Source organism: Arvicola amphibius, chromosome 1, assembly GCF_903992535.2.
Source record: "Arvicola amphibius chromosome 1, mArvAmp1.2, whole genome shotgun sequence".
In the NCBI taxonomy this organism is placed as follows: Eukaryota; Metazoa; Chordata; class Mammalia; order Rodentia; family Cricetidae; genus Arvicola; species Arvicola amphibius.
In genome coordinates, this window is record NC_052047.1 from 21,460,559 (window position 1) to 21,604,737 (window position 144,179).

The following is a 144,179-nucleotide window of genomic DNA, read 5'->3' on the forward strand; positions in this document are numbered from 1 at the left end:
CTCTAGTTCTGGCATGCTTTGACTCCAAACATACATAAGCACATCCAAATATCTGTATTTCTCATAGTACAGGATAGTTAATACAATATTACATTTTTGTATTAGTTTGATTTATATTTAATTAAAAATGTCTTAATTCCTTTCTTAATTTTGAGGAAAATATGCTGTCTATAGGTATAGTTATATGCTTTTAAATATGAGATGTGCTCTCTCAACTACAAGACCAGATGTCATCTCTGTAATCAGTATACAAGCAGGTGAAATCTTTGAGCTTCAGATACAGAAAATATCTATTGAGCGGAAGGGCAGAAATTATTGTTTTAGGAAAATAATAACCAGGAAAGGCATTACGCTATCTGAAGTTCTTTGTGTCTTAGTGTGTAGACTGAGGAATCTAGGCCTTGAGTTACAGTTGAAGTGTGTTAAAGGGAAGATGCTTGGGTTTTTATTGCAGCAATTTGAGGAGAAAACAGTGACTTTCTTGGGATATTTGATTGATGCACTGGAAAGATTATTATTGGATAACTATGTCCAGGAGAAGAGTTGCTTGCACACATCCAGTTGCCGCAGAATATTCCTGAGTTCTCCTCAGACACTTAAAATTAAAACCTATTGTATGGCGAAAATCTTTATGATTCTCCAAATAATAATTATTAAAATGATAACTCCAAAGAGATAATATCATCATAGATATGGTTTCTGGTAATTGTTTCATAAGGGAAATAGTGGCACAGATGAGATTAATGTCATTTATTGAGAGAACAAGCTAGCTCTTCCTCCCATGTAAGGCAACATAATAAATGCACCCCAAAGAGAAGGGTTGAGTGAATAAGAGCTGCTACTACCACTTGCATATTTCTAAGCCTCAAAAGGTGGTAAAACACATACGTAAATATTAGCTTTTAAACCCTTCACAGGCTTAAGGGCATTATAGAATCTGGTTTAGGATAGTCTTAAAATTAACCATGTGACTCAATATAATTCTTTACTAGAATATTTAAAAACAAAAATCACCCAGCCTGGCCTGGTGGTGGTAGTACACACTTTTAATCCCATAATTTGGAAGGCAGAGGTGGCTGGATCTACAAAGCAAGTTCCAGGACAGACAGGACTATCTTAAAAAATAAAAAAAAGTTAAAAAAAATGAAGAAAGGTGGTATTATTGTCTCTTAAAATTTATCCTGCAAGTTTTGACTTTTCTGTTTTATTGACAGTTGTAAACGATTTTTTTTCAATAGCATTTTTGTTTGAGAAATTTCCTTAATTTATAGTTTAACATTTCCCTAATGCTTTTTTTTTATTTTTTGTTTATTTGTTTTTGCTGTTTTACTGGTAACTGTCTAGGTAAAGCTATGCTAATAACCATATAGTCTCCATTTTTAAGGTAAAAATAGCAATCAGTAGGGGAAACTAAATGTGAATTGGGTCAGAGTGGGAGGAAGAAGTATATATTTGTGAAATGAACACAGCTGAAGCTGTCAGACTTTGACCGAAAGCTGTTTTCGAGAGGATTTTATTGGCTTGTTGTTTTGACTCATGTATTGCTAATGTTTCTATTCCATATTGTTTCAGTGTTTGTGTACTACTTGTCATCCAACAGTGGAAATAAAGCATACTTTATTCAATTATAAATGACTCATCTCTAGAGTCGGATTTTAGATGACATTGACCAAAGTAAACATGCATATCAACCAAATTAAAAAATGACACAGAAGTTGTCTTAACATGTGATCTTCATTATTTTGCAAGTGAAATACACTAGTTAAAATGAAAGATTAGTTTATAAATCACTCAGAATATGCAAGAGTGAAATTGCATCTTAATGTGTCTAATTTGTTGGTAGCTAGAGAACAAAGAGAAAGTATAATTGCAGTTATTTTACAAATAGCTGAAGGGAAAGTATGACCCATTTCAGAAAACAAATTAGTGAAAATAAAACAAAAACACAGCATGATGCTTATCTTCTGAGCTCTAATAATTTTTTTCATCTATAATGAAATCCTTGACCTCACTTGCAAATGTCTTCATTTCTCTTTGCACTTTGGTACGAAAGACAACTAAGAACTTTGTTCTACATAAAGCAGATAAAACAAGAAATATTAACAACTACTGACAAGGTTATTAAAGTAATTTTTGTTGTAGAGAAGATGGCTTCATATTTAATTTTTATTAGATTTCTTCATAGCATCATGATTAAGAAGTAATGTATGATGTAGCAGGCATGGTCGGTCGGCAACTGGAAATAACCAAACTAGCCTTATATAAAATACTCAGCTTTAATAAAAGGAGAAAATGGGAGAAACTTACAGAGCCAGAGTTCCAGCGAAGAGTAGGGAACCAAGAGAGCAAAACAAACAAAACAGGGATCTTTTAAAGGTATTTTGTGCCCCGGAGGAGTCACGCCTCTCAGACAAGGGATTGGTCAGCTTTCCCAACAGTATGAGCCATGTTCGGAGTTTGTTGCTGGTTGCCTTATGAATCGGTCCCAATATCTAAGCCAGGTTAGCCTAAATCTCAATATGCACAGCCTCCTATACTGGAGTCCATGGCAATCCCCCTCTGATACCCATGCATCTTAGAAGTTATATATATATATGATACCATTTCTGACTTGTTTTGTTTGACATTAAAATTTTAATTATAAATAGAATATTTGAAAACCAATAACGCTTCAGAAAAGCCATGCTGTTAAATTACTGAAAAATACAAAATAAGAGATATTAGGGTATGGCCTATAATAGAAGGTCTCATAATTGAAGCTAAAGTGTGGGTGTATAATGTACATATTCATTCAATGAGATTAAACAGTTTTGACAAGAATTTATCCAATTCCTATAACAGAACATGCTCGGGGAAGGCAATTGTCTAGAACTTTAAGGAAATTATTGTTGAGAAAAGACAGAGATACAGTTATTAAATACCATGATATATTACACTCTTTGTTCTTTTTATTTAGACAGAACGAAAACCTTGTATTTTATGTATTCTGACATGGCCTTTAAAAGACCTTCAGAGTTGGTAGTACCTAAACTGTGATAAAATAATATGCAAGAAATACAAGGTGATCAGTGTAATTATAAACATTCTGCATGGTTATCTCTGTTTCCCTACTACCCAGCTCCCCTTATTTTAAGTTACAACAGCTTGCCTAATTTCTTTAAGATCACTCATTCCTATAGGTGTTCATCTACCACCTTTGGATCCTTTTGGGCCTTTAGAAATTGATGCTTTGTCAGAGTAGATTACAGAATCGGAAGCTAAAACCCTGGGTTAGTCATCTCTGACAGCTACTGGTGATGTTGAATCCTGTCCTTGTGCCTTCTATCCCTGTGCATCACCTTCAATAATTTCCTCAATCACTTCAAATCCTTTCACTACTGTCTTTCGTAAAGCCTGAATCTCCTGGCCTGTAGATATTTCCAGTGATTTCATTGAGAAACTTAGCCTTTAGTGCTCATTCTGCACATCTGATTCCAAGGTTTGAAGTTTTTTCTTTAAATATAACACTTTATCCTTGGACGTTATTTGGATCATGTGCAGATTGTCTTCCTGGAGAGATACTCTATCTGCTAATCTATCATACCTTTTTAACAGATCTGGATTGTCAAGTTCAACAGTACGAATTCTTTCAGATAATTTCTCAATATCCTTGGACATGGATTCAATTTGTCTGTCAAATTAAAGTTACCCTTTTCAATAGTATTAATTTTTTCAGGTAACTTTTGATTTTCAATGGTATTAACCCTGTCAGCTAGCTGTTCCTTTTTAGTCTGGAAAGACTGTATCATTTCTAAAAGTGCCTCATTCTTGGCTCTGTTATCAAACCATTTTCTTAATGATAAAATATGAAGAAAAAAACTGAGTCCCAATATCCAATAAATGGATATATCACCATAACCATCTTAATGATAAAATATGAAGAAAAAAACTGAGTCCCAATTTCCAGTAAATGGATATATCACCATAATCATGTAAGCCTTTCAGAATACAAAACATAGTATTACCAAAAAATTACTAGAAGTTTTAATGGTAATGTTCTCTGCCATTATATACCTTTCACGTTTATTGATTTTTTAATTATCTGTTATGAAATGCGGTAAATTGTTTTAGATGTAAAATCTTTTTGTCCAGCAGGTGTCAAGGTTGTAGAGTCACGATTAGAGGTGCAACCTGGTGCAGCTTTGAATTCTTTTCACCTTTATGCTGGATAAAAACTGAGAAATATGCTTTGCTTGACAAATCAAAAAGAAATTAAATCAATTTCGTACATGGAGCAAAAAGCACAGAACCTAGGGCAGGGAGCAAAAACTATAAGCTGTGCAAGTCTCCACGTGGCAGGGAACCACGCCAAGAAATTATACTAGGGAACAAGGCAGTGGGGGCCTGAGGCATGCATGTGTATGCTTTGGGAAATTCCAAGTTGCTGCATGCAGTTAGCTCTGCTGTGGTGACGCTTCTACAGAAAACCACTTAGGTAAAAGCAAGCCAACCGGGAGCGGGTGGTAGACTTTCTGGCTTAAAGGTAGGACGTAGGCCTTTAAGCCGGTCCACCTGGTAGGTGTGGAGTCCTAACCCATGTGGGCACCAGATGATGAAGGACACTTAAAAGAAATCCCACACTAGGTTCAGAATTGAGTATTATAGAGGGTTATTTATTTAGGGATAGACTCACAGATGAAAATCCTCTGCTGCAACGAGGAACAGCAACCAAATCCTGCAGCCAGAAAAGAGGTCGGTCATGTGCTTTACATCGGCCCAAGTGGGTGGGTAACTTAAAGGTTATTCTTGGTAGAAATTCCCAAGAAATAGTGTAGTGGGTGCCTGAACTGGCTTGTACTATAGTCAGATTAATGACTATCTTAAATATCTTCATAGAACTTTCATCTAGTAGCTGATGGAAGCAGAGGTAGAAATTCACAGGGGAGCATTGGACTGAGCTCCCAAAGTTCAGTCAAAGAGTGGGAGGAGTAAGAATATGAGCACAGAGATCAAGACTAAGATGGGGACACCGGCTGAAATAGCATACCTGAGCTAAACAGAGCTTACCAATTCCGACTCTACAGGGCAGGATCCAGTACAGGACAAAACTAGGTCCTCTAAATGTGTGTGACAGTTGTATGGCTGGGACAGACTCTGAGGCTACCAAAAGTGGGACTAGGATTTATCCCTACTGATTGTATTGGCTTTTTGAAGCCCAGTCCCTTTGGATGGATACTTTGCTCAGTCTAGATTTAGTAGTGAGGGTCTTGATCCTTCTTCAAAGTAATGTGCCTTACCCTCTCTGGGAAGTGGATAGCATGGATAGTTGGGTGGGGGGGAAGGGTGGAGCAAATGGGAAGACTGGAGAGAGTGGGAACTGGGATTGGTATGTAAAATGAAAAAAGATAGTTTTGTTTTTAAAAAGAAAAAAAAAGCATTAGATTTTCAAAGGTATTTACCCAACCCTAACTGATACAATTATATATAAAAAAAATCTAATCTAAAGATTATGGCACTTTGAAAAAAAGGAGAGAAAAATGATATCAAGAGTCAGAGAACTGGAATACCTGTTGTGAAATTATACCTTCTAGACATGACATGGAATTCACACCTATTATATATCAAAAATACCATCTGCCCAAGAAGTCATACATGAGGAAGATACAATTTCTATGACAATACAAGTGGGGGAAATCTCACAATGTCCTACTTCTAGACATATGGGAAAATAATGGGTGCAGAACAAGGGAGAATTAGTCTTTTCATGGGAAAATCTCACCGATATGTCATCCCTTAACAATACATATCTGAGCAATACTGTGTGATTAAAGGTGAGACTCCAGACGGCCCTATATCGAAGTAATCTGGGATGATTTATTGAAAGCGTCACTCCGGCTTTTGGCATTCATCCTTGCGGTGCCAATGGAGCAGAGAGCTCCATCTCAAGCCTCCTCCCCCTGGGAGATGCCTTGGTCTGGACTCTACCTCAGAAAAGCCTCTCAAGCACTGACCCTTCCCTAGGGAGGGTCAAGATTACTCCCACAGGCTAGTTACACTCCGGCAGAGATAAAGAACACGTGGTCTTTGGGTTTTGTGTGGGTACCCCCCTCTTTTTCCACCATGTTTTTCCTGCAACCCGGGAGCTCTGCAGTAAACATGGGCATTGATTCGGTCTAATTTGGTATGTTTAGAATTATTTGTGTAGGTAGAAAGCCTCGTTTTAAGAATATTCCCAATGTATTTCCAAAGACATGTATGTGTGTATTGAAAATACATATCTTCCATAAATGTTGGCATCAACAGATAAAGCTTTTTTAACATCCGTTTGTGATTTTAGTGTTATTTTGAGTCAATTGGGGGGGTCAGAAAAATAACATCTTCTTTTTAAACCTCTGTTAAAAATAATTGTGCATCCTTTTTAATAGTATCTTTTCTATGCTATTTAATAAACACAAAACAAAGCTCTTTGTTAGGGAAAGACAGACACCAGACACAAAAGAGACAATCCACAAACAATAGCCTGAAAACAGATGAAAGACATCAGAAGAAAAAAAAATATGCAGTCTGAGGTTGCTTTTTTTCTAAACTACTCTGAAAGGAAGAATCTTTTTACTCTTTAATGCCAATGCACATTTGAAATTCATACTCTCTTATTCTTTAATTATTGTCACAAAACACACACACAGACATGTACACACACATCATATATATGTATACATATATATGATGTGTGTGTTTGTATTCAATTTATATTCAATATACATTAACCCTCTGAGTTTGTTTATTGTTGTTCATATGCACAAATATTTAGGCCTCACAGATTGGGATTTTAAGACATATCAGGGACTCATTCCTGGAAAGTATTGCTTCTCTCTCTTAGAAGTGTTTAACAGGCTATAGTTCTTCACGTAGGGACAGGACTTTGTTAGAGGTCCTCCATGCATGTTGGAATGCTGACATGTAAATTGGTATTTTCATTTTTCAGTTCCTGTAAATGCAATCAAATTTTGAGTATTAATGGGTGCAACTGCCCTGTAATTGCAGTCATGGTTCTCTGGCTATTACAATCTTCTATCCCCTCTTCCATGTATTTCTGAGCATTAAGAGATTGTATCGTTGAGTTTGCGGTCAGCCCTGCTCAACAGACTATCTTGTTTTCTTTGTATTTTGACCATTTGTGGATATTTGTAATGGTCTTTTTCTACTATAAAAAGAAACTTCTTTGGTAAAGAAGGAAAACAAAAACTTAGTTGTTGGTATAAGTGTAAGCATGTGGAATTCAGTCGTAAATTATAATGGTTTAATAAAATGGGAAGAGTAAATGTAAGGTCTGCGGTGGAATTAATATTTTAAAAATGACCATTCTATTAGGAACCACTTACAAGTTCAATACAATACCAATCAAAATCACAAAATCATTCTTCACACAAATATAAAACAATCCTAAAAATCATATGGAAGCAAAAAGAACAGAAAAAAAGCAACCATAGAGAAGAACCCTGAGCAAAGCAACCATAGAGAAGAACCCCGAGCAAAGAAGAACAGTGCTGGAAGAAATATGATTCCACATATTAATTGAAACAGCATGGCAATGGAACAAAAGCAGGTACATTGATCAACAGAACAATATAGACAACCCAAATATGAATGCATTTAACCACAGTCATCCGATACTTATTAAAGATGCCAAAAACCACATCAGAGCAAAGACTGCATAGTTAACAAATGGCACTGAGAAATCTGGATATTTAGATATGCAAAATACTGAAATTAGAATTCTATCACTCTGAACAAAAATCAATTGCAAATGAATTAGAACTCAATATGAAACACTGAATGATTAACAAGGAGAAAGCATAGATAGTACTTTTCAATATAAAGATTTGGTAATGACTTTAGTAGTAGGAAACCCTTTTTCCAGGAATTAAGTCTAACAATTGATAAGTAGCCCCTAACAAAATTAAAAAGCTTTGTGTAGCAGAGAAAGTCTCATATATAGTAAAAATAAATGCCCTCATACTAAGAATATTTTCTATCCAAAGATCTGATAGGTCATTTGATATACAGAATATTTAAGGCTCAATAGAAAAAGAGTCACGAAAGCAAGTGGACGATGGATGTGAGCATAGAGTTCTCAACAAAAAAATACAAAACAAAACAAAAGCAAGGGCTAAGGAATATATTTTTAAAAAGTGTTTCACAAGCTTAGAAATAAAGAAAATGCTAATTAAAACAATTCTGAGATTTCATTTTACCCCAGACACAAAGGTAAAACCAAGAAAAAAATTCTGATGACAACTGGGGGAAGGGAAACTCTCCTTCACTGATGGTAGGATTGCAAACTGGTAAAAGCACTCTTGAAACAGTATGAAGAATTCTCTGACATTTACAATGACTGATTTTTAAAACTCTTAAAAATATTTGAATTGCAGTTCTTTGTATAAAATAGAATTTATTGGGAAATAAGCACTATGGGTGTTGGAGCAAAAATATTTTTATTGTTTGATGAGGAAATATTTAAAGGCTACTTTGCTCAGAAATTGTAAGCAGGCAATCCACGTAATGAGCTTTGGTAAGTCTTTCCTCAGTGGAATGACTCCTCAGTTTAATTACATTAATGTTGAAAAGTGAGATGTCTCATAAGACATGTGTTGATCTGCAATATTGATGAAGTGCTTTTGATGAAAAAGGCAGCTCTCTAAGATTCTTAGAAAAAAGAGATTTAATAAAGATTGAGAGATCATTGTGATAGATGTGCTATTCTGGGAATCCATTGCTGTGGGATGTGTATTCACTGAGCAATAGAAATTTTAGAAAGAAGTCCTACTACTGCTTGATTACAGAGACAAAGAAACAGAACCAAAGTTTTCAACACAATAAGAATTCCAACAAGATTTCTGATGCAGTGAGTGGACGCTTAAAAGAAAGCCCACACTAGCTCAGAATTGAGAAACAGATATTTATTTAGGGATAAACTCACAAATCAGAATCATCTGCTTGTCTGGTTGAATCATGCTATCCAAAAAGAGCAGCTGGTGGAAAGAAGCAAGGGGAAGGAGAAAAGCGATGGAGCAGATTTTTCATCTGCATGTATAGTATAAGAGGCCACGCCCAATAGGCTGGTACTTACAAGCTGAAGGTCTTCCTAAAGCAGATTTCTGATTATGAGAAAAAAATAGAGCTAAACTTCTGGTTATTACTCCGGCAAAACATGATTTAGTTTAGAGATTTTCAGTGGAATAATGAATAAGTAATGGAGCATATTGGAAGGAATGTTGATGCTAATCGATATGTAGAGCACACTTTATAAGTCAGGAGGAAGTGTGAGAAACACTTGGCCATTTTTTTTTATGTGAATCTAACACCTGCATGTGTTAACCAGCCTCCTAAGAAAGTGAAATTACTGCTGTAAATTGACTACTGTTTGTCAACCCAACCATCATGACCATTAAGTAAAGCTACACCAAAGTTTGAACTTTAAAGAGTTAAATTCATGGCATCAAAGTTCAAGAATTTAATGTGACTAAGGGTTTGCCTGTCAAAATGCTAGGGACTGATTAGGAGCATTTGAGGAGCAGAAAGTGATCTCAAAGATCCACCTGGTGCTACCACAACTTAATGCAAGCTGGTAGATCTCTAAATTCTGCACCATACTGATGGGGACTCTGTGTTTATAGAACCCTGAGCTAGAAAGAAATCTTACATTCTTTTTCTCCAAAAAATTAACCTGCTTCACATCTTTTCCAGTAAAAATAAAATAACTAGATGATACATAAATGTCTTTCTATACCAATTAAGAGAGCAGGCAATTATTTCTATCTGAGGAACAGAATTCATAGAATTAAAGCTTTAGAGAATCATTCTTGGCTAAAATAAAAAAAAACTCTAAGAAATATTTTCAAGACCTACATTTCAAGGATATATATACAAAATTCACTGTGTCAAATATTTAAATTCAATAAGCTAAGCAATGAGTAAGAGGAGAATTTGTCCTTGGTTTAAGTCAAGATCAGAAATATTGAGTGCTTCTTGGCCACATTCTTTTATTCAACAGATAATGTAGTCTGTTGGGTGACCTAAGCTGATTAAATTCCATGTACCTGGACTTTTTTGGGGATGCCTGGCGATGGGACCAGGATCTATCCCTGGTGCATAAGCTGGCTTTTGGAGCCCATTACTTGTGGTGGGAAGTCTTGATCAGCCTAGATGGAGCAGGAGGGCTGTGGTGTGTCTTGTTCCTGCTTGAACTTGCCAGGCTTTGTTACTCCCCATAGGTGCCTTACCCTTTCTGAAGAGTAGATTGGGGGTGTGTTTGGGAGAGGTTGTGAATACAGGGATGTTGCGGGAGCTCCTTCTGCTCCTTCAGCCAATAGCTGCTGAGTTACCAGCCCATTGGGGCGTGGTCTTTTTAAAAATGCGGCCACTTCCCTCCGCTCGCTCTCTGGCTTCCGGCTCCGCTTCTGACGACTAGGCTCCCTTCCTGATTGCGCAGAGGGCTGTTGTCTGGGACGGTGATCTGTAAGTTTTTTCCCCTTTAAATAAATAACCATTCTATTAATCATAATTCCAAACTGGTGTGGGATTGTTTGTGATTTACACCATCATCTGGCGCCCAACGTTTGGTTTTAGGACCCCTCCTTTCCCCGCTCGGCTGCCTGCCGCCAGGGCGGCTTGGCGCGAGCCCTCCCTCCCTCAGCGGCGGCCTGTGCCTTGTGCGTGGAGACAGCGTTTAATGTAAATTACACACAGTGGCTTTTCTTGCTGAAATTCTTTATATTTTCTCTTTACACGCCTCAGATTGACTCCAAGTCCCCACGCACCCTATCGTTTGCCTCCCCACGTGGATTTAAACTCCACAGGCCCGCACAGTCTCTGCCCGCCTGGCCTACTCTTTTCTGAGATGCTTTTAAATTTCCCTTGCAAGCGCAGCGCTTGGGTGGCGCAAACCAGTTTGCAGGCGGTTGCCGAAAAACTGCAACCCCTCAGGGTGACTCTGTCACGTGGAGGCCATACACAGCTGCGGCTTCCAGGTTGCTCTTCTTTTCCCTTGGATTCTGGGTTTCTAGTTCTGTGTGTGGAATTGATTTAATTACATTTTCTTTGTTGAGCAACTCGCATTTCCCAGTTTTTAACAAATACTAAGGCGGACACTGAAACAGGACCCCGTTTTAGTCAACTTTGCAGTGGTTCTAGTCGCGACTCTGCAACAGCACCACCAGCTGGATAATAGGTAATATGGCAGTTTTCGTTTCTAACGCAAATTTTACTGTTTTGTTTATTAATACATTGGACTATATCATGCAAGGTTTATATGATTATGGGGATACCTTAATTTGCTTGTTACTAGGTTTCAGTTTTATTTTCCATATTCTATCATTAAGGAAGAATAAGGCACTCGTAAGAACGATACAATCTCTACGGACTAATAATGAACAACTAGTAGAAAGGATTAAAATTATTGAAAATCAGAGGTTATCTGAACAAGTGGATACTATGATAGACAAAATTGACTCCATATCCAAGGGTACTAGGAAGTTACCTGAAAGGGTTCAGGCTGTTGAATTTGATGTTCAGACGTTATCACAAAGTTTTGATAAGGTAACAGACAGAATGTACCTCCAAGATGGGAATCTACATGATATACAAGAAAAGTTTAAAGAGGACATATTATCTTTGAAGGAAAAAATTAAAACTTTGGAAACACAAGTACAGAATAGAGACCAAAAATTTGATACCTTAGTGAAATCACTAGAAACACATACAGGTCAGGAGATTCAGGATTTAAGAGAGATGATGATAAAAAGATTTGAAAAGATTGAAGAACTTATTGGAGCTGGTGAACAGAGTAAGGAGGCACAAGGACAGGCTACAATGCCACCACCAGCTATTAGAACTGGCTTACCCAGGGTTTTAGCGACATACCCTGTAATTAATTCTGACAAAGCATCAACTTCCAAAGGCTCAAAGGGAGTCAAAGATGCTAGATGGAAGCCAATAGAACTGAATGATCTAAAAGAAATTAAGCAGGCTGTTGTTAATTATGGCTTGCACTCTGCATTTGTTAAGGAAATGATAAAGACTTGGGCCTCTAATGTCAGAGCTACCCCCCATGATTTCTCTCAGTTAGTGTCTGCAGTTTTAGATGATGGACCTTCCTTGATGTTTGGAATTTATTTCAGAGAAGAATCCAAACATATGGAACAGCAAGGAAGAGCAAAAGGTGTGGAGGTTTCCCAAGATCAAATTCTTGGTGTAGGAGCATATGCTGATCCACAGGTCCAAGCTCTTTACGACGAAGAAGTATTATGTCTATGTCACCAAGCAGCCTTAAATGCTTGGAATAGGATACAAGATCCAGCGAAAAGGGTCGAATCATATACAAGGATTAGGCAGGGACAGAGAGAACCCTTTATTGACTTTTTGCAAAGATTAATTAAGGCTCTGGACATAGGGGTAACAGACCCAGAAGCTAGACGAATACTTCTTGAATCTCTAGCTTTTGAAAATGCAAATGTAGATTGCAAAAAGATAATTGGGCCTTTAAAGTCTAGATCAGCACCTATGGATGAATGGATTCAGCATACGATGAATGTTGAGACGTTTAGCTATAATGATGAATCTTGGGTAGGAGAAGCAATTTCCAAAGCAATGAGGAGACATCAAACTGCCAGGTGTTTTAATTGTGGTAAATTAGGGCATCTGCAAAGGGATTGCAGACAAAGAACTTCTAGGAATAATATCTCTTCTGGGAATGACAAAAATAGGAGACCTCGGCCTTCAGGTATATGTAGGAGATGCGGTAAAGGCCGACATTGGTCCAACGAATGCAGGTCAACAACAGACAGACAAGGAAACCCGATACCATCGGGAAACCCCTTGAGGGGCCTCTCGCAGGCCCCCAAGCCAACAGTGGCCCAGTCATTCCCAGTCACAGTGGAGAACGTGCCTCACCAAGAAAACTAAAAGCTCCAATTTCTGCTGTAAAAAGTAATACTGGTCTAAATGATGAATTACATGTGGAGGACGAGTCAAAAAATCCAGTAGGACAGAGTAAACGTATATTTTGGCAGACTTCTATTAATGATCAAAGACCAAAGCTAAGAGTCTGTATAAATGGCATTTTTATTGAAGGCTTATTAGACACAGGTGCGGATGTAAGTATCATTACTCCAGAATCTTGGCATCCGAATTGGCCTCTTCAAGAGGTAGATGTTCAGTTCCTGGGAATTGGAACCCTGTCTCGTGTAAAACAAAGCACAAGATGGGTCGAATGCATAGGGCCTGAAGGGCAAATAGGAAGACTAAGGCCATATATAGCCAATATTGCAATAAATTTATGGGGCCGTGACCTGCTACAACAATGGAATACCCAGATTAACATTCCTGCAGTCTCACGAACTCATAATTCTGGGAAGGATGTAATAAAGTACCATGCACAAAGGTCACCAGCCATTCAGGCTGTACAAGAACATAAAGCAACTAACAAACCTTTAGAGGTACCAACAGCTCTACCTTTAAAATGGCTAACCGAGAAGCCAGTATGGGTTAAACAATGGCCTTTAGCTGAAGATAAGTTACAGGCATTGGAACAGCTGGTACAAGAGCAACTAGATGCTCACCATATTGAGGAATCAACCAGCCCTTGGAATTCTCCTGTGTTTGTTGTAAAAAAGAAATCTGGTAAATGGAGAATGGTGACAGATCTAAGAGCTGTCAACAAGGTAATTCAACCTATGGGCCCACTACAATCTGGAATTCCTTTGCCTTCTCTATTACCAAAAGGATGGCCTCTTATAGTTATTGATTTGAAAGATTGTTTTTTCACTATACCTTTACAAGAAAAGGATAGAGAAAAATTTGCCTTCACAGTGCCTACTTATAATAATTCTCAGCCTACTAAGAGATATCAATGGACTGTCCTCCCACAGGGGATGCTCAATAGTCCCACATTGTGCCAATATTTTGTAAGTAAGCCATTGGAAATAATTCGTAAACAATTTCCCAAGTCAATAATTTATCATTATATGGATGACATTTTGTTATCTGATTCAAATAAAGATACTTTAGAAAGGATGTTTGAAGAAGTAAAGAAAGTCTTGCCTAAATGGGGATTACAAATTGCCCCTGAAAAAATTCAAAGAGGAAATTCTATTAATTACCTAGGTTACAGAATAGGGTTAGAGAAAATTAAAACGCAAAAGGCACAAATTAGGAGAGACAGGTTACAGACTCTTAATGACTTCCAAAGATTGTTAGGAGACATTTCCAGTCTACGACCAGCTGTTGGGATAACACCTGATCTAATAGTTCATTTAAACAAAACCTTAGATGGTGATAAAGATTTGAATAGTCCCAGAAAACTGACAGCTGAAGCAGAAAAGGAACTGACAATGATTGAGGAAAAATTACAGGAGGCACATGTGGATAGGGTGAACCCAAATCTTAGCTGCATCCTAGTCATATTGCCTTCCAGAATTTCTCCTACAGGGATTTTAATGCAGAGGGAAGATACTATTTTAGAGTGGATATTTATGCCTAATAAACCAAGTAAAAAATTAAAAACTTATGTGGAAAAAGTCTCTGAATTAATTATAAAAGGTAAGCTGAGACTTCGTCAACTAGCAGGTATAGACCCAGCAGAAATTATAGTGCCTTTTACTACTGAGGAAATAAAAAAGTTATGGGAAGACAATGAACCATGGCAAAGAGCTTGTGCTAATTTTTTGGGAGAAATTAACAGCAACTATCCCAAAAGTGATAGACTTAACCTCATAAAGAGAACTTCTTGGATTCTTCCTAGAATTGTACGTGATGCTCCAATAACTGGAGCCCGTACGTTTTATACTGATGCAAATAAATCAGGGAAAGCTGGTTACAAGTCAGATGAATTGAGTAAGGTGGAACAAAGCCCTTATAATTCTGTCCAAAAGGCAGAATTATATGCCATTCTTATGGTGCTAAGGGACTTTAAAGAACCTCTTAATATAGTTACAGATTCACAATATGCAGAAAGAGTTATCTTGCATATTGAAACTGCTGAATTTATTCCAGATGACACAGAGTTGACTTCATTGTTTATCCGGGTACAAGATATAATTAGGAATAGGCTTTGTCCAATGTACATAACACACATCCGGTCCCACACGGGTCTGCCTGGTCCTCTAGCACAAGGTAATGCAGAGATTGATCAATTATTGATTGGAAGTGTGTTGAAGGCCTCAGAATTTCATAAAAAGCATCATGTCAATAGTAAAGGCCTAAAGAAAGAATTTTCCATTACATGGCAACAAGCTAAGGACATTATAAAGAGATGTCCTACTTGTTCTTTCTATAATCAAACACCGTTGCCTGCAGGGAGTAACCCAAAGGGTACTCAAAGGAATGAAATCTGGCAGATGGATGTGTTTCACTTTATGGAATTTGGTAAATTAAAATATGTACACCACACCATAGACACATATTCAGGTTTTCAATGGGCTACTGCCCTGAGCTCAGAAAAGGCCGATTCAGTAATCACACATTTATTAGAAGTTATGGCCATCATGGGTATACCTGCACAAATAAAGACAGACAATGGTCCAGCATATGTATCTAAGAAAATGAAGCGCTTTTTTGATTATTATAATATAAAACACATTACAGGTATACCAAATAATCCTACAGGTCAGGCAGTTATAGAAAGATCAAATCGTACTATAAAGGATATGCTGAACAAACAAAAAGGGACGGAAAATACCCCCAGAAATAGATTGCATAATGCTTTATTAACCTTGAATTTTCTTAACGCTAATGAGAAAGGAACAACAGCGGCAGAAAGACATTGGATAATGGAAAAGTCTGCTGAACTAAATCAACCAATTTATTTCAAAGATGTGCTGACCTCTCAATGGAAGCCAGGAGATGTGCTGCGTTGGGGAAGGGGTTTTGCTCTTGTCTCCACAGGAGAGGAAAAATTGTGGATACCATCAAAATTAATAAAGGTTCGGTTTGAAGAGGAGAAGCCCCTTGGAAAAGAAAAATAATTCATTCACAAGGATGATGATCATACTGATGGTAAGAAAAGCATATAGGTTGGGGGCAGGGTTCTTTTCTTATCTCCACAGGAAACCACTCATCTTCAAAGAACTTAAGGGACCCTGGATATTTAAATACTGATGGATGGACACTAGTTACAACCTAATATGGATCAACACAGAACCTGAATAGGTTTAGTAAGTATAAAACAATTTTTAAATATATATATATATATATATATATATATATATATATATATATATACATTACTATGCTTTTATTTATATGTATATAGAGCTGGTTTTGGAGTTGGACTATGGCTCAGTCCTTCTTCAATTCCAAGCCTGTTGATAAGAGATATCTCAGAGATTCTGTCTCAGGTCAGGAGCCATGAAATGGGACAGAATAATAATAGTAATAATGATGATGATGATGATGATGATGATGATGATACTTGATAAACTTTCTTTGCCTTTCCTCATATCTGTGTCTGTCTTTATTATACCTTCCATCGAATATATATGTCTGTATATGTCTTTGTAGATAATGTTTACCTTTCCTGTAACAAACAACAAATTTTCCTTCAGTAATCTTTGAAGTTTCCAGGATGACGATGGGGCCCCACAACATCAATTTCACCTGGTTACTATGACGTCATGTTTTTAATAGCGCTAAAATTAGACCTTTTTTTTTTGGTTTTTTTTTTTGGTACCAACTACACAAGACAGTTTCAAATGGTGTACAATTTTGACAACACTCTGGCCGGACCTCCTCAAAACACTCAGAGGCTAGTTACAATTTCCTCGACCAAATGTTATTCTGGGAATTTTACCATCATTTGCTTTCATGGGACCCCCTGAGAAGAACGTCGCCCCCATGTCAGCTAGAAGCAATCTTAGAGGACGACGCCCCCTCTCCCAACAGAGTTTGCCCTCTGGTTTAGGGACATCATTTAGTAGTTGGTATAGGGTTGAGGGGATGGGGGAGGTATTATATGGACTCAGGGGTGTTTATGAAAAAAAAAGGGGGGGGAATTACCTGGTTTGATGGGATGATTGGTATTTGTGAATTATTGTTATTAGAAAATTGCATTGGTGTTGATTCTTGTATATTGAACATTGTATGTGAGTATGCTTCTACCTCTATTGTATGAGAGTATGCTTCTAACTCTGTTTAAAACAATTGTCATACTGAGATATTTATCATATTGCAATGTACATTTCTACCTCTGATATTATTTGTATAATGACATTGTTTACGTTTGGGGATATTGTCCTCATTTATTGCACAGTTGTTTATTGTCTTAGTCTTTAAGTTAGATAGGTATTGAGAATTATATAGATCAGTAGTCATCTATGTTTGTCATTTATAATTAGACTAATCAGGTTCGTTAGATAAATAGAGATTATACTCAGAATAGATAGATAATCTTCAACCTCTTCAAAGAGCTGTAGAAAAATGGCCTTTAATTTAACTCAGAGTTCCATGGTAGACAAATAATTTGGTAGTGAGACACAATTGCTCCTGGCAACACCAATCTATTCCCGAGAGAATGTTGAGCACCAAAGACACTCCACGTGGAGCCTTTCTTCTTGGAAGAACTGGCCTTTGGGCAAAGAAATGCCCATACCTCAACCACTGACAGATACAGAGCATCCATAAATGGATAAAACAGGACTGTCATATCCTGCCAAGACAGGGTAAGATAGTTCTGAAAAGTTTCTTGCCTTTGAAAATGGTATGTCAGTTACGTTAGGCCTTAGCCAAAGTTGGTTGCTTCAACGCTGCAAACGTGAATTTGGGTGATTGTCCAGGTAGCTAGTTGTCTCTGTGATTTGTTACATGTTTTAGAAGTTGTTTGAATGCACTTCCTAATTACTCAGGTAACTTTATTTTCCTTCTCAGATCTTCGATGGGGTTGAAGACTATATAAATGTAGTTACTTTCCTCTCATGACTTGGCCAAGTTATTTATTATACAAGACTTAAGCTAGTTGGAATAGGATATCTGTGCTTATTGTATATAATTTCATAGTAGGTTTAGAACTCTCTTACTTAAACAAAAGGGGGAGGTGTTGCGGGAGCTCCTTCTGCTCCTTCAGCCAATAGCTGCTGAGTTACCAGCCCATTGGGGCGTGGTCTTTTTAAAAATGCGGCCACTTCCCTCCGCTCGCTCTCTGGCTTCCGGCTCCGCTTCTGACGACTAGGCTCCCTTCCTGATTGCGCAGAGGGCTGTTGTCTGGGACGGTGATCTGTAAGTTTTTTCCCCTTTAAATAAATAACCATTCTATTAATCATAATTCCAAACTGGTGTGGGATTGTTTGTGATTTACACCATCACAGGGAGAAGGGAATGGAAGGTATGTAAAATGAGTGAAAAAATAAAAAAAGAATCAAAACTAAGACCAACCTATTCTATATTACCTTAATTCAATAACTCCTCTTTAATGGTGTGAAAAATGCAATAGTTTTACCTTCATATATTTTGGCAGTACAGAAAAGAATATGAGCAGCAGAATTTTGTTTGTTTGTTTTTTCAAGACAGGGTTTCTCTGTTGCTTTGGAGCCCATAATGGAACTAGCTCTTGTAGACCAGTCTGGCCTCAAACTCACAGAGATCTTCCTGACTTTACCTCTCAAGTGCTGAGATTAAAGGCATGCACCACCACCACCCAGCTGAGCAACAGAATTTTTATTAATGATTTATGTAGTATTAAGCAGACAGTTTCCTTGAGAACCGGTTTAAAGAAAAGCTAGGCATGTGATCAAGAGTCTTACATCACAAGCAAGAAACTGACATATCTAACCAAACTAGTGTATATCTTTTGATACCACCAGGCTTTAACCTGTTCAGTGATTTAAAACTATAATACTATACCTCCTAAGCCTCTTCAAGCAGCGTCTTTAAATGGCAAGATTCATGGGAAAAGATCTCATTCAGACTACCACAGATAGTAATGATTGTTTATACTTAAGAAAAATTCAGATACCATGATTTGAAGCATCATATGTAAAGCTTTTTTAGTTAACAATACAGCAGAGATATAAAATTATTTTAACACCTAACTCCATAGTGTTATTTATTTTAACTTATTAATGTTTTTTAGAAATTTCAAACTCACCAGGAGGCTATATTGTGGTTATTACTGCAATATATACTTGCATTATGGAAGCTTGTCAAAGTAGAAATTATAATTAATGAAAAGCAGTAACTATTATAGTTAAGAATTTCAGATTTAAGATTAGAATACTTAGGTTCAAATATTAAAAATACAGTGGTGTTAATGAAAATTTATGGATTGAACACAACATTCTATATTTGATGGATGCTGGTCAAATAAGTAACATAAAAGGCATTTCTATTGTTTTTAAACTACAAAAAAACTATTAAATATTTTGTGAAGAAAGTTAAAAATATATTGCATTTAAAATTTGCACAATAATCTTTGTATGTTTTACATGTTTCTTTTTTCTTCCCCTTTAAACTTATTAATCTTTTCATGTGTTATTACTGTTTGTGTACATATTTCTATGTGTGTGTCTTTGTGCAATAGCACATGTTTGGATATCAGAGGACAATTTTTAAAGAATTTTTTCCCTCTTTCTACTTTTTCATTGCTTCCAGGTTCAAAACTTGTTCCCAAATTTATATGACACGCACCTTTGCCCAACGAGTCATCTCACTTTCCCCTTTTTGTAAACACTATATTGGGATTATTATTAATTTATAACACTTCTAATATATTTTTCTATTTTAGAACGCTGCTTTAGTAACAGTATCTTATAGAATCATCAGAGTAATAAAATCCTGTATTGACTTTGCTATGATCAAAAGCAGAGAATGCCCATCAACACAGAAGTCTCTGATCTTGCCTTCTTGCACTCGACTCTTCCACTTAAACTACCACAATTTCAAATTATTATTCATAGTTATAATGTAGTTACATAAAGATTATTTTAAGAATTTATTAATGAACTGTATTTGATTTTCCAGGTAGATCATAATCTGATTAAGCATGTACCTGATGAAGGACAAGGTCATTTCATCTAAGTTACTTCAAGAATGTCTATAGCTAGAAAAATATTAAGAATTTTTGCATGAAATTTGATTTATTCATTGACTTAATTATTTATAACCGGTGCTTGTCTCAAACTCAATATTCTCCATTGATTACCCTAGTCTTGGGAGTATAGAAGTGTCTGCTGTGAAACTCCAGGAGTACACGTGTCTGGCTCTAGATCGTTGCAGTTTTCATGTTTGTTTACTTTGTTGGTATGTTAGTTTATTTGTTTTGAAGAAATTAATTCCTTTACACATAATTCTGCCATGTCACATTCTTATAATGTACAAGTATGTCATTTCCCCTCATTCTTGTTAAGAGTCTAGAGATGTCACTTTTGTGAGATTAGTTTTTTGTGTGTACCTCAGGGTGAACTACTCATAGAGATGTGTCAGCCTTTGCCTTCCCATTGCTGAGATCAAAGACATGCCTACCACACAATGTGTCATTACATTTTTAAAGAGCAATGTGAGAAAGGTATCTGTGGTTAAAACTGCCCTCCGGTCTTTTGATCAGCTTTTAATTGTCCTAATTTAAATTTAATTTACTTTTGGTTTGTGAGCTCATTGTATTTGGCAGATAACAATGGGTCCTCTTCAAGATAATGCAAAATATAGTATCTTCTCCCATGCTGAAATAGCCTTTCTTCCCTGTAGAGGGATTTTCACAAAACTAAACTGTATAATGTTATACTTTTATCATCATCTCATGCATCCTTGAACTGTCATTTTGCCTATTGTCTATCCTTAATGTGTTGTTTAAAGTACATAGATTATATTATTCAATTTTCTAACTCACTGATTCCAACTTCTAGTTTCTAAGCCAGAAAATGTTTTCGCTGACTGGACTATCCACTTTAAAACTTCCTATTTGGGTTCTTCTGTAGAAATTCTAGCCCTAACATTTCTACTTAGTATGGTTTTGTGTTTTTCTCCTTTTAAAACATACCTGTAGCTGTGTGTTGTTACCTTTAAAACAATTAAGTAAACCCAAAATCTCTCTTATATCAGTATCAATAACTATGCACCTTTTTTACTAATGAAAGATCTATATTTTTGTCTGACAAGATAACTCTTACTGACACTTGATATTTATATGTTATAAAACTCATAATTTTTACCTTTCTTTGTTATGATATTTCCTAAAGGAAAGAAAGGATGATTCTGGCAATTCCCTACTTTGTATCAGATGTTGATAGGAATCTATATTCTTCACTCAGTCTTTATTAGCATCCTCTCATGGCTCTTCTTGGTTGACAACTTGACTGCATCTGGAATTATCTAAAAAAACGCAAACTGCTAGACACACTTGTGCTAGATTTATTTACTTAACTGTATAATTTGATGTCGGAAGAAAAGCAGATCATTTGATGTGAGAAGACTTCTCTAAAATCCAGATCACTTGAGATCAGATAACACGCTAAACTTGGGCGACACTTTGTGACACTCTATATAAAGGACAAGGAAAAAAAAGATTTGTGGTTTTTTTTTTTTTTTTTTTTTTGAATGGTTGCACTCACTCTTGCTTCACCGATAGAGGGCTTAGTTCCTGAGGATTCTGTTTTTTTTTTTTTTTTTGTTTTGTTTTTGTTTTTGTTTTGTTTTGTTTTGTTTTGTTTTTTTCATGGTTTATTTATTTTTTTTCTCGTTTTTTTTTTTAAGATTTCCATCTCCTCCCCCTTCCCTCCCCTCCCTTCCACCCATACCCCCACTCCACCCCTCTCCAAAGACAAAGAGCCATCAGGGTTCCCTTCACTATGTTAAGTCCTAGGTCCTCCCAACTCCCCCTAAGTCCAGGAAAGTGAGCAACCAAACTGACAAGGCTCACAGTGAGCCTGTCCATGCTGTAGAGTCCAAGCCCATCGCCATTGTCCTTGGTTTCTCAGTCCCCCTCCACCGTCAGCCACAATCAGAGAGTCCGGTTTGGTCCCCTGTTCCATCAGTCCCATTCCGACTGGACTTGGTGGTCTCCCGTTAGATCTGTTCCACTGTCTCAATGGGTAAAAGCACTCCTCGCGGTCCTGGCTTCCTTGCTCATGATCTCCCTCCTTTTGCTCCTCATCAGGACCTTGAGAGCTCAGTCTGGTGCTCCTATGTGGGGCTCTGTCATTTTCTCCATCCAATGCCAGGTGAAGGTTCTATGGTGATATGCAAGATATTCATGAGTATGACAATAGGATCTGGACATTTCTGGCACCCTCTCCTCAGCTGCCCTAGGAACTAGCTGGGGTCGTCTTCCTGGACACCTGGGAACCCCTCTAGAGTCAAGTCTCTGCCCACCCTAGAATAGCTCCCTTAACTAAGATATATAATTCCTTATTCCCATATCCACCCTTCCTATAACCCAACCATCCTATTCCCCCAAGCTCTTCCCATCCTCCACTTCACCCTTTTCTCTCCCCATCCCCCCATCCCCCCATCCCACCCCACCCCCATGTTCCCATTTTTTGTCCGGCAATCTTGTCTACTTCAAATAACCAGGAGGATAACTATATGTTTTTCTTTGGGTTCACCTTATATAGCTTCTCTAGGAGTAAGGGGTACACTCATCCATTGCTGGTGGGAATGCAAACTTGTGCAACCGCTTTGGAAAGCAGTGTGGAGGTTTCTCAGGAAATTTGGGATCAACCTACCCCAGGACCCAGCAATCCCACTATTGGGAATTTACCCAAGAGATGCCCAATCATATTACAAAAGCATTTGTTCAACTATGTTTATAGCAGCATTATTTGTAATAGCCAGAACCTGGAAACAACCTAGATGCCCTTCAGTGGAAGAATGGATGAAGAAACTGTGGAATATATACATATTAGAGTACTACTCGGCGGTAAAAAACAATGACATCTTGAATTTTGCATGCAAATGGATGGAAATAGAAAACACCATCCTGAGCGAGGTAACCCAGGCCCAAAAAGAGGAACATGGGATGTACTCACTCATAATTGGTTTCTAGCCACAAATAAAGGACATCGAGCCTATAATTCGTAAAAAATCCTGAGGATTCTGACATAGACCGATGACTCGCTAAGAACCCAGCCTTGTGGACTGAACAAGGAGGGGGTTACTGAGCTTTCAATTGGGAGACAGCCGTTGTGGACTAGCTGGAACACAGCCTGTAAGCCATTTCAATAAATTCTCTTTCTATGTTCATTCATCAGTTCTGGTCGTCTAGAAAGCCACGACTAACACAAACCCTGAAAAGAAGGGCATCTTCACTAGAGAGCGAGCGGAAAGAGGAGTTTCCACACCCAAATGATAACGTCTGATACTGAAGTAAAAGGGTTCTTCTTGCTTCCTTGTAATTGGAGAATCCCGACCCTTCACTAGGTCTTCTCTATGCCATTTATGAGAAGCCCAAGTGAAGCACATCTCTCTGTCAATAAAGGTGGGATTTTGGTTTCCTTAAGAGATTTCAACTGTGGCGTGGGGAGGAATCGGAAGAAATGGCACAAATAACTCTGCATTAGCACTCTCAGCAAAATGGCAGGCCTGGATTATGCTTTTCTAGCATTAATTATACAGTATTTTAGAATACTTGCTTTGGTGGGTGAGGCTGGGGCACATAATTTTATTTGGCAGTGGATTGGGAAAGAAACACTAGTCTTCAAATATTTTTAAATATTTTTTGTTCTCTACAGAAAAAAGTTTTCTGAGATACTTGCTTTTACCTTTAAATATATTGAATATACTTAAATACATTCAATAAATTCTTTGAATTAGTCAAGCAGCAAGTATTATATCAGTTGTATTTCTGGTTAGTATGTGTTTTACATTGCCTTCTTTATTCATTTGTTTTTTATTATATGACACACCGTGATCCTCTGTCTTTGTGGTGTGATTATATAGCTCTTGCTGACTTTTACTTTCAGTGAGCTGAAGAGATATACAATTAGACTGCAAAGCATATGATCATCTGTCTTGCTGCCTTCTTCAACCACAATGTTAGAGAAATGCAACAGAAAAAAAAATCAGAAAATATGTCGCTATGAGTTTCTTCAGATCTTAGGTTTTATATTTGATCATCTGTCATTTGTTAATAATTTTATATTTATATCTAGTGTTTGGAATTTTAAGCTTTACTTCTTGAGAGATATGGAGAAATGTATATAGGCTCTGTACTGTATATGTCCCTGGTCTGGGCCCAGTTTTTTTGAGATCCCAAGCTTGGGCTTGGTCCCATCAAAGGTCTCTAACTCTGGTCTACTCCCTCAGAGGTCTTAGACTTGTGCCTGAACCCTGAGAGGTCCTGGCTCAGGCCTACTTCCTGGGAGATCCCAGACTCATGCCTGGACTCACAGAGGTCTCTGGTTCAAGCCTATTCCCCTGTTTAAGCAATTTTTATGAGAAAAAAATATATCAGTTGCAGATAATTTATGTTACTAAACAAATCACTGATTACCTTTACTAGGAAAAACAGAAAATTGGCTTTATTCCAGAGAATTTATTTTAAAAATAAAGCCTCTGTTTCTAATTTTCCTCTCTCACTGTGAAGGACAGGACATTTTTTGAAAAGATATCTGCCTGATTCTGTGACATAGTCTTAGTCTCTGATTAAATTGATGGCAATTTGGTAGATTATAAAACAGCTTGTGAACCTGAGCTTCAGCCATTTTCAAAATAATAGAAAATAATTTGTTTAAAACAACCCTGGGTAAAAGTTAATTTATTGTTAATTAATTACTAATTAAATTATTAACTACATTGTCAATTGAAGAATTACACAGATATTAATATATAATTACTAGTATCATGTGCAATTATTGGAAAATAATTCTATTACTTAAGAATAACACACAATTACTTCTTCAAAATTATAAGGCTTTAGATGATCTTTTAGGTCTGTAAATATAATCAAGGGTTTAAAATAATGTTCCTGTATGAATAGCTCATAATTTATTTATTCATTTAGAAAATACATGTGTTAATTATAACATCATTAGACTGTCTTTATGTATGTAGTTCTTATTTTTTGTATATGTTGGAACATGCTAGTTGTAGCTCAATATGCCATTTCTTTCATCATGGTCATAAGCTACATGCTTTGTCACACGTGCCTATAACCATATTAAAGTGTTTTCTTTTCTTGATTTTCAAGCTTACTTTTCTCTCTCTGATTTATGACTATTTTTATTTAAATGAAGTATATCACACACACACACACACACACATATAAATTATGGGTGCCAAACTATAGCATTTTCTAACGTTCCTGTCTTTGTTTATTAAGCCAGAATGAATCATATAACTTTAATCAAACAGAATTTTGTGACTTTAACTATAGTCAAGGAAATGGTAACTGTAATTTTTGTTGCACATGTGTTAGCTTCATACTAAACTATATTATCTTCTGCCCAAGATAACGTATTTCATGTTAAATCTCTTTTACTGGAACACTTTTCAAACAGTTTTTGTGTATATTAATTTTCCCCTCAAGTTCACCAACTTAATAACACAGTTAATATATCTTCAGTGGCCTCTTCCTTAGTGATTTGATTTCCATCCCTCTTCTCTTCAGAATTTGGCAGAAATCCCAGGTATAAGGCTCTGTGGGGGTACTGTCTTATCTAAACACTAATTGATTGACTTAGGTATTATAAGAACACCCAAGTACTTTAGTTTTTATTTGTAGTTTACTACTGTGCCAGGGCAAAAAAAAAAAAAAAAAAAGAAAAAGAAAAAAGAAAAAGAAACAACAAAGCCTCATTCTTCCCTCCAAATTGGAAATTTCCCCTATGGGGAAATTGACTGAAATTTAGCTTATGTTTTATTGAGGATTTCTATTATTTTAGTGAAACACCATTCCAAAAAACAACTTTGAGTAAAGGCTTTCTCCTTTCTTTCCTCTTTCTTTCTTTCTTTCTTTCTTTCTTTCTTTCTTTCTTTCTTTCTTTCTTCCTTTCCTTCCTTCCTTCCTTCCTTCCTTCCTTCCTTCCTTCCTTCTTTCTTTCTTCCTCTCTCTCACTCTTTCTGTCTTTCTTCCTTTCTTCTTTCTTTTTTTCTATTTTTAATATTAAAAATGTTTAGATCATAGACTATCATGCCCTAAGATTAGTAATATTGATAATGAATATCAATACATAACAATTGGTGAAAGGATGAATTACTCATATTTTCCCATTCATTTTCTCACAGTGTCTGCCCCTTCATAACCATTCATAGAGTGTAGTTTTAGTGGTTTTATTCCCTACTGATGACATGCCTGAGAAACTATTTCATGTAGTCACATGCGAGTTTTATCAGACTAAATGAGTGATTTAAATTTACATTATCGAGGGTTAGTTTTTAACCAAATTTCATGAGAATTTTATGGTATAACTTCAAAATTAAATATATGCTCACTTGAGGAGTGATAATATTTATTTTCAATAAAATTATACTTTTCTAATTCATGATTACTCAATGTTGAAATTGATAATTTATATCAAGAGAAAAAATTATGAAACTATCTTCACTGGGAATCCTTAGTAAGGTCACCCTCAGAGATCCCAGGAAGTTTTGTCTGCACTAGGTTTCCACGCTACCCTTCCAATGCCTCTCCATTGCAGCTGTCTGCCCTGCAGTCCCTCTCTCCATCCCTCTTAATCTTATGTCTCCTATCCCCACCTGCTGTAGTTCACCCTCATAACTGATTCTATTTACCCCCTATAGTCCTTCTCTTTACCTAATCACTATGCATCTGTAGATTGTCTTGATTATAACTTACTTAACAGCTAATATTCATTTACAAGTTAATACATACAATTCTTTTTGTCATTTTTGCTATGTGTTACCTTACTCAGGATTATTTCTTTCTAGTTGTATCCATTTGCCTACAAATTTTATGATGTCATTTTTATTGCCACTGACTAATACCCCGTTATGTGAATGTATCACAATTTCTTTATCCAGCCCTCATTTGAGAGGCATTTAGGTTGTTTTCTGTTTCTCACTATTCTGAAGAAAGCCAAAGTGAGCATAGATGAGCAATAGTTGAATAAGTTGTCCTTGTGATAAGGATTATCCTTTGCATAGATGCTCCAAGAGTAGTATAGCTTGGTGTTGGGAAATTATGAAATGCTTCATAAATTCGTGTGTCTTTGTTGCAGAGCGGCCATGCTAATCTTTTCTATGTCATTACAATTTTTCAATTTGGGGATATGTGCTGCCGAAGTGAGCACCAGATTTGGAATTTTCAAATAACGCTTCTACGCTCATAAATTCTCTGACTCAAAACAAAACCTATTTTAAAAAATACAGATTTAATTAATTGAAATTCCACTTACAATACATACAACATATGTATTAATATGTAACATAATATATAACATAATTTTGTATCTCCAAAATAGTCATAGGTTTAAGGACTTTATTTAGATATATAAAACATTTTTCAAGATTGTTTTTGATTTACTAAATTTTGAAAATAAATTCACCAGTGTGAAAAGAAGTCTTATATTGCAAATGGCAAAAGTCATCAGTACAGATAATTTCCATAACTTTACACCAAAGGAAAACACGTCCAAGACCTGGAATCATATTGAAACTCTCTATTTCTGCGTGTTAATTATCTTTCCATTTTCAAAAGATAAAATGTACTAACATCATCATACTAAAGAAAATTTGTTTTCATGGGAGGTGATTAAATTCAGAAACAGCTTTGATTTAGTGCCACAATCTGGTCTTTGTAAGAAACCACAAACGTCAAATAAATTAAAATATAGAGCATTCAGTCTATGAAGTGAGATTCATATGACAAATGTCAAAATGTTCTTGGGATAATGATTGCTTGATGGAGGAGAGTTATCTGTCTATGTTTCTTTCATTGGTTAATTAATAAAGAAAACTGCCTTGGCCCTTTAAGAGAACAGAAAATTAGGTAGGTGGAGTAGACAGAACAGAATTGTGGGAACAAGGAAGTAGAGTCGGGGAGACGCTTCAGGCAGTCGCCATAGGAGTCTCCATGCTGCTCCTCTCCGAGATGGACGCAGGTTAAGATCTCTCCTGGTAAGGCACACCTCGTGGTGCTACCCAGATTACTAAATATGGGTTAAAGGAAGATATGAGTATTAGCCAATAAGAGGCTACAGATAATGGGCCAGGCAGTGTTTTAAAAGAATACAGTTTCCGTGTAATTATTTCGGGTGTAAAGCTAGCCGGCGGCCGGGTGGCGGGACACAGCCCCCGCCGCTTCACACTACAGATTGGCGCTCCAACGTGGTCACTAAATCCACTTAAAAACCTTGCCTGCTTGGTATCGGAAAGAAAGTACTCTGAGACCATGCCAATGGCTCACTGCTCCCCGCCTGCACCTGGGCAGATGGCGGAATCAGGCTTAGGCGAGCGGGACAGCGTTTGCGGATTCCTGCCGCCATAGAGAGAGAGGTGTTTTCAGTCTGCGCAGTGCTCTGCGCATCTGATTTGGCTGTAACTTGGATTAAAAGAGTTTCTGTGCTGCATGCTCAGTCTCGGAATTAAACTGCTGAGTGCGGCTCCAATGTGGACTGCTGTGTGCCTGTAACTGTGTGCGGCTCAGGGGCACCAAATGACTGAGGCAGGAGCGGCTTTGGCTCTGCTCCGCCATGCTGAACTGTACTGATCTCAGGCAGGAACTATCGTAATTACCATGATAACAGCGCAGTTAAGGTTTAGACTTGGCTGTAAACAGGCAGTACCGTATTATTTTAAGAAGTGGTTAACCTTTTAAGAAATGCTCCTGGATAGTAAAAAATTACAGATTCACAATAGAAAAGATTCAGACATAGAAGGCCTTTAAATGGCTCACGTAGGCTTAAAAGAGAGAAAAAAATATATAAAATAAAGTTAATGCCTTAAAAAGAAAAGGTTAAAGTCTTTAAAGAGACAGAGTACAGATAGTTATAGATTAAAAGAAGTAAAGTGATAGAGTAAAAATAAGCCACGTAGAAATGGAAAATTCACAGAGAGTCTGGATTATGTATTTTGTTGTGTTTTCTTTGATTTTTTTGACTGTAAAGGAGCTAAGTACAGAGAGACATTTCATTATATGGGCTGCCAGGCTAGACCAGAATGGACATCTTAACGGTATGACTTCAGGATTTGGATCTAAGAACATGATGCTTTGGAAAAGAGTTTCTTCTTTTGTTTTCACAGAGGACGAGACTCTGTGGATTGCTTCTATCCCAATATGGTATGATAGACCACGCCCTCCTGAAAGGTTGCTGTGAACACCCTCAAAAAATTACTTCGCTCAACTGCCAACTGAGAGGAACCTAGCACACAGGTTATACCATGAAAGACCTAAATAACAACGCCCCCACTCAGCAGGAAGCAGTTTGGAGAGAAATAACTGCGCCCACATTCCCAAATATTGTTTATAAATGTTCTTTTACATTTAAAGGGGGATATGATATAGAGATGAATAATTTGCAATGGTATGGATTTTAAGGTCAATTTGTTATATGTATATGTATTTCTGATCTTGATTAAGCTATTGTGATTGTAGTTCATTTTAAAAACTGTAATGTATAATTAGGAAATATAGGTTGTTAATGGATAATCATTGATAATAGTTAAGCTTGTAGTCATGTTATTAGATTTTCTAGATATGTAGAGATATATTTCAGTTAGATAGACATTCTTCATATCTTTCAAAGACTGCAGAATATGGCATTTAATGTTTTAATAACTTAGGGTTTTTCATGACAATGAGACACGTCTGCTCCTGGCAGCACCAATCTACTTCAAGAGGAAGATGGGCATCGAAGAGGCTACTTATGGAGTCTGTTAGCCATTTGGGCAAGAAACTGCTCTTGCCTGGACTGTTGCATAAACTGGACACAAGGAACCCACAGAAAGAGGACTGCTGAACTTGCCTAAAGGTGAGATGGTCTCTCAGGGTTCCTGATTCGTGAAAGAGTCTGCGAGACGTTCTGCAGGACACAGCAGAAAGTGACTGAACTGTCTTTGGAATTTCCTGCTTCATGAAAAAGTCTGCTGGACACTATGGGCCTGAAGGCTGAAGATGGATGCCCCAACGGTACAGAGGAACTTTGGGTGACTGTCCAGGCAGCGAGTTGTCTCTGTCATTTCTAGAGTTTTATAAGTTACTTATTTCTTGTTTACTTAGGTAGCATTATATCCTTCTGGAGTCTTTGATGGAGTTGAAGAATAAATAGATAGTTATAGCTTTCCTTAGTTATGATAAAAGATAAAATAGATTTAAATATTGTAACTGTATTACTTACTTGATAACTGTTTTGTTATATGTAATTTTGCTATGTTAAAGTTGAAGCCTTTCTCTTTTGTTTAAACAGAAAAAGGGGAAATGATGGAGGAGAGTTATCTGTCTATGTTTCTTTCATTGGTTAATTAATAAAGAAAACTGCCTTGGCCCTTTAAGAGAACAGAAAATTAGGTAGGTGGAGTAGACAGAACAGAATTGTGGGAACAAGGAAGTAGAGTCGGGGAGACGCTTCAGGCAGTCGCCATAGGAGTCTCCATGCTGCTCCTCTCCGAGATGGACGCAGGTTAAGATCTCTCCTGGTAAGGCACACCTCGTGGTGCTACCCAGATTACTAAATATGGGTTAAAGGAAGATATGAGTATTAGCCAATAAGAGGCTACAGATAATGGGCCAGGCAGTGTTTTAAAAGAATACAGTTTCCGTGTAATTATTTCGGGTGTAAAGCTAGCCGGCGGCCGGGTGGCGGGACACAGCCCCCGCCGCTTCACACTACAATTGCTGGTTAGGGCAATAGCATCTGATTCTAGTGTTGGCGGTAGTGTTGTATCAATCCACTTTCCTTCTTTCCTATCGTCACTCACTGCCTTTTGTGATAATGAACGCATGGACTGATATTGAAATTCTAGACACCTGTCACGAGCCCAAATGTTAACATGTCAAAACTTAGGTAGATTGGAGGAGAAGCATTTCTGCAGAAAAAAAAGGGTTTTTGTCTGACCCTTTTCATTTAAAACATCATTGAACATTTGCCAAAAGCAAAACCAGAAAACACTGATGGAGGATTCCCATTGGCTAATAAAGAAACTGCCTGGCCCATTTAATTGGCCAGCCCTTAGGTGGGTGGAGTAGACAGAACAGGAAGAAGGAAGTGAGGTAGATGGCTCAGTCAGATGCTACGCCTCTCCTAAGTTACACAGACCGCTGTGCCTCTCCTCAGAGAGATGCCAGACACGATGAAGCTCCAGCCCAAGATGGACATATGCTAGAAACTAAACGGTAAGGCACCACTTCGTGGTGCTACACAGATTATTAGATATGGGTTAATCAAGATGTGAGTAAGAGGCTGAAAATAATGGGCCAGGCAGTATTTAAAAGAATACAATTTGTGTGTTGTTATTTCGGGGTACAAGCTAGCCGGTGGCCGGGAGCTGGGCAGGATGAAAAGCAGGCCTGCCCACAGCACCTCACTACAAAACACTGTATTCCTTTATTGATGTCTAAATAAAATCTCAGAAATAATTTAGACAACATGGATTCTTTCACATAGGTCATCATCAAAAGTGCCTAAAAAAATCTATGTACTTGCATGAATAATTGTCTTTTTCCACTGATAATTAAGAATAAAGTTAAATAAAAATGACAAAAATTCTTTCCTGTATGTCAGTAAAACATTTAAAATGTTACTGATATATAGAGTTTTCTCATCAAAGCAGTTCAAAGTTTCTCTCTCTCTTTTTCTCTTTCTCATCTCTTCTGTGTCTATAGCGAGTTAAACATAACTCTTCCTTATCATGTACGATGAATTGAAATGATAATGATAAAGTCTAAGAAAAAAGGAGAATAAGATAAGAAAATCCTACATGGATTGAGTTTTATATTGGAAGTCAACAAAAGTAAAATGTGAGTCTGTAGGAAATGAAAGTGACATTTCAAAACTCAAACAAGGTGCTTCATTTTTTAATGTGAAGAATTATAACAATTGATGTCATGGTACAAGACAGAAATGGAATTGTGAATTACAAGGGACTAACAGGTAATACATTTTTTATAAAGTACGTAAATAATCAAAGTTTTTCTGAAACGCATAAAATTGCCAGACCTAAAAAGACAAATGAGGAAAGAGACCGCTTGAGATAGAAATGACTCTTAGCCACATCTAAAATTAAAACTGTTCAAGAGTCTTTAATGTAAAAAAAATTCTAAGAATGCTAATACATTTAAAGACAAATCTTTCATTTTTCCTAATAATATCTGTAGACTACTGAAACACCATGATAAAATTCAGTTTTTCAGGATCCCATGGAAAAAAAATGCTATAGCAAATTTGATGAACTTTATCTTTTAACACCTAAATGGAATACTTAGGAAAAGGTAAAGAACGCTGTGTTGATTACAGCAGCCTGCAAGACACAAAACGAAGTCTAAGAGAGTAGTTATTATACGCTTTAAGTGGACAAACAGCTCATTTCTGTCATCCTCAATTCCCATGGGAGCTCCACTAATCTTTTTACCACTCAGAGGATATGTAGTTTGAACGCAGAAAAGAATCCCAAATTAAATTTAAGAAAAATAGAATGGAATGTCTGAGAAGGTTATCAGGACTTGGGAATTGTAAAGAAACTCTCTGAAATATTATTTGATTCTCTTGCAACTGAGAGTAAATTTCCCAACATCCTTAGCAAAACTTGCTCTGAAGTTCCTTAGGTGCAGTCAGTACTTCTTTTAGGTGTGACATTTTTCATTTACTAAACATAGATGCCTTCCGTCCAAGCATGACTTCTTTTTCAAACAGATACTGTTAGATAACAATATTAAATTAGCATTAAACAGTGTTTAAGATCTGAGCACATGTAACCTTCCAGGTTGGTGGTTTTCTTCCCCAGGTATTTTCTGGTCGTCTCACAAATAGGACTTCAAGATTATTTACTATGAGAACATCTTAACTCCATTTTTATTCTTCTGAGCTACCTGTTAGCTTGATTTTATAAGCTCTAATCTTCCTCAATTCCTGGTAACCATCCTATCATCTCACGTAACATTCTGTTAACAACTCTTTGTAATGTCCCTCAAGAGTCACAAAAATAATACTCTTATGAAACGGTTAAATTGGCTCTTGTGAGAAGTTAACATTCCAAGTTAGGCTTAATCTTTTCCCTATTGTTCTCTCTATTCACCCCTCTGTTTAAATTCATGTTAAAGCATTCCCTCAATACATTCAACACTGCTTAATAATGGCTTATTCCATTCTTCCTTTTTATGAGTAAAAATCCTGTGTTCACTTCTTCAGTAGAAGTGTAAGAAACATTAATATTAGCATTTTCTATCAAATACTTTAAAAGTTTGACAATGAATTAAAATATTTCTAACTCTCACACCTTATAAAACATATAAATAAATGCTTTATGCTATGTCTACTACATCTGGACCTACCTATAGTTGGGATTTTTGCAGGCCCCAATTCAGCATCCAAATAAAAACATGTAGGCTTGTTCCATTAGCTCTTTTAAATTAATTTGTCCTGATTCTATTCATCCACAATTTTATTTGGGACTTTTTTACCTCTCTTTCATTCTATATGTCCTCTTTTCCTGATTCCACCTTGTCTGTCTGGCCCTTGACATCTCCTTGGCATCACCTTTTCTTTCTTTTCAAATCTAAATCACTCCACCTACTTATTCTTTCTATTGAGAAGTTCCACCTATTACTCTTCCTTAGTCATTGAGTATATGTGTCCTTTATTTGGACTCGTGATCAGAGTCTCTTGGTGTCAAAGCTCAGGGATACAGCATTTTTAAGCAAATTCCACAATTACATTAAGGGTACATGAAGGTCAGTGGGACCTTGTAATATTTGTTTTGACAGAACACGCTAGTTATTTCAGCCACAGCATGAGAATTAATTAGGATTTAAACTTTTTATTAGACCGATCAAGTGCCTTAAGCAGACAAAGCAAAGCAGCAACACATCTTTACATAATTAATTAGATGCAATGCATTTCTATATAGCTAAAGAAGTATTCCACAACACAGACAAATGCAACACCTCTTTACACAGTTAAACAAACACAACACATCGTTACATAGTTAAACAAATATTCTTTACCTCTTTACACCACGTACACCCCACACCACACTGTAAATGCTTCTATCTACCATCCTCCATAAGCAGCAAATATAAATTTTTGCAGTAAAATGAATAGAGAAAAAAGGGATTATTGGGTGGAATAAATAAGAATAATGGGGAAGTAAATATTATTAAAGTGGGTTTTATAACATTTTTTTAATTTTTTCCCTCATTTTTTTATTAAAAATTTCCACCTCCTCCCCTCCTCCTCCCCTTTCCCTCCCCTCAATTCCACCCATACCCTCACTCCCTCCCTCTCCAGGCCAAAGAGCCATCAGGGTTCCCTTCACTATGTTAAGTCCAACGTCCTCCCAACTCCCCCTAAGTCCAGGAAGGTGAGCAACCAAACTGACAAGGCTCACAGTGAGCCCATCCATGCTGTAGAGTCCAAGCCCATCGCCATTGTCCTTGGTTTCTCAGTCTTCCTCCACCATCAGCCACAATCAGAGAGTCCGGTTCGGTAGCCTGTTCCATCCGTCCCATTCCAACTGGACTTGGTGATCTCCCGTTAGTTCTGTCCCACTGTCTCAATGCGTGAACGCACCCCTCACGGTCCTGACTTCCTTGCTTATGATCTCCCTCCTTTTGCTCCTCTTCGGGACCTTGGGAGCTCAGTCCAGTGCTCCAATGTGGGGCTCTGTCATTTTCTCCATCCATCGTCAGGTGAAGGTTCTATGGTGGTATGCAAGATATTCATAAGTATGGCAATAGGATCTGGACATTTCTGGCTCCCTCTCCTCAGCTGCCCAAGGAACTAGCTGGGGGCATATTCCTGGACACCTGGGAACCTCTCTAGAATCAAGTCTCTGCCAACCCTAGAATGGCTCCCTTAACTAAGATATATAATTCCCTGTTCCCACATCTACCCTTCCTATATCCCAACTATCCCATTCCCCCAAGCTCTCCCCATCCTCCACTTCACACTTTTCTCTCCCCATCCCCACCATCCCCCTATCCCACCCCATCCCCACGTTCCCAATTTTTGCCCGGCAATCTTGTCTACTTCCAATATCCAGGAGGATAACTATATGTTTTTCTTTGGATTCACCTTCTTATTTAGCTTCTATAGGATCACGAATTATTTATTTATGGCTAGAAACCAATTATGAGTGAGTACATCCCATGTTCATCTTTTTGGGCTTGGGTTACCTCACTCAGGATGGTGTTTTCTATTTCCATCCATTTGTATGCAAAATTCAAGATGTCATTGTTTTTTTACCGCTGAGTAGTACTCTAATATGTATATATTCCACACTTTCTTCATCCATTCTTCCACTGAAGGGCATCTAGGTTGTTTCCAGGTTCTGGCTATTATCAATAATGCTGCTATAAACATAGTTGAACAAATGCTTTTGTAATAAGATTGGGCATCTCTTGGGTAAATTCCCAAAAGTGGGATTGCTGTGTCCTGGGGTAGGTTGATCCCGAATTTCCTGAGAAACCGCCACACTGCTTTCCAAAGTGGTTGCACAAGTTTGCATTCCCACCGGCAATGGATGAGTGTACCCCTTATTCCACAACCTCTCCAGCAAAGGCTATCATTGGTGTTTTTGATTTTAGCCAATCTGACAGGTGTAAGATGGTATCTCAAAGTTGTTTTGATTTGCATTTCCCTGACTGCTAAGGAGGTTGAGCATGCCCTTAAGTGTCTTTTGGCCATTCGAACTTCTGTTAAGAATTCTCTGTTCAGTTCAGTGCCCCATTTTTTAAATGGGTTAATTAGCATTTTAAAGTCTAGTCTCTTGAGTTCCTTATATATTTTGGAGATCAGACCTTTGTCTGTTGCGGGGTTGGTGAAGATCTTTTCCCAGTCAGTAGGCTGCCTTTTTGTCTTAGTGACAGTGTCCTTTGCTTTACAGAAGCTGCTCAGCTTCAGGAGGTCCCATTTATTCAATGTTGCCCTTAATGTCTGTGTTGCTGTGGCTATATGTAGGAAGCCGTCTCCTGTGCCCAAATGTTGTAGAGTACTTCCCACTTTCTCCTCTATCAGGCTCAGTGTGTTCAGATTGATATTGAGGTCTTTAAAACTCATTCTGTAAAATTGATATTTGAAATATTTTTAAATGGGGTATTGTTAATTAAACTTAGCAAAGGAGGAATTGTATAAATATAGTACACATTTAGGAATTAAAAACAGGATAGAGTATTCCTTCTGCTTCTTGTACCTCTTTTCTTTTTCAAATAAATATATAAAACATCATTCCATACATGTTTTTCTGAATCATAATTACTTTGATGAGCATAAGGTCTACACCACTTTGTCAGTACATCCTGCAGCAGTTCTTTTTGATAAACCTATTTAATTTTTTCTCGTTTTTTTGGATAATTATGATTTTCTGTCTGTTGTCTGTTTGGTTTTTGCTTCTCTCTCTCTCTCTCTCTCTCTCTCTCTCTCTCTCTCTCTCTCTCTCTCTCTTTCTCTCTCTCACCCTCCTCCTCCTCCTCTCTCCCGTGTGTGTGTGGGGGGGGGGGGGGTCTATTTGGCATCTTCAAAAATAGTTTCTGTCAAATTCTGGATTGTAACAAAGAACAAAGACAGTGCCCTATATTGTTTGGGCTGGTCTATGAGACCACAGTTCCACAGTTCCCAACAACTCTAAAATTAGTAATTTATTCCTGCCTCTGGGCTTAGCCTATTTTAGCTTTTAGGGACTTTTTTTGTCCTGCAATACGGTAACTCCATTTAAAAATTTCTGTGTGTGTGTGTGTGTGTGTGTGTGTGTGTGTATTCATTTAAGAAAGCTTTTACAGAGATGTATTTCATTAGAATATTCTTAATTAAAAATATTTTGTCTTATTATTCTCTCCTGGTATTTATTCCTTTACCTTGCCCACACAACCCTCAACCCATTCATCTTTACCTGTTCTGTTATTTACCTTTAAGCATTTATTCCATGCTGCTTGGTATCCCCATAGCCTCTCCCTTGAAACCCATCCCTTTTGTGATGCCTAACTTCTCTGTGGATTCCAAAAGGGACACAAATATCTGAAAAGATAAAACTGGCTTTCCAGAATGAGAAGTAAAACACAATTTTGTTGTCTTTCTGATCAGGGTTATCTCACTCAGAAAGGCTGTTTGCACCTCCATCCATCATGTTGAGAATTTCACAGTTGTGTTTTTTATAACTGGTAAACAATGTTCCACTGTGTACATGCACCATCATTTCATTATTCATTTACCAGTCTATAAACTTCTAAACTGCTTTGATATGCTGGATATTATAAGTGGAGCAGCAATGAATATACAAAAGTAGTTATGTCTAGAATAAGATATAGAATCCTTGAGTAACTTCCCAAGATTGGTATACCTAAATCATGTGGTAGGTCTATTTTCCTCCAGTCCCTAAGTTTATTTTTATCCCCAATGACTAGTAACTTGAGTATTTTTTTAATGTCTTTAGTAACAATTGTGTTTCTTCTTTGGGGAAAAAAAGTCTGTTCAAATCCTTTATTCATTTTACCTAATACATTGAAGAGGTTTTAGTCACTTATAATGTAATTGTGGTGAATAGAAATCTAAGTTCATTCTTTCTCTCCCCAGTTTTGCTTTCGTCCCTTAATCTTTTATCCTACTCTTTAATTTATTTAAGTTTTTTCTTTTTTCTCATTTTTTAAATTTTTTTTCCAGTTTATTTATTTTTTATTAAAAATTGCCATCTCCTCCCCTCCTCCTCCCCCTTCCCTTCCCTCCCCTCCACCCATACCTCCGCTCCCTCCCAACATGTTTGATACAGTCTGTAATTGCCATGCATATTAGACACTAGTTTATAGTAGACATAGAGATTTGATTTTTCTCTTATATTTATTTTATTAACATATATGATTATCCTTAAAAATAGTATAATATTCTGACTAATGAAGACTCACAGTGAATTTTGAAATCAGAAAATTTGACTATTATTTGAACTTTCTTTTCAATATTGTTTTGGTTATTATGGAGATCTTCTCGCTAAAATAATATAACAGGAAAAAATGAATTTGTACAAAACAATCTTACCAGTTATTTTTACAATGTTTACTTTGAATATTGTATAGAAATTTATAAAATATTGCATTCTTAGCAGTAAGATGTTTTAGCCATTAGTAAGATAGTTTATAAGTTTATTCATCTCTAAATACTTTAGATTCCTTATGAAAAATCTTAACTGACTTAATTCTATAAGAACTATTTTCTTCCAAAGTATGTAACCTATAGTTTTTAAATAATAAAAATATGTGTTTGAGAGGTTAGATTAGTTGTTGCTCCTGCAGAGGACCCAGGTTCTGTTCCCAGGTCTCACATGGCAGTTCAAAACTGTAAGTTTTTTTTTTTTATTTTTAATTCTTTGACTGTTTACTCCTTTGGCTTTTTCAGGGGGCAGGTTGCCACAAAGCTCCAAATAAATCACATTTGGTGGTTTATTCTTAGTTATGAATGCCCAGTCTTAGATTGGCTAATTTTTGCCAGTTTTGCTTAACTGAAATTACCCCATCTAAATTTGAATATTTGTTGTACCTCTGGACAATAACCCATCTGAACCAACACAAGGTTGATTTTAGTATTTGTCCAGCAGCCAAAATGCAAGGAATTCATATTGATATAAGTCATTTTATTTTTAGTAATTTTTGAGAAAACTGATTTTGCAAATGCAATTGTTGCAAATATATTTCATCTTCTTTATAAACTAGCATTTACACAAAGATAATTGTTTCTGTCTTTTACTGTGTCATGTTAGTGCAATTATTATCTATGTAGTCAGTATTCAAGCTAATATTTAAATAGGATCATAAGAGCTATAAGCAGGTAGCAGTTGCAGGAGATAAAGTATAGTGTTTCTTAGTCATATAGCCACTGATACATTGTCTTCAGTGACCAAAAATAATTACCCATATGAACCCATGTGCATACAGACAATGTTATTTAAGCTCCAGAATCAAACAAACACACTATCTCTTTGTCTCTTCTCTCTGTCTTTCTGTCTCTCTCTGTCTCTGTCTTTGTCTCTGTCTCTCTCTCTCTCTCTCACACACACACACAGAAAGACAAGTAAAGGGGAAGAAGACTTGGTAAGAAGAAATGGTATCTTGGGAAGGGGAGAGGTATAAGATTAACCTGTGAAACTTTAGTGAAAGATCCTTAGCTGTATGAAATTTTGAAGTAAACTTTTTTTTAAAAAAAAAAAGAACATAGTTTACTGAAATTGTGAATGAGCTACCTTTCAATTAATATAATGTGGCATGTGAGATAATGAGACTGCCTTCCACGAGACAGGAAAACATGACATCAGTGACATGGGGAGAAGGAAATCAAGCCAGGCTGTCATTGTTACTATTCATGCATTCTGAGTTTCCAAGAACAAAACTTATCTAAGAGATGGCAGCTGATAAGTATCATCCACACCTACTCATTATATCCAAGAGAATCCAGTCAGAGCTTCCCTTGAATTGCTTCACACAGGTTCGGATTTTAGTTTCCTGATGGGGATTTTGTGAGGGATTTGGTGAGTGAATTCAAAGGATAAATAATTTCCTTTATTTAATGGTGGCTATTCTCGTTAAACAAGCAAGGCCTAAGACTTTCCTCTGGCTTCCTGATTCTAAGTAACAGCAATGAGATGTGCCAGAGTATCATTTCTGACTACTGAGTATTTGGCTTGATAAATAGTTGCATAGAATTGGCCACTTCCTCCTTTTTTCCCTGTGGTATCCCAGTGCTGTGTTTCTCCAAGTTTTTCCTAATGTCAGATCATCATACGCTGTCACTGTATCCTCCCAATTGTTTGCGGAGTCTCAACCTCCATCTCTGTCTTGTAGACTCTGATGCTTACCTGAATTCCTTTACCCACAAGGTTTAGCTGTGGTCAGTTTAGTGCCAAATTGGTAGCCCCATGCCAAGTATGCACATGTGATATAAACATAGTTAAGTACTAAGCATTAATGTTCCATTAAATTCATTAATATTAAATTAAAGTACATTGGTCATTTGGAAAGCTGGGTAAATTAGACATACAAATTTTGACAGTGATTTTTTTTTAAAAAAAAATTAACACTAAATATTTAAAATGAAAAAATTATGTGCTGAAATCTCGGCCCCGGTCTGCGCTCGATGTGCTAGACCTCAGTTCGAGAGCTTCAGGAAAGGTGCTGGAGGTTGAGAACTCAGACACAGTGACAGACTGACACACAGAACTCCCAACACTGGTTCAGGAAAGCCTCTCTTTATTAACACCATGTAGACTTAAATACACTGCAGTTAATAGTCAACAGGTGATCCTCTGATCCTCTAACTAGGCACAGCTTCTAGTAACATATATTAGAAGGTTCTCGGAGGGAAAAGCAACTGAAGGCCAGGACTCATGAATCCCAACATTATGTTTTCAAATCTTTAGTTTTTTTTTTTTTTTTTTTTTTTAAATCGAATGCGACTCTTCTACACTGTAGTGAGGAACGAACTGTGTTCCTGCCGCCTGGATCCCGGCCACCTGGCTAGCTTAAGCCCTGAAATAACAACACACAAACTGTATTCATTTTAACACTACCTGGCCCATTAGTTTCAGTCTCTTATTAACTAATTCTCACATTTTGCTTTAACCCATATTTAGTAATGTGTGTAGCACCATGAGGGGTGCCTAACCGGGAAGATTCTAACCTGCATCCATCTTGGAGAGGAGAGTCGTGGCGACTGACTAACTTTCCAGCATTCTGTTCTGTCTACTCCACCCATCTAAATCCTGCCCTATCAAAAAGCCAAGGCAGTTTCTTTATTAACTGAGAGTCCTCCATCACTACACCTAAAAATGCTTCCCAAGAGACGTAAATGGAGGAGGGATGAAGAACTGGAAGAGGTGAGTAATTAATCTGCTGTTTTATTCATATTATCCTTAAGAATAGAGTCTAAGTACTAGAACAGTGGCATCACATGCTAAGAAGTAATGGTTATGAAATAAGAATAAAATAATCTTGACCAGTAAATGTGCTTATGAATCAAAAATGTATACTGATTAATATCTCTTTTTTTAAATATTTACTTATTTACTATGTATACAATATTCTGTCTGTGTGTATTCCTGCAAGCCAGAAGAGGACACCAGACCTCATTACAGATGGTTGTGAGCCACCATGTGGTTGCCAGGAATTGAACTCAGGACCTTTGGAAGAGCAGGCAATGCTCTTAACCGCTGAGCCATCTCTCCAGTCCCCTGATTAATATCTCTTTAACAGCATTATCTCATATGTTTTCCCTCACTTCCATGTTACTGTCCTCATAGGCATGACTTTATTTTTTTTGTTTCTATTTGTTTCTGTCACAAAACACAGGTACATATGAATAAGCTTGATATATATATATATATATATATACTTGTCTTTATTCTCAACTTACAAGGAAGAAATATGCCTTAAAGCCAATTGTATGTAGACTGTTGATATTAAAATATACATTATATTGAAATCTTAAATGATTGTATCAGTCATTCAATTTGCCTGGGTATATGAAAGGAAGAGAAGATAAAAGTAAGAGATTAGAGATGTTTTAAGAATGTCCCATAGTTGATTCCATCCATTATATGAACAATTATTATAAAATGTGATTCCAGAATTGATTCTTGAAGAATGAATAATTATAAATCATTAGTGAGCTTCGAACTGTAGACCTATCTGGAGCATTCATACTATTTTTAGCTTACATTTATCTTTTGCACAGTTCTCTTTAGGATTTAGTGTCTAGAACCTGCATTCTCTTTATGTCACCTAAACATACGAGGCAGGAAATTTCTAGAGTAAAGTGCAGGGGTATGCAAAGGAAGCTCATTGTGGTGAAATGCTCTGCTGCCTCTGTCTGGCCTTTATTCAGATTCTACACATCACTCAGAAGTCTAGAACAAAAAAGTGATAGTGAGTCCTACTTCGTCAATTGAACAAATTCCATTTTATTGTCAACTATGTAACAGAAACCTACATTAAAAACACAAAATATAATAACTATTGCAAAACAAATCCATAATACTTTGACTCATTAGAACTACAAGAATACTCATAGGAAATATTCTTTTGTATTTAATTACTATATTAATAATGAATCTCCAAAGAAGTTCAAAGCAACTTAAAAATGAAGCGTAGGAAAAATCCTAAAAGGGCTTCAGTGTTAATAGCAAACATTTCCTTAAAATTTGACTCACAAAGTTAGTATCTGGAGTCTGAAAATCATTCAAAATATCAATGGTTGAATATTCTATCCCTTGTCAAAACTGTAAAAATCACATTTTTTAGATCTATAATAACCAGTAAATTCATATTCAAATTAGTTTACTTGTAATTACACAAAATGTGCTATTGAAAATGAATACTATGACCAGCTATTGAAATGTTGATATTTAACTTAGGTTTGTATCTTTAAAATAAAAGGCCATTCATTGCACATGGCATAAATGTAAAGGAAGAAAATTATGATGCAGCTAACCACCATTGGAGATGTTTTCCTTAGGCCTAAGTAGAGAAAAAATGCTTTTCACTTCTCAACAAAGAAACATTCAGTACAACAAAGGTACAACTATTAGAGCGGATGTTTTTACAATATTCTTAATATTTAAAAGCAAGAATCGAAATTCAATGAATCCTAATTATAAGCTCAGCTCTCAATTACTTAAAGGTCATATTGTTTTATAGAACTGCCTGAGGGAAATCACACTGTCAATAAAAAGACACTTAAAACAGAGAAGAAAAATAACACTTGGTTGGAGTTCCTGATTCATTTTACTTTGAAACTTGTGTCTTCTTTTTACAACATGGCCTGAGACTGTTAATATTACTTCTGACAGTCACCTGCCAGCTAGCATTGCTACCCAGGTCCCCAGCAGCTTTGCAAGCTCAAATTTAATGTTTACATTGGAAAATAACTGCATATGTACTTCTTAAACATGCATCTCTTATCCCAAAACATGATCAGAAACAGCAAATTTTCATAATAGATTTAAGGGTCAAAGGACTCCAAACAAAACAAAATAGGAAAAAATTAAAACAGAGCATTTGAACATGAATTCAAGAATAAATAATATACTCAAATAAAAATATGAATAAATAATATGTTTAAATAAGAGTGATATGTAGAATCTGAATAAATGCCAGACAGAGGCAACAGAGCATTTCAGCACAGTGAGCTTTCTTTGCTTTTCCCTGCAAGTTACACTAGAAATTTCCTGCCTCATATGCTGAGGTAACATAAAGAGAATGCAGGTTCTAGGCCTTGAGTCTTAATTTAGAACTATTGTAAAGATAAATGTAAGCTAGGATTAGTATATATGTTCCAGATAGGTCTAAAGTTCGAAGCTCACTTTCAATTTTACTACATAATATTATTTTACATTTAAATTATCAAAACATAGTCAATATTAAAAACACTGAAGCTCATGCTTTTATACAGTTTTGAGAGGATAAGTAGAACTTCCAAGTAAATACAAGGATTTTAGTTGGCATTTTCTAAGAGATTATTTTTATGTTATATGTGTGAGTGTTTTGCCTACATGAATGTAAGTAAGGGCTCCATGTGTTTGCCCGATACCAGTAGATGCTATGAGATAGCATAAAATCCCCTGGAATTTATTGCAGTTGGCTGTGAGATTCCCTTTCCCAGTGCTGAAACAAAACTCTTGGCATTTGCAACCACAGCAAGAGGTAGTGAAATTAGTTTATACACGTAAACTGAGAAAAAAATGAGGAATGAAATCTTGGAAGTAACATTTATAAAATTAACAGTTGATATTAAAGTACATCTGCATATTTAAACCCCACATTAATTTAAAAATCTGCCATAATATTTTCTAAGCTTTTTTTTATTAATATAGATAGTTGTTGGCCTAACTTTTATCTGTGAAATAAGTTTGATGATATTGACAGAACAAGTGAAAATTGCACAGCAAAATTCTGAGGCTAAAAATAATGTGTCCAGCAAAAGAGCAACTATTTGGAGACAGAAAGAAAAATAAAGTACACGAATGCCTATAAAGGTGTCTTTCTTCATAGATGTATGGTCATACCACATATTGGGGATGTAATCAATGTCTACCATATAAATTTTTATGTCCCAAAGCAATTTTAGCATTTTCAATTGTAAGTCAAAGTGAAACTCCTCTCTTGTCCTCTCAAGTTTCTCTAGAATAAAGAGGTAAAGATTAAATAAAATTTAGAAATGAACAAATTTATTAACATGTAAAAAGGTAAAACCACATCGCAGTGGTTGCATTGAAATAACTTAACCACCCTAGTAGCTCTCTATTCAGGAACTTATGATCCGCTTTTCTAAAAGTGAGGGGAAACTTACAGAACGAAAATTCCTGAAAAAGAAGAGTTACCAAAAAAAAAAAAGTTTTTGGTAACGAGATTCCAATTATGTATGGTTATATTCTCAAATTTTGATCTTTACAATCAATCTTACCCTCTTCTATGCTGTTTTTGATTCAGGGTTAAGAGATGTGACATAGATTTGGGGCTAATCACTCCACAATCACAATGACAAGTTGTGAGTCTCCACATTAACTGTCATCCAATGCACAAAGACACTTTTCCTGTGGGAGGTGAGAGCTGTACTAATCTATGTGTATATGGAGAAGACAGATTGATAATATGTTCATTTGCCAAAATAATAATAAGTTCTTCTCACTGGAGAGATGGCTCAGAGGTTAAGAGCACTGGCTGCTCTTCCAGAGGTCCTGAGTTCAATTCCCAGCAACCACATGGTGGCTCACAACCATCTGTAATGAGGTCTGATGCCCTCTTCTGGCCTGCAGGCATACATGCAGACAGAACATTATATACACAATGAATAATAAGTTCTTCTCTACCTTATGATCTACCAACCATACTAATTTCAATATACCATGAAAATATACAGAAGAAACATATACCATGAAATATATATATATATATATAGTCATTTAAGCTTAGAATTTTGAAACACTGATAATATTTTTATCTTCAAAACAGAAGTGATCATTCAAAGAATTAACTGCATCTTACAAAAGTAGAATTATATGATGAAATAGATTAGATAGGAACCAGCGTCACAACTTATCAAGTTGTGCTACCTTGGCAGTATTGCAAAAGTATGCTGTTTAAGATACCTTACTGTAAAGTAATGATAGTTTTTAGCAGGATAGGATTCAGAAGTAGTTGTCTCATAGCATGTTACAATGCAATTATTTATGAATTAACTTGCATCCTGATAATTCATAGAAAAATGATTGCATAACTATATAAGAGATTTTATTTTCATTTCTAACATTTTTTAATCTTTGTTTATCTATTACTTCTCTGCTTCCAGATGAAATAAACTACATTTAAGGTCAGATATAAAAGTGAGAAATCACCTGTAAAACCATATCATGTAATGTTTAATCCCACATGATCTGGTGTCCTTCGGTCTCAGTGTGCCCCAATTTTTATTAGACTATGCTTATTTCATATTCACCTTGCTTTCATGGGTTTATCATATATCTTCCACACCAAAGAAATACATTATACATTAAATCTCAACTCCAATTTGTTTCATTATAATTCAAACTTGTAGACTTATTAATATATTTTGCTATTATCAATGAAAGTCTTGTTTTTAAGGCAACACTGTGATAATTAGATTACTCATATTACTGTCAGTTATCTAAGTACAAGGCATTACATGAATGATAGATTTTAATATATTATATTATATAAATTAAATTATATTTAATGCATGTTGTAGTATACTCTACGTGTTTTTGATAGTACATTATTTACAACATAGCCAAAACTATGCATAGTATTTGTATTATAAAGAACACTCAAGAAATAAGAATCATTGATTTAATTATATAAAAAACTATTAGGTGGCTAATAGTGCTTTGGGTGTGTTTAAATCTCTTTATATTACCAATAAAAATAAAGTTCTTTATATCGTCTAGATATTAATCTACTCTCAGATTCATAACTGAATCTAGAAAAGATTTTTGCTTATTTTTATGAAATGTCTTTCATCAACTATTTCTTTAAAATTGCAAAAGCTTCACAATTTCTTGTAGTCTCCCCTGAGAATTCCTAGATAATAATTCTTTAACTACTGGGGTCTGTCAAACATGGTCCAGGTAAGGAGTAAAGTGAGGAGAAATCTGATTGCTTGTGAAAATTATTCCAAGGAAATAAGACAAGAGTACTGTGATTTCAGTTTTTTCAAAACACAGAATAGTTCTTGCAATGTGTTTTTGTGTTCCTCTCAGATAGAGCAGATTCAATCAAATGCTTATATGCCCCTATGGAAAATCATGTTTTGCCATGTGCTTTGTCCTTCTGATTGAACACTTTACTCATGTGACTCTTCTTAACCTTCAAAATATAAATTGATGCTCTCAGTAAATCTTGCTGCACATAAGATTTTAGTCTGCCTCAATTACTGGCACCATATTTCTTGGCTCTATCTCTTCTAGAGGTGACAGGGGTCCATTTTAGAAAGTTCTTGCCTAGAGCTATAATCTTGAAGTGTTTTTCCTTCTATATTCTAGCCATATGAGAGCTCTGTATCTTACTTTAAAGTCTTTGAACAAGTTTAGGCCTCTTTATTGTTTCCAATATTTCATATTGCTCAACCAATTATTTTCTACTTTGATTGTGTTTACTGAGATATGTCTTGAACATAAATTGAGGAAATTCTGTCATATTAGAAGAAAGATGTTTAGAATGTATGGATACTAGGCATTCATGGGTACAAATTGGTAATTTTGAAAGTTTGGGCTACAAAGAGAAAGAACAGAATTTAAGAATAATTCACCCATTCAGGAATAACTTTTTAAATTATTAGAAAAGTATGACAAAAACATCTTTATAAATTATAAACTATATAATAGAAACTTATATTGTTTCTATTTTTTAAGTTTAATGAGTAATTTACATATGAGCACATACCATATGGTGTCTGTAGCACATTTTCAAAATATTCTAATTTTCTATATAGCATATTTAAAAAATACACTTATATGTATATGAAAATACATGTATGCATGAATATATAAGTAATTTACAATCCATAGGTAGACTTAGAAATCTAAAAAACTTGTTTAATCATTATCAACTTCTTTTTATCGAAACTTCAAATAAATCTGGCATTATTCTTCAGTGGTGAAACAGAAAAAAGGAACAAAGTTAATGATGTGCTAATTACACTAACTAAAAAAATATGAACACTATAGTGCATTGTTTCAGTTTCCAGATAGGTTCACCATCCATAGACAGAGAAATGTAGCTTCCTCTGTTTGTTTGTATGTCTCAGTCCTTAATGAAATTCTGGCAATTATCAAAATATCTCCCCATATTTTTATTTTATATTTTCTTTACTAACCACTACCTTTTAGCTATTCTTTTCTTCCATTCTGTTTAAAGTCTGCTATTTTGTTTTTCTTTTTAATTTTTGTCTAACATCATCTCTTCTAATTGTTTTGAAAAATTATCATAAAAATTACTATTTGTGCATATTTCAAGTATAGTTCAGAAAAATTTTTTTGAAACCCAATGACAGCAATGCTTATTAACCGGAGTTATGAGATTTTCTGCACTTGATATGGACTATGATTCTTATGTAATACTCTAACTCAAATGCTATTTTGTAGTAGGCTTAAAAAGAGGGAAAGAAAGAGAAGGAGCATTACAATAGATGGTTAGGGAGGTGAAGTAATATTGGGGAGCTATGGGATGAGATAAATATGATCAAAATACATTGCATGAAATTATCAAAGAATTTACAAAGAAATTATAAAAATGGTAATTGAAATATACCCAGTAAAGTTAATTTAAAGGTAAAATTATTCTCTCACAATGGAAGTACTATAAGATAATGTGTTTTTGTTTTGTTTTGTTTATTTTTTCTTTTACTTAGTTATGAAAGCACTTTAAGTCTTAAGTCATGGTTCAAAATATTATTTGAAGAAAAAAGCTAAGAATCCATTATTTAATGCCATCCCACTTTTAAACATTTTTAAAGTCAAGAAATTATTTAGTATGGCATGATTTTGCTTAGGTCATAGTTCTCTTCCTTCCTTCCTTCCTTCCTTCCTTCCTTCCTTCCTTCCTTCCTTCTTTCCTTCCTTCCTTTTCTCTTTCCTTCCTTCCTTCCTTTCCCTCCTTTTATTCCTTTTTCTTAATTTTTCCTTCCTTCCTTCCCTCCTTCTCTCTTTCCTTCCTTCCTTTCTTTCCCCTTTTCTTCCTTTTTATCTTTCTTTTTCTTCCTTCCTTCCTTTCTCCCTCCCTCCCTCCCTCCGTTCTTGCTTGCTGGCTTGCCTTCTTACTTTCTATTTTCAGGACTTAGCATTGAGCTCAGGGATTTGAAATATCTATGTAAGGACTCTGTCACTGTGTTACTCTAGAATAGTATTAAGTTACTCTAATTCCCTTTGCTGCTTAAGTAACATCTCTGTAATCAATGACTGTGCTTTTTCCTGTATTTATTTTTATAATACATTTAACAATGCTTGTTTATATATATTTAAATATAAGGCGATTTCTTAACTAGAGAACAACAAAGAATTCCAACTGTAACTTTATAAATATTTTAATCAAAGAAAGGAATAAAGACATTTAAGGTCATGCTCAACCTCCTTAGTGATCAGGGAGATGCAAATCAAAACAACTTTGAGATACCATCTTCCACCTCAGGAAATTTGGGATCAACCTACCCCAGCATCTAGCAATACCACTCCTGGGAATCTACCCAAGAGATGCCCTATCATACTACAAAAGCATTTGTTCCACTATGTTCATAGCAGCATTATTGGTAATAGCCAGAACTTGGAAACAACCTAGATACCCCTCAATGGAAGAATGGATAAAGAAAGTGTGGAATATATATGCGTTAGAGTACTACTCAGCGGTAAAAAACAATGACATCTTAAATTTTGCATGGAAATGAATAGAAATAGAGAACAGTATCCTGATGAGGTAACCCAGACCCCAAAGGATGACTATGGTATGTACTCACTCAAAATATCTGACTTTTTTAAAACAGATTTTTATTAAAACTTTATTTTTACCAGGTTTTTATAGCTTTAAAAACATTTAAAGGAATAATTGAATGATGAGTTTTTTAGGATGATAATAAATTATATGAGATACTTTCTTAAGTTATGGACAGAAAACTGTGATCCATAAAATAAAGATTACCTGTTTTCCACTTGGCTTTTGGGTTAGTTACCATGTATTATTGTCTTATAACTATTTGTTAAAACTGTGTAAATTGTGCAGTTTTAAGAAAATACTGGTCTTATTTAGTCATTTCTTTTTGTTAAGAAGAAATGTTATACATTTGTTTCTTTTCATTTCATTATGTTTTGTTTCCTTTAATTTCTGCAGTTAGTTTTGAATCCTAATGTGAAAAGAAATCATGCAACATCTTTTAAGTTAGAACATATTTCAGAGCTGCTATTTGAGACCTCACATAACTTTTCTTAGCATTGCAAAGATCTATTTCAACTATCAGTCCCAAAGATTAGACCAAATTTGAGCTCTTAACAAGCAATCTCAATGTATATTCACTTACAATGTGTCAACAGTTTTCATTTGTCAGAGAAAGATAAAATACAAATCTGCATACTTAAGTAACACACAGCACAAAGTTGAAGTGTCTTTGAATATGTTGATTTTCTTAATGTAGCACCACAAAGACCATCATCCACATACCAAACTGTTTAAAACCTAAACATTATTAAAATTACACACTTCTGATGTAAAAAAAAGCACTGAAGAGATAAGCCACCGTCTAAGAGAATATTTGCAGATAAGACTGCAAATAACTCATGCAAATATACAAAGAACTTTAAAATCCGACACAGACAGTTGTTTTAAAACAGGCAAAATGTCTCAGCAGATACCTTATCAACAAGATAAACACTATAAATAAATATGCAAAAGTACGCTAAATTTAATATGTCACTGAGAAATTGGAAGTGTTCAAAGAGCAGTGAGGTACTACTGCACATCTGGCAGAGTGACTGCATTGGAAAACAATGATAATATTCAATGTTACCAAAGGTGTGAAGCAATACAAGTTCCTGTCCTTGGTTCCCCTGATTGCAAGAGAGCTTAGTCAATTTAGAAGACAGTTTGGTCTCTTTCCCTATAAACTTATGAGGCATTTTATCATATAATTAAACAGTTATAACTTTTTATTTACTCAAATAAAAAATTCATGTTCATATGCAAATTCTTCCAATTTAATAATACTTCCATAAATTTAAAAGCAACAGATTTTTTTTGCTGACAGTTATTAGTCAAATAAATTGTAGTACATAGGTACAACATTATTAAGTATTAAATAATAAAATATAAAATCAAGGAAACACATAAGACAAATATAATGCAAAGGAGAAGATTCCATAGGTAATGCACACTAGGAGAAGCACACAATAGAACAATAAAATGACCAATTCTTTTAAAAGATTCTAGTGGATCAAAGGATGACTATGCAGAGAAAAATTCGAGATGACTGGAATGTGGCTCTACAAGTTTGCACTCCCATCAGTAGTGAAGGAGTGTCCTCCTGACTCCACATCCTCTCCAACAAAAACTGTTCTCAGTACCTTTGATCTTAGCCTTACTGACAGGTATAAGATGGTAACTCACAGTTGTTTTGATATGCGCGTAACTGATGATTAAAGATGCTGAGCAACTCCTTAAATGTCTTTTGACCATTTCAGATACTAAGAACTATGTGTTTTTAGCTCTGTACCCTATTTTTAATTGCAATATTTTGTATTTTGATGTCTAGTTTCTTGAGGTTTTTTTTTTTATACATTTTGGAGATCAACCCTCTGCCAGATGTTGGGTTGGTAAAGATCTTTTCCCATTCTGTAGGCTGTCGCTTGTCTTTTTTACCATGTCCTTTTCCTTACAGAAGCTTTTCAGTTTCAGAAGATTTCATTTATTGATTGTCGCTCTTAGAGTCTGTTGTACTAGTGTTATTTTTAGGAAGTAGTCTGATGTGCTAATGTGTTCAAGGTTACTTCCCACTTTCTTTTCTATCAACTTCGACTGGATTTATGTTGAGGTCCTTGATCCATTTGGACTTGAGTTTTGTGCAAGGTCACAGATATGGATCTATTTCCAATCTTCTAAATGTTGACAACCATTTATGCCACCACCATTTGATAAAGATAAAGTTTACCATTTTAATGTCACTCTGTACTTCATATGTTTATGTTCTTATATATGTGTGTGTATGTGTATGATATGTTATGAGTATTTTTCAGTTTTCAATGTTATTGTAACTATCTACATACATAGTATTTAAAGCACAATATTTCCAAATGATTCATTATAAAATATGTAATTTAACAGTATTTCCTTCTAATCTACAATGCACCAATATTAATATTCTCTAATTGTTTGTTTAAATTATATTTGTTAGAATATTACAAAATAGCACAAAATAACAGAGGACATATTTACTTATGAATAAAGATATACAAAACACATATTTGGATGCTTTAAATTTTATCTAAAAGCAAATAACACATAAAGTATTCATCTAAAAATTATTGAAAGCACCTTTTATAGTTTAACCATCTGAGGAACCATTGCTTTGTTAGAGAGAACATGTTTATTGCCAATTTTATGTACTTGAATTTTTTTCTAGTACGCACAATAATATTTTCATAATAAGCCAAAATTACAAGTAAATAAAAGAGAATTTGTATTCATAAAGTTTCTTGTAAATGTATATGTGTAGTTACTTTATGTTTTGAAGCTCTGAGCTCACCAGGTACCTTTCCCAGTACAAAAATTTCTACATCCAGGATGAAAATATAGCAAGTTGTTTTGGTATACTATACCATTATTTAATCTGTCATTTAATCCTTTAATTCGCATGAATATTTACACAACCAGGTCTTATAAAAAATATAATCTTTGCTTCAGAAATGTGACTAGTGTATAAAAATACTTTGAAATTATGCATAGTAAAGGTACAGAATATGTTGCAAAATCTGAAACACAGCAGCATTCACTCTATTATCCCACAAGACAAGATTAATTTCAATAATGCTTCTGCTTAAACATCATCCGTATGTGTAAGATTAATCATGTTTTAGCTAGAAGCATTGTTGGAATGTTTGATGCATATTAATGTCCCAGCAGTTATGGTTATTTATCTTCATATTCAAAAGTTGTCATAGTCTCGGCATTAATAATGTGCAAATTTACAACTTTGCAAAGTATGCTATTCTGCACATTTTCTAATAGGAAAAGGAATTCTTAAAGATACCTTGTTAATCTCTTATGTAACATTGTTAAATGAACACTTTTACCATATTTACATCATTCATAATATGCCAGTTTCAAAAAATTCTTATTATTGACACTAATGAAAAATATCATCACTAGTTCATGAAAAAAACCAAATATTTTGCTTCATATAAAATTATTCTTACAATTAAACAATAGAGCAATACTTATTGAACCCATATATAGAAAATCTTTAGTCAGTATGTCCGCACAATTTTCCTTTAAATTTGTGTGAAAGTAGAGGGCTATGTGTGTGTGTGTGTGTGTGTGTGTGTGTGTTTCTTTGTGTATATAGCATGTTCTATGTATTGTGGCATATGTATTCATTTAGTCTATTTGTAGCTGGAAAGTTTCATATCTAATTTATTGTTTTAGGAGGCCACTTATGTGTTCCCAGCTGGTCAACCCCGAAATAATCATGCAGAAAACATTATTTAGGATACTGTTTGGCCTGTATCCTGCTTGTTCAGCCTGTACACCAAGCATTGTGTCAGTGGTCAAGGCAAGGACAGTTCCTTGCCCAAAGGCCAGTTTGTTCCAAGAAGAAAACAAGCTCCAAATGGAGTGTGTTCAGTGGCCAACATCCTCTCAGAAATAGATCGGTGTTGCCAAAAGTGATCATGTCTCACGTCAAAAAAGTCTAAGTTCTTAAAACATTTTATATGCCATATTCTGCACTTCTTTGAAGTGTTGAAGATTATCTAACTGAAATATATCTCTGTATATCTAGAAGACCTAACTAACATGACAACATGTTTGACTATTATAAATAACTATCAATCCATGATTTTTAATTATACATTACATTTTTAAATGAGCTGTATAAACATAATACCTTAAGCAAAAGTAGAATATGTGTGTATATATATACACATATTATATATATATATATATATATATATATATATATATATATATATAGTGTAACAAAGTTGACCTTAAATTTAGATACCAATTCCAAGTATCCATATTTATATCATTTGCTCCTTATCATTTTTTATAGAAATTGACTGCGACCATTAATCACTTATGATCAACACCCTAAGTGAAAACAAACAATTACAAAGAATCATTTTCTAAAATTTAAGTTTAGTTTTCTCGAAGCTTCTTCTTGCTGTTCGTTGGCTGAAGTATTTTTAGAGTTTGTGGAGATCTTTCAGGGGTTTTGTTCCGTAAAACTACATTAGCCCAGAAGGAATCCACATGTTCTTGTCTTCTGTGGAAACCAAATCAGAATCTCTTTTCCAAGGCAACATATTGTCAGACTCAAATTTTGAAGTTAAGATATCTTTATGTTATCTTAACTAGGCAGCATTGACAATAAAATGTCTCTCTGTGCTTAGCTCATTCACAATAAAAATTCAAAGAAAACAATAAAATATGTATATAATCCAGACTCTCTGTGTATATTCCATCTTTATATGGCTTACATTTATAACTTTATTACATTTCAACATTTATTTAGCTTTATTCCTTTAATCCACGACTGTCTGTACTCTTACTTAAACTCTTTTTCCTCTCTCCCAAGCATAGGTACACTTTTTAAACAGAGTATGACCCATTCAGAGGTTTATTTCTGTTTGCATATTTCTTTATTGCATATTTATAATCATTCTCTGACCTGGAGGGACATTCTTCTTCTAAATGCTAAGCAGGCATGGCTAGGACCAATTCTGCAGCCCTGCCTAATGGCTTTGCCGCATCCAACATGGCAGAGGTTTGTTCACTTCCTCTGTGAGTCATGCTCATTTCCCCAGCTCCAGAGATGGAGCAGGTCTATGTGGCCATTAAGCAACTGTAGCACTCTGCTTATACACCCTAAGTGCTTTCTAGCAGGACCTCCTGAAAGAGGCAGAGATGTTTGTGCCCCCAGCATGAACCAGGAAGCTGGCTTTAAAAAAAAAAAAAAAAAAAAAAAAAAAAAAAAAAAAAAAAAAAAAAAAAAGCTGTTCCTCTCCTTGCTGCCAGCAAACAGAGTCTATCTGGAAAAAAAAAAAAAAAAAAAAACAAAAACAAAAACATGTGGCTACCAAGTAACTGCACTTGACTCCCATTTTTGTGGATCTAAAAGCCCTCTTTTTTTTCTTAAGTTTTTCTTTTAGGTCTTATGTGGACCCATTCCCCAGATGTTGGGCACCATTATGTAGAATGGAGGCTGTTCATTCGTTCTCCAGACCCAAGTCAAACAGTGTTGTAATTAATAAAGTTTTTGTGTGACTATTCAGGTCTGGGTGGCTGAGAAAGAAAGAGCAGTCTCCACATACCACCAGATTTCTCTCTAACCACATAGTGACTCTCTCTATCAAGATCGTTCTTTCTTTAATCTCCTACTCTGTTCTTCTCCCCTCAACCATTCCATTTCCACATGTTCTCATCTTCTATACCCCCCTCTAACACCCTCCTTTGCCACATTTTACCCAAGAGATATCATCTCATTTCCTTCCCCAGAGTGATGCATGTGTCCATTTAAAGGTCTTCCTTGTTACCTTGTTTCTATGAATCTACGGATGGTAATCTGATTATCCTTTATATCTAACATCTATTTATGAGTGACTACATACCATGTTTGTCTTTCTGAGACTGGGTTATCTCAGTCAGGATATTTTTTATAGTTCCATCCATTTGCCTGCAAGAGAGAAGAGGGAGGGAATATATGAGCAACAGAGGTTCAGATCATGATTGGGAAATCTATAGAGACAGGTGAGCCAAGCTCATGGAAACTCATGAACTCTAGACCGACAGCTGTGGAACCTCCATGGGACCAAACTAGGTCCTTCATGTATGAAGACAATAGTGAAACGTGGACTATCTGAGTGGCATCTAGCAGTAGGATTAGAATCTATCCCTGGTGCATGACCTAGCTGTTTGGAGCTCATTTTCTAAGGTGGGATGCCATGCTCAGTCTTACTGCAGGGAGGAGGGGTTTGGTCCTTGTCCAACTTAATTTTCCAGGCTTTGTTGACTCCTGATGGGAGCTTTTACATTTTGGGAGGACTGTATGGGGAAATGGGCAGAGAGGGGGTGAGTTTGTATGAGAAAAGGGGTGGGAGAGAAACTGTGGTTGGAATATAATATGAAATTTGAAAGAAATAAATTAAAAAATATAACAAAAGAAATTTGTTAGCTTAGAAAAGTGTAGTAATAGGTTAACATCTTGGTTCCACGGACTCACTAGTCAGTCAAATTTGGGTAGATTTATAGTATCAAGACTGAAGACCTACCTTATGAATGGGCCTTAATTGTAATTAGACAGTTATTTATTGTATGTTATGAATGGGACTATTATTTTATGAAGAATAGTTTGCAGTGGGTCATTGCAAAATAGTGCACAACTGTTTGGGACTATCCTGTGCAACTTACCACCCACTTAAGGTCCTGGTGCTTGTGTATTCACTTGAAGTCACAAGAAACCTAGCAGAGAGTGCACATGTGGCTCAGCACGCACACCTGGTTAAGCCACAGAATCAGGACTGCTAGGCATGCACAGGAAGGAGAGCTTGGGGGATTCCCACTGTCATGAACAGAGGCATTTCCATACCACACAAAGTGCTGCATGGCAGATTTAGCTTTTACTCAGATTATATAAAAATATTATTCTGCACAGTGCTTCCCAGAGTCAAAGTGTGAGCATGACGCCCACCGTGGAGGTCCTAGTGCTGGCTATAAATGTACCTCCACCATATTGAAAGGCTGAGGAGGATGGAGCCAGAATCCAGGGCTGCTATGCCCACACCGCTTACCATTTTTAAAAATGCTCCTGGTCAGAAAGGATTTTAGATTCACAACAGGAGAGATTCAAACATAAAAGACCTCTAAATGAAACACAAAGGGTTTTAAAAAGGTATGTAGGCTTACAAGATAAAAGAAAAAAAGTATAGACAGTTATGAAAAGAAGTGGTTTTAAGAGACATTAAAGTTAATATTAAAAAGACACATAAGATGGAAAATACACAAAGTGTGGATTATTTATATCATTGTGTTTTGTTTGAATTTCTTGACTGCAAAGAAACATTTGATTCCAGGGCTGCTAAGCAAAATCAACATATATATATATATATATATATATATATATATATATATATATATATATATATTAAGTTTATCTTGACTTTAAAATTTGAGGCTAAGAATATGTTACTTTGAAAAGGAGGTTTTTCTTTTGCTTCTAAAGAGGATAGGAACTTGTGGATTCCTTCCAGAGTAATGTGGCTTGATGCAACAAGACCACCTGAAAGGTATACATGAACCCTAAAATTACTTTGTCCAACAACCAGAAAGAAGCAGTTTGAAGAAAACAGTGCCCATTGCCAAAATTGTTATTTATAAATGTTTATTCTCATTTAAAGGGGTTATAATATAGAGATGAATGCTTTACATTGGTATAGATCTTGGTCTATTGATACAGATTTAAGGTAGATTCTGTTATACTGTGTATGTGTATTAAATTTTTGTTCAAGTTTTTGTGTTTGTGCATCTCATTTAAAAATGCAATGTGTAATCAAAATTACAGATTAATAGATAGTCATTAATAATAGTCAAATTTGTAGCCATGTAGCTAGTTTTTCTAGATATACAAAGATAAATTTCAGTTAGATAGATATTCTTCAGCACTTCTGAGACCTATAGAATATGGTATTAAAATGTTTTAAGAACTTAGACTTTTCTCCACAGTGAGGCATGACTGCTTCTGGCAATACCATTTACTTCAGAGAGATTGATGGGCCTCCAAAAATCTTGTTGTGAAATTTGCCTTCAATGTATGAAGTTTAGCCATTTGGGCAAGAAACTGCTTTTGCCTGGACTACTTAATGGTATGCTTTATGTACTGGACATGCAGATCCACAGAAAAGTGACTGCTGAACTATACAAAAGATGGAATGGTCCATCAGCATTCCTGCTTCACAGATGAAACAGCCAGACATTCTACAGGAAACAGAAGAAAGTGACTGACTAGCTGCCAATAGGTGAAACAGTCTTTCAAATTTTCTGCTTCATGGAAAAGTCTGCCAGATACTTTGGTCCTATAGGATGAACATGGATGCCCCAATGTTACATAAGTACTTTGTGTGACTTTCCAGGCAGTGAGAGGACGCTGTCAATTCCAGTTTTGGCAGTTGCTTGCAATGCACTTCCTGTGTACTAAGGTAATATTTAATTCTGGGGTTTATATATTTTTCCTTGGTTATGATAAAAGAAAACTAAAATATGAAACTTTAGACACACAGAGAAATTCTGCAACTGTAATTCTTGCTTGATAATTGCTTTGTTACATGGAATTTAACTATGTTAAAGTTAAAACCTACTTTTTCATTTAAAAAGAAAAAGTGAGATAATATAGGATTCGCCTCTGTAAGCTATGAATATGTTTTGTTACCATGGGTTAATAAAGAAACTATTTGGTCTGTACTGTAGCAAGGGGAGCTATGGGCTGGCTTCCCGCCGCCCTGCTCTCGGCCACCGGCTAGCTTATGCCCCGAAATAACAACACACAAATTGTATTCTTTTAAATACTGCCTGGCCCATTATTTTCAGCCTCTTACTCACATCTTGATTAACCCATATCTAATAATCTGTGTAGCACCACGAAGTGGTGCCTTACCGTTTAGTTTCTAGCATATGTCCATCTTGGGCTGGAGCTTCATCGTATCTAGTTGCAGAGGCAGGGCAATTGTCTGAGCCATCTACCTCACTTCCTTCTTCCTGTTCTGTCTACTCCACCCACCTATTTTCTAACCTATTAGGCCAAGCAGTTTTCTTTATTAATTAACCAATGAAATCAACAGATTGATAGAAGACCCGCCTCCATCACTGTACAATCTGAACAGAGAAATAGAGAAGCGTAGGTGCAGTCAGAAAGATGCCATGTAACTGCCAATAAAGATGCTGGAACCTTACCAGTAGGCCACAACCTCATGGTGTTTCATGGGTTAATAGAAATGGGTTAATTTAGGATGTAAGAATTAGCTAGAAATGCCCTTGAGCCATCAACCAAACAGTGCTATAATTAATAAAGTTTTTGCGTGATTATTTGGGAAAATGGGGGGGAGCAGTTTACTTACAGTTGTGTATCATAGATGTAATAGCTGTGTAAGAATATTGATTGCCCCTACCTGTTCTCCTTAAAATTCACTAATTGTTATTGCATAACTGACATCACTATTTACTAATATCAGAGCCTTCATGATTAATAAGACTAGATGATGATGATGATGATGATGATGATGACGATACCAGATGAAGAAGGAATTCATTTCCAGGGATAATTTAATTGGCGTTATAAGCACAGAGACAACCATTACCTAATTTTGTAAATCCACATTATAATTTACAACATCCTTCACAGATCATGGTAATAAGAAATGATAATGAGGGAGAAATTGAAGTGACTTAAATGTCCATAATTAATACATGATTAGTTTTTCTTCTAAAAGAGTATATTCACTTACTTAATCCTAACAATTTCTCAAAATGACCCTGTGCCAATTATTAGTGTTTTATTTAGTGATATTTATAGAGTACTTTAATAAAGTGATTAATTATGGAATTAGAAAATTTTGAAAAAAATAATAAAATATGATGGAGCTATTGTTCTTTGCATTTTAAAATATATTCTCATTTTATGTAAGAGTATCTTATTTTAAATAATTTTCCTTCTCTGACAGCTAATTACATTGAGTATGACATCATAATTTTATCAGATACTTTAGAAAGGTGATGTTTTTTGTCTGTATTTTAATCAATTTCATTAGCTTTTGATTTGTGATGTTTTGTTATAAAATATTTGTAGCTTGAAGTCTTGAAAATATGTTTCTCATCTATGTTTTAACTTTTCATTCAATTAATGATACACTTTGAGGACCACATTTTCTTATGATAGTAAAACATGTGTTCACCAATTTCCATCTCTATTTCTCTCTCTAGAAATAATTAAAACCAAAGCTAAATTTACCTGTAATTCCTTTACAATTTGCACTGAATATATATCAGTGGATATTTCACATTGTGTCTAAAAGTCAGGAAATTAAAGCCTTCACAACAGCAGTTTCAAAACCATTGAAAATAACTCCAAAAAATATCTATCTGTGAGAAAGCAGCATATTTAGCTATCAACACAACAGTATACAAGTGGCATCTAAAATGGTATATGGAAAGTGTAGTACCAAGCTTCCTATAATGTAAATACAGTTTTACACACACCTTTCGAGTACTAAATGTAAATGTACATAAATGTACATTTATTTATGTAAATGTACATAAATGTACACTAAGTGTACATGTTGTCAAATAAAATTTTAATTTAATTTTCAACAGGACTGAATTTTTCAATGACCATGGAAGCATATCTCCTAGTGTACTTATGTTGATATTTTAGAAGCATTTAAATAAAGAGGGAAGGCTTACTGCATGTAGGCAGCACGATCCCATGACAGGGGTCTTAATATGAAGAGGAGAAAATAATCTGAGTGCGAACATTCATCTTTTTTTCCAGTTTATTTATTTTTTATTAAAAATTGCCATCTCCTCCCCTCCTAATCCCCCTTCCCTCCCCTCCCCTCCACCCACACCCCCACTCCCTCCCTCTTGAGGCCAAAGAGCCATCAGGGTTCTCTACACTATGTTGAGTCCAAGGTCCTCCCAACTCCCCCCAGGTCCAGGAAGGTGAGCAACCAAATTGACAAGGCTCACACAGAGCCCATCCATGTCGTAGAGACCAAGCCCATCGCCATTGTCCTTGGCTCCTCGGTCAGCCTCCACCATCAGCCACCCTCAGAGAGTCCGATTTGGTCGCATGTTCCATCAGTCCCATTCCAAGTGGACTTGGTGGTCTCCCATTAGTTCTGTCCTGCCGTCTCAGTGGGTGAACGCGTCCCTCATGGTTCTGACTTTCTTTCTCATGATCTCTCTCCATCCGCTCCTCATCAGAACTTTGGGAGCTCAGTCCGGTGCTCCAATGTGGGGCTCTGTCTCTATCTCCATCCATCGCCAGGTGAAGGTTAAGGCTCACAGTGAGCCCGTCCATGCTGTAGAGTTCACATTCATTGCCGTTGTCCTTGGTTTCTCAGTCCTCCTCCACCGTCAGCCACATTCAGAGAGCCAGGAAAGCAGTGTGGAGGTTTCTCAGGAAATTTGGGATCCACCTACCCCAGGACCTAGCAATCCCACTCTTGGGAATTTACCCAAGAGATGCCCAATCGTATTACAAAAGCATCTGTTCATCTATGTTTATAGCAGCATTATTTGTAATAGCCAGAACCTGGAAACAACCTAGATGCCCTTCAGTGGAAGAATGGTTGAAGAAAGTGTGGAATATATACATGCTAGAATACTACTCAGCGGTAAAAAACAATGACATCTTGAATCTTGCATGCAAATGGAGGGAAATAGAAAACACCATCCTGAGTGAGGTAACCCAGGCCCAAAAAGATGAACATGGGATGTACTCACTCATAATTGGGTTCTAGCCATAAATAAAGGACATCGAGCCTATAATTCGTAAAAAACCTAGAGAAGCCATATAAGAAGGTGAATCCAAAGAAAAACATAGTTATCCTCCTGGATACTGAAAGTAGACAAGATTGCCGGACAAAAAATGGGAACATAGGGGTGGGGTGGGATGGGGGGAAGGGGGAGGGGGCGAGAAAAGTGTGAAGTGGAGGATGGGAAGAGCTTGGGGGAATAGGATGATTGGGATATAGGAAGGGTGGATATGGGAACAAGGAATTATATATCTTACTTAAGGGAGCCATTCTAGGGTTGGCAGAGGCTTGACTCTAGAGGGGTTCCCAGGTGTCCAGGAAGATGCCCCCAGCTAGGTCCTTGGGCAGCTGAGGAGAGGGTGCCAGAAATGTCCAGATCCTATTGCCATACTCATGAATATCTTGCATATCACCATAGAACCTTCACCTGGCATTGGATGGAGAAAATGACAGAGCCCCACATAGGAGCACCGGACTGAACTCCCAAGGTCCTGATGAGGAGCAGAAGGAGGGAGATCATGAGCAAGGAAGTCAGGACCGTGAGAAGTGCGTTTACCCATTGAGACGGTGGGACAGATCTAACGGGAGACCACCAAGTCCAGTTGGAATGGAACTGATGGAACAGGGGGCGAACATTCATCTTATCCTGCTTCCACAGTGCTAATATAATATGACCAGTGTAACCAGAAGCCTCACAGTACTTTTTCTCGTGATGCAAGTTTTCTTCAAACTCTGAGCCAAAGAAATGTTTCCTTCCTAATGTTCCTTTTATAAAGTAGTTCAGTGCATCAATTCTAAAAGGAAATGATAAATAAGTACAAAAATATGGGGCCATTGCTGTGATAAAACATGTGGTTCCTAGGTTTTAGAAACTGATTTATGGATGAAAAGTAATATATCCATGTGTATGAATCATGTTTTAGCATATTTAGTTTTCAATCCCTGTTTAAATACAATATTTATACATTTATTAAGATGACTTTTTAATTTATAACTTATAGAAAAGTCTGAAATATTCATAGGCACACTCAGAGGCATGCTCTTACTAAGTGACAATCATAAGTAATCATCATAAGAATTTTAATAAAATGAATGCTGTTTAAGGTAAATATCACGACTTTCACCATTTTAGAAAGCATATTTTCCCCATAATTTCTTGGATTACTGACAAAGATAAACTATTGCTTCTACAGTTAGCTGATTTTTTCCATAATTCTCTTTGCATTTCAGGATTAAACTTTCATTCAAATTGCTACACTTATAATTTCATCTGAAAGATAAGAGTGTATAATACATGCTACACTTTTTGGTTCTACTCAGTTAAAAGTGAAATTTCATGTAATTTCATTTTTTTAATTTAAAAAGCGTTATTGACAGCCAGGCAAATTTATAGAGGAAGGAAAAAGGTGAGAAAGAAACAGCAACATTTAGCCTTTGAATAAATTTCTGTCTTAAATTAAGAAGGATGGGCAGTATCCTAGTTTCACAAGCAGACCATATTCTCACAGGGAAGGACAAGATACCATTTATTTATGGATAGGTAAATAATAATTTACCTTGATTACTACCTATCACTAAGTATAGCACAACTTACACTTTCTAGTTTGGAGTGTATGCTGTTACATTTTTATTGGAGTGTGTACATCTCAAATAAAAATAGAATGTAGTTTTGGTTTATAGCATGACCTTGTCATTTGAAAAAAAATATGTTTTAATGACATATAATTTAAAATGTCTGTAGGAATGAGTTGAATATACAGAGGTGTTTTTGAGAGTAATTACTTACCAGAGGATGACAGAATACTTGTGCAGTACCAACCTTTTTCAGTTCACATAGTTGAGACTATTTGAAATGAATTAACACTTTTACCATTAATGTTTGATGGGAGGCCATAGTGAAAAAGATGGATGCTTATATAACTGACATCCTTAACATTTAGAACTGAACACTTAAATGCCAGATACATAATTCGGGATAAAATGTCAGGACCTAACTCAATAATATTTAATGATGTAACAGGACATATATGAGCAAGAGTCAGTTTACATTATTAATGAAATTATTAAAGGTATGTTTAATTGTCTCCATTCAAAATGAAGTTTATTTTAACACAATTGAGAGAAAATCTGTCTTTAATTTTTCTTTCCTATCAGAGATATTAAGTATTTTGTTTATTTTTATTGCTATAAAAGATGTCTATGAAAAAGCAGACAGCAAGTTTATTAAATATTTTGAATACTTCAGGATTCAAATAAACAGTAAACAAATATTATGGTTGATATAATATTCAATTAAAATGTGTAATTTATATGTGTCTTGTTTATTTCTTTTCTTAGCAAATTATGTGTCCAATAAAAATATTCTAAAGTACATAGTAAATATATAGAATCAAATCCTGAAGGAAAAGAAAAGCATAGTGAAGAAACAATGTCTTTTTTTTTTTTTTTTTTTTTTTTTGGTTTTTTTCGAGACAGGGTTTCCCTGTAGTTTCTAGAGCCTGTCCTGGAACTAGCTCTTGTAGACCAGGCTGGCCTCGAACTCAGAGATCCGCCTGCCTCTGCCTCCCGAGTGCTGGGATTAAAGGCGTGCGCCACCACCGCCCGGCAACAATGTCTTTTTTAAATAATTAAAAATAATGATGATATAGTACAGTTAAGGTATGACTAAGACCTAGGGAGTGCCTCTACTGTTGAAAGGGTATACTACTTGAAATTGCAGAGGACCTGAGTTTGGTTTTCTACACCCGCATTCACAACCACATGTAACTCCAACACTATGGGATCCAATGATTCTGACCTCTAATTTCACCAGAACTTGTATACAAATACCTACAAAATAAACATAAGCATACACTCATGCGTAATATATAAATAAATGAAGAAAAAAACAACTCAAATATAGATGCCAATTGATGTACCAATGGTAATTCTATGAAAATGATTACCAAGGGTTTTACAATGAATCTTCATTTTGATTAATGATTTCATATGAGGGTGGGATAGATGGGTCAGTGATTTAAGAGTCCTCCCTTTTTTCTTCAGAAACCAGAGTTTTGTTCCAAAACTCATGTTTAAGAGATAATAAATTCTTGTCACTTTAGATCCATGGATTTAATGTTTTTTTTTTCTGATTCCATAGCTACCTACATTCAATTACACACACACGCAAACACACACACACTAGGAGGGCTATATGGAGTGTTTGAAGAGATAAATATTGTAAAATTTGAGTATAATTTCCTAAAGAAAAAGGTATTGATACAGTAGAGTTTTGAATATTCGCATAAAGAATGGTTATTAAGGATTGAATAGCCTTTATAAACTCTATCTTTTTTATTGACTTTTATTGAGCTATATACATTTTTTCTCTGCTACCTTCCTGTCTCTCCCCTCCCCCTTTCAACCTTCCCCTAAGGATCCCATGCTCCCAATTTACTCAGGAGATCTTGTCTTTCTCTACTTCCCATGTAGATGAGATCTGTGTAAATCTCTCTTAGAGTCATCATCATTGTTGGCTAAGTTCTCTATGATTGTAATTTGTAGGCTGGTTTTCTTTGTTTTATGTTTAAAAACCACCTATTAGTGAGTACATGTGATAATTGTCTTTCTATGTCTGGGTTACCTCACTCATTCTTTGGTTCAGGGGCATTTAGGTTGTTTCCATGTTCTGGCTATGACAAACAATGCTGCTATAAACATAGTTGAGCACATGTCCTTGTGGCACAATTGAGCATCCTTTGGATATCTACCCAAAAGAGATATTACTGGGTCTTGAGGAAGGTTGTTTTCTAATTTTCTGAGAAAGCACCACACTGATATTCAAAGGGGCTGTACCAGTTTGCTTTCCCACCAGGAATGCAGAAGTGTTCCCTTTTCCCCACAACCTCTACAGCATAAGTTGTCATCAGTGTTTTTGATCATGGCCATTCTTACAGGTATAAGATGGAATCTCAGAGTTGTTTTGACTTGCATTTTTCCTTTTGACTAAGGATGTTGAACATTTCCCTAATTATCTTTCAGCCATTTTAGATTTCTCTGTTAAGAATTCTCTGTTTATATCTGTACTCCATTTTTTATTGGATTATGTGGTATTTTGATGATCAATTTCTTGACTTCTTTGTATATTTTGGAGATCGGACCTCTGTCTGATATGGGGTTAGTGAAGATTTTTTCCCATTCTGAAGGTTGTAGTTTTGTCTTGTTGACCATGTCCTTGGCTTTACAGAAACTTTTCAGTTTTACGTGGTCCCTTTTATTAATTGTTTCTCTCAGTTTCTGTGTTGCTGTAGTAATACGCTCAGTTTGATTATTTACTGCCATCTAATTCTCTTAGGTGAATTTGCTTCTTTTTGTTCTAAAGTTTTCAAATGTTCTGTTATTTCACTAGTATGAGATTTTTCCAGCTTCTTTATGTAGGTAATAGTGCTATAAACTTTTCTCTTAACACTGTTTTCATTGTTTCCATAAATTTCGGTATGTTGTGTGGTTATTTTTATTGAATTTTAGGGCACCTTTAATTTCCCCCTTTATTTCTTCCTTTACCCATTGATGCTTCAGGTGAGTATTGTTTAATTTCCATGTGTTTGTGGGCTTACTGGAATTAGTAGTGCTGTTTACTTCTAGTTTTAAACAATGGTGATCTGATAAGATACATTGGGTTATTCCATTTTTTTTTTGTATTTGTTGAGGTTTGTTTTGTATGTGGTCAGTTTTGAGAAGGTTCCATGAGGTGCTGAGAAGAAGGTATACTCTTTTCTGTTTGGATGAAATATTCTATAGATGTCTGTTAATTTCATTTGAGTCATAACATCTGTTAGTTCCCTTATTTCTCTGTTTATTTTTGCCTGACTGACCTGTCCAGTGGTGAGAGGGGAGTGTTGAAGTCTCCCACTATTAGTGTGTGGGTTTTAATGTATGATTTAAGCTTTAGAAGTGTTTCTTTTACATATGAGGGTGCCTTGTGATTGGGCCATAGATGTACAGTATTGAGATTTCCTCTTGATGCATTTTTTGTGACTAATACTAAATGGCTGTCTTTGTCTCTTTTAACTGATTTTAGCTTTAAGTCTATTTTGTTAGATATTAGGATAGCTACACCCACTTGTTTTTAGGTCCATTTGATTGGTATATTATCTCCCAACCCTTTACTCTGAGATGATGTCTGTCTTTGAGATTGAGATGTGTTTCTTGTATGCAGAAGAAGGATGGATTCAGTTTTCGCATCCAATCTGTTAACCTGTGCCATTTTATAGGTGAGTTGAGTCCATTTACATTAAGGGATATTAATGACCAGTTATTGCTATCTCTTGTTAATTTAGTTTTCATTGTGGGTGATGCTAATTTGTGCATTTTTCCCTTCTTTTGGATTTACTGCTATGAGCCCATCAGTTGTCTGTGTTTTTGTTGGTATAGCTGACTTCCTTGAGTTTAAGTTTTCCTTCTAGTATTTTGTGTAGGGCTGAGTTTGTAGCTAGGTTTTGGTGAAATCTAGCTTTGTTATGGGATATCTTGTTTTGTCCTTCTATGGTGATTTTTTAAAGTTTTTCTGGGTGTAGTAGTCTGGGCTGGCATCTGTGTTCTCTCAATGTCTGCATAAAGCTTGACCACAATCCTCTGGCTTTCTTGTCTTCAATGAGAAGTCAGGTGTAATTCTGATAGGTCTACCTTTATATGTTACTTGGCCCTTTTCCTATGTAGCTCTTAATATTCTTCCTTTACTCTGTATGTTTTGTGTTTTGATTATTATGTGGCAAGAGGACTTGTTTTTGTATTCAGTCTATTTGGTGTTCTGTAAGCTTTTTGTATCTTCATAGGCATATCTGTCTTTAGGTTGGGAAAGTTTTCTTCTCTGATTTTGTAAAATATATTTTAGGTGCTTTTCAGTTGAACTTTTTCTCTTTATTCTATACTTATTATTATTAGGTTTGGTCTTTTCATGGTATCCTATATTTTCTTAATATTTTATGTCAAGATTTTGAAAGATTTAATGTTTTCTTTGACCCATTAGTCTATTTCCTCTATTGTATCTTAAATGCTTGAGATTCTCTCTTCCATTTCTTGTATTCTGCTGTTCATGCTTGCATTTGTGGTTCCTGATCATTTTCTCATGATTTCTGTTTCTATAATTCCCTCGGCTTGTGTTTTCTTTATTGTCTCTATTTTAATTTTCAAGTCTTGAACAGTTTCTTCCATTTTTGATTTCTTTTCCTTGGCTTTCTTTAAGGAATTTGCTCATGTCTTCCAATTTTTTGTTTATCTTTCTCACCATTTCTTTAAGGAAATTTCTCATTTCCTCCTTAAGAGTTTCAAACATTCTCTTGAAGTTATTTTTTAGGTCATTTTCTTCTGCTTCATCTATGTTTGGTTGCTCAGTCTTTCTGTTGTAGGTATTTTAGTTTTTACCGGTGCTGTGTTGTTCTTTGTGGTGTTGCATGTGTTCTTACCATTTCTACTTATCTTTTTCTATAATAGGTGTGGTTGGGGATCTCTGAGATTCTGTTGTTTAATTTTCTCGGTGCCAGTGATTACAAAGCTCAGATGGTTGTTCTTTCTTTTATAGTCAGTGACAGAGTTCTAGTTTACCCCATTGGTTACTCTGTGTTCCTGGATATAGCTCAGTGCACCTTTAATTGCTCTATTCCCTTGGAGTTTGCTGTCTCAGGCCTACTTTGGCCTAGGTTACTGATTTTGACTTGTTTCTGTAAATCCTGGTCTAGATCCCCACCTGCAGAAGTCCCTAACTTGGAGATGGTCCTGAAAAGGTTATATATTTATATCATTATATATTTATATATAGTTATATATTTATTATTATTAAACTTATATAGATATAAGTTTAAAGTGGTAGTTAGTTAATTTTTTAGTGTTCCCAAATGAGTTAAACTTTTGCATTTTACTATTACTAACTGCAGATTCTATTGCTAATTCTCTTGTTCAATTATTAAGTTCAAGCCTTTTCTTAATGATCAGCAGTTCTGAGGCAATTTACATTACAAGCATTTTTTTCACTTGCCACAAAGTTTATCATAGTTGGAAGATGGAGGTGGGAAAGGGTAGGAAAGATGAAAAGGCTATGACTTGGGTTATTATTCAGAGGTCAAATTCTCCCTTTGCATGCAGTGTTCCCTCACCAAATCAGGATTCAAGATAATCCTGATATCATAAATCATTTTTAAGAAGGGAGCGGGCTAGACAGAATCTTCGAATTATTTAGAATTTATCATTAAAATCAATTAGACATATTCTTATTTAAATGATCAGACCTCAGGCATGTTGTACTGCTTCTTGGTCATGATATAAACAAACAAATTTTTCTATGCCCAAGGGGAGAAAAATGTATAATTAATGTATCATTTATATGCAACAATATATCCAAATATGGCTGATATGGGAGGAAAGTTTTAAACACTGAATTAAAAATAATTCATGGGATAAGGTAATCTTTTGAATTATAATATATTGTTTTAATATTAAATATGAAAGAATAGCAAAGACATGAAATTCTCACATATGCAATTCTTTTCAGTCTTTCTCTTAGTTAGACTTTCTATTGCTGTGATGACAAAAACGAGGTTGGGTAGGAAATGGTTTCTTTAATTTCTACTTCCATATCACTATTTATCATCAAAGGAATTTAAGACAGAAACTCTAACAGGCAGGAATCTGTAAGTAGGAACTGATGCAGAGGGCATGAAGGAGTGCTGCTTACTAGTTTGTTCATCATGGCTTGTTCAAACTGCTATCTCAAATAATTCAGAACCCTCTGCCCAGGGTTGGGACACTTATTACTGCTGCGCCCTTGCTCATTAATCCCTACATAAGAAAATGTTCTACAGACTTGTGTATAATCCCAAACGGATTCGCTTTCTTAACTTATTTTTCCTCTTCCCAGTTTGTGTCAGAATAACATAAAACTATACAGCACAGTAATGCTTTGCTAACATTTATACTCTAAATTTCAAATTAAGTAACAATCTTGGATGAAGTATGAACAATTGTAATTAATAATTGCAAAAGAAAAATACAATTCCTCTAAATTTGAAATTTATTTGCCTCTGAATTAACATTATTAAAATAGTTTTAAATTTACTTCTAGAAAAAGTGCATATTGACATAGAATTGCAAATAATATATTGCCTCTCAGATAAGAATTTTAAAGAATGTTGCAAATATGTAGATTTATAAGCCAGTGGGCTTTGATGATGATTCCAAGATACAAATCTGTAAGAGTGTGAGCCTTAATTTAAGTTTATAAAAGTCTACATGGTGATTTTATTGGGAAGTCAATAACTCCTTAAATAATATTAGTATTTTTGTATATTCTATAAGGCATTTTCTTCAGGATGTTTATACAGATTGGATATTTATGATATGTTTCCTAGTCTGATTCTGAGGAATGCCAGTGTTTAGTAAATAGATCAGTAGATCTATTTATATATTTATCTCTATCATCTATGTATGTATGTATAAATGTATGTATGTAGGTAGGTGTGGATGCATCTATCTATCATCTATCTATTTTTTCTTCTCTCCCACCTCTCCCTTTCTCTTCTCTGTCAGAAAGCAGACAAGTTTACATCATTTAATCTTATACTTCTGTTTGTTCACACAAAGTTGCTGATCAACACATTTAATGATGCATCTGACATTATTTTCACAGTACAGTTTTCATGTGATTGCTTTGGATTATGTTGACATTAGTGTAAACACTTAAAAACTGAAAATAAGTTCCTCTTGTTTCTAAATTATTTAAACTACTTGACAGTTCTGATAAACAAATCTTTTCAGCCTTTACTAAAGGAACACAAGTTTTCTTCTGTGGAAAATGTTTGTCAATTTATTCTTTATTATCTGGACAGTGTAGATATAAATAGCTAAAGATACAATTAGAAATAAATATGCTTTAGCTGTGTAAAACAAATTGAATTTCTTTCAGTAGAGATTAATTCACATTATTATACATTACATCAAAAGACATTTGGAACTAATAGTAAAGATGGACAAAAATAAGCATGTTGATTTGTTTAGTTACTGATAGATAATGGAATCCTATTTATATATATATACATAGACATATACATAAAGTTGTGAGGTACAAATATTATTTTACATGCACAATTATATTGTTACATCATAATAAGTTAAATGTGTTTCCTATGTCTTCCAAGTAGATCTTCCAGAAGCACTCATATAATCTAGAATGATAAGTCTTTCAGCATTTTTCTTTTTACCCAGGATTTTTTTAACTTCAGAATTTTATGGCATCTTCTGTGATTTCACCTATCAATTTTAGGCTTGTTAATGTTATTAGTCATAAAAGTGTTTTAGTAGTTGTAGAATTCAGAGGCAGGTACAAACTACCTATAAAACACAGTAAGTTGATACATTAATCTTGCACAATATAAACCTAAGTTTTAGCTCAAGAGGATGCCAATCTAGAATCATCTTGAATGGACCATGAATTAGCAAGTTCAAGAACATTAAGAGATGAGATGAGGTATGCTTTAAATTTTAAGTCATTGGGGACATAAATTAACATGAACACTAGTAATTGGATCTGTAAGTATTAAAAATTGATGACTAGTACACCTCAGATCAAGAACATTGTATCCCTTGTTACATAGGACTGATCATAAAGGGCAATTCCTAAAATGTGTCTGTAAAAAGTAACTGTTTAGTCATTTCCCAGCTTCCCAGATGTGAATAATCACACAGAAATTAAAGTGATTATAACACTGTTCAGTCAATAGCTCAGGCTTCTTATTAGTTAACTCTTACATCTTCAATAGACCCATTTATACTAATCTATGTATCACCACAAGACTGTGGTCTATCACTAAGGTTCTGGAAGAAAATCTGTCTCTTTTGGCAGCTACACTGCTTCTCTTTGATTCCACCTATTCTATATATTTCTCTTCCAGCATGGCTATATTCTGTCCTGCCATAGGCCAAAGAAGATTCTTTAGTAACCAATGGTAAGAAAACCTATTCAGATCATACAAAGCAGAATCCCACATCATATCACCTTTTCTGTCTAAATAGAAAAGAAGATTTTAAATTTAACATAGTAAAATTACATATATAAAATAATTATAAGACAAGAATTATAATTACAATAATCTGTCCATTTACATTTGGTAAATTAAGGAAATAATTATCATAGATCCTATTTTTGTGAGTCTAAAATTTCATATCTAATTTATCTTTTATTATAACTAAGAAAACCTATAACTATCTGTCTTCAACTCCATCAAAGATTCTAGAAGGATATATATATATATATACATATATATATATATATATATATATATATATATATATATAACATAAAGTGCTTTGTAAACAAATCCCAGAACTCTAGAATTGACAGAGATATCTCACTGCCTAGACAGTCACCTAAAGTTCTTCTGCTATGTTGGATCATCCATCTTTATATAGTATTGGGCAGACTTTTCCATGAAGCAGGGAATTTAAAAGACTGTTTCACCTATATTGGCAATTTTTCAATCACTTTCTTCTGTGTTCTGTAGAATATCTTTCAGTCTCTTCTGTAAATCAGCAACACTTAAGGACCATTGTATCTTTTGTAAAGTTCAGCAGTCACTTTTCTATGGGTTCTGCATGTCCAGTTCATACAGCATACCATCAACAGTTTAAACAAGAGCAGTGTCTTCCTCAAATGGCTAGCCTTGTCACATTGAAGGCAAATTTCTTATCAAGTTTCTTCAGTCACCATCCATTTCTCTGAAGTATTTGGTGCTGCCAGAAGCAGGCATGTCTCACTATTTAGAGACATCTAAGTTCTTAAACATTTTAAATGTCATTTTTTTGTAGGTATTTGAAGTGTTGAAGAATATCTAACTGAAATTCTATATCTAGAGAAAGTAACTTACATGACTGCAGTTTTGACTACAGAGGGGACTACCACATCATCTCTCCTAATAAGGAACAGAAAATTTGTATGCTATTAATGTGGGAAATTGTTGACTTATTTTATCAACTATATGTTACTTATAGATTATTTCATATTACAGGTTCCTTATCTATGTATCTATTCTTCTGCCAGTTTCAGTGTTGGAAGGTATATATGCAAGGAAAGAAATAGTAATTCAAATTTAACGCTTATTTAAAAAGAGAGAGTGTGAGTTAAAGAGTCTGGAGAGAATGTTTTTTATTTTATATTGAAACTATTGGAGGAATAAGAGATTTTTATTTGCCTGAGTGCCTCAATACATAAGATTCATCACAAACCATTTACTTTACTCAGCTCAGACATTTATCTTTTGCCCAAAGGATTGTTTTATAAAATGTTCTATAGAAGGCAATTTTAAGACATCAAAACTCCCCTAGCTGCAGAATCTGTTGTGCTTTAAATAGCTCTGTAATGCTGTAGATTGATAGGAAAGAAAGGGGTACACCAGAACAGAAGAACTAGAGTTAGATTCACCCAGCTTTCATCACTGTTTGTCCCACAGCCGAAATCGGGGATAGCCAATCAATAAAACAGAAGATAACTAAAGGGTGATACTGATGTCAATCAAAGCGCAGATCCAACAGGAGTATATTACACTTTCATTAAGTTTGTGTGGTGGGAAAGTCATGGAAAGAAACATATGTATTCATTTTTATATGAAAATACTCAGAAAAAAGCAATACGTTTCTTCAATTTTTTTTCTCACAGGGCATTTTTTTTTTAAAAAAAGTGATCCTCTGCTATAAATGGAGATTGTGCTTTGGTTTTCTGGCTGACCAGAACTGAATTATCAAATCCTATAAAAACTATATTAATTATAACACTGTTTGATCCAAGGATCGGGCATATTTCTAGTTAGCTCTTATACCTTTTTATTTATTTTTATTGCTTTATAAATAATACAATTCAAAATTTCCACTTCCTCTCCTCCAGTTTCCCTTCTGCTCCTCCACTCCCCCTCCTGTCTCCCCCTCCAGTCCTAAGAGAGGGCAGAGTACCCTGCTCTATGGGAAGCCCAATAGAAAATGTAGTAAAGCACATTTTTATGCTGTTTTGGCACATAATTTGTTGTCCAAAAACTATGCCTGAGGCTAAATTAAAGAGTTTTAGATGACAAGCTTTAACAGAGCTAATTTTAAGATAGCCTATTATTGACTGTGTCATTTTATTAAAGATCACCCTTATGCAGATATAAAATGAAAATGAGCAAACTGGGGAAAGAAAGACAAAATAAAGAGTTTGAGGGAAAAAAGCAGGAAAAGGAAATGTTCAATATTTTTAGTCATCAGAGGAATGCAAATCAAAACTCTGAGATTCCATCTTATACCTATAAGAATGGCCAAAATCAATGCTTCTCGACCAAAGAATGGATAAGGAAAATGTGGTACATTTACACAATGGAGTACTACACAGCAGAAAAAAATAACAACAGCTTGAATTTTGCAGGAAAATGCATGAAGCTAGAAAACATTATTTTGAGTGAGGTAACCCAGACACAGAAAGACGATTATCATAAGTACTCAGTCATAGGTTATTTTTAAACATAAAGCAAAGAAAGCCAGCCTAAACCACAATCCCAGAGAATTTAGAAAACAATGCGAACACTAAGAGAGACTTGCATAGATCTAATCTATATGGGAAGTAGATAGAAGAAAAAGACAAGATCTCCTGAGTAATTTGGGAGCATGGGTACCTTGGGGAGAGGCAGAGAGGGGAGCAGAGAAAAATGTAGAGCTCAATAAATATCAATAAAAAATGTGTAAAAAAAAAGCAGGAAGCTGTTAATGAGAAGTCTGGATAGCAACATAGACTCAAAGATATTAGAGATTCTAGAGTTCTCTGCTACCTCCCAAGGAGACATGAAGACCAGATGTGGAACCAGTCCAGGAATGATTAGGGTTTTGCATTCAGCAACATTAGAAAGAAAGAGCCATCTAAGCCCTTTTACATCCTACATAGAGATAAAGAAGTTTGCTCTGCTGGGTTTTTTTTTTTTTTTTAATGTTGCTTTGACCAGGTGTTTCCCCATTATGTCCACTTTCCTCCTTTTTGTAATGACAATACATTTTCATTTCCACTGTAGGTTAGAAGATTGTGATCTAATTTTTGGTTTTGATTTTACAGGTGGTTAGAATTAATTGACCATTTTGGGTTGGTCAACTACTCCTGAATATAAGACATTCCCTGAAGTGCTTAGTTTTTCTTCTTCATTCTGATACTGTGGCTGGCTTGAACTTCTGAAGACCATGTGTATGTAGTCATAGTCTCTGTGAGTTGAAAATCTGCACCAGCCCTGATGTGTTTGAAATCCACCATTTCTTTGTAGTCACCCACTGCCTCTGACTCTTAGAATATTTCCACATTCTTTACTACATAGAACCTTAAATTTGATAGAGGTTTGAAAAAAGCATCAGACATCAGACTTAGGTCTGAGTGCTCCAAGGTCTCTCACTGTCTGCACATTTCCCTCCAGCGAGTGTCTGTGTTAACTACCATTTACTGGAAGAAGCTTCTCTGACAAGGGCTCACTGAGGAAATGATCAGTAACATCTGTGGATGTTACAATATATCATTAGGACTCATTTCATTATTATATTCATATAGTAGAATAATGGCAATAGGTTTTCAACTAGGGCATATAGTCTATCTAATCCTATGTTTTTGGCATCATTAACAGTGTCAGAAGTGGAGTCAATATCATGGAGTAAGTCATAAATCAGATAAAAGGTGATTGTGTCCTCCCATGGTATTGGTACCTCTAGTGCACCAATATATCTTGCAGGCTGGTCACTTTGTAGCTCTCAGGGTTTCCAGCTGGGTACAATTGACAACTGAATTTCTCTGGTAATATTTATAGAACATTTTAATACTATGAATGTTAGTAAGTAGATATAGAATTTTTAGTAGAGTATAAGATTGATTTTTCTATATTCAATGACATGTCAGTGCTGTCTTCAGCAAAGAGACCTTGCTGTCAGTTCTCAATCGTAACCAATAGCATTAGCAATATTGTGTAATTTGTAAAAAGCCTATGCATCCTCTTTGTCAGTGATTCTAGATGTGACCCATTTCTAGTACTGAGGGTTTCATTTGGTAGCATATGATCTCTAGTAGGGGCGTTGTCTACCCCATAATACGTTAGCTCCATTTAAATTCCTTGTTTCTAAAAAGACCTTTAGTGTTAGTTATTTTTCCATGGACTCCTTCCTTTATTCTGACTTCCCATCTTCCTCACTGCTTAATCCTTTTATTATAGCTTTCAATTTCTCTCTTTCTTGGAAGTTGTCCCTTATCCCCTCAAATCCTGTATTTAACCTCTGTGTCTTTTTGATGCATATACACCAATATAAATGATTATTTTTTATGGCATGACTATTTGAATTTTTATTAAATTTGATTGTGCATATGTATGTAAATGTATGTATGTGTGTATATGTGTTGAGTTTTAGGGGCCTTATTTTCTTGAGTACAGACGTAATATTGGTGGTATAATGCTTTGATGTGCTTTGATGGTCTATTTTTTATTTCACTGTAGCAAATGATGTTCATTCACATGTATCATAAATACATCTCATCATCTATGTATACCTTATATATTTGCATAATGACATTTACTCACTCACAATAATGCTATAGTTTATGTATAATTTAGTTGTGCTAGTCTACGGCCCACATTATCTTGGAGTGTCAGGAAGATAATTAACAGTGTTCCATTTAACATTTGTGAACGTAATGGATTTTGTTATTATTTAAGTATATGTATCACTATAAAATGCATAGGTTGGATTTAAGCCACGATGTGAGTATATTAGGGAATCCAGTTTTTAAAATCTAATTATGGATTGAGAACTCTGGAGAATCTACTAGACACTTTTTTTGCCCTCTGCTATATGCTAGTACCATAAAAAAGGCCCTCAGAATCGTTGAATGAGTGTTTCACTTACCTTTAAGCCACTTAAACTAAAAGAATGTTATAGTGGCATTGAACTGAGTGACTGTTAACTGGAAGCAAGTGATTTTTACATACATGCACAATGTATATAATATATAGATCTAAACTGAGCTTTCGTGACAAGCCTGGACAGATGTGCATTGCACTTCCCATAAGGTTTCTTTAGTAAACGTAGAATGTAAACTTAAATACCTCTGATGGAACAAATCTGTAATCTCAGCATTTGGGAGGCAATAGTGGAAGGGTTGCCAGGAAGTTCAACTGCCCATTACTTTACATAGTGACCTTCTGGATAACCTGAAAGGACACCTTGTTTTAAACACACACACACATACACAAAAAGACACAAGAGGGGGGTACTGCATGCACCTACATTAATTCATTTATTTAGATGTTAAGGCATGAACCCAATATGAATAATATTTGGTTTATTATTATTATTATTATTTACTTTTGGCTAGACAGATTGTCATTTAGTCTAGGGTCAATTTAAACTCACAATACAGCCGACAATAACTTTAAATTTTGTAACCTCATATATTGACCTCCCCAGTACAATAGATTGAATAGCAAGCATGTATGCACCATGGCTAGTCTGTACAATGCAGAGATACAGAGAACTGAATACAAGGCATACAAAGTAAGTACTCTATCCACTAAACTATATTTCCAGGCTTGATTAATTTCTGATGATAATTTATAGTGATAATTTTTTTTTTTTTTTTGGTTTTTCGAGACAGGGTTTCTCTGTGGCTTTGGAGCCTGTCCTGGAACTAGCTCTTGTAGACCAGGCTGGTCTCGAACTCACAGAGATCCGCCTGCCTCTGCCTCCCGAGTGCTGGGATTAAAGGCAAGCGCCACCACCGCCCGGCAGTGATAAATTTTTGCATTCAAAATTGTAACAGAAATATAAACCCAGTAGCTCTGTATTTATTGAATATGATAAAATAATCATTAATTCTACCAGTGTATTTAAAAGATAAAAGAGTAAGAATTATGGAATTTGCTTTTATGTTTCACAGGAAAATGACAATAAGGTATGATAGACAAATATGAATATTACAAAATTTAAATTCAGTGACTCATGCATCTTTCCTTGAAATAAAAACTTTCCAAGCTTGGATGAGTTTTGAAATATCAGTCATGTCACTCCTATATCCATAAGCAATGCGCTCCCTAAAGGCTCTAGCTCTATGCTGCACAAGTAATAAAATTCTTTCCTTTAAAGAAATAGAGCAGTTACTGAAAATGCAAAGAGCCTAGCAACTCACAGACATAGATCACGAAACCGAAGCTGTATGTGATCATATTGATGTCCTTTCCTGAGTCCACTAGGTCTTATGAACTTAAAACGTCAGGTTTCGAAAGTTCCTGCAATTACTTTTCTCATTATGGAATAAAATGCTTAATAAGTATTGATGAAATATTATGCATATTAGAGATTCCAAACGTTCCCTTTCAAAATACAGTATGAGTTTAAATAGTTCAGATAAATTTTGTTTGGTTCCAACAAGGTGTTATTTAGAGTACTTCAATTTTAGCATGTATCTCCATCTGATGATGTTCAATTTTAAGTTCTATAATGCACTAACAACTTTGACTTCTAAGACAGAGAATATGCATACTACACTAAGTCAGTATTAATCTCAATGGCTAACTACATTCCCTTATACATTCTGTACTTAGGCATATTTAGATTACAGAATGAAAGTGATTCATCATAAAGTTTACTAGAAATGTTTGAATATTTTCTTCATTTAGGATCCTTAGAAGTAGGAATTCCTTTTCTAATACATATCATCCATGACTTAGTTGTAAGATGGAAGTTGCAAAACAAGCTAGCTTTATCTCGCAGACCTTATTGATATCTAAGTTTTGTTTTCATTGTTTCATTTTCAGAACTAATCTAATTTTTTTTCTTTTTTAAACTTTGATTCTTTTTTCATATATTATTACATCCAAGCCAAAATTTCCCCTCTGTCCACTCTGCCCATTCCAAGACAGATGGAAAGCAGAGGCATAAAAGAAGAGAATTGGGGAAGGGGAGGGAAATGGGAGGAGAGGAGGAGGTGGAAATTTTTAATAAAATTTTTAATAAATAAAAAGAAGAGAATTGAAACTGGGATCCCTCTTGGTCTAAACTACTACAAATGGAAACTGTTTTTCTACCTCCCTTGATCCTTAATTCAACATAAAAGAGTGCTCCCTATCAAAAATATAAGAACAACCCTCCCCGCCCCAAAAACTAGAGGAAATTTTCGTCATTGGAAGCTGTAGTTTGGCCCTGTGAGTAACATAGTCTACCCTTTAGTAAAATTCATCTTTACTAGTAAGTGTTCATTGCTATGAGTCATTGGTATGAGTCAGAGGCTGTGGGGCCTCTGGTTTCTGCTACACTATCCATAATGGGCTATTCTGGGCCTCCTCTTGGTTATCCCGTTTTGTTCTGTGTCTCGGAGACTCTACAGTTTGGATCTGTAGGTCTGTCCATCTCACACACTCCAACAGTTCATAGATGTCGTGGATGTTGGGATGGGATAACTCATAGCCATGTTGGGATGGGAGAACTCGTAGCCATGTTTCTGGACCTGGGTGGTAGCTGCAGCTTCCACTCGTCGTCACCTCGGTGCAACTCTCCTGTACTGCCTGGGCTACTTCCCCCACTGCAGCCTGCAGCTAGGGATGAGACCTATTCTCAGGTTCTCAGATCCAGCTCATCAGCACCCACATCACGGGGGCCCCCTCTCCTTATTGTTGTAGGAAACCTATGAGTCACGGGGGTTTCAGCTTTCCTACTCTCATGCCCTCAGGGCCAGCTGACCTGTGCACCTAAAAACATGATCAGGCCTAGTGTGCTGTCTAGGTGGGGATGCAGGGTCTGCTCTCCGGTGTGCTGCAACTGGTGATGGATAGGGCTTGTTCTCTTGATCTTGTGACCTCTGGAGCCAGCTCTCTCATCTCCTACACATAGGAAAGGGCAGAGGTAGAGAACAGCTTTCTCTCTCACCCATGTCAGCACGTGGCAGAGGAGGGAGGCCGGATGAGATGTGCTCTCATGAAGCACACGTACTAACAACTCACAGACAGAGATTGGGGTTCAACCAAAGACCAGAAGAACGAAGTAGCCAGCCACTGGCTCTTACCTCAACGTCAGTCGGAAAATGGCGATCCTGCCTCCAGGAATCCTCAGAATGAGACTAAGACTGACGGCTGTCTCCTCCTGTTTGATAATCCTCTCTAGTTATGGGATTAAGGGCGTAAACCTCTACCACCTGATTTCTATGGAATGTTATTGTGGCTCCTGGGATTAAAGGTGTGTGTCATTGGGACTATTATGATTAAAAGTATGTGTCATTGGTACCTGGTCTGTAGGCATACCAGTGTGGCTGTTTCACTTTTCTGATATTCAAGCAATATTTAGTTATTAATATGCAAATGAAGTGTCACTACACTTCCAGGCCCTCAGGGCTGCCTCATGTGCACCAAGCTTTAATGTGCTGCCTAGGTGAGTGGCTTACCAGTGTGGATGTGCTGGAACTTTGTTCTGGAGAGGAGAGGTGCGGAAGAGGGCAGCTCTCTCCTGGCGGGTAGACCCAGCTCTGCTGTTGCAGTATCCAGTCAGGGGCACGGCCAGCTATCTAAGGTCTAATGAGGGAGAGTTGGCTCAATGCAAACTTAGGAGTTCCACATGTGGGGTTCCTATGACCCCTGGGCTAACACTGACCATGGGCATCATCACACACACCAGCTGCAGCAGAATCATGAAGCCAGACATGGCCCTCGGCAGCAGCTTGGGAACCGACATCTCCATGGCCCCAAGGACAGCACAGGTCATCATGCTTAGTATGGCTCTGGTGGCAACACAGCATGGCAGTCAGACACCAACACAGTCTCAGGCAGCCGACCAGACCCTATGCATATGCAGAGACCTTGGTGGTAACAGGAGCCATGGACATCACCCCTGACCCAGACTGATGCAGGGCCATGGACTCAAATATGGCCCAAGGCAGCAGCCTGGGTCTGATGTCTAGATAGTCCCATGTGACAATACAGACTACCGAGGACAGTATGGATCTTGCAGCAGCCACGTGGCCATCAAACACCAAGATTATCTCAAGTGGTTGATCAGATCCCAGTGATTAGCAGTGACTCCCAATTTTTATGTTCTGTTTCTCTTTGAGTTTCACCTTTAAAATGCAAGCTACAGTACAACAGCCATATCTCCCATCCTAAAATTTAAATAGAGAAAATAGAGGTGGAAATGCCATTTTCATTTGATTCAATGTTTTTTAGAAGTTCTCTAAAAACATCAGAGAAAAATGATCAGCAGTGCTTACATATAAGTAATCTTATAGAATGTGAAGAGAAGGTTTATGGATTTAAGAGACTAGTTTGAGAATGAATGACAAGTGATTCCAATGTTTATAAGATTAAAATATGCTAAACTTTACATATAACATTATTATTCTTTTGAATAAGTCATATATAAGAATCTGTTATTGGTACATATCTTAACTCAGAAAATATTCATGTTTGAGTTTCAGCAGGACAGAAATACCTAATTTGTATTAGGCCATGACGAAATGTTGCAATTGAGATGAGAACCCAAAAGGAACTGTGGCCAGCTTCTTTATTACCATGTAGTTAGTGAAGAAAATTAAAATTATTACAGGCAACTTGAAGGAAACATTAAAACAAGACCCAGAGCTGTTTAATATTTCAAGAATTAAATTGGAAATTTGGCAAAAATGTGGAAAAGATACAAACAGAAAATACATTGAAAACGTATGGAAGATGATGATTCTGTTGTAGAATTATGCTTATAAAATTAAACAGTATAAACAGAAATACAGTAGAAAATGAGAAAAGTGAATAGTAAGCCCAAACTTATGATGCCTTACTGTTTTGTTAAGGGAAATGTTTGATAAGGAGAAAGTTAGTAAAAATGACTGGTAATTTGTCACATTAGCAGAGTACTAATTAGAAATTTCAGTTATGGAAGAACTAGGAGGTAGGCCTGTCTTTCCTCATGACTAAATGAAATTTTGATGAAGTTATAAAATGTTCTAACTATGTCTGATTATATACTTTTGACTAAAATAGTACAACTAATATCTTGGGAGCAGTGAGACCCCAGATCCTGAATTTCTTGTAATCCCCTGATCTGAGTGCTTACAGCTGCTCTGAGCAGGAGACCTTCAGGAGTTCCTGATGGCAGGAGAGTGGTTTCTGGTGGGTTTGGCTGGGGCGTGGCTATCTCTATATAATCTGCCCCTGAACAAAATAAAGGGGGCATTCTTGGGGAATTCAAGGATGACCCGTGTCTCTGTCTCTCTGTCCGTGTGTGTTTGTGTATTTTAACCTCCTGCCCCTTGCCCGAATCTCGCGAACTGGGTGCCAGCGCACCGAACGCGGACCGAGGGGGCGCGGTGTGCAGCACTAATCTATAAAGAATAATATATTATTCTAAATAAAGTTGCATAGGAACATAATTTTAATAATTTATTCAGAAGAAAATAAGACCTATGTATGGGAACTCATTTATCTTCATTCATTTTATGTGTACACTTTTGTGCTTTTCATTGGAAATATTGATTAAGTGATATAAACTAATGTTGACTATGGCAAACTTGTTGCCTCATTTCTTATATTTGTATATTCAACTTTTAAAAATATCTGGACGATTCCAAAGTGTACCTTGTTCAAATACTTTTGCATAGGGGAACATGGATCTATACTGGACTGTTATACTGCAAGTCAGCTTTCATGGTGTTCATTAGTGGGATTGTCAGAGGTGACACACACATTAGCTACTGCACATGTGACCCCATTATAGACATGACCACCACCTGTCTGACATTAGCTTTCAAAGCAAGAAAAAGAAAACACTTAGTAAGCTTAATTAGAGCATGAAAAAGTTTAGCAACAATGGATGTCAAGGATATAGAAGACTCCTCATATCATTCTTGTTTCTGTCACTTAATGTGCTAACTTAATTAAAGGGTACTCTACTCATTAGGAGATAATGACATGTCAAAATGCTATTTGTAGCGACCAATAAAGTGATGAATTGTGATTGTATAAGGCTAATTCTTGTGGCTATCTGGGTTTAATTAAGAGATAATTACACACACGTGTGTGCACCTGGATTAATTTTAAACTCAAACTCTCTTAGGATATAAAAATATAGCAGGGGTCTAGGATCAGTGCAGAGTATTGACTGCCCTACAGGTAGCTGCCTTCTCTGGGACTTTAATACTGTCCTCTGGTGACCTGTGGTTTGGAAAGCCAGTTCAAGCCACAGAAACCACCACTTTGTCCTCTCTCTAGCTGAGTGCCAATGTGCACAGTCCCCTAGTAGCCTTCAACTTTGATTATATTTGATGTTCTTACCTTGTCTTCTGGGGAAATTTATAGCCAATCTGATTCTTTTAAGCATCGAACAGTGAGACCATAAGCTGTAGTTTTTCCTACGATGGATAGGGTCAACTGTGATACATCAATCAGAAGATAGCACATTCAGTGCTATTATGGTCTCACAAAGCTCTATCTGCCTATATTGGGCCTAACCAAAATATGGCCAATCTACAGTTAAGTATGGCTGTGAACGGGGATCATGGGGACACACTTTTCTGTATGGGCCTATTGGATACTGATGATGTATTTGGGGTGACCTTTGTTTGCAGTTGTGTGGTCACTGACAAACTGTCACCACTGATCACACAGATGATTTAGAGTAACACAAGGTGGCCCCCTAGAAATAACAAAAATAACTCACATAGGAAAGGGTCTTGAGGCTTGTGATCAGAAGACATAGGGAAATTTTAGAGGAAGTTATAAGAATCAGACTGCCAATCACATATGCATGTAATTGTCAAAGAACAAATTCAATAAAAGATTTAAAAAGAAGAAACAAGTAAATATGTTGAATGATTTTTAAGTTGCACATTCACATAATGTATTTGGATTCAAAATAATTATATAACACTTCTTGATATATTTGGAACTTCTACTTTAGGATTGTTCTCAGAATGAAATGACAAACGTAATGAATATCGCAACTTATGTTAATATTTTAGAATCAAATGCAAAATGCAGTTTTTAATCCTAATCTATTAAGTCACTATATATTAAAGATACTTTATATTATTTCTAGTGACAAACCAAACATTCTGTATATTTTAAAAGAAGACAAAGAATATTCACAAAATGACCTTAAAGTACTTTAAGAATTTAATCATGGTTTAAATGAAATGCACCAGAAACATTTTCAGATTATGCATTTATTTTTTTATTATGTTTATAAAGGATATGTTTGTGAAAATGATTGTGTATATTAATGAAGGCCGTGGTCATAGGCTGTGATTATGGGTAATGGTAATAAGTGGAGATTAGCTAGAGTAGCAGAGAATAAATTAGAATATGGAAAGCTTCTGATATAACTGACTTCTTATTGTATTACTAGCAAACAATATATTTATTTGCATGTGAAAATTTAAAGATTTGATTCAGAAAATCAATAACATATGGTTATGTCAAGATGCAACAGAGTATGAATTTATTTTATTTAAATCATCAGGTAGGCTCATTTTCTACTGTTAAGAAACTGAATTTTATCAGTATTTATAAGAGATGTCTGAAACATTGGAGCTTAAAATTATGTATAGAAAGCCTAGAATGGGGACAGAAAAGATGGCTCGGTGATTAAGTACTCTCGCTGCTCTTCCAGGAGATCAGGTTTAGTTTCCAGCAGGCACATAGTGGCCTAAAACCATCTGTAACTTCAGTTCTTCCAGAACTGGTGCCAATTTTTGACTCCACTGGCAGAAAAAACAAATGGTACTCATATATATACTCAGACACACAGAAATGCTTTTGGTGCTTCCACAAAATATTTACAAGTTTAAAATGATTTTGCCATATTCTATTTTTATACCTATTATTCCCCTCCATTTTCTGATCTTCATTTTTTTCATACCCATTAACCAATCTTTGGTGTGTTGATTCAACCTATATGCTTCCTCCTCTAGACACATCTATTCTTCTGAAATTCCCCTCGAGCTGCATAGGTCCTTGCTCACATCCTGGTTAAACCATTATATTTTGGGATGTATTTTTGGATTACATTTACAAAAGTAAAAGTAATGCCTGACGGTGGAAGTATTGGAATAACTCATTTCTATAAATTCTTAAAAGTCAAAGAAATATAAACTATAAACATGTCAAAGTGTATTGGGAAAAACCCTGGAGGACTGAACTTTATTCAAAGAATCAGTGCCAGCTACTACTGAGGGTAGGAGAAATCATCTTCCCCACGAAAGAGTTTGACAATTGGTGATCCAATATCAAACATCAGCCCTAAAACAAATACAAATAGAATACGTACAGAATATGATGTATGTACATATGTGCATTCAATGATTAATGAATAAAGAGACCATTGATTTGAAAAAAGAACAATGAAGGTGATATGCAGAGATTATAAGGAGGAAAGGTCAAAAATAAATGTAACTAGGTTGTAATCTCAAAAAAACAAAAAGAGAATTTACATACCCCTTCTGGCTAACCCAAGTTCTTTTCTTCTTTCTTCTATTCCTACATTCTCAAACTCACTGAATCATAGCCTCTGAAAAATAAAGTATGTTTGTGCTATATTGTGCATCATTTTATACAAGGCTTGTGTTTTATTATGATTACATGTGGAGTCCTCTTATATGTGGATATCATAAGGTCCTATTCATCATTTAAGCTTTACAGTATTTGCCTCAACAATAATCATCTGGCCTTTCATGATATATCATTATTTTTCATAACTATTGCATATACTCTTGATGAGATTATACAAGCAGTTCAATCTATAGTACTTATCCAGTTTTTAACAGAAAAAAAATCTCTATGAAAAAGAAGATTTCTTCTTCTTAGTTGGAGAATACATATTTCAAACTTCAAACTGTTGCCAAAAGAACACAGAGGACAAAAAGATTCACTAAACTGATGTAAATTTACCAATTTGTTTAAAGGTGCAGCATGCCAGCATGCCATTATTTGGACATTTCCCTGAAGGTATACTGTGCAAATGGAAACCATACAAAACTTTTGCAATTTATAGCTCTGCAAATATCCATGATCTTTGCAGCAAGTCTCTCTCTGTCTCTCTCTCTCTCTCTCTCTCTCTCTCTCTCTCTCTCTCTCTCTCTCTCTCTCTCTCTCTCAATTTTACTTATATTTCAAGGAAGTTATTTTCAGTCATTCCAATTGAAGTCTTATACCCTGTAGAATAGTGCATGGTTCTTGCCATCAAGCTGCATCGTGGAATAGGAAGATCAGCCAGTAGGTACTCCTAAAACCTGGATTTAAAAGACATTACTGGTTTAGAATTTAGTCAAGCCACAAAGTCTTTAAGGATTTGTCTCATTTCTTATCGATGTGGTTCCTGTCAGTTGTTCACAGAATGCTTTCATTCTTGTCAAGGGAAAAAACAAAATAATTTCTGTTGAAAACAAAACATTGTTGAAAAGTCAGTAATGTGTTATTTCTGGAAGCATATAAAATTCCAACTCTGGTTTCATCTTTGTCATCTGTGGAAAACAAAATGAAGTAAAAAAAATAGGTGATGTTTTCCTTGATATATAATTTTAATTAGATATTTCAAGTGTTTGCAGCACCACTTTGCGGCAATATAATTTGATGGTGTGTAACTGAAACACCTACAGTCACTGATATGCTGAGTCTCACACTACTAAGTGCTTCATATGACTATTAGTGTCTGTTCTACGGTGTATTCAAGGCTGATTAAAACTATTCCATAGAATCTGTCATTTTTCATGACATTATTACACTGCATTAAATCACTTCTAGTGCAACCACCTGTTTTATAAACTGCTTGAAGCACCAAAGCTACCACTTATACTACTGCAGAATTTTCCACAATAAAGGGCTTTCTTAAAAGGCAGTATTGAACTTAATTCCTCTATATCTAATGGCATACCTCAAGCATATATTTTTTATATGTCAAAAAAGTATACCTATCTATGTTCAATTTTACAAATACATAGCATAAATAAACATTTTACATACATTGTAAATACACATAGCTTCACTTTTACATAATTTACATTACTATTGTGGAAGAAAATAGAGGTAATAATGTATCCAAAGTTCACTTTCTAGGTGGAGACTAACATGATGAATTGCAAAGGTGGCTTGAATGTTATGACCATATTTAGGTGCTACTGTCATTTAGCAGCGTAAATGCTTGGGAGAAGGTGTAAGAATCAGAGAAGAGTTTTGAGTCATTTACTAAAATTGTGCAAAGAAGCTTTCACTAACTATTTTACAAAGACTGACATCAGTTGTAAATAGAATAATGTCAGATCTAGAAGTCAGACAAATATCAATCAAATATTGGGTTTTTTTGAAAATTCTAATTCAGAATACAAAAGAATTATTAGATCTTTAAAGGCAAGATCAGCATCAATGGATGAATTAGAAACAAAGCTGATACAGAATCTCACATTTATGTTGCTACTCTGATAAGAGAATTAAATTCTAAAATTTTAAAGACAAATAAAAATTTCAGATGTTTTAATTATTTTAATCAATGTTGTCTGATAAGGCATCATAGGCAATGTATGTGCCCAAGAGCATTGCTTTTTTAGAGCTAATCAGAAGGCCTCAGCCTTCTGAATGTGCAAACTGTATGGCAAAGGCCCTCATTGAACTAATGAAGGCAGATCAGTAAGAGGCAGGCAAGGTAGCCCATCAATAATGCCTTAGATATCTTCCCACCTCTAATATTAAATTTTGTTCAATTATTTCCTGTTAATATTGGATAATCTCATCCACAGAGCAATTAAGAGACTTAATGCCTTGTTGTTAAAAATAATGGTGTTCTGAATGTGATCTAGGAAAGAACAGCTTCAGCAGATAAAACAGAAGCTTGAAGAGATACCATAAAATAAGTATTTTGTAAAACTGCTCCAAAAGATAAGAGCCCAATCTAACAATACAAACAAATGGCTTTGAAATTGAATGTTTGGTAGATATAGGAGGAGATAAAACATTTATTTCACCAAAATCATGACATCCAGACTGGTCTCTTCAGGAGGTAAATATTCAGCTTATAGGGATTGAAACTTTATCTCAGGTAAAATAATATACAAGATGAATTGAGTGTATAGAAGGACAGATAGGAAATTTATTTGACTAACATAGTGCTGAAATTATGGAGACAGAATTTGTTGCAGCAATGGAAAACACAGATTAACATTCCTCCAGTTTTATACACAAACAAAAAATAAAGAATGCTTCTGAAAAAATACTGAAAGATATTATCAAGAGCAATCATAGACTATCCAGGTTGTACATAATCAGATCACAATGGCTGCTGTTCTTTCGAAGGTACCATAAGTCCTGTCTTTAAAATGGTTAACTGACAAACATGTGTGGGTGGCACTCTGGTCTTTGCCATCAGAAAAATGACAGCCACAAGGACAATTGGTACAGGAGCAGATAAATCCTCAACATATTGCAGAATCAACCTGAGATAAAATAGAGGTTTACGGAAAATAAATCTCAGAAAGTACAAATCAGGAGTGTATTTTAAATAAATAAGAAAGTCTATTGTCCACTTGCCAAAAAAATAAGAAAGTACAAATCAGGAGATATCAATCACAACCTGTTAATGATATTCAAAATGGCTGGGAAATATTAACTGACTATGGTGCCCAAATGGATTAACTATTCAAGAGTTCCATAATTTACTTGAAATCTTATAAGATGGTAAAAACTTAAATAGTCCAAAACAGTTATCACCTCAGGCTGAGAAAGAATTGGCTTTAGTAGAAAAAAGATTGCAAGATGCTCATGTGAATGACTCAGATCAGGAGCTTGATTACACTGCAGTCATTATCTTTCTCCCAAAGGAATTATTGTGCAAAAAGTAAATAATGTCCTAGAACAGATATTTTTAACACAAAGAGTAAAATATTAAAGACCTATGTAGAAAAAAGTTTCTGAATGGTTTCTGAAAGGAATAATGAGACTTCAACAATTTTCAGGAATTAACTCAGCAAAAACTCTAGTAACTTTTAGTAAAGCAGAAACTGCCTTATTATGGACAAAAAATGAACATTGGCCAGGAGCATGCAGTAATGTTTTGAGAAAAATTATCAGTAAATATCCCAAAAGCAAGAGACTTCAGTTCATAGACTAAACTAAATGGATTCTCCCTCATATCATAAAGAGGACACAAATTTCTAGAGTCCTTACCTATTATAGTGCTGCAAATAAATTAGGAAAGGGAGGTATTAAGTCAGGAAAAAGTAAGTAAAGCCCTTATAATTCAGTTCAATAATCGAATTATATGCTATTCTCATGGTATCAGATTTTCCAGAATCTCTTATGATGTAGGAGGGTCTTCTATCTATCTGTTGCTTTCACTGGTTAATTAATAAAGAAAACTGCTTGGCCTGATAGGTCAGAACATAGGTAGGTGGGGAAGACAGAACAGAATGCTGGGAGGAAGAAGGCAGTGAGGCAGACGCCATGCTTCTCCTACCCAAGACAGATGGTGGTTAGACTCATACCAGTAACCTACAGTCAAGTGGCTATACACATTAATAGAAATGGGTTAATCAAGATGTGAGAGTTAGCCAGTAAGAGACTAGAGCTAATGGGTCAGGCAGTGTTTAAATAAATACAATTTGTGTGTTGTTACTTCGGGTGTAAAACTAGCTGTGCGGGAGTCGAGCGGGACAAAAAGCAGGCCTGCCCGAAGCTCATCACTACACTCTTAATATTGTTACTGTGGTGATTTTAATGTAATTGGCCACCATAATCTCATTGAGAGTGGCACTAGTAGGAGTTGTGACTTTCTTGGAGTAGGAATTGCATTGTTGGAGGAAATGTATCACTGTGGGGTTGGGCTTTGAAGTATCCTATTCTTAGGATACATTCTAGAGTCTTAACTCACTTTTTGTTGACTACAACATGTAGGCATTTCAGGTACTCTGATATCTTGACTGTCTGCATGCTGCCATGCTCCCCATCATGATGATAATGGATTGAACCTCTTAAACCGCAAGCAAGGCACCTCAAATAAATGTGTGGCACAAACAACAAACACCCAGAGATAGAAATTTGGGGTTCAACCTGAATATCAAAAATATAAAGCAGGCAGCCACTGGCTTTACCTTTACCTCAGAATGAACAAGGGCATTTCTTCTTCCACAAATCCTCAGTTTGACACAGCATTAAAGCTGTCTCCTCCCATCTTATATTCCTCTCTAGTGCTGGCATTAAAGATGTGTACCACCACCGTCTGCCCGCTGAGGCTAACAAATGTAGCTGCTGAAATTGAAGGAGTGTGCAACCACTGCCTCACCTGTATGTGTCTAGTGTGGCTTCTTTGCACTGATCTGCAGACAAGCCATATTTATTAAAATGCAAATAATATACCACTATATAAATATTTAACTTTATAAGAGTTCTCATCGCCATGGTATCTTTTCACAGCTATAGAAACCCTTACTATGATAGTTACTGACTCTCAATATGCAGAAAGTGTTGTTTAACATATTGAAACCACTGGACTTAATCCAGATGTTTTGAAGTTAACTTTGTGATTTGATCAGTTACAGCAAGTAATCAGAAATAAAAATCATCAACTGTATATAAGACATATCAGATCTTTGGTCTACCAGGCTGTCTAGCACAAGGAAATGAGGAAATGATCAGCTATTAATAGGACATGTGCGAGAAACCTGAGGATTTCATTAGGAAACACCATGGTAATGGCAATGGGTTGAAGAAAGATGTTTTTCATCATTTGGCAACATGACAAGGAAAGTATAAGGAAATGTCCTCCTTAATCTTGATATAACCAAATTTTATTACATGCAAGAAGTAATTCAAAAATTACTCAAAGAAAATTTGGCAAGAGGATATGTTTGACTTTGCAGAGTCTGGAAAATAAAAGAAGGTGCACTATACCATAGATACATATTCAGCTTTCAATGGGCAACTGCTTTAATTACGAAATAGTTCATTCTGCATTTATATATTTTTTAGAAGATTAAACTTTTGTGGGAAATCCTGTGAAAATTAAGACTGAGAATACTTCAGCATACATCTCTAGGAGAAATTAAAGTTTTTTCATATTTCAACATAAAGCATATTAGAGGTATATCACACAACCTTACAGGAAAATCAGTTATAGGATTATACTTTTGAAAATATTCTTAATACACAGAAAGGTATCCCAAGGACAGATTACATGGTGCTTTATTAACCTTAATTTTTTCAATGCTAATGAGAAAGGCAGAATGACTGGGGTTAGACATTGGAAAGTAGAAAAAAACTACTGAATTTAACCAGCCTACATATTTTAAAGACCAGTTGACTTCAGAATGTAAACCAGAATATGTGTTATGTTGGGGAAAGAGGTTTTACATTTTTTCCAGAGAAGAAAAACTATGAATACCATCAAGATTAATAAGGATTAGATTCAAACTAGAGAGACATCTTTAATAAAGAGAGGTGATAGTTCATCAAACAGCATAGTCATTCAATAAAAATTAATTTATAAAGACTAACAAATGCCTTTAATATGGTCAGACATGAAAATTTAAATAAAAACTAATAATTTCAAATGATAATTTATCAAAGTCCCAATTACTTTACTACTGTGAAATAAAAAAATGTTTTCTTGACCCATGTTTTTCACATCCATGTTATAATATTAGGCTGCACATTGCCATGTGGTGCATGCTATCTTGTACATCAGTTTTTAAATTTTCTTCTTAAATAAAACATGTTTTTTTGTTGTTTGGAATTAAAAACTCATTTAAAATGTTTTAAGAAAATATAAAGGGTTCAATCTTGTTTTCTAAATATCTAAAAGTTACAGTGATTTGGAGATGAGATAAAATATTTGAGTAGGGCAGTGTTAGCCCATGCCTTTAACCCCAGGAGAGACATACAGATTGCTGTAAGTTAGTTCTTCTCTAAATTTTATAGTTACAGTAAATAAGTTGGTAATGGGTGGTATACAGCTTTAATCCCACTACCCAAAGAAAAAAATTCAGATAGCATTCCTAATTCATATGTTTGTATACTAGAAAAAATCACATACCATATTTACAGATTATTATAAAAAATCCTCCACAGTGTTACTAGAAAGACTGATTAAATTCAAAATGAATGCCCTTTATAATCCAAAAATGAAAAATCTTTAAACTTTAATTTATATATAATAAGAAAAGGGAATATAGCTATATTTCTCCACATCATTAGAAAAGTATTCACTTTTAAGATCTTATAGGTTCCATATTCATCTATTCAACATTCTTCTCAATATTATTGTTTTTTCAAAATGATGACTTATTTCTATCAACCAAACCTTATTCACATATCTATAATATGCTTAAAATTGTATATAAGGTATTTCATTTGATTCTTACATGTGCCAAATAAGGTCAGAACCAGTATATATGATATATAGATAGTACATTAGAGGCATGGTACTCCATTAATTGGATATTTCCAGATGTCTAAATAAGAATTTAGTATGATTCTGTTAATAGTAGGTTTTTCTACTAATTTGTTAATAGTAGGTTTCTCTAGCACAAATATACCTACTGCTTGTGTCTCTATATTGTTTTAAGATATAATTTTTGTCTATTAAAAAAACTATACTGATCATACATGACATTTATATTTGAAGAAACAAAACAAGATTGCATTCACATTTCTGAATCTGAATATCTATCTTAATTGCTGCTTGTTTAAATACAGAAAACAAATTTATATTTTAATATTATAACTAATATTGAATACAATTACTTCCTGACAAGCACTCTTGCTGTTAAGATACAAGATAGAGATGTTTATAACTATAGCAGAATTTGAGGTTCAATCTTAAGGACTTTAATCGTCATATATTTAAGTCATATAAATAGAGAACTATATCATAGTCAGCAATAGTTTACTAAAAAACATATTTTGTGTTTCTCATTAAATACAGCTACAAAACCTAATGTTGCTGCTTCAATTTTCATTTTTATTTGTATAACCTTTTTTATAAAATCTTAAAGAAAATTACATAATACAACATGATTTAGGACAGGGCTTAGGAATCCTGTATTTTCAAAACCTAAGGATTGTCATCTTGAGTTATAATAACATTTCAATAAACTGTTCCTTACTGTTATGTGCAAAATCATAACCTTTGTCATTTTGCTGTAAATGTAGCAGAAATAGAAACCTATTTTATTTCTTTGATATTAAAAATGATTTCATTTAAGCACTTACTATTAAGGGGAAATTACTAATGCATGCACATTTTTTAAATATAACATCAAAATTTGCATAGCTATACTTTTTCAGCCTGAGTTGGCTTCATCTGCTAAAGTAGGAAAACACAGAAACTATTTCAGAATTCCTAAGTAATGATGGGATAGCTTCATATATAGAGTTCAGAGCTACCAAATAACTGTTATCAAAAAATGATAAGTAAATCACTATTTACCCTGACTGTATATCTACTCAGTTCCAAACTAAGGAGCGTGTGTACATTTTCTATATAGTAGTCATTTGTGTTTTGAAAAGGTACAATAATAGTTTAAAGAAAAAGTAAAAAAGGATGCTAATTTCTACTGCTTTCAAATTTTCATTTCATACTCTAGTTTCAGGTCTCTGAAGCTGTTATAAGAGAATCCCTTATGTGTGTGATGGATTCCCATAAGTGTTTTATTAAATAAGCGAGGTAGTGTAATGAAGAAGCCAGGTACATCTGTGACTCTAAATTGTTTTACTTTGAGCACAGAGTTTAAAAGCATCTTGCCTTTTTACAAATTAATGAATAGCTTTGACTTCCCACTGTGCCTTAAGAAGTCTCTTATTTCTTTTGCAAATTACACTTGCCACTAGATGAGTCATTTTAAAAGACTTTTGTCTTGGTAATTATTTTTTCACTCTGTGTAAAATACATAATGGTTTCATAATCTATAAATCTTAAATGAATATTTTATTACAGAACATAGGTTATTTTTCATTTCAATTCCAGCTATTTAGTCTCCAAATTTGTTTTTGTAATCAACAGCAAACTTGGGAAATGAATTACCTGTTATACTCATGTGGAAGAATGACTACAGTTCTTAATGTGAAATAGAAATCTGTGTAAACTGGTAGTGCTCAATTATTACTTTTTTCTTGAGTACTGAGTGTATAAGTAAGTCTCACTGAAGAAACTTTAATATATATTTCTATATTAAAGTTGAAAATGGAAAAAAGTTTATTATCCTTGTCTCTGGTAATCTGCCATGATTAAATTTTTCAAAAACATGATTGAATTGGAAGTACAAGGTTTTCAATCTAAAATTTTATATAAAATGTATCTTTTAAATATACAAACTTTTTATTGTCTTTTTCCCCAAAATTTCCTAGATTATCTTACATATTCTGAAACTTAAATTCAATATTTATGTGATATATTGTTTTATTAAATAAATTATATATTTTTATATCTTATACTCTGAAAAATTGTTCAAAGAATGCTATTTATCTAACAAAAATATAAACCAGTGTAAATACATTTATTTTCTACAATTGTAATCCAGTGATTATTATATTTTTAGGTATACAGTGATTAAATCAAATGAATAATAACTAACAATACCCTTAAAGTGGGGTATATATTTCTAAACAGAGAATTCTGAATGGGGAATTCTCAAATGGTTGAGAAACACTACAAATAATCAACATCTTTACTTATCAGGGAAATTGTAAATTTAAACAACTTTGAGATTCCTTCTTATACCTATCAAAATGACTAAGATCAATAACACAGTGACAGATCAAGCAGGAAACGATGTTGATCAAAGGGAAACACTCTTACATTGCTGTTGGGAGTGAAATTTTATTTGTTTAGAAATAATATTTGTTTAAATTGTCTTTGTATAGAATGTTGGTTACAAGTTGTTATGGATTATGGTCAGAGAAAAAGCTAAACAAAAGAGATTAGATTCAGAGTTATTATTTGGAAAAGAAAAAAATGAGGAAGCACTGTGAGACAATGGTCTTGTGCTCTGTAAGGTTCTGTTACTTGTGGTGGTTTCATAAAATGCTTATTGGCCATAGCCAGGCAGGAAGTATAGGCAGGATGGCCAATTAAGGAGAACTCTGGGAAGAGGAAAGGCCTAGTCTGCAGTCATCACCCAGATATAGAGAAAGCAAGATGAGAATGTCTCACTGATAAAAGGTACCAAGCCATGTGGCGATCAGACAAAAACTATGGGTTAATTTAAGATTTAAGGGTTAATTAAAAAGAACCCTGAGCTTATAGGCCAACCAGTTTATAATTAATGTAGGCCTCTGTGTGTTTATTTGTGATTGAATGGCTGTGGAACTGGGCAAGACCGAAACCTCTGTCAAAAAAATTTAGTACAGTTACTGTGGAAATCAATGTGGTCATTCCTCAGAAAACTACCTCAATCTACCTCAGTCTACCTCAAGACATAGTAACACTCTTTAGTATATTTGCCCAAAGGATGATCCATCCTTCTATAAGGACAACTTGTCCAACTATTATAGATCAACTATGTTTATAGCAACTTTACTCATAGTAGCCATAAACTGCAAAAAAAAAAAACCTATATAATTCTATACTGAAGAATGGATAAAGAAATTATGATACATTTACACAATGGAGTACTACTTTGTGGTTAAAAAAGTGCCATCATGAAATTTGCAAGGAAATAGATGGAACTAGAAGAAAATCATCCTGAGTGAGGTAACCCAGGTCCAGAAAGACAAATATTGTATATATTGACTTTTGAGTGGATATTAGTTTTTAAGTAAATGATAATGAAGCTATAATTCATAGACCAAGAGAGGTTGGATACAGAGGGGTCGGCATGGGGAGAAGGATGGATCTCCCTGGAAAGGGGAAAAACAATACATTTTGAGAGTAGACTGGGTACAGGTTGAGATGGAAGAGATCAGGTTGGAATGGATGGAGAGAAAGAGTGGAGGGAGAGACATATAGGGCCCGGGTCTGCCCTTGTCCCTGTGGCTCATCTTGAGGACAGTTTCTGGTCAGATGACTAAGCATTCTGTTTGTTTCTGTGCTCCTTCTGTCCTGCCTGGTGATTAGCTGTAGGGCATTGTTGACTCTATTGTTAGATATGGTAATTTCCCACCTGCCTAGGCGGAAGTCCTCTGCAGCAGTTAGATATGGTAATTTCCCACCTGCCTGGATGGAATTCCTTGGGCAGCAGTGGGGTATATAAGGATTTCCCCAAGGCTAAATAAAAGGCATTCAGCTGATCTCCTTTCAAATGATCCAGGTCTCTTTGTGTGTTTTTTCAATCTCCAGGCCCTTGCCCGACTTGCGTACTGTACAGTGGCGCGCAAACTGTACCGAGAGGGTAACACAGAATCGAGTGTTACAGAGACAGTTGGATTTGGGTAGCATTTTGGGATAGTAAGAAAACCTAGTAAAGCTTTCAGGTGTGCTGTTAAGTCACCAATGAGTGCTTTCTCCATTTTCTTTAAGTGGGCACTTAGTGCTATGAACTTTCCTCTTAGCACTGCTTTCATTGTGTCCCATAGGTTTGCGTATGTTGTGTCTTTGTTTTCATTAAATTCAAGAAAGACTTTAATTTCTTTCTTTATTTCTTCCTTGACCCAGGTGTGGTTCAGTAGTTGACTGTTCAGTTTTCATGAGTATGTAGGCTTTCTGGGGGTAGCATTGTTGTTGAATTCTAATTTAATCCATGGTGATCTGACAAGACACAGGTGGTTACTAATATATTTTTGTAACTCTGGAAGTTTGCTTTGTTAACGAGTATGTGGTCAGTTTTTGATAAGGTTCCATTAAGCCTTGTTAAAGTTATGGGATGAAGCCTACTTGATTATGGTGGAAGATTTTTGTGTGTGTGTTCTTGGATTCAGTTTGACAGTATTTTATTGAGTAACTTTGCATCATGTTTATGAGGGAGACTGGTTCATAATTCTCCTCTTTGTGGTGTCTTTGTGTGGTATAGGTATCAGGATAACTATAGCCTCATAAAGAACTTGACAATGTTTCTTCTCTTTCTTTTATTTGTAACAAATTAATAAGTTTTGTTATTAGCTCAACTATGTTCATAGCACCATTATTAATAATAACCAGAACCTGAAAACAACCTCAATGCCCCTCAACTGAATAGTAAATAAGAAAAACGTGGTACATTTATACAATGGAGCATTACTAAGCTGTAAAAGAAACCAATGACATCATAAAATTTGCAGGCACATGATTGGAACTAGACAACTTAATTCTGAGAAAAATAATCAAGACTCAGAAAGACAAACATGGTGTGTACTCACTTATTAGTAGATATTAGGAGTAAAGCACATAGGATAGCCAATCTTCAGTCAAAAGCCCAAAAGGATAGATAACAAAGAGGGCCCAAAGAGAGTTGCATGGATTTCCCTGCCAAGAAGAAATAAAAGAGGGGGCTAGAGAGAAGGCTCAGCGGTTAAGAGCAATGCCTGCTCTTCCAAAGGTCCGGAGTTCAATTCCTAGCAACTACATGGTGGCTAACAACCATCTTTAGTGAGGTCTGGTGCCCTCTTCTGGCCTGCAGACATACACACAGGCAGAATATTGCATACATAAGAAAGAAAGAAAGAAAGAAGAAAGAGAAGAGAGAGAGAGACGAGGAGAGAGAGACGAGAGGAGCTAGAGGCATGAGAGAGCGATCAGCCGAGGAGAGATAACTAGAAAGAAAGAAAGAACGAAAGAAAGAAATGAAAGAAAGAAAGAAAGAAAGAAGAAGAAAAGAGATCTCCTGGCCAAACTGGGGTGCAGGGGGTGTGGGAGGTGGTTGGACAATGGGAACTTGAGGGTAAGTGCTCGGCAGGTTGGGCATGGAAGGTGGGTTGGAGGCAGTATGAAGGGGGAGAGTAATGAAAGAGACATCTTGATAAGGGGGTGGGGATTATGGGGTTAGGGAGAAACCTATTGCCAGGGAAATTCCAGGAATCCACAAGGATGAACCCAGCTAAGACTCTAAGCAATAGTGGAGAGCTTCATGAATTGGCCATCTACTGTAATTAGATTGGTGACTACCCTAATTGTCATCAGAGAGCCTTTATCCTGTAACTGAAGGAAGCACTGCAGAGACCCACAGCTAAGCACTCGGCCAAGCTCCAGGAGTACTCCTGAAAAAGGAGAAGAGGGAATGTATGATCCAGGGGTTCAAGGTCGTGATGAGGGAACCCACAGAGACATCTGACCTGAGCTGGTGTGAGCATGTGGAACCTGGACCAACAGTTAGGGAGCCTGCATGGGACCAACCTAGACCCTCCTATTTATGTGGCAATTACAGGTGTGTAGCTTGGTCTGTTCTTAAGGCTCCTAGAAGTAAGATCAAGACCTGTTCCCGACACTTCATTGAATTTCTGTTCCGCGTGCTGGATTACCTCACCCAGCACTGATAAAGGGAGGAGTAGTGGGGAGGGGTCTTAGTCCTTTTTCAACTTGACTAGCTATGCTTTTTTCCAAGCCTCTGGGAGGCCTGCCCCTTTCCGGAAAAGGGACTAAGGAGGACTGAATGGGGAAAGCGTAGGTAGGAGTTGGAGAATGCAGCAGGAGGAGAGGAGGAAGCAGAAAATTGTCAGTATGTAAAATGAATGAAAAAACTGTTAATTAAATGAAATGAAATTTTAAAAAGCTGTGGGTATACTTAAAGCTTTTCAATAAAGAAACATGTCTATTGAGATAAGAATCACTTGACAGATTAACCAGTATTTTTGAAATATTTGGCAATATGGGAAAAGCAATTAAAACTGTTAAATTTCAAAGATAAATATCCATTAGTTAAACATATGCATATAATCATAGCTGTCAAAACCCAGTATATTGACAGGGACCAATAAACATTTGAAGTCACTAGAAAATTATATCAATATTTATCAACACCTCTTACATTGCCCTATGTAATTTGCAATTATTTTTATTTGTAAATGATATCTCTGAATAATTAGTCTGAGATCAGTCCTTTTTGTTGTGATTTTTCTATCAGTTTTAGAAGTGGATAAAATAGAGTTTAAAGCTACAATACTTGTAGAGTAATTGTTTCATGCCTTAGAAATGAAAGTGTGAGAACGGTATGTTTTCAAAATGTACACATTGAATTATTTGTGTGAAGGCATCAGAATCCAAAGAAATTTTAATGTTGCTTTCCTTAACATTGAAAATGAGCTTCTCTTCTTTATCAAGTAGCTATCAAAAATATTTGTATAGACTCTATGACTTGTCGTATTTTAGCAACAATGAAAAAATAACTAATAATAGCACACAAAAAGTTTCTATTTAAAAGAAACACTATTAGAATTTCTTATTAAAACTAGTTCACAATAGATCTAATTATCCTCTCATCTGTTCCTTACATATTCATGATTCAATTGTATTTAATTTTATAACATGGAAATGCAATATAAGATTCACTCATAACTGAATGAACATTTAAAACACAAAAAATAAGAAAGTTTCAAAATATTTTACATACTGTTTCTTTAAAAAAAACATCAAATGTGTCCCTTATCATCATACTCACAAAAACAGGGGGAAATGTTAATTTAAACCTAAAAAAAAAAAAAAAAAAAAAAAAAAAAAAAAAAAAAAAAAAAAAACCTAAATCTGTTTTAAAAGAGGTTTTATCATTGCTAACATTACTCTGTAAAATGATATGTCTGTGTATTACAGGCTATTGTGAGCAAAAAAAAAAAAATGACACAGGAACAAAATAGGAGCCCATGAAAACAGAACAAATATATAAACTAAATGAGAGGTTTTAATCAGCATTAGGTCCATTGTTCTCTAAGTGGTGGGTATTAGGTTTCAATTGTTGAAAATGCATTTAGATCAGGCTGTTTAGTTCTTCATTTGCTACTTGTTTTCTAGTTGTCTAGCCATTGGCATGCACCTTCAATTGCTTGAAATTTGTTTATTTATTCAGTTTCCAAGACCTGATGTTTATTCATAAGGCCTTTTGATACTATCTTTAAGTGCTATTTGGATGTACTCCTTGCTAATAAGTAATTAATTTTATTGTATTTTGTACGATTTAGTACAGTTCCTTTGCACTAATATTATTCAATGTTTATATATAACTTGAGTGTGGGAAATTATTGCTGGCTATACTACAGAAGAGCCATTTGTATTTAAAAGATACAAAATATTGCACTTATTTAAACATCCCTCCAAAAATTCTTTCAATAAATAAATGAAAAAGTGAAATCAACAAATATTTTCTAAAAGAATAAATAGTACCACCCAAGAAATACTTTTTAAATAATATTTAACAACTTTAGTAACAAGAAACACAAATTAAAATTACTTTGTAATTCCATCTAAAGCTAGTCAAAATGGTTACATTCAAGAAAAGAGACAACTTCAGCTGCCATTGAGAATATGAAAAAAGAGAAACTCTGGCTTCTGCTAGTGTGAGAGTAACTATTTCCTGTGTTTTTTGTGGGTGTAGTTAACTTCCTGGTGTTGGCGTTTATGTTCTAGCACCTTATGTACACCTGTTTTTTGTGGACAGATATCGCTTAAATTTTACTTTGTTATGAAATATCTTGTTTTTTTTTTTTTTCCCCATAAATGGTGATTGACAGTTTTGCCGGGTAAAGTAGTCTAGGCTGGCATCACAGTCTCTCAGAGTCTCCAAGACATCAGTCCAGGCCTTTCTGAATTTTAGAGTCTCCTCAGAGAAGTCAGGTGAGATTCCAATAGATCTGCTTTCATAACCTACTTGGCCTTTTTTCCTTGTCACTTTTGATATTCTTTCCTTGTTCTGTATGCTTAGTGTTTTGATCATTATGTGGTGAAGGTATTTTATTTTCTAATCTTTTCTTTTCGGTGGTCTATAAGCTTCTTGTATATTTATAGGCATATCCTTCTTCAGACCGGGAATATTTTCTTTTATGATTTGTTAAATATCTCTGGGTTTCATAGTTAGTTTTCTTTTCCTTCTTCTAATCCTGTTCATCTTATGTTTGATCTTCTCATAGTGTCCCAAGTTTCCTGGATATTTTATGTAAGGAATTATTGAGCTATAACATTTTCTTTGAACAAGATCTCTGTTTCCTGTATAGTGTCTTCAATACTTGAGATTCTTTCTTCTATCTCTTGTATTCTGTTGGTGATGCTTGCAAATCAAGTTCCTTTTCACTTACCCAGATTTTCTGTTTGTGTTTTCTTTACTGCTTCTGCATTTATTTCATTTATTTTCAGGTCTTGAACAGTTTTTTTTTTTTATCTGTTTTTTTCTTGGCTTTCTTTAAGAGTTATTGATTTCTTCTTTTTTGTCTTTTCCTCAATTTCTTTAAGGTATTTTTTCATATCCTCTTTAAGGACCTGTATCATCTTTATTAAGTCATTTTTAAGGTCTTTTCCTTGTGTTTCAGCTGTGTTGGATTGTTCAGTCCTTGCTGTTGTAGAATAGGTGGGCTACGGTAATGCCATATTGCCTTTTTGTTAGATCCTGGGACCACAGTCTGCACTCCCTCCTTTGGGCTTCTTATCCCATCAACAATTTCAGAAGAAGAGTTTGACTTTCTAAGAGGCCAGATGACCAGAGAGGAAAGAGAAACCAAGTAATAAAACACACTTCCAACAGAGACAATTGCAGAAATCAATGCCTAGATCCAAAATTATCCCAAATCCAAATGCCTAAAGCCAGTGAAAGAAAAACTCTGTTTGCCACCGGAGCAACTGCAACACTGTGACTGCATTTTTATTTTATTTTTAGTTTTTGACAGAGTCTATCAAATTTAGGCTATTAAATTCTCTAAGTACAGGAACTGGAGACTACAGTTTAATATATACCTATCCTCAGGCTGAGAAGAAATAAGGGCAGTGAGCACAGAGTTTGATTTCATTCATGTGTGCCATTGAGTATCTGGCAGGGTGATCTTTTTAAGACATGGCCAGTTGAGAAGAGCCATGAAAAATATGACTACACAAAAATACCACCCCATCTTGCCTCATTCAGTTTTCCACTGACCTGTAGGAAATGTGATAATGAGACCTTTATATAGACTGTTCATATAATTTAGATTCACAGTGAGATGTACCTAAACTAGAATCTAAGAAAAGCTATGAGAGCCGTGTTTATAGCATAACTTTCCCTTCTTGCAAGTGAGATGAACATGTTATGGATACTGAGGAACATTTAGGTTGGATATCCAAACTTGTAAATGCCTATGACTTCATAATGTTTAATATTAGCTATGATAATAAAATTCAACTTTAAAGAACATATTTATATCACAATCAATCATATTTTTTATATTTTAAGAGAATGTAGTATTCCAGCAACTGTTCTGGGTAGAAAAAATTAAATATATTAAAAGCAAATTATATAATTTATAACTTTACTTATGTAACAAGATTTAGTTGCGATAAAATCTTTAGAAATTGAGTGTGTAAGAAACGGAGTGTGTTTCTTTTTCTTCCACTCTGTTATCAATAGTCATGGATTGTGTTACATTACGGACTCCTAAGCAATTCTCATAATTATTAAATTTTTAAATATATGATCACATTTAGTGAAGCACTTTAAATTATCCAACATTTATACTACCTAAATGCATCTGTAATATTTGTGCTAATTGTTAACTATTGGCAATATAAAAATTAATGAGGCTACTCTTAAAATTTATATGTTTTATTAGTAAGGCACACTTGTAAAAATAAACATGCTGGAGATAAAACTGATTCTTAATCTATGTTTCCATTAATTCCATAAGTGAACATTTTAAAACTAGCATCAATAATCAAAAGCTAAAATATTTGTTCCAATTACTAGCTTTTAAATTGTTGTTTTCAGTTACAATATTCTAGTAGCATTAAGAGATCAAAATCTCCTGCCTATCACTGGGGATGTGGATTTATATTTACATTTGCTATATTTTACGTATGTTTAAAGAGAAGAGTATTGTTGCACTCACCTATTTAATCTCAGTTTAATTAGAGCTTATTTTCCACCAATTGTGTTCATGTGAATCAGAGCCCAGCTATTCTTACATTTAATAGAATCTGGGAGCCTGAGATTCACATTACTAGTGGACCACCCTCTGAATGACTGAAAATGATTTAGTCATTTTTCCTTCACTCAGTACAAAACAGAATTTCCAAATAATTGTTTCTAAATAGCAGGAGAACTTAAATAAAGGCACAGAGTTACAAAAACAAGCATAAAAGGGATTTTTTGAAATTTGATTCATAAAGAAAAATATCCTGCTCTTAGAGTCTATAAATAGGAGTAAGAAAAGTCTGTGAGCATTTATACAAAATGATTCAGGTCAGAATATAATGTAAAGAGTAAATCATGCATCAATCAAATTTTTGTTCAAACTGGTGCTGATCAAAAATGGTGAAGTTAAATGCATTTCTCTTGGCAATTGCTTCTTACTTGACTCATGTTTTTACCTATTAACAAAAATAAAAATCTTCCTTCATATCAAGAAAGAGATAGAGTTAATATTAATTTTTGTAGGTAATTATATTTTGTAGGTTATTTTTATTTTCCTGATCAGTGGCATATTTTTGTATAATGTGAATTTTATTGATTTATTTTATATTTTATGAAGTGCTTAAGCACACATAATAAATACATTATAAAATCTTATCATTGTAGTACATAGCTAATCTAAATTATAATGCTCTTTAATTTTACACAATTTTCTGTTTTTAATGAGCTGACTGAGAACAGTGTTCATGTTAGTTGTTTCAAAAGTCTTGATCCTTAATTCATTTTCTTCACTCTAGAGATGTCTAGTCACCATGTGTACAGAAAATGGCAAATAAGCACATATTATATAAAGAGAAACATGACTAGAATAATATTTTTCATGTCAGTCATTGACAACGTTAGAAAATAGAATACACTATGATAAAAATCAATTTTATTCAGGCCATCAGACATTCAACTCAGCATGATTTTTCAATTTTATAAACAGTAGGGAACCCTTCAAGAGATAATGAGGTAAAACAGGACCATGAAATCACTAACAAAATTATTTCTTTTTTTTTCTTCAGCCATTTAAGTCAAAACTGAACCCTCTTAAAAGACTAAGTAGGGTGGGATTTGTAGATTTCTCAAGAAACCACACTTTATTTTGAACATATAGTGAAGTCTCACAATTTTCTACCATTTTAAGTATCTTGATCACTTCATAGAAATAGCATTAACAAAGCTAAATTGCCAAGGACAGAACAGATAATTTTATTTTCCAAAAGATTTAGTCGACATGGACTCAAGGTTTCAATTTTTCAATTTTTAAAGTAGAATCCTAGACTAACTCTGAAATTGCTCTTAAAAATCATTTCATTGCAGATTTCCAAAAATACCATTCAATAATATTTATATTCTGCCCAAATTCTCCCACACCCACTCTTCATCTAAATTGGTCACTTTTTGTTTTGGGGGGTTAAAGTTTCTCATTTCAAATTAGTGCTGCTCATATTTTCTTGGGCACAGTCTTACCTACCAAGGGGCTGCTCTCTTTAAAAAAATGACTTTCCACCTGTTTCCAGGTATCACTGCCAATAGCTCTTCAGCCTAGCATCAGATTTCCTGCGAAACTCCCCAGCCTGTGCTGGAATTTTTTTTCTGGCTTGAGTTTACAAAGGTTCTTTGCATGCTGTCAGAACTTCTATCAATTCCTATGTGCAGCTTTCCTGCTATGTCATGAAAATCTGCTTCCTGTTGTCATCTACTACCTCTAACTTGTCCAGTTTTTCTATCTTTTCTTCTTTAATAATCCCTGAGAATTGAAAATGGATGCAAAGTAATTGTCTTCTTCAGGATTTAGACTGTCTCTTAAAAATATATTTTAGATATCCATTTAGAAAGTCTCACAAGTTTACTATGCATCTATGAACATCATTCGCCAGAAAAATATGCCTTATTTCCTAACATGGTTATGTGTCTTTTATTTTAGCTTATATTTTCTCAATTTTGACTGTAAATTCCTATATGTTGTTTAAATCGCAGTGCAAATTCATTTGTACCATAAAGCTGACGCTATATAAATTGTCATTATGTATATTGCTTTGTTAATATAATAAATTTATCTAATCTTATTTAACAAAGATAATTCTTTCATAACAGGTTATATATTCTTTCCATGTGGAACATACTCTTCAAATTAATTACTAGGAGATATGTTCTCCAATAGAAAAATAAATTAACCACCAAAGAGTACAGTGTATATAAGAACCACACTCAAAATAGTAAGATACAATTGAGAGAATCCCAATGAATCACTTTAATATGTTTTAATATTTATGAGTTTCTATTTTGTATACATGAACATTTGGCTTTCATGTTTTTATACCACCTAGATGTAGCACAAACTTAGGCAAGAAAAAGGGATTTAGATCCACAGGGACTGGTATTACAAACAGTTGTCAAGAGTCATGTTTTGACAGAGGTTTCTGTCCCATCTAATTTTGCAGCTGTTCAGTCCCAAAGAAACACACAACATCTGCATTAATTATAAACTGGTCAGCCTATTAGCTCAGGGTTCATAATAACTAACTCTTGCATTTTAAATTAACCCACAATTCTTGTCTGTGTTAGCCACATGGCTTGATACCTTTTATCAGTGAGGCTTTCTCATCTTGCTTCTTCTGTGTTTGGGTGATGACTGCAGACTGAGCCTTTCCTCTTCTCAGAATTCTTCCATTCTGGTTGCCTTGACTATCCTTCCTGCCTGGTGACTGGCCAACCAGCAATTTAATAAACCAATACAAGTAGCAAATCTTTACAGGGTACAAGACCGTTGTCCAACAATAGTCATGTGAATCAATTGTTTTACAATAAGCCACTATTAATTTAAAGCTTTTTGGAGTAAGATGCTTAATATGTGGCTGGTGTATAAATTGCCACTATAAATTTGCAAAATAAACTATTGCTGAGCTATCAAATAAGTAAAACTAGTTGTTCCGCAATAAGATATTCTTGAATTAAAACAATAAAACTCAAAGACACTCAACTTTTTACTCTGGCTGTATGGATGCTGCCTGTTGCTATGTCTCACTACCATGATGGGTTCTAATCCTTTGTAAGCGAAAATAAGTTCTCCCTCCCTACTGTAATTTGAATTTGTCATGATGGTTTATCACAACAAAAGAAAAGTAATTAATACAAGCACCAAAATATATAAACATAAGAACACAGTAAGCGATGTGTACAGTAGAAGAAAACACTATCTACTATCAGGTCTCCACAAAACAATCTACAGTCTTTGGACGGAATGAAAATTGACTCTAAAGAATTTTCCCAGTAAGTACAAATCAATTTTAGTATAACTCAGCAGCCTCCCAGAAGGGAATCATGAGGAAAGTCAGTCACAGTATTTCAGTCCAGAGGGCAATGGCTCCATGTGAGTCAACCAGGGTATGCACAGATTTCAGGCTAAAGGCTACATCTTGAGGCAAGGATTGAAATGCAGTTTGTTGTCCTGCTACACTGGCACTTTGATCAAATTTTCAAAGTGTTAACATTATTAAACTGTTCACTAATGAGGTGGCTTTTGTACTCAGGAAAAAATACTTTAAAATGTTTGGAAAGAAAATACAATGTAGATATTTGCGGACAATTTAGAGCTTAAGTTGCAAGTATAATACTCATAAAATCTGACACACATACATGCAAGCACAAACACATACACACATATAATTATAGACCTGAAATATATGTATGTATATATATATATGTGTTTATATATTATATATAGTATCTTAAATACTGAAAAGTATAGTATAAATCAAGGATTCTAGAAGCCATAAAGAAAATAATTATTACTTAAAATATATACACATTTCTAATATATTGCTAACATTCAGTAGTAAAATATTATTTTATTATAAGATACTTGTCAAATATAGATGTTTTAAAAAATATTTATGAGTTACAGAGGGAAGGAAGGTATAGGAAAATATATAATTACTTTTGACCCATTATTTAATTTGATATTGTGGATTTGATAATTCTGTAATATTACTATATATATTTATATATAGTACATGAATCTACTATTATATATAATATATGTATAACAATATGCACTATAAATACTAGTAGTAACAAGAAAACCAAGATACTAAGAAAAAAAATAAAAGTAACTGCAATCTTATAACCTAAAAAGAGATACAAAAAAGATGGAGGCAGCGAAATTTACAGACACAGAGAAAGGGATGGGATGGAGACAGGGTCAGAGAGAGACAGAGTACTTGCCTGGCTATAAAAAGGTTCTTTTGAATTTATAGTTTATTAAGTAAAACTTTCAATGTCAGGCATACCTTATCTTCTGTTTACTTGTTGCTCATCAAGATATTTGAGATCTTCTAAATAATACAAGAACTTTTTTCCTGAAATTACTAATCAGACTAAGATAATAAGAATCTATTGCTGAAGACATTGGACATAACAGTGTTTCATGACAAGCAGAAATCTGACTGAATCTAAGATGGCATCTTCCCTACTTCTTATGATTAGCTTTACTGGTGCCAGATGTACTCTTCTAGAGACTTCAGAAGAAAAAAGGCATTAACATCTTATCCAGCTGTGAGCCCTACAACTACTGTGCCAAGCAGTCATAGGAGATACACTCACTTGTGCATCATTGCATTACTGTAATGCATGTCACTTAGTTATATTTGAGGTCCACCCCACAGGAAGGTAACCATATAAAATAATGTAAATTCACTGTAAAACCTAACGCAGGTTGAGCAATAGGACCTAGAGTGAAATTTAATTTGATGCTTAACTAAACTGACAATGTTGGACCAAAATATGTATGTTTACACCAAAAGCCAATTACCACTCTTAGTCTTAATCAGAGAAGCATTACTTCCTTGAAAATGTGATGGACACAGAGAATTGGGCAGAACAACGTACAGAGAGCAAGTGACACCTGAATGCTTAACCCTAATGAAGCCACATATGTAGAACGAATGTCGGGGCTGCTTCCCGCCACCCGGCCGCCGGCTAGCTTTACACCTGAAATAATTACACGGAAACTGTATTCTTTTAAACACTGCCTGGCCCATAGTTTCAGCCTCTTATTGGCTAATTCTCACATCTTCCTTTAACCCATATTTAGTAATCTGTGTAGCACCACGAGGTGTGGCTTACCAGGAGAGATCTTAACCTGCGTCCATTTCGGAGAGGAAAGGCATGGAGACTCACTATGGCGACTGCCTGAAGTCGTCTCCCCAACTCTTTCCCAGAATTCTGTTCTGTCTACTCCACCTACCTAATATTCTGTTCTCTTAAAGGGCCAAGGCAGTATCTTTATTAATAATGAAAGTAACACATAGACACTCCTCCATCACACATATATTCTCAAAGGTCCAGGAGATATTTGAGAAGAAAGGGTGGAAAGATAGTAAGAGCCAGAAAATAGTGAGAAGGCCTGAGATGCTAGGGTCTGGACAATAAATATTTCAATTACAAACCGTCCACCATAACAGATAACTGAACTCCATCTGTAAAGGAATAGCTGCCTCAACAGACAGCCAGCATTAGAAGTTAATTCAAGGGGTCCTTTGCTTATTGCTGAAAATTTCCCATGGAGAGGTTCAGAGAGAAGTTCTCATATCTTTTTTTTTTTTTTTTTTTTTGGGTTTTTCGAGACAGGGTTTCTCTGCAGCTTTTTTAGAGCCTTAGAGCCTGTCCTGGAACTAGCTCTTGTAGACCAGGCTGGCCTCGAACTCACAGAGATCCGCCTGCCTCTGCCTCCCGAGTGCTGGGATTAAAGGCGTGCGCCACCACCGCCCGGCAAGTTCTCATGTCTTTCGTTGTGCAACCCTTGTTGACCCCACCAGGTTCCAATCGATATTCACAATTTAACAATTTAAAACATGTGTCTGTGAGAAGAACTGATGATGATGGGGTGGGCAGTGATACCATATATAGTCATACCTATGGGAATGGGAGGAAAATAAAAGAACATGCTGAGAGAAATCAGAAACCATTGTCTACATTCATGCAATTGTCAAATGACAAAATTGATCATTAAAAACTACAGAAAAAGCAAAATATCATTGATTATTATGGGAATTAATCAGTACAAATGCAATCATTTCATTTAGAAATAAATTTATTGGCCTTAACTGTCTGTCCTTTCTATACTGAGAAATATTTAATAAATTCAAAGTTTCAGAAAGGAAAGAATAATTATTTTTCAGTGAAATAGAAAACAAATATACTTTTAAGAAACTAAAATGTTCTCAAAACTGGTTCTTAAAATATGAATATTAGAATAGAATATTTCAATGCCTTAGAATAAAACAATGAAAACAACCACCAATGAGCAAATGCCAGTGATTGAATAGCTCAGGGTAACAGCAAGGAGGGCATTGTTTTCAACTCTTCAGCCATTTGAAAGAATATATGAAAATGTTTCCTCATGAGAGATGATTATTTAGATAAATTAGCTGAACTTCTCAAAATATCAAATGAAAAATAGCTGGTAAACAAGAGAAAAACAAGAAATTGGTTTTCAGACAGATGGCTTAGCAGTAAAAATGTTTGCTGCTTGCCTGAGCTGAATCCTCAGACAAGTCCGTGTGGAGCTGTGTCACCAGTGCTCCAAGAACAGACCCAGAAGCTCACAGCCCAACCACTCCAGCCACAACACAGAGCTTTGGGTTTCAGCTTCTGTGAGATGCTGTCTTGATGTGGAAGAAATGTGAGTGCATCATCATCTTGTCTACAAAAGTGAACCAGTGAACAACTTCACCCTTACACACAAGTATAAACACTACATGCAGAATATATACATACATACATATATATATACATATATGTATATATATATATATATACACATATGTATATATATACACACACAAAAAAACTATGGGATAGTGTATGTCCTTTTATTTATTGGAGGTTAACAACTTTAACCACTCCCCACAAAGAAGGTAGTAGGCAAGAAACTTCCCTTGTTTTTACATCTGTTGCTTATATTTCTTTCAGTGGCATAAGAAAATAGTCCTCCCCTTCCAGCATATTCCTGGTGAATAAAAAGAAATCCGAAATTTGAAGAAAATCTTGGTTCTGCCTTTAGTTATTAAAGCTGACTTTTATACCATGTTGTTGCTGCAATTTGATTTTAATTTTAATTTAATTCCCTTGAAGAATTTCAAATGAGTAAAACTTAAGGTTTAACTTTTATTTGAGGGTTTTAGCATTTTTCTTTCTTGAAAAAGTAAAAACAAGTTGTACTTGAGAATTTAGCAATACTTACACAAACATAAATACATACATACATGTAACGAAAATTAAAAAAGAGGTCATGTAGTTTTGAGAAAACAATAGTAGTACATGACTGGGGTAGGAAGAAGAAAAGTAAAGGTACAAAATGATGTTATGCAATTTAATTTCAAAAATAAAAAATAGTACAAAAATAAAATAGAGGAATGAGAATAAACATATTGCATTCTTTATTTGTCTCATAAATTTATTTCAGCTCTTTGTATTTGCTACAAGAATTCCATTATTTTCCACAAGTTCCAAAGTCTGTGTATGTAAATACTTTGTTCTTTCCTGGGAAATTATAAGTGGTGAATCAGAATGAATTTCGGTAGCTTTAAAATATTGCTTCACATTTTGTAGAATAGCTTAGGTGTTAAGGGAACTTTCTCCTTGTTTGAGAACCTGAGTTCATATTCTATCACCCATATTTTGCCAATCACAACTACTTGGAACTCTGGCATCAAGAATCCAATGCCCTCTTCTGGCCTCTATGGTTATCTGCACCCAAAAGGGCTCACAAACTCTCTCTGTCTCTGTCTCTGTCTCTCTCTCTTGCACACACACGCAAGTGCACATGTGCACACATATACATGGACAGAAACAAACACAATAAAATATAATAAAATATTATTATATTATAAAACTTTTCAAATCTAAATACCCGTGTAAAGCCAAAATGCTGATGAATGCTAATGAGGGATGGTTCTATTATGATACAGGAACAAATGAACTGCATGTAGCACCAGCCACTTTCCCTTGTCCAAACACTAATCCTTTCCTTGGAAAAGGGCGGGGGAAGGCAAGGGAGCTTCCAGATTTCAGGCATTTGTGAATAAATGCATGGGAAAAGCAGTTACTAGTGTCCTTCATTCAACAGAGCACAGGCAATAGAACTTGACTTCAGAACATGAGTTCCTGATTGCCTTATTAATAGCTCTCACACTGAAAGCTCTTTTCTCTGTATTCATAATTCCCAAGTCTCATTAGTGCTGCCTAAATTATTCAGATATTGGTGTATTAAGTCTCTTTTCTATTGCCTCATTTTGAAGGTGCTGCAGAGCTCGAGTGTGCACAGAGGAATGCTCAAATAACATAAAGGAGAAATTTAAGAGCAATCAGAGTATTGTCTTTCTATACTGCAATAGAACATTTAAAATACACGTGAGATTTTTCTTATTCCTTTGGCTCTCATTTTATTACATCTTTATTCAAACTGGAAAGTAGGCAAAGAGCTATTCCACTGTGATCTTTGTACTATTAAAAACCAGGGGATGGTGATAACAAAACATGTAACAATGTTTTTCTTTCTTTCAAGGTGTCAGCTTTACATAAACTGTGACTGTTGTAAGTCAGCTTCTCTGTTTTGTAGTTTTGAAGACTTTCAAATACAAAACAGAAAGAACATAAAGCTATAGTGTTTTTACATAGGCTATGGAATTATCTGTATGGCTGTTATATTACATATAAACAGTCCTCCCAGTATTCTTTATTCCCAAAACACTATTATTTTATATTCAAGTAAAACACTACTAGTTTCCCAAAAACATCGTACAAATGATTTGTAACATGAAACTAGATTCTAAAATTAGAAAACAATATATGGCTTAACGAGCATTCATTCTATGAATAACAGTTATTGGTTGGCTGACAATTTTGCAGTGACATTAAAATGGGTTGATTACTTAATGATATCATTCTGTGTGATTTTACTATTATTCACTTACAGAACCATATAACATACAGACAAGGCTTCAATATCTAAATTATTTAAATATTACTATACAAGATGTGGACAAAAGTCAATATGTGAAAAATAAATGTAGTAACCTCACCTACTTTGATTTTTGCATTTAGATAATATAATGTTTTATATCGTCTGACCAATGGAACTTTATGTTCTCCTGGTTTAATAGATTTTAGGCAGATTCCAATATGCTATATGATAAAAACTCTTCCTTTCCTAACATTATTCACTTAAAAACTTACATCTGTAGACTTATCGTTTAATTTCTTTGGGTTAAATTTAAAAAATAAATCTCTAGAAAATTTAAAATTTTAGACTATTATCTTAAACTGCTGGAAGTGTAAATGTGCCACATTTTCTTTATACATTCTTTGATTAAGGGACATCTAGGTTTTTTTCAAGTTTCTGGTTATTGTGAATAAGGTTGGTAGGAATATAGTTAAGAAAGTGTCCTTGTGTTATGGGGGAAATGTCTTTTGTGTGCAGATAAGGAGAGATAAAGCTCGGTCTTTAGTTAGAACAATGCCCAGTTTTTTGAAAAACTGCTATATTGATTTCTACAGTAGGTTTACAAGATTTATACTTGCACCATCGGTGGAGGGGTGTTCCCCTTGATCCACATCCTCGCCAGCATGAACTTGTGTTTCAGATCTTAACCATTCTTACAGGTGTAAGCTGGAATCTCAGTCATTTTGATTTGTATTTTCCTGATGTCTAAGGTTGTTTCACACTCTTTAAGTGTTTCTTGGCCATTTGAGATCCCTTTCTGTTTATATCTATACCCCATTATTTAATTATATTTTTTTGGTTTAATTGATGTCTTGTTTTTTTTTCAGTTATTTATATGCTTTTTATATTAGCACTATGTGAGGTGTGGAGTCATCTATTGGAGTCAATGACAGCAGCATGCATAATAAGAGTTTGTTAGTAGGTTGTGAGCATTTGTGTTGACTTTGTTGTGGATGGTAAGAACTACAACAACAATAAAAATGAGGTACATGGCAAGAAAGAACCTGTCCATGTCACAAAGGGAAAAGTTAATGTGATAACTTTGAGTTGAAAGCAAAGTCTATTAGAAATTAAAGACAGAATGGGACACTGAGTTGCTATTTATTATAACTCTCAGAATACAATAAAAATGAAAAATGAATTAAACCCTTACTAAAGAATCATTCTGGGTATCCACAGATTTAAAAATTATGGGAGTAATTCAACAGTAACTATGGTGATAGTAAGAGAGGGAAAAATTGTGACTCAGCACAGAGAAGAACTTTAATATTCGCCCTATAAAGGGAATAACAATCATTAGAGAATTTTGAAAGGCTTTTCAACAGGGCATGAACAAATCTCTCAAATTCTAGATGTAAGCCTTTGAGACAGAAAATAAATGGAATCATCTTGAGTGTCATGAAAGAGAAATAACATAACTACTTTTTTCTTGTGAGAACAAAGAATAAACAACCTGAGACAACATGAGGTAGATCAGTACATTAACTGGTATATTTAGCTACTCATGGAAGAACCAAAGAAGAATTAAACATTAAAATGTTCACAAGTGAAAAAGGGTATGCCTTTGGGTGGGCAGTGATATTTCTAGAGTTCATTATTTCCACCAATAAACAATGGATGGTGAATAAAGAGATTCCTAACCAAATTTGTAATCCTTTTAAAAGCCCAGGGTCTATAAAATCCAGGAAAGCAGATCCAGTGGCAAGAGTGGCAGGTAAAATTATATATCTATTCTCTCATAATCTTGGGCTAGGCCACACAGTCCAAACCTTCCTGGTCAATGTCTCAAAGTAAGGATTTTCCTAAAACTTTGTGTTAGTGGTGCTGTCCAAGGATGACAATTATGGATGACTTATGGACTGTGAAGAGCTAGATTATTAAGATAGTCCCCAATACTTGTGGTTGACTCAACATGACTCTTAGCAAAACATCTGATCCGATGATATAATCTTTACCTGTTGTATTAAACGTTACCAACATTTCACTTTTATGATATTCTCATGCATGTAAGATCCATTGACATTTGCTTGGCATAGACAACAGCAGCCTTCAAAGATCTGTCTAATTGATCGCAAGCTAGTTTCATTATCTAATGTTAATTTCTGAGTGACTTCGAAATTTGGAAAAATCATGAATGACAGAATACATACAGATAAGGAGCTTGAATAATAATATCCGTGTAAGTGAAAAAAGGGAAACTCTAAAGGCCATTTTCATATGAAATGAAAGTATCAGTGTCTGGGGTAAGTTCTCTCCCCGCAATTCTTTTCTTCAGAGAGGTCTATGAGAGAATTCACAAACTACGAAGTTGGTAAGAAGCCACAACTAGATGGTAGGATTCTATATAACTATACCTTGTGCTTTTACTATAAATATGCGAACAATTTAGCTGAGACTGATCTGTAAATCCTTTATTGACATCACAGAAAGGTTTTATTTAGACTCAAGGATAGAATTAGCACCCATTGTAACCAATTACAGGCTCTATATGCTACCCTATTAACATGTTCAATTTGAAATGCTTTCTAGTGCAGCCATGCCATTACTATTTAGGGTATAACCAATTTTTCTCCATTCAAATTAAAGTCTAGCTTCTAAAGAAAGAACTTATTAATGGTAGCATGAGAATGGTAACATTATCTGGTCTTGGGGAATTTGGCTGTTTTTTTTTTCTTCTATTTATTCTCTATGTCTGGCAACCATGCCTGTCCTTCTCCTGCTTAGCTACTGGCTATTAAGTTCTTTATTGTACCATCAAATATTTTAAACAAAGTGACACAGATATAGAGTTAAACAAATACAAAATAAAAGAATACAACACCCCCATTAAATATTTTCCATTATAAGATTTGTTGTGTCATGGTATCTCTTCATAGCAATAAAACTCTAACTGAGAGAGGAGACAAAGAATTCCCATATGGTAATTTTGGGCCAGTATTCCATGCACATCCTTTTCATCATGAATATTAGTAACAATTCTGAACAGCATTTTATAAAGTAGTTCAATATTCTAGATATAGGTCTTAATTTATATGAATGTCTTAAAGTCTGTATAACACTTAACTACTCCTTTACCACCAGTGTACTCTTACAGTAAAAATAAGCATTTCTATATTCAGAGGTTTTTAATTGAGTTTTTATTTGAATTCTGTTAGATCTAGGAATTTACAATGTATTTGAGTGGGGAAAGTAAGCAAAAGAAACATTCATTGATTCATATTTTGTTATTTGTTGAACAACACTCCATAGACTAAAGCTATTTTGGCTTTATTTACTGAGTGTGAGTGTGTGTGTCTGTGTGTGTGTAGTTGGTAAATTTAATTTGTTTTTATATCATTTTATTTTTTCTGAAGTTTATATCTGTACTTAAAATTTAAATAGAGTAATATGAGCTCATTTGGAAGGAATATTATTAATACATTTGAATAATATAGCCTCAGGAAAGAGTATATAGCTCAATAAGAAAAAAACATCTTTATCAGACTGAGGAAATACAGTGGAAATAACATTAAACTGACAACACAAGTTGGCTTTTTTTCTCATGTCTGCTCCTATGGCAACAGTATGTTTGCTGTGTATACCATTTACAACTTTTAGAGTGATGTGAATATTTTTCTGAGCAGATTAGCTTCTTTCACTCCAACCTGATCAGAGGAATTTTTAAAAGGCATAATATTTGAATCTTGGGGAATGTGTTTTTGATTTGACTGAAAATTATAGGTACCTGAAGTCAAAGTAGATGCTTAGCCCATTTTCATAGAAATTGTTTCAGAGAACATGCAGAAACTCAAATTAAAAAGACATAATCCCCAAATTTTGCAGTAATAGCCAGTTTGCAACAGGCATATACTTTATAGAGAACACTTAGACAAAAAAGACAAAATGTTGCTTGTTGGAAAAGAAGAATCATACATTTATTGTTTCATCTCTGTGACTGTTCTCAAAATAAGTACAGAGAGTAAGCTGTAAAACATAGTGTTCTGAACAGGACAAGACTACTATGCTTATGAACTTCGGGCCACTGTGGTTATTCCATGAAAGCTACACAGGAGCAGTAGTCTTTTTCTGACCACATGAGTCTTTAATTTGCTATGTGATATGGCTAGCATTAAATGATGGCTGGATCAACCCCATTCTTTAGTATTCTGAGAGTCTAGCCTCATGGTAGACATATTGGCCAGAACCATGTTTATTGCCAAAACACTGTGGAGTTTCAGGGTTCCTGCCACCACCAAGAAGCATGCTGTCATCTATTCATAAACTCCATTTAAGAGTTCGGTGGCAGGGCCTATTAAAAGAGCTGCATAGTACAAGTAATCTTATTGATCTTCGTGTTATTTCTCTCAATTTTAAATAGTCTCAAAGTAAATGAAGTATTTGGCTAGGAGTAAAAAGACCAGTGATACATACGGTCATTGCAATGAGGAGTTTGGTTCGTTAACACAGATGTCATATGTGATAATCACTGTTATGCTTTTGTGTGATTTATAAAATCTGGAAACACCAGATTCCACCATCCCTAGCAAATGTGACTTCATACTTGTGCATTTCTCACTAGATTTAGTCTTCATATAGTTCCCTCAAAACCATTTTCATTAGCATCATCATTTACACAAAAATGACATTGCCTTGAACCCTCTCAGGTGGGTTTCTGGAGCTATTCAAGACAAATGGTGGTTATTATGTTTTTCTTATGTGAGTGTCAGATACCAGTTAACACTTTGTAAACTTGAGCAAACATATGCAAAATATCTGTTTGCCCTTCTCTCACTGGATATGGGAAGGAAGGGAGGAAGAGAAGAAGCAAAAATTAGTCTCTCAATAAAGGTGTTTATCTTATTACACATACACACACACACACACACACACACACACACTCACAAACACATCCCAAAGCACAACATTCTTATTTTAATGACACAGAAAATCTATCATTACACAAAAGAAGCTTTTGAGTATTTGAAGAATGAATTTCTGCTCTACCAGTATGTATCACGGCTCCTGTTGGCATCTCCAATAACAACTTTTATTCAACCTTACATGAAATAAAAATCACATCTGTGTTGTTGTATTGCATTTTCTATAATTCATGTTTTCATTGGCTTCACTTTTTTGTTTTTTCTTATACATATTTTATTAGATATTATATCAAGTATGTTACACAAGAAAAATAGACATCCCAATCTTTATTAACGGTAAGTATAACTCTATTTGAAACGGAAAACATTTTATATGCAATTGCTTAATATGAAGTCATATAATTATAGGAAATATCCCACTTTTGTACCACCATGTCCTTGAGGGAGGATGCATGCATAAGACAAAGAGAGCCATATGTAGGAAACATGAGAAATAAAAGTTATGCTCCTATCAGTCAAGTAAACCTCATGTCCTCAGATGACTGACAAGAGGAGGCTTCAGAGGGATAATTGCCATGCTACTTGATTACTTGATTTTGAGGGTTTACATTCTGTAAAAAAAAAAAAAAAAAAAAAAAAAAAAAAAAAAAAAAAAAAAAAAAAAAAAAAAAGGACAAGGATATATTGCTGTTGTTTATTTCACTCAGTTTATGATAGCAAGAGCTGAATGATGAAGAAATGGATACAGTGTATATGAAGTGATCATAATGAGAGAAAGACACTACATTATGCTCAGGAAAATATTACAATGATTATACTTATATCAATCCAAATTTCGAAAGATTTAGTAATACATTTATTTAAGTCAATGTGAAGCTGGGTGGTGGTGGCACACGCCTTTAGTCATAGCACTCAGGAGGCAGAGGCAAATGGATCTTTGTGAGTTCAAGGCCAGCCTGTTCTGCAAGATCTAGTTCCAGTACAAGTTCCAAAGCTACAGAGAAACCCTGTCTCCAAAAAATAAATAAATAATAAATAAATAATATAAAATAAATTGTGCTTAATTCTACTGTGCATTGTGACCTAGTAGTGGCTAAAATATTCATTCTTGTGAGGTGGTATTATTATCTACTCTTGAGAAATAAACAGGAAAAATTAGAGGAAACAGATATAAATAGATGGGACAGGAGAGAGGAGATGGGCATCAGGAGAGGAGAGAAGATAGGCTGGTGATAAGAATGTTTGTGAGTCTTATCCTAAGCATTTATAAGTGCTCGTCTACATACTTTGTTCAGTTCAGGCATCCTCAATGGATCAATTATTTATAATTATTTTATTTTACAAATCTTCAGAGTTATTGGACAGATAAATCTCCAGTGTAAAAAAAAAATCAGGAAAAAAATAAAAGATATCATATAATCAGATTACAAACTGAAGTCTTCTATTATAAGTAATTGAACAAGGCATCATCGTTTTTCACTTGAATGCAGTTATACCTATTATACAATTGCATCTATGCATATAGTAAGGTTTGTAAATGAGATCCTTACTGTAAAGCGTTTTGTAGCTGAAAAATGGATCCTTAATGGCGTTTTAATTACAAATGGATACAAATTGCCATGATGTGTAACAAAAATCTTTTTAAAAAAGTAAACAATGAGAATGCCTTCTCTGCTCCATGGTGTTATATGAAGAGGAAAAAAGCACAATGAAGGGCCGGCAGGAGCACCAGGCTTCACTCTCCATCGTTCATTGAATGGAGGGCATTTTGTTTTCTCAAGTGAATTACATGTTTTGCTTATGATCACAATTCAACATCAGTCTTATTCTAATAGTTTGAGAAGAAAATTTAAGTTATTAGTCATGCATGTATTGTGCTGACTTAAAATTCATGACAAAAATAAAGCTACACACTTGAGAAAATAGGATGCACTGCAATATCTTTATACTGTGGAGCTGTCCAATCGTATCTCTGCACAATAGTTACCAAAGGAAATCACTTTCTTAATTATGTAAATATAATAACACATTTCAGAAACCAAATATTGATTTAAAATAAAAAAATATTTTTGTCCTCATATCACTAATAGTACAAAAAAGGAGCTGGTAAACAACTTATACTCAATACTTATCATAACTATTCGAATGATAGAGTTTTTATAGTAAGTAATGTTTAAAATATGACAAATAATGTTTAATTATTAAGGTTATTTTTTCAAGTTTCTAATAATATTATTTCTGTAAAAGAACATTAAGACTAAATGTCTTAATTAAATTTTAGCTTAAAATAAAACAATCTTTCTTAAAATATATCTAAACTCCTTTTCATTTAGTTTTAAATACAGTGTGTTAAAATATTTTCTAACTATAATTTTAAATATGCATTTTAAAATTTATTGCATAAATAGTAAACAATCATCCTAACCCACCTTTACTTCATTCATGTTTGTAAGGAGTACTAGAAAAGTTTCACTTTTTTAAATTACTACACATTTGATATTTAAAACAGTTCACATGTTGTTTTATCCTTAATGATAAAAGATCATGAATCTACTAGATTTCATTTGCAAATGATTCTTTAAAAACTATACAGTAAACGAAATATTTTTAAATGAGGAAGAAACAAAATGACAAGGCTAGCTTTTCCATTTTTAATCATTGGTTTAAAATGAGAATAAGTAATGTTTTAAATAAATTACAATAGAATTTTTTTTTCTGTCTCATAAATGCCAAACAATGAAATGGCTTACTTTTTCAAGTTATTTATCCCAATTGATCTTCCAGGCAACAGACTTATTATCTGATTATAAGAATACGCACATTTATCAAAAGCTAGAACCATCTGTCTCAATTCTATTTAATTTCATTATATATTCATCATTTAGACAGTCAGCTTATGACATAAGCCTCCACCAGTGAGTATTTCTGTACTTATTATCACTTAAGAATGTGCACAAGCAACCATCAGTCAACTCCTATTAGTCTACTTTAAAATTAAAATAATACTACTGAGTAGTCAGTCATCACGAATATGCGCATAAAAGATTTCTTGCATTTTCTTAAAGAAATACAAGGATACAAATTTTGTTTTTTATAGGTATTTACATTTAGCATTTATAAATTTTTGGTTTGACAGCAATAATTTAACCCCACATGTACATATTCCAAATTTTTATTGGATGCAAAATTTCAAAGATAAGCAAGACATTTGATTGATGTTGTGTGATAGCGACACAGGTCAATAAGAGGGAGAATCAGTCTTTTCCATGAGCAAAACCCCAGAAATGTCATTTACTCCCAAGCAGTAGGTCCCAAACATTTCTATACATGAAAAATACTAAATTAACTCAGTAGGTTTGAGTGATTAATATATATGTACATATATATATATATATATTCACATCCACACACACTATGAGTGTAATAATAATATTTAAGACTTAGAGGCCATGAATGTGAGAAGGATTTGGGTAGAAGGACATGGCAGTAGTTTAAGGGCAAGACAAATAATGATTTAAATACAGTATTTGTACTTGAAACCAAAGAAAACTAAAGTAAAAATTTAAACTCTATACAAATTGAAGAATAATCATCACTAAATATGCATTTGAATAACATACAATATTATACTTCTGGAGCAAATATCAATATTGACACAGAGGAATATAAAAGAAAATTAATCAATGATTGGGTGATTTTTTATCTATTGTTTAGAAAGAAGCAAATGAAAATGGGATAGTATTTACTAGAAATAGTCTGACCTTTTTGTGTCACTAGAATAAAGATAAAATGTATATTATTCTGGGTCTATATATGTATGTTGATTAGAAAAAGTATTTCTTTTGTTATCTATAAACCATCATATAAGTGACTAAAAAGAAATGTGGCTTAGATACGATATGTTTTTATATCCTAATTACAATATTAAAAAATAAAATACTCATATATATTATGAGAAAGAAGCTGATTACCTATCATTTAGTAACATTTCTTTCTCTGTTACAAGAAAGCAAGCACCAGGTAAAAGTATTTTACAACAAAATATACTGTCTTATTCTGATGACAAGTTATGCAACATATTTAAGGTTAACTCTGTATTTTTGACACTGACAAACATTGCACTGCAATTGAAAATCAAGTTTTTTGAATTTAGTCTCTTAGTGAATAAGAATGGGCAGAGAATGACTATAAAAATGACTGACATCCCAAATTTGAAATTTACTAGAAATATAGAACTCAGAGGTAGTGAGAAAAGGGGAAATTTGGCATATGTGGTAAGTGTACTAGATAGCAGTAGTTCAGTTCATTGAACCATACAAAATGCATAGGATTATTAGCCATACAGACTTTGTAATGCTTTTAAAATTGAGATTAGCCTTTATTAGAAATTACAGAGACAAAGAATTAAGAGCAGCATACATTATGACAGAAATATGATAAATCAAATATTTTATTTTTTGTTGTTTCTGAAAAGGATTCTAGCTAGTAGCTGTATTTAGAGAAAATACAAATATTTAGATGAAAATATTATAAGACCTGAAAACACAGAGGTGTTGAACTGAAGTCAGTAGTAAGACTATGCTTATGAGAACAAATAAAAGAGAAAGTATTAAGGACTTATGGTTTATTTGCCTGCGAAGTAATGAAAAATGAATGCAAACAATGAGAGGATGAGAAAAGTTCTTGTAATGCTGGAGTTAAAGGAAGTCAAGACTGATGAAAAGAAATAAGTGGAATATACCTTTAACACCTTATGAGTTTTAGAAAACACAATAAAGAAATATACAGAGATCAGAGAGCAAAATATGTTCATAAAGTTATAGTAAGACCAAATTTCTCTTTTTTTTTCTACAAAGAACTAAATACATGATAAAGTTGTACATCCTTTGAGATTTATTAATCTGAGCCCTTAAAAAGCTTATTTATCCTAAAAGATTCACTACATTGACTGTTGATACTTTCATTAGACAACATACAACATTTGGAGGATGCTGTGTATAAGATCTTGTCCTTTAAGGACCCTAGTGAGAAGATGATCAGAGGGTTTGTTTTCTAAAATTTATATTATAACTTTTGCATCTAGCTGAAAGAAATTGAGAAAAATTTTATACATCCCCTTATTTGTTTCAGTGTTCTTGATTTGTTTAATAAAAGTCATTAATTAACCTTACTCTTTTGTAGACTAGGCTATCCAAGAAATCAAAGCGGATCTTGGCAGTAAATAAAGCTATTTCAACCAATGGCTTAGCAGAGTAAAGCCAGGCAGGAAATCCAAAGAGAGATATATAGAGAGATAGGAGAGGAGTCAAGGAGATGCCATGTAGCTGCCAAAGGACAAAGACAGCTACAGAAACTTACCAGTAGGCCACAGCCTCATGGTAATACACAGATTATTAGAAATGTGTTAATTTAAGATATGAGTTATCCAGGTATATACTTGAGCCATTGGTCAAACAGTGTTGTAATTAGTATAGTTTCTTGTGTGTTTATTTGTGTCTGGACAGCCAGGAAATAAATGAGCAGTCTCCGTTTACAACTGTTATTTGTTGAATTATTTTTTGAAATAATCTTGTCTGGTTTTTAGGGTGTTTAATTATATGTGTATGATTGGTTAAAAACTTAAAATAACATATACTTTTTATTATCTATGTCAAAAGTGTTGCTATTTTTTCTTTTATTAGTATATCAATAAGCTTTATGCCTCCTATTTTAGATAATATTTTATGATGATAATAATAAAGGGCAGCAAAATATCTTTGGATAACATGTTTTATATTGGTACAAAAATTGACCCTAACTATTTCACATTTCTATTAAATTAAGTCTTAGTTATATCTACTAGTGTAAATGTTAAAGCATGTTATTATAAATCTTTTCTATTAATATTTAAGATGAGCACTGAATCTACATATTTTTCTCAGTACTTTTCCCCCACTTTCCATGAAAACTTATATAACTTATTTTTAATAATTTCAAAATATTTCCAATTATATCTTGAGATTTTTTATTTAATTTCTTCAGGAATTTACATAGTACTGCTAATGGTTAAAAAATTTTAAGTAATTTACTACCAGTATTTCTGATATAATTACTCTTTGGGAACTGAAAAGAGTTTTTTTTACTTAATTAAAAATTTTTGAGACATGTACAAAAACATCTATGTTTTAGTGTAATGTTTAAGAATGTTAAGTTCATTCACATATGTGTGTGTGTGTGTGTGTGTGTGCATTTTAACTAAATAAAATAGCTCTTTTTGTTAAGATTTTTCTCAGATAGGTTCAGTAGAGCATCAAGTACCTAGATTCTAAGTAAGGTTTCTATGATCAAACAACATATCTAATCAACACACTATTGAAAGAAAATACTCTACACACAGGTCTATAACAGAGCTTTATAGTAGGCACTAGTTCATTTTCATCTCATCAGATTGGACATGCATATATTGTTCATTTCATTGACTGTGATATAATTTTTCTTCTGTACTTCAAACTGGCCTCACGCTTCCTACAGAGCAGTGGTACTCTAAGATCCCTAATGCTCCATTGCTTAAATACAGTTACATGAGCTGTGATGACTGCCAACTATAGAATTATTTTTTTGCTAATTCATTAACTGTTCTTTTGCTACTGTTGTAAATCATAATGTGGAAATCTGATATGTAAACCCTAGATGGGTTACAACCCATGGTTGGGAACCACTACTGTAGAATCAAGGTTGGTGTTGAACCATAGCCCTTTACCCCTGACTCCAAAATCAGGTGCTAGTATCTCAGGGGTGTACCACACTGACTGGGCCACCTCACACTTTTAAATGGCATCTAGGAGAACTTAGCTCATATTTTTAGAAGAACACATACAGTTCTTCAAGAACCCAAAGCTCACAAATTATATGTATCCCCTGTTTTTTTTTTTTAAAAAAAAACCTGTGATGAGCAGTGGATATTTGCAATGGTATTTCATTTATATCTTAATAAATAAAGCTTACCTGAGGACTAGAAAAGTAAAACAATCACACTGGCCAGCCTTTCAGACATGGCAACAACCACACACACCTCTAATCCCAGTAGCCACACTAGTTGCCATAGAAATTGGAGGGTGCATGCCTTTAATCCCAGTGGTGTATGCCTTTAATACCAGCCCTAGAGAGGAATTTAAAATGGGAGGAGACAGCTCAAAGAAACAGTCTCATTCTGAGATTCCTAGAGGCAGGATTGCTATTTTGGACTGAAGTAGAAGTAAGAACCAGTGGCTGGCTGTTTTGCTTTTCTGACCTTCAGGTTGAACCCTGCACTTCCTTAGGACCTGGGTTTAATTTGAGCCCACATGATGTTTCAAAGGAATCTGTAATCCCAGTCTCTAGGACCTGATGTTCTATAGTGGTTTCCACTGGCATAGCCGTGACTAATGTGCACAGACATACATGCAGGTAAAACATGCATAAACATAATAAATAATTAAAAACTAATGGTTGTAATATAACGGATAGTGTCAAAGTGAGAGCATATCAGGTAAATTCAGCAATCTTTTTGACAAAATTATATAAATTCCCAAGTATGATTTAAACTGAAAGAGGGGGCATACTCATAAATTATTAAAATAATAGAATTGTAAGGAAAAAGTGTGCATTGATACTCCATCATCAGTTTTGAAGCCCATATTTCTCTTTATGAAATTTATACAATCTATTGTCCACATTAGAGTATTATGTGTGTTCTAAAACAATAGAAAGACAAAAAATGCCAGATGGTGGGGGCACACAGCTTTAATCCCACTACTCAGAAGGCAGAGGCAGGTGAATCTCTGTGAGTTCTAAACCAGCCTGTTCTACAAGAGCTGGTTCCAGAACAGGCTGCAAAGAAACAGAGAAACCCTGTATTGCAGAAACAGAAATAGTAAGCAAACTCAGTGTATAATAAACAAACTAACATATGCAATATTGCATTTTAATGCAAAATATATATTATAATTTCAAAATATAATTAATGTAAATAACAAGCCCTTAGGAATGCTTGCTTTAAACAGAAGAGCTCAAGAGTACATTTGAAATTTTCCAACTTAAAACTGACCATTTGTTTCCCTGATAGTTTTGATGCTAAAATACTGTTTTGAGTTCTTTTAATTAGGCTCTTTGAAAATTTTTGCCTCTAAGCAAATAGCTTGTTTTTTCGCATGATACTCAGCACACAAAATGCCTCTTGTTACAATAAAGCTTTAAAGTTACATGCCTTCAGGCAATATTTTTAAAGAAGATTCAAAACAAAATCTGTTAAGTAAAAGTCTGCAGAAGTTCAATAAACTCACTGTAGACAAGTCGCTAAGAAACATAAAAATTAATGTGAATAGCCTCATATTTCCATATTAGTAAAAAATGTTACATTTAATTAATTTTGGATCACTTTAAGAGCAAATTCTTCATATAGTTGATTGAAATATATATGGTATTTTGTAATCAGACTAAAAATATGCTTTTTCCCTTGTAATATAAAATAACAGGATATATCATCTAAATTCAAGTCATTATTAACGTTGGTGAAATTTATTTCTTAAGAATTTTATTTTTAAACACAATAAATTTATTAAGTTTAGTGTCAGAAAAATTTTTATTTTGCTAAGTTTTCTTATTCTCTTCAGATGTGAATGTGTTAAATTTTCAAAAAGTCATCTGATTTATGGCTATATAAAATCCAGAGAAAATATCCTTTTTATTAATAACTGAAATGTATGCATTTTTCTTTATTTTTTTATTTATTTTACCATTCAAAAATTTACACTTCCTTTTTTACTCCGATTCCCCTCCTACTCCCCCACTCATCCTCCTCTTTCCCCCTCCCTCCTTAAGAGAGGGCAGGGAATCCTGCCCTGTGGAAAGTCCAAGGACCTTCCCCCTATATCCAGGCCTAGGAAGCTTTGCATACAAATAGACTTGCGTCCCAAAAAGCCTGTACATGCAGTAGAATCAAGTCCCAGTGCCTTATTCAATTGCTTGCAAGTCAGCCCCCATTTTCAGCCACATTCAGACAGTCCAGTTTGATCACATGCTCATTCAGTCCCGTTCCCGCTGAATTTGGTGAGCTCCCATTAGATCAGGCACACTATCTCAGTGGGTGGAGCAACCCCTCCCAGTCCTGACTTCCTTTCTCATATTCTCCCTCCTGCTCTTCAACTGGACCTTGGGAGCTCAGTCTCTGTCTCTATCTTCATCTGTCGCCTGACGAAGATTCTATGGTGATATTGGAGATACTCATCAGTGTGATAGTGGGGCAAAGGCCAGTTCAGGCACCCTCTTGTCTGTTGCCCAAGGACAAAGCTAGGGACATCCCCGTGGATGCCTGGGATTCCCTCTAGAGCCAAGTCAATTGCCAACCCTAAAATGTCTCCCTTAACATAGATATCTTCTTCCCTGATCGTATATCCACCCTTCCTCCATCTCTACACTCCCACTCCCCCATGCTCTCTCCAGCCTTTTCTTTCTCCCTTCTCTCTCCCCCTCTCCCCTTCCCCCATCCCCACCCGAACCCTGACCCTCATGTTTCCAACTATTGCCCGGCAATCTTGTTTGCTTCCAATTTCCAGGGGGATCTATATATGTTTTTCTTTGGGTTCACCTTGTTATTTGGCCTCTCTAGGCTTGTGAACTATAGGCTTAATGTCCTTTGATTATGGCTAGAATCCACTAATGAGTGAGTACATACCATATTCATCTTTTTGGGTCTGGGTTATCTCACTCAGGATAGTGTTTTCTATTTCCATCCATTTGCATGCAAAATTCAAGATGTCATTGTTTTTTACTGCTGAGTAGTACTCTAATGTGTATATATTCCACATTTTCTTTATCCATTCTTCCATTGAGGGGCATCTAGGTTGTTTCAGGGATTCGGCAATTAAAAATAATGCTGCTATGAACATAGTTGAACAAATGCTTTTGTAGTATGATTGGCATCTCTTGGGTATATTCCCAGGAGTGGTATTGCTGGATCCTGAGGTAGGTTGATTTCCAGTTTCCTGAGAAACCTGCCACACTGATTTCCAAGGTGGTTGCACAAGTTTGCATTCCCACCAGCAATGGATGAGTGTTCCCCTTACTCCACATCCTCTCCAGCATAGGCTATCATTGGTGTTTTGATTTTAGCTATTCTGACAAGTGTAAGATGGTATCTCCAAGTTGTTTTGATTTGCATTTCCCTGATCACTAAGGAGGTTGAACATGACCTTAAGTGTCTTTTGGCCATTTGAACTTCGTCTAATGAGAAATCTCTTTTCAGTTCAATACCCCATTTTTTAATTGGGTTAATTAGAATTTTCATGTCCAGCTTCTTGAGTTCTTTATATATTTTGGAGATCAGACCTTTGTCTGATGTGGGGTTGGTGAAGATCTTCTCCCATTCAGTAGGAAATCCCAACAAAATTCTTCACAGACCTTGAGAGAACAATAATCAACTTTATATGGAAAAACAAAAAACCCAGGATAGCCAAAACAATCCTATACAATAAAGGAACTTCTGGAGGCATTACCATCCCTGACCTCAAACTCTATTACAGAGCTACAGTAATGAAAACAGCTTGGTATTGGCATAAGAACAGAGATGTTGACCAATGGAATCAAATCGAAGACCCGGATATTAACCCAGAAACCTATGAACACCTGATTTTCGACAAGAGAGCTAAAAGTATACAAGGGAAGAAAGAGAGCATCTTCAACAAATGGTGCTGGCATAACTGGATGTCAACCTGTAAAAGATGAAAATAGATCCATATCTATCACCATGCACAAAACTCAAGTCCAAATGGATTGAAGACCTCAATATAAATCTGACCACACTGAACCTGATAGAAGAGAAGGTGGGAAATAGACTGCAACACATGAGCACAGGAGACCACCTCCTATGTATAACCCCAGTGGCACAGACAAGAGCAACAGTGAATAAATGGGACCTCCTGAAACTGAGAAGCTTCTGTAAAGCAAAGGACACTGTCATTAAGACAAAAATGCATTTTTGACTTTAAAAAATCTAGCTTCTTTTCTCACATAACATCACTAACATATTTCAAATATAATAAATACGACACCAGTACATGTGAATATCTTCAATATGAACCTTATATTTCAGAATTTGATTCATGTGTTCACAATTGCTATCAAAAATTCACTTTTAATAATATATAATGCAATTATTTTGGTTATATATTTGAAATGAAAACAATTAAGACTAAATTACATTTATTTGTCATGTAACTAGATATATCTAGTATTTCTTCATAGTAAGAAAAGAGCTTTGAAGATAATGATATTTTAATTGGGAACAGTTCTCCAGTAAAAAGAATTTTCTATTTTTTGTAGTTGTTCATTTTGTAAATAAATGGTAAATGCAAATTATTCCCTGTGTGCTAAATAATTTTAAGGACATTTGCATAGTTAAATATGAAAAAAATTATAAAATAACTAATGCTGTTTTTTAACTCAGTTTTGTCAGTAAATTAGTCAGAGACCCTTAATAAATAAGAGATTGGCCATAAAAATAGAAATTTCTTTAGTTTTATTTACTTTATAATAATTGTATAAATGTTCTGTTTAAAAATCTTTGTGTGCACCAAATGAGATCTTCAGGATCTGATTTAACTTGGAATTAAGGATAGTTGTAAGCCATCATGAGGATTCTGAAAATTGAATGCAAGTCTTTCAAAAGCAATTACGTACTTGTAATTGTTGAGCCATCACTCCAGTACACGAGCAGCAAATTTTACAATTCATAATATGATTCATAATGTAAAAGTCCTAATGTTAAATACAGTACATCTTCATTACAAAGTGCATGCATGTATAACTACAGTATCATATATTGTTTTACTCTATGCACATTGAATGTCATAGTCTACTCACATACAATTTGGCTCCACATCAATGGGATGCAGTAATGGAGAACAGAACAATTAGTAAAATACATGCCTAGTTAATTTCCCTGCAAATCATGGTATACAAAATTAATATTTTGTAACATATATAGAAAATAGCAATAATAATATTAGCACTTATTTAGTGCTAAAAATGTATGTCTGATAATAAAAAATTAAGAATTATAGAAATTCAAAGAAAGTCATACTTTGAAACTAGCACAAATATAGGAAGTAATTGATAAGTGATAATTGCTCCTTAATATTGTACATTTCTATATATGAATTATAGAAGTTATAAACTATAATGACATTAGGCCAAAATATTTGGACCAAAATTGGGCATATGATGTCTAATAAACTATTGCTAATCTCTAAATGTTCTTTAAACCCTCAGTAAAATGGCTTTTCTATACTGGTAACAGATATGCTGAAGAAATGAAGAAAGGGAGTCTATTTACAAATACCACAAGAAAATAATTTTCTAAAAAAAATAGTCTGTCCAAGGAATTGCAAGAATCAGCAATGAAAATTTTTAAATAAAAATAAATAAAAATAGAAAAGCAATTAAAGACATTAGAAGATAAAAAGAACACTAATGCTCATGTGAAAGAAGATCCTCATTTGAGGAAATTGTTATTTTACCAAAAGTAATCTGTAGGTTAAACACAACTTCCATCAATAGTTCAATGACATTTTTCATAAGAGCTACAAAATAAAAACCTTCAAAACCTTTTGGAAGCACAAAAGTCTTTAGATAGTCAAAGCAATTCTAAAGATAAGGAATAATGATAGAGGTAACTTTATACATGGTTTCTGGTGATACAGAAGAATGATAATACTTATCCAACATGACACCGTAGACACACAGACCAGTGAATCATAGTAGAAGACATATATACACAGATAAACAACCACCTGATCTGTGGCAGAGATGTCAAACTTTATTGCAAAAATATGCCTTTTTAGCAAAAAGTGTGATCAAACCGGACTCTCTGAATGAGGCTGACAATGAGGGCAGACTGAGAAACCATCGATAATGGCACTGGGACCTGCTTCTACTGCATGTACTGGCTTTTTGGGAACCTAGTCTATTTGGCCTTTCTAGGCCTGAATGGATGGGGAGGGCCTGGGACTTCCCACAGACAGGGTACCCTGCCCTAGCTTAAGGCAGAACAGGGAGAGAGGAGGATGAGTGGGAGAGTGGGAGTAGGGGAGAATAGGAGTAGGGGAGGAAGTGTAAATTTTTGAATGAAAAAATAAAAAAAAAACAGTTATATGTAAATATAGAAGAAGAGATTAATTGGAGTCTCCTGCTAAAGAGGAGCAAAGGGTACAAAATGTTTTACTCAGACAAAATAACTATCAAATAAAATATACAGTAGAGATAATGATTAACTTCTTTCCTGTTTTTTTCTTTTGTTTCTTTCTTTTTTTGAGTTATTTAGTAGAACATTATTGGTTATTTCCAGTGTTTTTGTTTATCCTCCAGAACTTGACTGTATGACCTTATTACTTGCATTATAAAACATGGCAAAATCATGCTGACTTTGACCTAGAACCTTCATTCCCACTGGCAACCTTTCATGGTGCCGGAAGGTGCTATGTACCCTACAGAAGGAAAAAGTAATGATCAAACTTACCCATGTGCAAACACCGTATCTGTGCATGTTGAAGCCAGTCAAATTCCGGTACAAAGAGGCTATCTGATCATAAACCCCAAACACTATATCAGCAATTATTGGTAACTGATAAATGCAGCAAGAGGGACAGTTTTCTTTAATAATGTGACCCCTCATAGATTGACCAAGCACCAGTAGGTGACAACACACTTCAGAGTATAGAGGCAACACTAACATAAACTGAAATCAGTGGGCCTAAAAAATAAATAAATAGGACACAAAGGGGGTTGGTATGGAATAGATCATAAATCTTGGAGTAGTCAGAGAAGGAAATGAATTTGATCAAAATACTATGTATGAAATTTTCAAGTAACCCCAAAGATTTCAAAAAGAAAATCAATAATAACCATGGAAAAAACGACAAACCCTTGAGAGAATGTGGTTAAAGGAAACCCTTATTTACTGTTTTCACTGTTATGCAGTCACAATGTATACAAATAGTTATCCCTTTAAAACTAAAATGGAAATAATAATATGACCCAGCTCACCATTGGCAAGTACTCAAAGCATTGCATGTCCTTCTCGGGAGATATTTGAGGATGCTTACATGTCCAGTTCACATGAAGAGTGAATGTGTTAAGTGAAATATTGCCATAAAACTCTTTTACTAGGTATGATTTTTGTCTCCATTTTCATGTAGTTTTGCACATAATATTTTGTTAATTGAGTTTCTTGCTTCCATTATTCTGCTAAGAACTCAAACCATATTAAATTGTTCCCTAAAGGTATTATAATTCAAAGCAGGTTGCATTAACCTGTGATGTGTGTTCTGTTCCTATCAGGCTGTTTCCTTTGATTCTGCCCAAGGTGTGGCATCATGCAGGATCAGGGTGAGGAATAAAGCTTTTCAGCTCACGTGAGTGACTACTGCTGATGAAGAGAGTAGAATAGAGAAAGGCAGTTACTAATTGTTGCATAAAGGGAAATTATCAAAGACCTAAGTTTCTTTTCATAGGCTTTGATTCTTGAGACATCATCATTTCCAAGAACAACATAGTCTAGGAAGCAAGCCCAAAGTGTCCTCTTTGGGGACACTTGCTACCGAAGTGATAATTTTGGCCTGATAAGCCTACTTCTATATTATCGGAAAGAAAACTTTGAGACTGATAATAACTTAACACAGTTACTCTTTCATATTGTAAACTCAAATTTGTATCTGGAAATAAACATTAATAAAACCTAATTTAATACCATTCTCTAAATCTCCACAATCACAACTAAGTTTATATCTTAACTTATTTCACATTGAAGAAATATTACATCTTTTATTTTACTTTTTTTGATATGCCCATGTGTCCTAGGTTGTCTTCTAACTCACCATGTACCTACAGAATGATGGCCTTCAACTTCTCAGTATTACGAATGGAGTTCTTTTATTCTGAGCTTACAAGCATATATCTTCATTCTCCCTAAGCAGTACCAACTATTTTCTTGCCATTTTTTCTGATTCTATGTCTGCATATTTTTACCTTTTCTTCTATACACCTAGAAACTTTGAAACCACACATTGAAAGTATTCTCTTTCTTAAAGACAATGCAAAGATTTTTTTGCTTCACATTTCATCCAGCACCAATTTAACTAAACATTATTCTTAACTATGTAGCTTTCAATATGGTATAATTTAATGTTTTTATCTTCATATATTGTAATTATTGTTAAGTAATATGGTCTTAAAATAATAAGTAATCCTAAAAGTATTTTGAATTTTTAAATTACTAATTGTTTAATTTTATATTTGTTAACACTAAGAACAGGTTAACTTTATGTGAACATAGATATAAATTTGAGAAAAGCATCCACTCCGCAAAGTGTTAGAAAAAATATTATAAAAATATTCAAAACTGTGACTTTTTTCCCTCAGGAATCACATATAAAAATTTAATGAAACCTGAATGGTTGAGTCCTTTTTGGATAAATGATCATTTGGAGTACAATGTTTCACAGAACATTTTATCATTTGCCATATGTTATGTAATTACATAAATGTTGGTGTATGCTGTGAATATGCTGCAAATTAGCAGCATTTCCTGTTTCTGGAAAGAAAATGAGAAATTAATTTGGGAAATGTCAAGTTCAGTTCATGTCAAGATGTTTTGTGTGTCATGATCCATCATGAAAGATTAAACAGATATGTTCTGCTAAATAGATCAGTTTGGGGCAGCAGCTGTGCCTTGCATTCTTTCATTTGGCAGATTCATTCCACCTGACTTCAGAGAAATTGCTAAGATGATGTTTTCATAGGATGACTACGTTTCTATTTCCTTTGCAAGACTGAATTTAGGAATGAAAAGAGAGTTAGGTGGGTTCCCTTGAAAATAATACCTAGAGTATTTTATTCACCTACCAATAATCATACATTGAATTAAATCAATGTGTATACTTTTAATACCTACTGTACTGTAGAGTAGAATATTGTATACAACAAATCATTCTGGATATACTTCATTTTTAAATGGCCTTCTATTTTTAAGATTCACAAAGGAAGATGGAAATACCCTATGATATCTTAAACTACTCACACTGATAAGTGGAAGAAAAAGAGTCACTTGTGATTCAAAGACAATGGTAACTTTAAAAATCTTGACCTGGCTTTTTTGTTGAATAAAAATGTAACTTTTTACTTTTTACGTTTTATAGTTTCTTCCAACTATGAATTCATAACAGTCTTTCACTTTATTGTTATTTTTGGTGGTAAGGTGGTCATTAATGGTTTTCACCTAACAAATTTTGAGTACTAAATGCATATTTTAAAACTATAGTTATAACTTGTAATGTTTGAAATAGTTTAAATATGTTTTGTATTTTTGAATTATTTGCAAAAATTTTTAAAATCATAGCTCATCATAATGATTCTCAGCAACCACATTGCCTTGCCTCTCAGATGTTTTGAAACTTTTTTACATGCTAATGGACGATGAACTCAATGGCAGCCTATATAAACATCCTTCTTTGATTATTTTCACAGGTTACTTGCTGGGATATGGCTCATCTTAAAATATACACCAAAATAGAGATAATCAAATATGGATAACTTTAATTAAGGGAGCAGTATTTGATCCTGATACAACTGAATCTGTTAAACAGCTTGTTTTTTTTTTTTTTTAGCCTATGAGAACATAATGTCATAATGGCAGCAATGGGAAGAATCTCATTATTTTTGAATATTCTGAAAATATATGCTCCTCATCATTATAAAGAACACAATTAATTTTATCTTCCTCTGAAACATAGTTTAACATTCAGTTCAGTAACCTCATTAACATTATTTAATTTCTAGTTTATTATTAGAAGGCTATAGTGAACATATTTTATCAAAATTATTTTTTATATAAAGCTAAATGTTTATTGTTGTGTCTTTAGGGATTTAAATGTATTCACCTACATTGCCATTGGATGAGTCATTTAAAAAATCACCAGGAAACAATAATTCTTACAGAGGATTATCCTATATTTTAAAGCTAAAATAATTCAGGTTGTTTCTTTAGAGAAAACACCCAAATCTTTAAGGCAACAAAAAATGGACAGAATTTCCAGATACATTTTTATAATTAAATGCTATAAGTAGATAAACAATATATCCACTTATAACACACACAATTAAAGTTGTAGTTTAAGGGTCAGAAATATCTGCCATTGTGCAATATATTGCTCATATTATGAATTATATGACCAATACATAACCATTAAATACAAATATTCAAGTGGCAAAGGGCCATGTTTGTGACTGTATAAATCACTGAAGAAGATCTGTAAGACAAAGTAAAGGGCATGAAATTCACTGGATACAGAAATTTTCATAGAAAAAAAGCTACAAATGAGGCAAACACAATATTATGCACAAAAGGAAGCAGCTCAGGTCATTTTTCTTCTTTCTCTCCACAAAGGAAAAGCCACCCCTGTCCCTACCTAAACGGTTCAGCTTTTGACCATACTTGTGCAAAAAAACCCAGCTTGTGGTGGGCACATCATCACCCCTTTCCTACCACCTACATAATCTCCCTGCTTTAGATCCAGCAGGTAGCTTTGTTGGCCTTGATCTCTGAGACTGGAGAACCTGCTCATTTACTTTGCTCAAATAAACCTGTTGCTATACATTGTCAGTTCAGCTTGATCTAATGTATTGCACTGGCAGAGAAAACTATTATGGGGCAGCAGAAAATCTATTGTTAATTATGTGTAAAATGTAATCAATGGTGAAGAGATCCAACTTTTGCATAGATGAACTTAAACAAATTATGAAATATTATGAGCCAGGTGGTGGTGGCACATGCTTTTAATCCCAGCACTCAGGAGGCAGAGGCAAGTGGATCTCTGTGGGTTTGAGGCCAGCCTGGTCTATAAGAGCTAGTTCCAGGACAGGGACCAAAGCTACAGAGAAATCCTGTCTCAAAAAAAGGGGGGGGGGGGCTGGAGAGATGGCTCAGAGGTTAACAGCATTGCCTGCTCTTGCAAAGGTCCTGAGTTCAATTCCTAGCAATCACATGGTGGCTCACAACCATCTGTAATGGGGTCTGGTGCCCTCTTCTGGCCTGCAGGCATACACACAGACAGAATATTGTATACATAATAAATAAATAAATAAATAAATAAATAAATAAATAAATAAATAAATAAATAAATATTTTTAAAAAACAGGAAAAAAAAGAAAAATTATGAAAGTACCCAGAGACAATGAAGCTGAGTCTTTGGTTAGATCAGAAAAGACGAAGCTTAAGTGGAGGTAAATGTGTGAAAGAACACTGGGCAGTCCATCTAGGATGAACATCCTACTGTGTAGGAGAGAGGATGACTCAGCATAGTGAAGAGTGGAAGAAGGACTTCCTCATGTCATATAGAACATTATCTTTTGTTGTGTTCACAACTTTCCTAAGCAACTGAGTTACAAACCTTAATATAAACCATAGGATAAAATAACAGCACCCTACATTGTTAACTTTATACCTGTTCTGAAGATGGCAAATATTTGTCACCTGGCTATTTAACACCACAGAATTCTTCACATTTTAACTAGCCTATCTGTGTCTTCACAGATACATTGTGTTGCAGCAATCCATTGCCATAAACTTAGTGGTTTAAATAACAAAGTGACATTCTTTCATAGTTGCAGAGCTAGGAATCTGAAAAGAAAGCATTGGAAGTCCCAAGATCCTGCTTAAGAATTGGGGAAAAATAATTTCCTTGACGTGATCCAGCATGTGGTGGATTATCCATTCCCTGATGCGTAGAGCCTAAGTTTCAGTGCCCCGGTGTGCTTTCACATGATATAGTTTGTGCTTCTGTTTGTGTAAAGGTAGCTACCTGAGTGGTGAAAGTGTTCAATGTCACAATCATGTGCCACTATTAAATCATCAGTGCAATTCTGTTGGCTCTGTTCATTTTTACCTTCAGTATTAGAAAGATAAAATTGTCCCAGTCTGTACTTCTTTCCAAAAAAAAAACCCAAAAAAACAAAAAAACAAAAAACAAGGTTAACTGCTTCTGTCAGCAAGATAATGCTGTCCCTTGACAGGTGATTTTTCTTTTTTCTTTTTCTTTTTTGGTTTTTCGAGACAGGGTTTCTCTGTAGCTTTGGAGCCTGTCCTGGAACTAGCTCTTGTAGACCAGGCTGGTCTCGAACTCACAGAGATTCGCCTGCCTCTGCCTCCCGAGTGCTGGGATTAAAGGCGTGTGCCACCGCCGCCCGGCTGACAGGTGATTTTTCTGATACAGAGTTATAGAATGACTGCAAATCATCAAGTTCAAGAGTTCATTGTCTCAACACTCTCCTCTTACTGAATGTGCTGCCCTCTTAACGCCTTAGAATATAAACCTTTGAAAGCTAAGATTTGGGAACATGGAACACGTGTTCTACAACTAAGGCAGGTTTTTATGGAAAGATGGTTGCTATATACATCCCTTCAATCATTAAGTTCACTGTTTAAAATCATGTTCATGGCAATATTTTTTCCTTGTTCTTTAAGGAGTATAAATGAAAATGAAAACCTCTGTGGGCAAGAGGCCATTTTTATCCACATGCAGATGGCAAGCCTGTTGAATTGTGAAGCAAACCAATCCTTTTATTCCCCTATTAACTAGTCATAAGACAATTCTCTGTGTGAACTACCTGCGCCAGCTGAAAAAGAACTAATAGAAAGCATAGAAGATAACATGGCGTCCTGACAAGTTATTTCAGAAGGTGCCATCTCCTACAAGCCACTCATGCTCTGATATATTGTTCTGGGTGCTCAAAATGCCAGGACATGACTGCTCTTCATCTCTGGCATTTCCCTTGACTGCACTTGTACAAAATATCATGATGCTCAAGGTAGAAATTCTTGAACAAGAATGTACCTGGGTTTAAAATCAGTGCATTTCATGGCTTCTTAGTTGGGAAGTCAAAAGGTGATCACATTATCTGTCTGTTGATTTTTCAAACCCTCTCCAGGGCCCATGGAGATAAGAGAGATTTATGATAATGTAAACTTCACGTGCTTGTGCAATGAATAATAAAGTTCTTCATCTATCTCTCTTAAAACTTATGTCTTCTGTCATCAACAGATATCAAATAGAAACAAGTTCATTATGAGGGTTGGAGTAGTATAAAATCAGAACCCCTGTTACTTGTTCATATATTTTACATCGTTTAGTTTTGCTTAGTCCTGAATATATTAGTTTCATGACATCCTGGGTTAATTTTGAGCTTAGATAGCCTTTATATTTTATGTTCTGCATCACTCATATTCTTGAAGGTACCTGGCTGTATGACTACTTTATTTTTCTTAATTAAGTGTCATGTCTAAGCGGGGACCTAGTTACAATCCAAGTGGTGTTAATAAAATAGAGCTTAGTTCAGATTTATTGCAAAACATAACGGGATGATGAAGATATACTCATCACATACATTTGTATGTGAACATTAATTGTGTATTATTTACAAGGTTTATGAATTGGTTCATGAAAGGTGACATTTAAGATTTTAAAGCTAGAGAGCTTAGTGCTATGCTGATTGACATTCTGGACACATGAGAGTTACTTATATAAAATTTTCTTCAGCTGTGGAATCAATGCAACTTAACTGCACAGAGATTCTCTGAATATCAATGTCACACTCACAAAATATTGTAGGTAATATAGAAAATTTTTGCTACTTGTGATATGCTTTTATGTCCAAACGGTTCATTCCTCAAAAAGAATTAATTATGAAGGGATATTATAGGCTGAGTTGGTTGCATTAATGTAGTTAGGCTTATATGTACAAGCACATTTAAGTAAAAATAATTAATAAAAATTGAGACCAATAATTTGAAAGAGAATAAGTAGGTATATATGGAAAGACTAGGATGGTAAAAAGGGGAATAATGTAATTTTATTATAATCTTAAAATTATACAAATAAATTTAATAAGTAAAACATTTCATCTAATGGCAAAGTTTTATACCTAAAGAATCCATTTCTCTCATAAGAAAGATGACATTGTGGGAATATGATATATAATATACTTGCTTCTGTATTAGCAAATTGAATGATACACCAGAAGAAGATGCTAAACCTACAAAGAAGATATAGATTTTAAATAAAACAATAAGCAAACACAAATACAGGAGAACAAAGATATATTCATGTAAAAAATCTCACGAAAGAGGAAATGAATCTTATGTATTTCTTATTATATCTGATAATGAAAGATCAGAAATTACAAAAGTTTTAAAAATGATTCAAAGAGAAACATCACCACTCACAATAGCTAAAAATAACATACAATATCTTGGGGTAACACTAACCACACAAGTGAAAGACCTGTACAACAAGAAATTTAAGTCATTGAAAAAAGAAATTGAAGATATCAGAAAATGGAAAGATCTCCCATGCTCTTGGGTAGATAGGATGAACATTATAAAAATGACCTACCAAAAGCAATCTATATATTCAATGCAATCCTCATCAAACTCCCAACACAATTGTTTACAGTCCTTGAAAGAAGAGTAATCAGCTTCATATGGAAAAGCAAAAAACCCAGGATAGCCAAAACAATCCTGTAAAATAAAGTAACTTTCAGAGGCATCACCATCACTGACATCAAGCTTTATAAAGCTTTAGCAATGAAAACAGATTGGTACTGGCATAAAAACAGACAGGTTGACAAATGGATATTAATCCACACACCTATGAACACCTGATTTTTGTCAAAGAAGTTAAAAATTATTGGTGTAGGAGGATCTTCTTTTCATGTGTTGCTTTCATCGGTTGAATAAAGAGACTGCCTTGGCCTTTTGATAGGACAGCAGTTTAGATTAAAGACCTCAATATTAATCTGAACACACTGAACCTGATAGAAGAGAAAGTGGTGAGTAGTCTACAACACATGGGTACAGGAGACCGCTTCCTATGTATAACCACAGTAGCACAGACAATAAGGGCGACATTGAATAAATGGGACTTCCTAAAACGGAGAAGCTTCTGTAAAACAAAGGACACTGTCATTAAGACAAAAAGGCAATCTACTGATTGGGAGAAGATCTTCACCAACCCCACATCAGACAAAGGTCTGATCTCCAAAATATATAAAGAACTCAAAAAACTAGACTTTAAAATGCTAATTAACCCAATTAAAAAATGGGGCACTGAACTGAACATAGAATTCTCAACAGAAGAAATTCAAATGGTCATAAGAAACTTAAAGTCATGTTCAACCTCCTCAGCGACCAGGAAAATGCAAATCAAAACAACTTTTGAGATACCATCTTACACCTGTCAGAATGGCTAAAATCAAAAACACCAATGATAGCCTTTGCTGGAGAGGATGTGGAGTAATGAGAACACTCATCCATTGCTGGTGGGAATGCAAACTTGGGCAAACACTTTGGAAATCAGTGTGGCGGTTTCTCAGGAAATTCGGGATCAACTTACCTTAAGATCCAGTAATACCACTCTTGGGAATATACCCAAGAGATGCCCAATTGTAGTGAGGAGCTGCAGGTTGTGTTCCTGCGGCCCAGTTCCCGGCCTCCTGACTAGCTTATGCCCCAAAATAACATCACACAAATTGTATTCTTTTAAAACACTGCCTGGCCCATTAATTTCAGACTCTTATTCACATCTTGCTTTAACCCATTTCTAATAATCTGTGTAGCACCACAAAGTGGTGCCTTACCAGGAAGTTTCTAGCATACATCCATCTTGGGCTGGAGCTTCATTGCGTCTGGCCTCTCTCTCAGGAGAGGCACAGTGGTCTGTCTCACTTAGGAGAGGTGTGGGCATCTGACTGAGCCATCTACCTCACTTCCTTCTTCCTGTTGTCTACTCCGCCCACCTAAAGGCTGGCCAATCAAATGGGCCAGGCAGTTTCTTTATTAGTTATCCAATGAAATCATCAGATAGATAGAAGACACACCTACACCCAATCATACAACAAAAACATTTGTTCAACTATGTTCATAGCAGCATTATTTGTAGACATGAAAACTTTAAATTTAATAAGGAAATACTCTAAAAATCTGTATTAATGAAGTTGGAAAACATAAAATAAATGCGCAAATATATAGATTCAGTCAAACACAAAAATTAAGCCAAGAAGTTAACAACCCAAATGGATCTGAAACATATGAGGTTAGTGAAAGCATAATAAAAAGGACTTCAGAAATAAAAGGCCAGAGGCAAATGAATTGAGTCCAGAATTCTACCAGATATACAAAAGGATCTAAATGTCAAAATCATTCTATGAAACTATTATCCCTCTAATACCAAAATCAAGAAAGATATAATAAAAGATTAGAGACAAATACCTTTGACATATAATAAAAATGTTCTATAAAATTCTTGCAAACAGAACGTAGTTATGCACAGAAATTATCCAATTTTGTAACATTAGTTTAAGATACGTTAAATTTGTTTATGCGGTGGAATATTTCTTTAATGGTACAAAGGTTGTTGATGTGTTGCATTCTTTTATGTTGCATTTGTTTAACTCTGTAAAACTGTCTTATTATGACTTTCTAAGACATTTGATTGGTCTAATAAAGAGCTGACGGGACAATAGCTAGGTAGAAGAGAGGAGAGAAGTGAGGCTGGCATGCAGAGAGAATAAACAGGAGAAGAAGAGAAAAGAGGAGTGAGAAAAAGAGACGGAGAGGAGGACTCCAGGGTCCAGCCACCCACACAACCAGACATGGAGTAAGAAGGATAGAATGAAATAAGGAACAGAGGAAAGGTTAAAGTCCAGAGGCAATATATATAGACAGGATAATTTAAGATAAAAAAAAAAATCTGGCTAGAAAGAGCCGAACTTACTTTAGGCATTCATAAATAAGTCTCGATAGTCTCCATGTATTATTAATTCAGAAGCTGGGAGACTAGTCCCAAAAAGAAAAAAAACAATAACCACAACAACTACATTTTGATGCTCAATGAGAGACAAATTTCTGCATAGGGCCTGAGAAAGAAGAAGACAGAAATTAAAGGATAGGGTTCCTTTAAGCAAATTTGGAGTACAGCGGAGCTTGTAAACAGTCCTTTTCATGCTAAACCAAGACAAAAAAAATGAGTTAAAAGAGCCTGCTACAGTGCAGAGCCTTTTTTGAAATCCTATCTTCTGATTTTATTTTTCACAAATTTTACTCTTAAAACATGTTCTCAAGAGCTTTACATTTGTCTTGATAATTGCCATGTTCAGTGCACTTTTGGGTAAGTGATATTTAGTCATGAAATGAAACAGATAAAATAGTCTTTCAATTCAATGAAGTAGTTTCTGCATATATCGCATTATCATAAACTTCACCTTTGTTTGTAATGTCTTCCAAAGGTTACTGCATATGAGTAAAATCATTGAGAATTGGAAGAACTTGTATCAGAAAATTGAGTTAATATCTACATGCTATAATTTCCATACCAGCATTAATTTTACATTACTGTTTTATATCCTCTTCCATTTTCTATACTCATTCAGGAACTTTATAAAAAAATGAATGAACACAATGCATTTACTATTATAAAGTTTTAGTTAAATATTACCTCTGGATCTGGAGAGATGACTCAGTGCATAATGCAATCATGAGGATCGGAGTTCAGATGCTGCACATCCACATACATTTTAAGCACAATGGTATGTGTCTGTGATCTTAGAAAAGGTGTGTGCATTCACAAGGAGGCTTGACTCAGGTCTATTCAGACCAGACTACATTTAAAAAAAAAAATAGCTTGGAAGTCAGTGATTGAATGGCTTTGTGGACAAAGAATGAAACTGAAACTCTCTCAGTCTTTCCTAACAACATCTCCCATCAAAAGTCATCTCTTGTTTATCCAATGCCATCTATTATAAAACTAACCAGCCATTAACATATTTAAGTGAAAGATAATAGCATATTCAAAGTATTTTTCTGTCATTCAAGAACTCATAAAACTATTTTATACTTCTGTTTTTCATAGAGATGTTACAAATGGTTGGGAGAAATATATGGAATTAATTAATAGTTACATCATTTCATGAAAGCTTTCCTGGATTCTGCCTGTCTTACTTTTGTTCAGAGATAGATTCTTAGAAAATTATGAAGTTTGTTCTATAACTAGTTGTAGGTTTCCCCTATCTTACATAATCAATTTGGTTTAATAAGATCTGCTTTCCAAAAAATTTGACATGATGGAAATTATCAGCAGTTGAGAACAGATGATAAAAATTTACTTAGCAATTATTCATTGGCTGACATTTTGCATGAAGGCAAAAATTTCCAACTGATAATATGACAAAGATCATTATAACTAAGTTAATTTTAATTTGCATATAATTCTTCAGGTATCCAAATCCTAAAGCAAGACCTTAGGTAATTAATAAGTGAATGTATAGATGGCAAGGGAATTAATATTTTAATATTTATGAGAAAATCAATGCAATGATAATCCCAGATTCATTAAAATCAAATTCTGAAGTGAACTGCAGATATGACAAATCAGTGATTAGCACTGGCTATGTTTATAAAGAGCTTGGTTTGAATTCCCAGCATTCCTCATGGTGGCTCACAATCCTGTGGACTCCAGTACTAGAGATACAAGAACCTTGTTTGGCCACTGCTAGCACCAAGTAAACAAATGATACAGACAATTGTAAGCAAAACTTTCAAATACATATGATAGGATTAATATTTAAGTTATATTACCAAAGCCTGACCATACAAATGCATGTTTTCAATGAAACACAATATGTACGATTGCACTTTGTCCTTGACTGCTGTGTAGCAATGGTTTTACCTTGTAAACATTTGTTTATTGTGCTTGTTTGAGAAAATGCTAATTGGTCAGTAGCCGGGCAGGAACTATAGGTTGGGCAATGAGAACAGGAGAATTCTGGGAAGACAATTCTGCAGTCTGTAGTCATGACCCAGCCACAGAGGAAGCAAGATGTGACTGCCTGGACAAAAAAAAGGTACCAAGCCATCTGGCTAACTCAGACAAGAATTATGAGCTAATGTAAGTTATAAGACTTAAAAAATAAGAAGCCTGAGCTAATGGACCAATTGGTTTTTAACTAATATATAAATATCTGTGTGACTCTTTGGGACTTAATGGACATAGGACCAGGTGGGACAGAAAACTCAGTCAACAGAGTGGCACCCACTATGGGCAATGGAATCCACATAAAGCCTGAGAGAGCTTGGGAAGATATTTTAGACAGAAAAGAATATATTAAAGTACAGTTTATTGGTAGCAGAACTTTCTTTGGTGGGCTCTGTTGGCTAGAGGCAGGTGCTCTCATTTAAAAGGCTTCCTGAATCAGCTTTAGCTACAAAACCTCACAGCTTTTTTAAAGAGGTTCTGCTGCGAAATACTTAAATGGTGTTGATGAAAAGCTGACTGCATGCTTTTTTGGTGATGGCAGGGACCTTAAAATGCCATAGAGTTGTGCCAATAAATATGGCTCCAGCCAGTTCCTCCACCATGAGCCTGGAATCTCACAAAACTAAGCAATTGCTGGTTCAGCCCAGCCATCAAAGCCACGGCTTTAATTCTACCCATATTGCTTAGCAAATTAAAGACTCATGTGTTCAGAAAAAGAGAGATATACAGTAAAGACAGATTCAGATGAAGAAAACTTCTAAGTGGTTTAGATTGTGTTTAAAAATATATGTAGGCTTGTAAGATAAAAGACAAAGGATAAATGTCCTTAAAAGTAAAAAGAAAAAAGTGTATTTGCATGTGGTGGCACATATCTTTAATCCCAACACTTAGTAGGCAAAGGCAGACAGATCTCTGTGAGTTCAAGGTGTAGTGGCACACACCTTTAATCCCAGCACTTGGGAGGCAGAGGCAGGTGGATCTCTGTGAGTTCAAGTACAGCCTGGTCTACAGAGGGAGTTCCAGGACAGCCAAAGATACACAGAGAAACCCTGTCTCAACGAGTCATAAATTAAAAATAAAAGAAATAGAGTTTAAGATAAAGCTATGTAAAGATGGGAAACCCTGAGAATATGGATACTGTATGTTGTTATTTTCTCTTTGAATTGTTTGAATGCTGAGGAAGGAGCACCAGCTGCTAAAAGATATTTGTTTATAAATTTTGAGGAATTAATCCAAGATAAATATTTTTAAAATACCTTGACTTCAAAATTGAAGTCAAAATGCATGCTACTTTGGAGAAAATGTTTTGTTTCCACAGGAAATGATAGCTTGTGGATTCATTCTGAGTTAAGAAAAATCAGGTTTGATCAAGGAAGACCCCACTAAGAAATCTCCAATATTAGCGGATGGTCCAGATGTCTGAGTTTTACATCCAGGACAGCCTTACAACTGCTGGGTGAGATTATCAAGCCTCATAGGATACTCTAGTCATGACTTGATCATAATTTTAAATTGTCTTTAGTTCCCCATAAGATTATCAGTGTCCCAATTTAGCAGGAACTAAACTGAAAAACTATGGACTATGGATATTTTCCTTTGTTTAGAATGTTGGTTACAAGTTGTTATGGATAACGGTCATGAAGAAAGCTAAACAAAGGAGATTAAACTCATAGTCCTTGTTCTTTAGAAAATGGGGGAGGAATTGCTGTGGGACAATGGTTTTACCCTGTAAATACTTGTTTATCATGCTTGTTTAATAAAATGCTGATTGGCTGTGAGCTAGGCAGGAAGTATAGGCAGGGCAATGAAAAACAAGAGAATTCTGGGAAGAGGATTCTACAGTCTGCAGTCGTGACCCAGCCACAGTGGAAGCAAGATGTGACGCCCTTGCCTAAAAAGGTACCAAGCCATGTTGCTAACTCAGACAAGAATTATGGGCTAATGTAAGTTATAAGAGTTAGTAAATAAGAAGCCTAAGCAAATGGGCCCATCAGTTTATAACGAATGTAGACTTATATGTGATTCCTTGGGACTTAATGCCTGAAGGACTGGGTGGGACATAAAACTCAGTCAATACTTGACCATGAATTATTATTTGTAATGATTATGGGTATAATAGAGAGATTTGGAATGTTTAATGTAATTCAAAGGAAATCTTACTTTAGAATTGCCTTCATAAAGTTGAAACAAACAAAAATTACCTTTGCATCTCATTTAAAGTTTTGAAATTATTTGCTTAAAATAATGCTTTTGATCATGCAAGACATATTTACTTATACTAAATATATTAAAGTGTGGGTACATACCAAGAAGTATGGGTTATATTTAATTTTTAGTTTATTGATTGAGAGACAGAATCTCACTGTGTAGACCTGACTAACCTGGAACTCACTATGTAGACCAGAAGGGCCTTGAACTCATGGAAATTCACCTGCCTCTTGCTCTCCAAATAGTTGATTTTCAAGGCATAGCACACCATGTCTGGCATTACTTTTTGCATGTGTATGTTTGTCAAATCTATACGTATATATGTAAAGCACAGGCATAGAACTCTGGGTGAAGAGAAGAGAGGATAGTGGATCCTCTGATACTCAAGTTACAGA

General features: G+C 34.9%; 1 non-coding gene across 1 annotated transcript; it reads right to left on the reverse strand.

The window, feature by feature from the left end:
• Positions 1-27,094: 27,094 nt before the first annotated feature.
• LOC119806048 lies at positions 27,095-27,198 on the reverse strand. The gene has a single exon (XR_005284093.1). It is a non-coding gene; the product is annotated as a U6 spliceosomal RNA (small nuclear RNA).
• Between the last annotated feature and the right edge of the window lie 116,981 nt (positions 27,199-144,179).